The following is a 144,179-nucleotide window of genomic DNA, read 5'->3' on the forward strand; positions in this document are numbered from 1 at the left end:
AATACAGGTCATTTCTATGTATACATTACTGAACAATTGTATTGCAGTGTTTAAACCCTGTTAAACAAATACATAGTTAAATCATTTGACATACTCCATACTTGTATTTTTTCAAAGAGTGTTTATTTAAGTGCTAAGAGGTAGAAGGGGATGTGCAATGGGCTGGGTGGATGATGGACGAAAGTCCAGGACAGGTGCATTGTCCTAGGGGGCATAGGAAGTGGAGCAATGGCAGTTCAAGGTGGACAGGGTGACAGAGTGGGACACAAGGGTAACGATCAAGAGAGTTTTATTTCCTGGCGGCTGTCTTGGCAATGTTCTCTGCCTTCTGCCTTGATCACAAGGACCGTTTGCTGGCTGGTTCTCTTTCTGCTGGGGAGGGGTGCTGGTGGCCTGTTGTTCCTGTGGCGGGGCCACCTGTCCACTAGCGGCAGCGGAGGTAGAAGGTTGTTCATCAGTGTGGTTAGTTTTAGGGGCCCAGTGATGTGCCACTGCCTCCCTCATGGTGTTGGCCATGTCTGCCAGCCCCCCTGCAATGGTGACCAGGGTGGTGTGGATCCCCAGGTATTGTCACTCCTGCAGCTGCTGAGTCTCCTGCAACTAGTACAATATCTGACCCATCGTCTCCTGGGAATGGTGGTATGCTCCCAGGATGTTGGTGAGTGCCTCGTGGAGAGTCAGTTCCCTGGGTCTGTCCTCTCCCTGTCACACAGCAGTCCTCCCAGCTTCCCTGTTGTCCTGTGCCTCTGTCCACTGAACCGTGTGCCCACTGCCACTGACCCCAGGTCCCTGATTGTCCTGTGTTTGTGGTGTGGCCTGGGGTCCCGGAATGTGGTGGACACACTGCTGATTGACGTGTCCTGGGGACAGAGGTATGGGCCCACTGGGTGGGTGCTGTGCTGGTGTTTCCTGAGGGGGGGCTCTGTGGTGGTATGGGACTGTGCCTGGGTAGCCGACTGTCCGGGAATCCCTGATGAGCAAGGTCGGTCATCCAGATCCAGGCGAGCAGAGCTGCTGTCATCACTGCGGGCCTCTTCTGGGGGGGGGACTGGATGTTGCTGGCACCTCCTCTCCGGTGACGTTGGATGGGGGACCTGTGGGGATGTAAATGCAGTGTTATAGTTTCGGCGTGTGACATCTTGTGCATGGGTGTGTTGCCCTGTATGGTTGTGAGTGCCCTGTCAGCTTTGGCTTGTGTGAGTAGTGATTTTGTGGGCCAGGTGATTCTCTCTAATGTGCATGCTTTAGTGATGTGTACCCATGCAGGTCTGCGATGGGTGTCCATGCATTGGTGTTGCATGCAGTGCTTGGTATTGGAATGGGTGGGTTGTGATGGTGGGTTATATGTGAGGTGGTGGAGTGATGTGGGTGAGGGTAGAGGTGGGGGTTTGTGATGGCATGCAGGTAGGGGGGGTTATAGTAATAGAGATTCGACTTATCAGAGTCCAGTCCTCCTGCTACTCCTGCCAAGCCCTTGGGATGCAGTATTGCCAAGACTTGCTCCTCCCATGTTGTTACTTGTGGGGGAGGAGGTGGGGGTCCACCGCCAGTCCTCTGTACAGCTATCTGGTGTCTTGCAACCACGGAACATACCTTCACCCGTAGGTCGTTCCAATTCTTCCTGATATCATCCCTTGTTCTGGGGTGCTGTCCCATGGCGTTGACCCTGTCCACGATTCTTTGCCATAGCGCCATCTTCCTTGCAATGGATGTCTGCTGCACCTGTGCTCCGAATAGCTGTGGCTCTCCCCGGATGATTTCCTCCACCATGACCCTTCAGTCCTCCTCTGAGAATCTGGGGTGTCTTTGTGGTGCCATTGGTGTAGTATGTGTGGTGTGTGTGAGGGTGTGTGGGGTGATATGTTGGGGTGTGTGCTATGTGGTGCGTGGATGGTATATGGGTGATGGTGTTCTGTGGCTCTGTTTCTGTGGGTGCTCTTGGTGTGTCTCTCTCTCAGTTGTCAATTTTTTTGAATCGTAAAGGGTTGTGGGTAATGTGTGTGTGTGTTTTATAGTGGTGTGAGTTTGGTGTGTGTATGTGTGTCAGGTGTGTGTAGTTTGAATTGTCCAGTGTAGTGTTGTTTTGTTAGTGTGTGTGTGTATTTTGATGCCAGTGATATGTACCGCCAATGGTTTACCGGGTTTGAATGTCCACCGCAGTGATTTGTGGGTCAGAATGCTGTGGCTGTATTTCTGTTGGCGTAATGATGTGGGTTTTGCTACCGCCAGTTTATCACTGACTTTTTGGCTGGCGGACATGTGCGTGTGTCCGTATAGTGACGGATTGCTATATGTGTCATAATATGGGTAGCGACAAAATGCCGCAGCAGCAGTATGTTGGCGGCAGTCGGCATGGCGGTAAGCGGGACTTACAGCCAATGTCATAATAAGGGCCTAAATCTTTTTGTTTCACTGCCTCTCTCTATCTCTTTCTATTCCTACAGAACACAAAATGATCATTACCTTCTCTTTCTCTACTCATCTCATTCCTTACACGAGTCTTCTGCCTCCCAGACAGACATAATTTACTAGCCTGAAAAAACATAAAGTAAAAGCACACCACACTTGAGAATAGCAGCAAATTGGCTCTTTAAATTGATGCCATAAAGCTAAGCCTCGGAATAAACTTCCTGTTGTTTTTCCTTCTGTGATCTGCATGTTGTTCGCCAGTCCCGAGTCAAAAAAGTTTTAGTGGATTGTTTCAGATAAGTATGATGTTTAAAAACGCGGGTGTTGCTGAGCCACAGCTTGGGAGAAAAGAATCTCTGGTTTATTATCTTCCCAGTCTGGTCCTGCCCAACTAATCAAACTTGCAGAATCTGTCCTAACAATCCTACCCGTAGGAAACTCTGCATACACTAGAAAGCAGTGTTTCAGCCAGGAGAAATTAGTCTCCACACATAGCAGGTATGATGTTGCCAGTCTCATGGTTTTCAGGGTGGCAGGATGTTGGGAAATCGGGTAAAGAGTGCTACTTTGTTACCTAAGAGACCAAATAAACAGGAAGTGGTTGTCTTATTCTAGGTGTCCCAGAGTTCTCATTTATTTGTTGTGAACATTTTGTGGTTCTGCCTTCTGTCTTCTGCTGTTATGGAGCATAAAAAGTGCTCAAGAAAACATGCTTTACATTTTGAGATGCGAGCTGTGGCACATGATTTTCCTCCTTTATGATCTGTATTTCAAAAATGATTAAACAGAGAGCTGCTGCTACTTTGCAGGACATACCTTCCCGTACCTAAGGTCTTTAGTTAGGTGGCCAAGGTGAGAAAGAGCCAGAGGAGAAAGATATAAGAGGTTGTCCTATCCAAGGCTTGGATCTTTCTGAAGTCTCTCAGTATCTAAGAAGCAACTTTTTATTCTTCGAGCCAAAACAAAGAAGGGGGATGATTTCTTGTGCATGCTCAATGCAACACGCCTGAGTCTCTTCCTATTCTTTGTGCAGTTCACAGAGTAACGACACAGGAACGGAAGATGGTGTACCACCTGGTCTTCCCTTGGTTTCTGGTGTATAGGTAGCCTGTGAAAGATTTTGCTCAGGACATTCCTGCAGTGATAAAAGCTGATTATTTAATGGCCATGTTGTCTTTACAGGGACCATAAATCAATTTGACAAGAAGGTAGAAGTAGCAGTCAAGATGGCATGTTCGGCTTCCAACTTTTTATTACCAGCAAGCATCCATGCCACATACATGGTCCAATAATAACTTTCAAGTCCTGGCTGACCAGTTGCAACAGGCACTGGCTTGTACAGCAATTTTGTCTTTAATGAGACAGCAAGTAAGGTTCCTCTCAGATATATCTTTTACCAGCCTCTGCTGCTGCTGAGAGCGCTGTCACTGGAGCAAGAAGAAATATATTCATGAGCTCTTGGAAGGTGGATCCTCCCCAGAATTCTCTTCTGATCCCTTTTCCATTTACTGGGAAGAAACTCTTTTGAGTAAAACACCAGGACCTAGTAGAGAAGCCTGCTGATGATCAGAAGCTAATGGCACCTGTCCAATCTTTTTCAAGAGATTGTGAGTTTGGCTGAAAGAGAACATTCGGTCCTCCCTCTCCCTCACAACATACCAACCAGCTTTTGGGGCAGAGGATAATGCTGCAGGTCCCCTTCTGCTGAAAACTCCTGGTCCCAGTATAGAGCACCAATTCTTTCCCCATCAAAATCATCACTATTGAGTTGGGAGGCAGTGAATAAATAGCTTTAAGGAAGCTTAGCATGCTTCAGGGTGGGGTGTCTAGTATCTCAGCATCATCAACCATGGGTACTTAAATCATTTCAGAGATCCCTATAGATCATTTTGTAAGTAACTCCATTGCCTCATTGATTGGTACTGCAGCACACCTTGAGAGAAGAATAAACAACCTTCTATGCAAAACAGATACTTTTCTGGTTCCACATGCAGAGTGGTAGCAAGGCTACTATTTAATAATCCTTCTGGAATAGAAACATTCATGGCACTATCACCTTGTTTTGGAAAAGAATAAACTATTTTTTCCAAAACAACCTTTACGATGGTGAAGCTGCAATCAGTCTAACCGTTTTTGAATACAGGAGATTCTTTAACTTCTCAATCCCTACTTCTACATCCTGAATCAGAGAGATTTAGTGAAATTCTTACAATTTCTTGCCTTCAAGTGCACCCCTTCTCCAAAGATCTTTCCACCACTGGTGGGCATTCTACTCGCTGAAGGCATTCCGGTTCAATCATATCTGGAAGATTGGTTGGTAACATCATCTTCTTTTTCAAATGCATGGTTGGATATCTGAGGAGTTTACAATGTGGTCTAGGAACATGGATTCCTAATTCTAAGAAATCAAGTTATTGGTTGAGGGGAGTGGAAGCCCCACTGAAGTAACACCACACTCCTTGTCAGGGTGTACCATAAAACGGCACTAAAGTAATCTATGCATAACCTTCTGGTAACTTGCCACAAAAGCAGTTAGGCTTAACTTAGAGGTAATAGGTAAGGTATATTTGCAGCACACAAACAGTAATACAGTGGACAACCAACACAAGAAAAATCTCAAAACAATTTAGAAATATAGAATAAAATGTAATGATTATAAAGACCCCAAAATGAATTAAATCTAATCAGTAAAAGTAACGTTATTAATTTATTAAACTTTTTAGTGAAAAATAGCACCTAAAAGATTAAAGTGTGACTTACACTACGACTCAACCATTGAAGAGGGTTTTAAATTACAATTCCTTGGAGATGAAACTCATCATTCCTATCTGCTCCTCATTGAAAGTTATCACTTACTAAATATAAGAAGGTAAACCAATGTAATCCTATGGGAGAGGCAAACCGTGCAGCAGTGAACAATTGAGTTTTTCACTTCCAAGACATGCAAAAATTTAAAGTACATGTCCAACTTTTTCAACACACTGCACACTGCGCTATGGGCTGTTTAGGGCTTACTCAGGTGTGACTTAAATGTTTTAAAAAGGAAGGTTCAGGCCTGGCAAAAGGTTTATTTTGTCAGGACAAAACGACAGTTTAAAACTGCACACACAGGCTGCAATGGCAGGCCTGAGATATGTTTAAAGGCTACTTAAGTGGGCGGTGCAAGGAGTGCTGCAGGTCATACTAGTAGCATTTAATTTACAGGTCCTGAGTACATGTGGTACCACTTTACTGGGGACTTAAAAGTGCCAAATGGATGTAAGCTAATGTCACCATGTTCAGATGAGGGAGCACGAACACTTAAGCACTGGTTAGCACTGGTAGAGTACACAGAGTTCTAGGCCCAACAAAAATATATTCAGCAAAACTGCAGGAGTAAGATGAAACGTTTGGGAGAAGACCACCCTAATGCTGATAGGTGCAACACAAATGGACCACCTCTATAGTTTGGGATTCTCTTTCTTCATCTGAGTGGTCTGCCTGAACCCTAATTGAGTCCAAACATGTATGGTCTCAGCTTCTTTAGTGCCCAGACTACTGTAAAGGCTCTCAATTACTTCCACCTCCATTCCATGTGAAGTAGACTCCTGGTAATGAAGGCTACATGTTGGTGAAGGCCCTCTTCAATTAGCTGTGAGAACACCATCCTTTTGCCATGCAGTAAGGCATACATTCTAACAACAAATTTCTTGTAGATGTCAGGGGCCTTGAGTGGTGGTGCTTTACTCATAGCCGCCTTCAAGGTGTCAAAGGCTTTCTGAGAGGACTCTGTCCAGAACAGCTTTTTGGGCTGCTTTTTAGCAGATGGCTCAGTCAAGGAGGTCGACATGGTGCCATAGCCCCTGGCAAACTCCTGTAATATCCAGTGAGGCCTAGAAAGGTTCTCACCTCAGTCTGGATCTTGGAGAGTTCCCAAACCAGAATAGTCTGAACCCTGGCTTGGAAAGGCTGCATCATGCCCCCAACCGCTAGCTGTCCCAAGTAGACCACCGATCCCTGCCCTATCTGGCACATTTTGGCCTTGATATTCAAGCCTGTTAGCTGCTGCACCTGAAGAATCTCCTGGAGGTGTAAGAGTTGGTCCTCCTAGCTGAAGCTAAAGGCTGCAATTTCATCCAGGTAGGTGGCACTGACAACCTCCATCCTAGCCAGAACCCAGTTAACTAACTTCTGGAAAGTGGCAGGGGTATTGTGTAACCCAAAGGGCATCACCCTAAATTGAAAGTGGCCCTCTGCGGTGAAGAATGCAGACCTCTCCTTTGCCCCCTCGGTTAGGGCAATCTGCAAGTACTCAGATGTCAAGTCAATAGTACTCAGAAATGCAGCAGCTCCCAACCTAGCTATGAGCTCATCAGCTCAGGGGATGGGATGTACATGAGTTTTGGAGACTGAGATAAGCCCCCTTATAATCCATACTGAACCAGAGTTCTGGGAGGGCACCCAGTGGGGCAGACCTAGATACTAGCACCCCTGGGCTGGGCTGGACCAAGGGCTGTTGGGTTGTTCAATTACCCCCAGTTCAAGGACTGTGTATGCCACCTACTTGATTCTGGCCCTCACCTTATTAGATAGCCTGTGCATTTTCTTTTTCAAAGGCATACTGTCCCCTGTATCAATGTCATGGGTACACAGAGGTGTGAGCCCAGGGGTGAGTGAGAACAGGTGGGCAAACTGACCCAGCAAGTGATGACAGTCCTTCTGCTTCTCTGGGGTGAGGCTAGAGTAGAGGTTGACACCTTACACTGACCCATCCTGCCCCTTGGAAGAGAGGTCAGGGAGAGGTTCATGTATCATGGTAACTTCTGACCTTTGATAGTGGGTTTTGAGGCTATTGACATGCAGGACCCTTAAGGAAATACAGGGGTCCTGAGGTCTACCAGGTAGGCCTCCTCACCCTTGCGCTCTTTCACCTCATAGCTCCCAGACCACTGGTTATTTGGGGTCCGGTGCTCTATTGGCTCCATCACTCGCACTTTCTGGCCATGCCGAAATGGAACCAGAGTGGCAGTCTGGTCATGCCAGGGTTTCATAACTTCCTGGCTAGCTTCTATGTTCTCAGTAGTATTGTTCCAGAAGCACACCATCTGAGTCCTGAGGGCCAACATGTACCTGACTACATCCTGGAGATTTTTCTTGGGAACTTGCTCACACCCCTCTTTTACAAAGCTGAGAGGCCTTCCGGCAGGGTGGCCATACATAAGCTTCATTGGACTTAACTCAATTCCTTTCTGTGGCACTTCCCTGTCATCAAAAAGAAGGCATGGCAACAGGCCATCCCATTTCTGCCTCATCGGCCCTGATGAGCCCATAGTCATGCCTTTAAAGGTCTTGTTGAATCTCTCAACAAGTCCATTGGTTAGTGGGTAATAGGATGTGGAAAACATGTAAGTTACTTCACGCACATCCCACAACAACTTCATGTAGGCTGCCATGAAGATTGTGCCCCTGTTAGTGCAGGTGCAGTCACCATCCTCAGAGGTATGGCCTCTGGGTACCTAGTGGCATGGTCTACCAAGACCAGAATGAACCTGTTGTCTAGGGTTGAACCTGTTGTCTGGGGCCCATAGGGCCCAAGAATGTTTATGCCCATCCTTTCAAAGGGAATGCCAATGACAAGTAGGGAAATCAGGGAAGCTGTTCGCTTTCCCTCTGACTTCCCACTGGTTTTTCAGTCAGAGAGGAAGTGCAGAATGCATCTAAGACCATTCTTATCCAGGGATTTTAAAAATGGGTGACAAGCCTGGCAAAAGTCTTCCCTTGCCCCTGATGTCCCACCAGGGGTGCATCATAAGCCACCCCCAATAGGAAGGCCCTGTAAAACCAGGGGACCACCAACACATGAGTTGCCGCAGGCTCAGTAAACTTAGGCCCGCTATGCAGGCAGTTATTCTCCCAGTAGGCCAGGTGATCTCCAAAGGTATCTCCATCTGCCTGGGACTCGGTCTGCCATCTGAGGCCCTCAAGAGTAGAGCACTCCTCCTGAGCTTTATAGAATTCCCCTCAGTGAGCACTTCTTCAGCTTGCCACCCAGGGAGCTCAGGTAAAGCCCCTCAGTGCAGGATTATCCTCCCCTGTAGACTTGAGGCATCGCTTTCAGGCTCAGCACTTCCCGAGCCACGGGAGTGTTAAGAGTAGGTTTCCCAACCCCCTGTTCTTCCGCTCTTAGGCAGACACCTGAGTCATTTTTCCAGGCTCCAGATCCTCTTGACTTCCCTCTCAGACTGCCATGGACTTTGTGGTCAGGTATACCCACTCAGGCAACCCTACTGTCTCAGGGTGGGACCAGAGCTCCACCTCCTTTGAGATGGTGTGCTCCATGTCATTACCAAGTAGACAATCCACAGGTATGAATGGACTCAGAGCTTCCTTTAAGGAAATGAGACCCCCTTTCCAAGGGAACCAAAGCTACTGTATAGAGACTCTCATGGTTGTCTGCTACTATAATCTTGTAGAATATATTAGGGATTACCTGCTTTGAGGACACCCCGTAATATGTTGGAGTAGTCATACTGGTGCCTGTGTCTCTCAAAGCCTCCACCCGCTGCCTACCAATGGTCTAGTGTCGTAGAGTGCAACATTGTAGAGTGGAGTCGAGTAAGTGGAATGAGGTAGTGCACAGTGGAGTGAAGTGCTGTACAATGTAGTGGCATGTCAAAAAGTAGAGCTAAGTGTTGTACACTGGAGTGTTGTAGACTTGAGTGTCATGAAATGGAGTGTGATGGAGTGGCGTCTCACCAAGTAGAGTGTAGTAGAGTGGCATAGAGTGTAGTAGAGTTTTGTACAGTATATTGGCACAGAGAGGAGTTCAGTGGAGTAAAGTGCTGAACAGTTCAGTGTAGTTGAGAGTAGTGTTGTGCAGTAGAGTGGTTGAGAGTTTCATACAGTGTGGTGTTGTACAGTGGACTTTATTTGTGAGAGCACAGTGCATGGTAAAGTGGCAAGTTATAGTTAGTGTTTTCTATTTAGTGAACCTAAACGAGTGAGTAACGAGGTCCGTTACTTATAAAAATTTGAAGGTGGTAGTTAAATTGTAAATGAGAGTTATAAATATAACCTTAGAATTTTTAAAGCTTGTGTAGTTTAAAATTGTTTTGTAGAGGAAAAATAACTTTTCCTTAGTATAACTAAGCTTTAATTTTTGTTTTTTTCATTGAATTTCAATGTTTTCAAAACATTTTTAATGAAAATGTGTTTCAAAGAGAAGAGTTCGGTGTCGCAAGTGGAGAGTTGTTATGTGGAGTGATGTACAGTACAGTGGAGGAGAGTGTTGTAAAGTCCATTGTCATAGACTGGAGAATTAGATTGAAATCAATTGGAGTACAGTAGAGTGTAGTAGTGTATCATACACTGTAATAAAGTGTTATATAGTGAGGTGACATGGTGTCTCATATAGCAGAGTCAAGTATTGTAGACTGGTGCAGCGAGTTGTACAGTGGAATGGCATGTCAAAAAGTAAAGTAGGGTGTTGTACACTGTCATAAAGTCAAGTATCATCAAGTTGAGTGCTGCAGAGTACAGTGGAGGGAAATGTTGTAGAGTGGAGTGCTATTTCATGTAGTGCAGTGGAATATCATGGAGAGAAGCTCAGTGGCATGCTGTTGAAAGTCATACAATGCAGTACAGTGGCATAGTGTGGATGGGCATAGAGTGGAGTAACGTCGCATTGAGTGTAGTACAGTGTTGTGGAGTGGAGTTGCATACAGTGTAGTAGGGAGTCAGACAGTGGAGAGGCGTAGAGCGGAATATAGTACAGTGGTCTACAGGGTGATAAAGTGTAGTGGGGAGAAATATAGTGGAGTATAGTACACTGGAGTGGGATGCTGTAGAGTGAAGTAAAGTGTCATGGAGTAGAGTGGCATGTTGTAGACTATAGTTCCATGGAGCGTAGTAGAATGGAGTGTTGTAGCATACAGTTGAGTAAAGTGTCATCAATTGGAGTACCGAGTTGTACAGTAGAGTGTAGTGGAGCTTTGTACAGCATTGGACAGTGATGTAGACTACAGTAGAGTAGAGTTGCATACAATCTAGTTGATTTTTGTAGAGCAGAGTGGTGTACAGTACGATACAGTGTTGCAGAGGGTAGTACAGTGGATTGGGATACAGTGTTATAGAGTGTTAGCGAGTACAATGGCATTGAGTAGTGTAGAGTGAAGTGGTGTACAGTGGAGTAGTGGAAGAGATTGGAGTACTGCCCTAGAGTAGAGTGGAGTTGAGCGGGGTGTAGTGGAATACAAAGAGTTGCATACAGTTTCATATAGTCGACTAGAGTATCATAGAATAGAGTGGAGTAAGTATTGTACAGTGGCATACAGTATAGTACAGTCCTGTACAGTGGAATGAAGGGGTATAGACAGGAGTAAAATGTCAAAGAGTGGCATACAGTGTAGTAGAGTGGAGTTGCATTGAGTATAGTAGTGTGTGAAACAGTAGAACTGAGTAGAATTGATTTTTGTATAGTAGCATAGAGTGAGGTAAAGTCTCATACATTGGAGTAGAGTTGAGTGGAGTGGTTTAACGTAGTGTTGAGTAAAGTACAATAGAGTGTATTGGGGTGTCATAGAGTAGAGTGGCATGGAGGGGAGCGCACTGGCGTAGCATAGGTAATAAACTATTATGTTGAAGTGGAGTCTCGTACAGTAGAGTGGAGTGCTGTGTCGTATAGAAGAGTGTTGTATTGTTGAATAGAGTGTTGTACATTGAAGTGTATGGGCATAGAGTGGAGTATAGAGTTGGATAATGTAGTGTACAAAGATAGAGTGGAATGGAATGTTATAGAGTGCCACAAAGTGTGGTCGACATCTATAGAGTGGAGTTATATAGAGTGAAGGAGAGTGCCATGCAATGGAGCAGTGTAGAGTGAAGTGGATTAATGCAGAGTGGATTAATGCAAAGTGGAGTAGCATACAGTGGAATACTGCACAATGGAGTATAGAAGAGTAGAGTGGCATAGAGAGGTATAGTGTATAGTGGAATGGTGTATAGTGAAGTGGCATAGACTGGAGTAGGATACAGTGGATTAGTGTAGAGTGGGGTGGCATACATTGAATTGGCATAGTGTAGAGTTGAAGAAACTGTTATACATTTGAGTGGCATCTCATTCAGTAGTGTGGAGAGCTGTGTCGTACAGTGTGGAAACTGTTGTAGAGTAGAGTAGAGTGTTGTACAATAGATTGTACAGACATAGATTTGAGTGCAAAATTGTCCAGTGGCGTGTTCTGGAATAGAGTCTAGTAGAGTGGCATAGAGTGTAGCAGAGTTTTGTAGAGTGAAGTTATAGAGAGCGGAGGAGAATAAATTGGAGTGGCACAGCATGGAGTAGCGCACAGTGGAGTGGCATAAAGTGGAATAGTGTAGAGTGGAGTAGTGTAGACTGGAGTGGCATATACTACAGTGGCATAGAGTGTAATCGGGTATAGTGTGGTAGTGTACAGTGGAGTGCCATAAAGCATAATAGCATATAGGCCCTCATTCCGACTTTGGCTAATGGAGCCGGCGGTGTTGTGGCTGTGCGACGGGTGCAGTTGCACCCGTCGCGCTTTTCACTGTCTGCCATGCAGACAGTGAAAAGCAGGCCGGGGCCCTGTTAGGGGGCCCCTGGACACCCGTTACCGCCAGCCTCTTCCTGGCGGTGTACACCGCCAGAAACAGGCTGGCGGTAAGGGGGTCATAATCCCCAGGGCAGCGCTGCTTGCAGCGCTGCCCTGGCAGATTATCACCGCCGGGGGGAAATCGGCGGGACACCGCCGTCCCCGGTGGTGCAACCGCGGCTTTACCGCTGCGGTTGGAATGGGGTGCTTCCGTCATTCTTGCCCTGGCGGTCAAAGACCGCCAGGGTCAGAATGACCCCCATAGTGTAGTAGCACATAGTGGAGTGGCATAAAGTGAAGTGGTTTAGACTGGAGTGATATATTGTGGGGTGGGGTAAAGTGTAATAGCTTATAATGGAGTGGTGTTCAGTGGAGTCAGGTAGAGTAGGATACCATGCAGTAGGGGGGCAAATATTGAAGTTGTGTACAGTGTAATAGTGTAGAATGGAGTGGGGTACAGTGGAATACAGTACAGTGGAGTACAGTGGAGTGATGTAGAGTAGAATAACATATAGTGTAATTGCACAGAGAAGAGTAGCTGAGAGCAGAGTAGCATACAGTGGAGTGGTGTAGACTGGAGCAGTGTACAGTGGAGTTGGGTAGAGTGAAATAGCATATAGTGGAGTGGTGTAGAGTAGAGTTTTATCCAATGGACTAGCTTAGAATAGAGAGGTGTAGAGGGGAGTGACACTGGAGTGACGTAGAGTGGGATAGCGAATAGTGGAGTGGCATACAGTGGAATAGTGTTAATGTGTACAATAGAGTGGCATAGACTGGAATAGTGTGTAATGAAGTAGTGTACAGTGCAGTGGCATAGAGTGAAGTGATGTAGGTAGACTGGAGTGGCACACACTGGAATGGGGTAGAGTGGAATAATATACAGTAAAGTGGCATACAGTGGAGTACCATCCAAAGGAATAGCATAAAAACTGAGTGGGGCGGAGTGAAGTGGCATACACTGGATTGGCACGCAGTGGAATGGCGTGAAGTAGAATTGCATATATTCGTGTGGCATATAGCAGAGTGGCACACAGTGAAGTGGCATACACTGAAGAGGTGTAGAGTTTTTGGCATGTAGTGGAGTTGTGTACAGTATAATAGCATAAAGTGGAGAGGTGTAGAGCTGAGTGTTGTACAGTGGAGTGGCTTACAGTTTAATAGTGTATAGTGGAGTCATGTACAGTGGAGTAGCATATACTGGAGTCATTTAGACTGGAGTGGTGTATAGCGGCGTGGGCTAGAGTGTAATAGCATACAGTATAGTGCCGTACTTTGGAGTGGGGTCCGAATAAATAGCACAGAATGAAGCAGCATAGAGTGAAGTGCCATATACTTGTGTGGCGTAGAGTGGAGTGGAGTACAGTGAGTGGCATACAGTGGAATAGCATACAGCGGGTGTTGTAGAGTGGAGCTGCATACAGTAGAATAGAGTAGACTGGAGTGCCATACTGTAGAATGGTGAAGTAGAATAATGTATAGTGGGGTAGCATCCAGTGGAGAGGTGTACAGTGGAGTGACATAGACTGGAGTGGTGTACAGTGGCATTGCATACATTGTAATAGTGTAGAGTGGAGTGGTATAGAGTAGAGTCTCGTACAGTGTTCAGACATAGACTGGAGTGGCATAGAGTGGAATGTATGTGAAAATTAGCTGCAGTGTAGATCATGGTGCGCAGAGTAATGCAAAAGAGTGAATTGTGCCGCCTTGTGTTTCTCTAGATTTCCCAGTCAATGCTGGGCCATGCATTGTGTTCCTTTGTTAATCTGACTTAATTATTGCATTGCCCATGCAACACCATGAGTGGTGCAAGGGTACCACACTCCAATAATACAGCTAGACCTTAGTTGTATTTTGGGTCATAGTATTCTGTGACAACTTTGCAGTATACCGTGATACATGGCAATGATAAGCCAGTATATAATTGGGTAATGACTATTTTTTAGAATAAAAAGGCAGCCATATTGGTTTCACTATACTTTGGCTGTGTTCTGTTTTAGAGCATTAGTTATAGGTAAGTAGTAGGACCCTACTTATTATCACTTTTTAAAAGTGGTAATAGATAGGGAAATATATTTTATCTATATTTTTAAATTAGTTTACATGTTAGTTTTACAAAATTAATTGAAATTCTGCAAAGGTACTGTGGTGACAGATATCACTAAGTTTAAATGACGTCTTTCTTAACAAAATACTTACTGAACTTAACTGCAGTACCCAAAATGCATCATCTCCACACCATAATATATACTCCTGCTATATTTCATGTAAATCCATTCAGCTGTTTTCGTGCTACGTCAAATACATTAGTCTATGGAAAATACATTGGTGGAAAAACACGTTTTGGACCCCCCTTAACAATCCACCACAAAAATGTAACATCATCTCAAAATGTAGAATATGCTATAGGCATGGAGAGTTTTTTGGTGATTTGTCAAATGGGTGAAAAGTTATTAGGGTGGTAAAATCAGAGGAATTCCAATGTTTGGTAATACTAACTTTAGCTACAGAGTAGCAATCACATTTAATGTGATTTCTTTCTTTTTATCTTTTGTATTTCTTATGTATTTGCTTATTGGTTTACATAATCATGTGCCCATAAATTTGTCTTATAGTTATTCAAATAGTAATTCTGAAACTCACTTATGCAGTCTAGTTTATTTTTAGGGCTTTCTTGCTACTTTTAGTAGGATTGTGCTACATATGAAACCCAAAGAGAATGAAAGCCATTTCAGTTTTGCTATAAAAATTAAGATTATAATTTTTTCCCGAATGTCCAATTATCATGTCCTCCACATAGTAATTTGTGTAGCTCACAGTTAGGTCATTTTCCATTTTGTTGCACAGGACTACATAAGGATGATGGTTTTGTTTGGCTTTTAATTTTTGAGCCAGAGAGCATGCAAAGAAATCATTTGTAGATTAACATGTATTCTATTTGTTATGTACTTGTTTATAGGTTTCCACTTGCATTTGACCATAAATAGTTATTTCAGTTGTTCATATTGTAAATCAGAAACTTTACCTATGCAGTTGATTTATTCTTTCAGCTTCCTTGCTACTTTTAATAGGATTCTGCTACATATGAAGACCTACGTCAATGAGAGGCAATCATTGTAATTAGTATAAAAATTGGGATTATTATTTTTTTCCGAGTGGCAAATTATCTTGTCCTCCAAATAGTAGTTTGTGTGGCTCACTGCTAGGGCACATTTTCATGTTGTTGCACAAAGGGTGCATGAGAAAGACTTGTCTTTTGGCTTAGTGGGCCAATTTGTTTTGTGAGCCGAAGATCATGCACAGAAAACGTATGTAAATTAAAATGCATTCTATTTGTTATGTGTTTATATCTCGGTTTAAATTAGCATGTGACCATATATGAATCGTTCTGTTGTTCATGTAGTAAATCTGAAACTGTACATATGCAGTCATTTTTTAGGCTTCTTGCTACTTTTAGTAGGATTGTGCTACATATGAAGGCCAAAGTGAATGGAAGGTAATCATTGTTACTGTAATGAAAATTGAGATTATTATGTTTTTTCCTAGTTGCCAATTATCATGCTCTTCAAATATTAGTTTGTGTGGCTTACTGCTAGGTCAATGTCTCATTTTGTTGTACAGGGGTGCATAAGAAAGGTGAAACTGGGGCAGCAGGTCTGCAAAGTGTCACTCACATGCGAAACAGGTGCAAAGCTATAAAGGGACAAAAATCAGAAAAATCCTTTTCTCTGGTCACCCTAACTAGAACTACACACTGGCTATATAATACATACACAATACAATCATAAATTAATTACAAAATCAATAAATCAATATTAATTCATGTAGATAATACATAGAATATTAAAAATTTAAAACCCTATAAACACATTTAGTAAAAATACTATAAACATTAAAATAAATTAAAAAATAAAAACAAATAATATAACAAATATTTAGCAATACTATGAAAACTATTGAAGTCTAAGAATGTTGAATATATTATTCTCACTCATTTATGCAAAGGTAGGGAAAGAGTTGCACTTTAGAGGTGTTAGATTTACTATTCCTACTTCAGTCTGAGCAACATTAGGGAAAATGCTGGACTTCAGGGAGGTGAAATTTACCATGCCCACTTCATTCTAAACAACAGTAAGGTAGTGTTTGACTTTGGAGGTGTACATTTACTATCCCCACTGCAAACAACACAACAGTTGGGAAAGCATTGGGTTTCAGAGGTGCTAAATGTACTATCTCTACTCCAAGCAGCACAACAGTAGGTAAATTGTCAGATCTCTGAGGGATCCAATGTACTATTCTAACTCCAAACAGTGCAATAGTAGGGAAAGTGTTGCACTTCGGAGTGGTAAAATGTGCTATTCCTACCCCAGTCTGTGAACAGCTGGAAAAGCATTGGATTTCAGAGGGGTTACATTTGCTATTGCAAAGTGTTGAACTGCAAAGAGGTTAATTTTGCTTCCAGGACATGTAAAATGTAAACCCACATGTCCTACTTTTGAAATACATTGCACCTTGCCCTATGGACTTTTAGGGTCTACCTTAGGGGTGACTTATATGTATTGGAAAGGAAGGTTTAGACCTGGCAAAAGGTTTGTTTTGCCAGATTGAAATGGCAGTTTAAAACTGCTCTACACGATACAGTGGGAGGCCTGAGATAAGTTTTGAAGTGCTGCTTCAGTGGAGGCAACAAGTCTGTGGGAAGATCACACCAAGGATGCCAGTGTTGACACTAATCAATGTCTACAAGTTGAATCTGGTCCCATTGCAAAATCTGCAGCTCATCAGCACTCTCATTTGAACAGACGTAGAAAGAGTGTTCCTGCCAAAGTCCAAGACAATTAAGGTGAAGTCACACATACAAACCATTCCAGAATAGTATTCGCACATGGCCGGGGAATGGTATTGGGATCCAGGCCTCAATTCTTCCTCCTTGATGGTGATTTCTTGATCTCTCCTGCAGTTGGTTCAACAACTCTTGCATTATTGGTCTCATATGTGGTCCCCGAGGGAGGCCAACAATTTCACCAATTGGACAGGGCTTTCTGGTGTCCTCCAAGCTCTTCTGCATTTCTTCCCCAAGATCCAGGTTAGGAATGAGTGTATTTTATGGTCAACCAAGTAGCTCCTATGTTTTTCTATATCCTAAGAGATTCTCAAGTTCCAAGGATATCCGCTGTGGCCTGTGTCAGTGGCTTTTCTTTCAGAGCGATATATCTACCAGGGATTAAAAATATGCATGCAGATCACATGAGTTGGATTTCTTCCTCATCAGTCTTGCTGTGTCTTATTCCAGTCCCATTTAATTAGCTTGTGGGCCACTATCATCATTCATGGTTGGTCATCTTTGCCTGAGAGGCAAATGCTCTCCTTATGGATTTCTGCTCCATGATTCCAAGATGGAGAGCTTCAGCATGGATGTCCTATCTCTTCCATGGTCTGGTGGTATGTTCTACACTTTGCACACTATCCAGCTGTACCCAAAGTGCTTAAGAAGGTATATTCTTAGTTAGCAAGGGTTCCGTTAATAGAACATTATTGGCCAGATCAATCATGATGTCCTTGCTTTCAGTAGCTCTCCATAATTCCTCAATGGACCTTTCCAATATGTCCTTCACCTTTGAAGGTCTCTTCTTCTCACAAAGTCATATCTGATCCAATTCCATGTGAGGGTGTGGAACTTCAGTGGCTAGCTCTCCAGGGAAAGTGGTCTTCTGCTGAGATCGGTCATTGTATTCATCAGTCCCATTGCCCTGCCTCTGGAGTATATTTGAAGTTTGGTGTCTATCAAGAGGGCTATTGGCAGATTCTTGCGAGCCATTGAAAGTGTTAGACCTTTTTAAGGCATGGCTTTTTGTTAGGACTAGTAGTCTTTACTTTAAAAGCCTATGGGTGATAGATCAATTGTTCACATGTTCTAATCGTCTGTGTTATTGTTGACCTAGCCTCACATCTTCCTAAATGTTTATTTAGCCTGTGTCTTGTGTTTTGTACCACAGTAACCTTCTGTTGGTTTTACATGGGCTTCAGATTTCCCATTTGAGCAATTGAAAACAGTGGAATTAAAGTTCATACCAGTCACATTTATTTGTAGGCTGCTATCTCCTCTTGGTGTTATATTGGAGAACTATGTGCTCTTGAACATATGCCTCCTTTTTCAATTTTCATGCCACATAAAGTGGGGTTTTTCATCCTCTGTTTCTTCTCTTTTCCCTTTTCCAATGATTTTGCTCTCCCTGTTTTTGTCTTCTGTTCCTCAGTGGAGGATACACTTTATACAGTAAAAGTCCAGAGTGCATCACCAGTACTTGTGGAAAAAATCTCCACTTTTTGTGAAGTAGATTTTTTTCTTTGTAACTTCAGTTGAACAGATCAAGGTCCAGCAACCATGAGTCATTAGATTAGGTTTGATATAATTACGATTTATCAGAACTCAGGAGTAGATTTGTTGGGTTCCAAACACGGTCATTCAACAAGAGGCACTTCTGCTTCTTGCACAACAGTCAAGAATGTTTCCATGAAGGACATCTGTAAAGCAGGTACATAGGTGCCCCCCAACATGTTAATATTCCACTATGAGCTAAAAGAAGTGGGGAAACTTTGTCCTATGATTCTCGTGCCCACATTTTGATGTCTGTAAAGAATGAGATTTCTATTGGTTTTTAAATGTCAATTGCTGTTTTTTTTGGATTATCAGTTTACTTTGACTACATCAAAGAAGACAGAGGAGGAGGGAATGACCTGTGCTTCTTACCAGTAATCTTCTCTACTGTGAGCCATGTCATCCTTGTCACAGTTCTGATCTCCCTTCCTCCCTTCTTGGAGTGTTTTTGTTTGTGAAAACTCTATTCTAAAAAAGATGTGACATTAGTTTTAAACAGGAGATTCCACAATATATGCTCTTCATTTAGAAAGATATATTTCTGCCATTCTCACAGGAATTGTGCTTTCACTTTAAATGTTTTATTTTGTTTTTTCATGGTGGTAAACTACTTCTGTGTGGAAGTTGGAAGCCTCTTGTTGCAAGGACTGGGATGAGGAATACTAGAAATCGGAGTAATGAAGATTACTAGTAAGTAACTGTGTCATTTAGATCCACCCAGCAGCAACAAACCTGTCAGAAATTGACTCAGTACAAGCACAACGGTCCATTACAGGTTTACCCCAACTAACAATGGATTGTTGTACATAAGAATTCCATCCTTAATTTATTTCTGTTTTGCTGTAACACCATAAATGTCAATACATCTATTCAATGCCCATATAATACAATTACCATGGCTGCTCCACCATGGTTGATTAGCAGAATCCTCATAAGTATTTACACTCCGAAAGGTAATCTTTCATGGTGCACTCCCATAACCCAAAGTCAATAGGGGACGGTGATTTCAATGTGAAGATAATGATTTTTCTGTCTGAGTAGATTTCTAGCCTCTTCTCATCCAAAGTAACATTTAGGGAAGTCATGATCTTCCCAAATAGCATAAACTGAGGACACACTGTTCAAATGGCTAATTACTGCACTTGTTCTCTCCTTATACCATGTTCAAAAATTGCTTTTTTAAGGCATTTCTCTAGATTTGTGCGATAAAGAGCCACTGTGAGTACTGTCTCTAGCAGTATGCAAAATGTGAAATGGAAAAGAGAGCTCAGATGGCATAACGTACATCCTTTACAGAATATGAAACATCCTGTTTTGGAAGCCAAAACAAAACTAGCCATTTCCTAGTAAGAACATACTTCCTAGGGTACTAGGTAACATACGCTCTTCAGCCCAAAGAGTTGTCAGTGCTTAGTTGCGTGCAAAACTATTTAAAACATGATAAATGGGTAAATATTCGGCTAAAGGAATTCCATTTCATCTAACATAGCCTTCAACAAGTGGGTGCCGTGTGTCTTCGGGGGAATCAACATCTTTTAAAGGGACTATCCAGTAAATAATGCCACTATCAGTCTCAAAAATAAACAGACATCTTCAAAGAAACACACTTTGGCCCTCATTATGACATTGGCGGTAAATGCCACTTACTGCCACGCTGACGGCTGCCAAATTACAGCCGCCACGGCGGATATCCGTTCACCATATCATGACACACACACACCAATCTGCCAGAATACTGCCACACACACAAATCCGCCAGACTAAAGGTCAGTGAAAAAGTGGCGGTATTAAACCCACACCATTACGCCAACATAACAATGCCCACAACATTATGACCCATGAATCACCACAGCGGACATTCAACGGCTGTAAACCATTGGCGTTACATACCGCCGTGCTCACAATGGACACCCACAGACAAAACAACACATTGGATAATTAAAAAAAACACACATCTGACACCCATACACACACCATACCCCACACCCACACCACTATAAAACACACACCCACAGTACCCACAACCGTTTACGATTACAAATCATAGCCACCAGAGAGACACCAAGACCACTGAGACAACTAGAGCCACATGCCACTCACACCCATACACCACTCATGCACTCCACATCACACCCCCCAAAACATTACCCAACACACCCTCACCTACACACCTCACATAACACCCATGGCACCACAAAGACACCCCTGTTTCACAGAGGAGGAGCAAAGGGTCATGGTGGAGGAAATTGTCAGGGTAGAGCCACAGCAATTTGGAGCACAGGTGCAGCAAATATCTATAGCTAGGAAGATGGAGCTATGGTGGAGGATCGTGGACAGGGTGAGTGACGTGGGACAGCACGCCAGAACAAGGGACGACATCAGGAAGAGGTGGAAGGACCTACGGGGGAAGGTACGTTCCATAGCAGCAAGACACCAGCTCGCTATATGGGGGACTGGGGGTAGACTCCCACCTCCTCCCCCACAACTCACAGCATGGGAGCAGCAAGTCTTTGCAATACTGCATCCTGAGGGCCTGGCCGGAGTCAGAGAAGGACTGGACTCTGGTAAATCAACTCTCTATTATTATCACCTCCCCTACCTGCATGCTATCACATACCCTCACCCTCATTCCCATCACTCCACTACATCCCACACACTCCACCATAACATCTCACTAATCCCAATGCCAAGCCCTGCATGCTGTACCAATGCATGGACACCCCTACAGCCCTGCATGGACACACATCACTAAAGCATGCACAGCATAGAGAACTAACAATCCCACCATACTCTAACATACAAAAGTGAAAGGTGGCAGGGCAAAACCAACCACAGAGGGGAAGCCAGGCATGTACAATATGTCATACAAACCAACCATAACACATTATTTACATCCCTACAATTACCCCAGCCAATGTCAGCGGAGAGGAGGTGCCAGCACTATCCAGTCCCCCAACTGAAGAGGTCCACAGTGATGACAGTAACTCTGTACTTCAGGATCTGGATGAACCACCTGGCCCATCAGGGACCACTAGACAGCCGGTTACCCAAGCCCAGGCACAGACCACCACACAGCCTCCCCCTTTAGGAAACACCACCACAGCACCCACTCAGCATACCCACACCTCTGTCTCCAGGACAGATCAATCAGCAGTGTGTCCACCTGTAAAGGGACCCCAGGCCGCACCTCATACCCAAGACAATCAGGGACAGTAGCAGTAGGCACACGGTTCAGGGGACAGAGGCACAGGCCAACAGGGAAACTGGGAGGAGTGCTGTGCGCCAGGGGGAGGTCAGACCCAGGGAACCGACTCTCCAGGAGGCACTCTCCGAGATCCTGGGAGCCTACCAACATTCTCAGGACACGATGGGCCAGATCCTGGACAACTTGCAGGAGAACAGGCGGCTGCAGGAGGGACAGTACCAGGGGATCAGGAAGGACTTGCAGGCCATCAACAACACCCTGATATCCATAGCAGGGGTGCTGGCAGACATGGCCAACATTATGAGGGAGGCAGTCTCACACCAGCGGGCCCCTGCCACTAGCCAGTCAACTGAACAGCCACCCACTTCCGCTGCCGCTAGTGGCCAGGAGGCCTCGCCACAGGACTCACAGGCCACCAGCACCCCTCCCCTGCAGAAGGTGAACCACCCCGCAAACGTTCCCTGCGATCCAGACAGAAGCCAGAGACACTTGCCACGACCCCTGCCAGGAAATTAGACTCTCCTGATTGTCCCCCTTGTGTCCCACTCAGTCACCCTGTCCACCTTGATCTGCCATTGCTCCCCTTCCTATGTCCGCATGGACAATGCACCTGTGCTGCAAACAGACTGGAACAATACCCTGGACTTTCCTCCATCATCACCCCATCACATTGCACTTTGCCCCTATCTGGTAGCACTTCAATAAACACCCTTTGAGAAAAATCGATTTCGAGCATATCATGTATTTCAAATATGTATTGTTTGAAACAGGTGGCAAATGAACTGTACATAGAATGAGCATAGGTTAAAGCCCTGTAGCTAGCTGTAGTGATCATACCAGGAGTATTTGTCATATCACTAACATCTGCAAAATGAATATCCAGAAGAACAGTAATTGGGCATTGAATTGGGAATTACCCGCATGCCAATGCCACACAGACTATAACCAAAGTCATTGAAATGTAAAGTTACACTCTCTTACCTGTGTGTCATTGGAAGTACTGATGGATCACAGATGTTCTGTTGTCCTCATCTTCATCCTCTGCCTCCTCATACTCACTGTCCATGGGGTCCACTGCTGCCACAGGGGCATCTCCATTCTCTTCCTCCTGCAGAAAAGAGACATGGCGTCTGAGGGCCAGGTTGTGCAACATGCAGCATGACACAGTTATCCGGCAGACCTTCTTGGGTGAGTAGCACAGGGATCCACCTGTTAGATGGAGGCACTGAAACCTAGCCTCCAGGAGGCCAAAGATTCTCTCAATTATCCTTATAGTTCACCCATGTGCCTCATTATAACGTTCTTCTGCCCTTGTCCTGGCATTCCTCACAGGGGTCAGCAGCCATGATAGGTTTGGGTAACCAGAGTCACCTGCAATTATTGAGGGACAACATTTAGCCACACACTATCCTATATGGCCCACACCATACCCATACACCAACATATACTGGGTGAGAACCAGGGCTCACCTATAAACCACACCCTGTGCCTCTATAGTTGGGACATCACATTTGGGATGCTGCTATTCCTTAGGATAAAAGTCATCATGCACCGACCCTGGATACTTAGAATTGATGTGGTAGATGTACTGGTCCGCCAAGCACACCATCTGCACATTCATGAAGTAGAAACTCTTACGATTCCTGAACACCTGTTCATTCTGGTGGGGGGTGGGCAAATACAATATGTGTTTCATCAATCGCCCCAATTATATTGGAGATATGTCCCATTGCATAAAACTCAGCCTTCACAGTGGCCAAATCCTCAACCTGGGGGAATGCAATGTAGCTGCACATGTGTTTTATCAGGGCAGACAATACTCTTGTCAGCACTATTGAGAACATTGGCTGTGACATTCCTGCTGCCAAGCCCACTGTCACTTGGAAATAACCAGTTGCCAGGAAATGGAGTACTGATATCACTTGCACAAGAGGGGGTTCCCAGTGGGGTGACTGATAGCAGATATCAGGTCAGGCTCCAATTGGGTACACAGCTCTGTGATTGTGGCCCTGTCCAGTCTATAGGTGAGTATTATGAGCCTGTCCTCCAGTGTAGCCAAGTCCACCAGGGGTCTGTACACGGGGATATGTCTCCATCTCCTATTCATCTGCAGCGGAAGGAATCTATGGGACAAATTAGTGAGGAGCCTGTCACAAACTGAACAATGAAGCCACAACAGTAGTTTGCATTCTGTAAACATGTAATGGGTCAGTGTTATTTGTCCAGTATGTGCTTATTTCTCCTGTGACACAACATTATTCAATAGGCCTGCCCCCCCTTGAAATGGCACCTGCCTGTCCTGTGTGGAGGGACAGGTGGAAGTGAGGTAATTCCACTGATGTTGTGCGAAGTGGCGGGAGGCAGTCGGGAACCGCCATGCAACTCCTCATTGGTTATTATTGGGCCACATGGGTTACAGTGGCCAGTGGTGATCTACGCCGGTGGTGACGGTATGCACCGCCGCGGACCTGACCACCATTTCCTATCATATTCCTCACTTGTTACCTGACCTTCCATAGGGGAGGACCTACACTGCATGTGCTGCTGTGACCTGTGTCTGGAACCTACCATGGCCCGTGTGACCGGGGAAAGGGCCCCAGCCTTCACTTCAGAGGAGTTGGAGCATCTGGTGGATGGGGTCCTACTCCAGTACGGACTGCTGCATGGGCCTCCAGACCAACCTGTTAGTACACTGTGGGCACAATGCATGTGGCATGGATGCATGGAGATGTATGTGAAGGCATTGTGTAAGGGAGGGATTATCTGTTGGCGGTGTACATGTTGTGAGCTGGGCTATGTATGCGCCAATGGTGATGGAAAGTGGTATGGTGGGCCAGGTGTGTGACAGGCTGGACTGTTTGTCTAATGGTGTTCTCCTGTCTGTATTGCATCTGCAGGTCAGCCACATCAAAAGAAGGGTATATGGTGTGCCATCGCCAAGGAGGTGCGGACCCTGGGGGTCTATGGCAGGCTCAGCACCCACTGTCACAAACGGTGGGAGGACCTGAGATGCTGGGCACGGAAGACCGCAGAGGCCCAGCTGGGGATGACCTCCCAACGAGGAAGGGGTGCCCATCGAACCCTGACCCCCCTGATGGCATGCATACTGGCGGTAGCCTATCCAGAGCTGGATGGGTGCTTGAGGGCAACACAGCAGCCACAAGGGGGTGACTACAGAGGCTATGATTACAGCTTACACCTGGTGGGGTGGTATCTGGGTGGTGGTTGTGTGTCAGTGGGTGCCCATAGACCAGGCCAGACATAGAGGCATAGGTCCTCTGGTGGCTAGGGGTCTGAAGGGAAAATAATAGTTACCTAGCTTGTCAGCATCCACTACTGGCCAGGGCTGCATGGGTTCTAGGTGTGCTGCAGTTGGTGGTGTGTGCCCCTCCTCATGCCTTGGTGGCTAGCAATATCACTAGCAGTGCAATGCATAGTGCGTAGGCCTGTACCCTGTGTGTGAGGGTGCCGTGTACACCAACAGTGGTGTTGGTGCAGTCATTGACCCAGTGTATCCTTTGTCTCTCCCCCCCTTTCTTGTTTTGTCATCCTGTCCTTATGTGCATTAGCATCATCTGGCAAAGGAGCAGAGGGACCAGCGATTGTGGGAGCTGCACAGGACCCAGGAGTCAGAGTCCACCGATGCTGAGGGCACCAGTGGGACGGAGGGTGAGGGGAGCACCATGGCGGAGACTGGTGTGGACAATACAGATTCAGATACCTCCTCCGATGGGAGCTCCATGGTGGTGGCAGACACCTCTCTGACCTCCCCAGCTACAGGTACAGCCGCCACCTCCGTTCCAGTACCGCCCTCCCAGCAGCCCCTCAGCAAGTTGCACGTGCCCGCTCATCCAGGAGGGTGGACATCTTCTTCGCCCCAGGCACCTCAGGCCCTGCCCCAGTGAGCCCTGCTGCCCTGAGTGAGGAGGCTATTGACCTCCTGAGATCCATCTCTGTAGAGCAGTCAACCATTGTGAATGCCATCCTGACTTACTGTAAAAAATCTAATTCAGAGAAGAGAGCATTTAACTGGGGCTTTCTCTTCATAGAGTTGGGTTCTGAACCAACATCTAAGGGAATGGTCAGGAGTCCTTTTTTGGAGCTCCCGGATGATGGTGGAGGGAAAGAAGCAGCTTGAAGTCATATTGAATATCTTTGTTGCCCTGACCTCCATCTCAGTCCACAATGGGTCATCCCCAGTTGTCACCCTTTTCTTAAAACAGAAGATGGGAATCTACGTTTTGGGGACCTCTGGAATACCTTAGAATGTATGAGCAGGCCTATCTCACAAACTGGCCAAAGAAAGTATTGTAATATTTGATGAATATTTCAAAAGTGCCCCAGACCAGAAAGCTCTTTAGAAAATTTAAATGAAAACTGTACTGGAAAATTAATTCATTACTTACCAGTAATTCTCATTACTCCGAATACCCTATTTCTTATAAGAATACTTACCTACATGAGGTGTTCCAACTCACCTCAGGACCACGTGCCTTAGCCAGAACCAATCAAAAAAGGTTTTCTGCAAAAGCCCTCCCCCATTCCTAACCTCCAATCACCCTGCACCAACTTGGTGATATAAAGGTATGGAGCCAAGAAAATGTCCTGTTCGTCCAAAAGCTAAACAATCAAGGGAGTCAAGTTGTGATCCTAGAAGGAAAGGGGAGGGTGGGACATAAGTATTGGTACAAGACATAGGGTATTCAGAGTAATGAGAATTACTGGTAAGCAATTAATTAATTACTTCCTCAATCCCATTTCTTGTCCCAATACTTACTGACATGAGGCTATACCAAAGCAAACCGAGAGTCCGTGAATAAAAATGCCACAAAACTCTACGTACTGCAGAAAGAAATGGCAAACCAGAAAGGCATTAAACAGGAGACCAAGTCAATTACTAAGCAACAGGAGCCAATACTCAAAACCTGAAGGTCATAGAATCAATCACATCCATCCTGTAATGTGACACAAAGGGAGAGGGAAAAGACTAAGATTCTCATTTTGACGTTGGCGGTCTTTGACAAAGACCGCCAATGTTGCGCCCGCCAAATGTCCGCCAGAGTTGGCGGTCTTCAGACCGCCCTATTATGGCTGCTGGCTGCTCTCCGCCACTATTAGGCAGGGAAGCAACCAGAAGACATACTGACAGTCGGCAGTCTAATGGAGGTTGCTCACCGCCACGTCACCACCCGCCATATTACATCACTGTCAACGGCATGGTGGTGTTGTGGTGACGAGGCGCTGGCGGCAGAGCAAGCGCAATGGACCCTATTCCCTCCCGTACAACCACCAGATAAGGTGATCGACTGACAGGGGAGGACGGTGTTCAGTGTTGTGTGCGTGAATGGGGGTTTGTGTTTGTGTGAATAGAGGGGGATGTGGGTGTTGTGTGCATTTGTGTGCGTGTGTATACAAGTGTATGTGTGCTTGTGTGAATGCGTGTATGAGGAGGGGTCGTGGCTGTGTGTACTTGTGTGTGTGAATGAGTGTGCGTGTATGTGTGCGTGTATGTATGTATGTGTGATGTGTGCCTGCATGATGTACCAGGGAAAGGGGGTTTCAGAATGGGGATCGGGGCAGGGGGGTTCAGAATGGGGATCGGGTGGCGGGTACAGAATGAGGATCAGGGGCAGAACGGGGATCGGGGGGTGCAGAATGGGAATCGAGGGAGGGGGTGTCACTGCTTGGGGATGGGGGATTCTGATGGGGATAGGGGATGGGGGAGGGTCCTACATGGAGGTAGGGGTTGGGGAGTCCTGCAGTGGTGACAGGAAGGAGTATTCCTGCTGCCATTATCGTTACTCCCAGGGATTTCGTGGTGTGGATGCCGCCACGGAATCCCTGGCAGTAAGGATACTCAAAATACTGCGGGCGGTGTTAGGTGGACCGCAGGGTCGAAGGTGGTCAACCTTCGGTCAGGCGGTCCTACCCCCCTGGCGGTACAGGGGGTGAACTGGGTGCAATGCAGCCAGTTCACTACTGTTGTCATAATCTGGCGGTCCTGCACCGCCATGTTGTCGGCAGTCTGGCCGCCACTGCCGCCGCCGTGGAAAGCAGGACTGCCAGGGTCATAATAACCCCCCAAGTGGCCACCCACGAAGCCACCATGCCCCTCATGGACCGCCCCTGTGTACCACCTGGCAGATAGACATGTTGAGAATCATGAGCCAGGGAAATTAAAGAGCAAATCAAGCGATGAAAAGTGAGCATAGAAGATTTCAGCCCATGAATAAAGATACTAAAGTTCACAAACAGGCTCTCACACTGACGAAAATTCTTTGTGGGAGACAGATATATTGTCACAGCTTTTTACACATCCAATTTGTGTAAGGCTCCCTCCTCAGGAGTAGCATGCTCTGGGAAAAAAGAGGGCAAAGTTATCTCCTGGCATTGGTGAAAGGAAGAAACAACTTTGGGGAGAAAGCCAGGACCCAAGTGCAGAACAAGCCTGTCAGGAAAAAATCTGTAAATATGTAGGTCTGACCAACAAAGACCCCAGCTCACCCAACCTCCGGGCAGAAGTGATGGCCACCAGGAAAAAAACTTTTACAGAAAGAAACTTCAAACACACACTGTCCAGGGGCACAAAAAAAGGAGGCTGAATGACCCGAAGGACCAAAGGCAAATCCTAGGCAGGAACCACCGAACAAACATGAGGCTTCATCAGAGAAAAACCCTTAAGGTAGTGGGATCCCAAAGGAAGCAGTTCAGGTACATCAAAAGGCGAATTAATCCCTCTAATAGTAGTCCATTGTACCCCCAAAGTATAAACTGCTAAACCCTCTGGAAGCACTCCTGCACAAACTGGGAGACCCAGGAGGCAGGACAAGAAGCAGGATCCAAAGACCTACTCTTGCACCACTTAACAAATGAAGACCAATCATGAGTATATGTCATCCCAGTGGACCCCTTCCAAGACTGCTGAATGGAGGCTGCCCCTGGAGAGGAAAGACCATGCAACATCAAACCCCTCATCTCAAGAGCCAAACCATCAAATACATCTGTCGACAAGTGGCTGGAGGAGGAATGGGCATCCAAAAGGGACATGGGTGGAATGGGAGGATCCATTCAAGTGCACCAGTCGCAACAGAGAAAACCAACCCATCTGTGGCCAAAAGGGGGTGAACAGAATGAGACATGCTGTTTCCCACTAAAGTCTGGCCAAAGGCGTGTGAAGGAAAGGGAATAGAAGAAAGGCATACAGAAGCATCTATGCCATGTTAGGGACAGAGCATCCACCCCCCAACTCCCTGGCTCTGCGAGGCTACAGAAAAAATGGGGAACAAGTGAATTCTCTGCAGAGGCAAATTGGTCCACCTGAGGAGTGCCGAAACAATGGCACATTTGGGCGAAAATGCAAGGAGCCAGACAGAAGTCGAGGGAAGATGGAAAAATTCAGCTGAGTCTGTCTGCCTGCACAATGTCCTTCCCGCAAATATAGTTGCGGAGAGGGACAGAAGGTGAGATTCCACCCAGCTCCACACCTGAAGCACAAGGGAGGCCATAGAGAGAGATGCTGTGCCTGACTGCCTTGTGACATAAGACTTGGCGACGGTGTTGTTCACCCTCACTAGGATCACCCAATTGGTGATCAAGGGGTAAAAATGCAACAGGGCCAGACAGGTTTTTTTTAATTCTCTCCAATTTGAAAAGAGCCTGTTCTCCTGAGGAGCCCACCGTCCCTCAAAGGATAGGACGTCCAAAATGGCCCCCCACCTAAGTCTGCTGGCATCAGTAGTGTATAGTAATGACCTTTAGAAGGGGATGGCAAAGGGGATCCTCTGGCCAGATTGGGGGGGGGGTCCAGTCACCTCTGCAGCAAGTGCCACCTGTGGGGTGACACAGGCACCAGAAAGTCCAGTGGCTGAAGATGCCATGTCCAATGAGAGAGCAGATGACATTCCAGAGGACCTAAGTGCAGTCTAGCCTAAGGAACAACAAAGACGCAGGATGCCTGAAAGACAAAAAAACTAAATTCAAGAGACCAATCCACAAAGCTGCAAGTGTCAAACAGAAGCAGAAATAAAATCTATGTATCAGGTGACCTTGAAGATGCATCCAGTCCCAAGTGGTAGCCACATCTTTCTTGCCCAGAGCCAGGAGGAAAGCATGCAACACCTGTGCCCAGTCCAGAGAAAGACTGACTAAGCCCACAGCCATCTGGAAATGACTCCCGATGAACTGCAGATCAGGTGAAGGGGTTACATGCGATTTCTGCCAATTCACAAGCAGGCCAAAATTCTCCAGAGTCTTGCACACCACCACAATCGGAGATTGGAGCACAGACAGTAGAGAATGATGGAGAGTCAATCACCCAGATAGGGATGAACCATCATCTCTAGACCATGAAGAAGAGCCACCAGAGGGGCCATCACTTTGGTGAACAACCTGGGGGAGGCAGCAAGGCCGAAGGGAAGGCCCCGGAACTGCCAGTGGATGCCATTCACACAAAAGCAAAGAAACTTCTGATGGGACCAAGCAATGGAAATGTGTAGATATTCATCCCTCAAGTCCAAGGAAGCTAACCATTTGCCTTGGCACATAAGAGGGATAATGTGTTGCAGATTGTCCATTTTGAAACAAGGCTTCTTCATGGAATAGGCTCAGATGCCTGAGAGTGAAAATGAGCCTGATGTTCCAAGCAGGCTTCAAGACCAGAAAGACTGGAGAGTTAAAACCTATCCTCTGCTGCCTCTTCAGAAATGGTACAACAAAACGTTGCAAGATCTGCAATTTCCTGAGATAGAGCCGGGAGTTCAGAAGTGCTTGAGAGGGACTCTATTGGACCTGTATGGGAAGGACAGCATTTGAAGTCTAGGGAGTACCGTTCTGAGATGATCAGCAACACCCAAGTGTCTGAAAAATGTTCCTGCCAAGATGGAAGAAAAAAAGTAAGGCAACCTCCTACAGGGAGGGTGGAATAGTCAGAAGTGCTTCCCAGTTTTGGGCGCAGGAGGAAGCTGAGGTTTGGAGAAGTGGCAAGCAGGGAAGGAGGAAGACTGCTTAGATTTGGACTAGAGCCGCCCCGAGAAACCCCAAGAGTGTTTCTTAGCAGGAACTTTCCGAGAGGGGTCAGCTCAGTGACAAGAGTGAAAAAAGTGGGCATGTGTCTAATTCTTGAAGGCTTTGCGGAGCATTGGGTCCAAATCTTCTCCAAAAAGACAGCTGCCCATGAAAGGCATATACAACAACCCTGACTTCTGAGCTGAGTCCTCCTTCCAATCTCAGAGATACACATGCAGCAAGCAGAAACAGAAGAAGCCATAGCAGAGGCCGAAGCCTTTAAATCACATGAAACATCTGCCTAAAACTTTGCCTGAGTCTCATTATTAGCAAGCAGGGATGAACATTCAACTCCATCCTTGATAGCCATAGTCAAAGACTGGAAGTCCTTAACTAAAGATTAAGAGGCATAGACTGCCTAAATGGCAGCCTGAAGGTCCAGGTTCAGACCAGAAAAGCATTTCTTCAAGAAAGCCTCCACGCAATGATCAAAAAAATCTGAAATGGGAACCTCCTCAGACAAAATAGATTGACAACCAGCCAAATGAGAAAGCAGAGGATCAACCTTCAGTGATGAGGGGAACTTAAGATTGCCTTTGGCCAAAGGATAAAGACAAGTCAAAAATGTAGGTAGATCCAACTTTTCAGGATCCTTCCACTCACAAAGAAGAAGATCCAACACTTCTTTGTTGATAGCCAAACAAGCAGGTGGACGAGAATAAAACTGCTGAAAAAGGCCAGAGGTGGGACCAGGGACAACATCTTCCATAGGGATATACAGGTTGTCACCAAGCTATCTGATGAGGGCCAAAAGGTCAGGTTTTTGAAGCAATTTGGACCTGGGCAAAGCCTCCCTACTGGAGACTCAATATCCTCATCATATTCCGGAGAAAGACAGAAAGTAAAAAAGAAGGGAGAGGACACCATCAAAGAAGAGATTGAAGAGGTAGGAGAGGAGGGAAAATAACATGAGCCCCAGAGTCCTTGGATCTCAAAAAAGCATCAGAGAGGGAGGATAACAGAAAGTGCAATTGATCCTCAGAAAATCCCAGTCCATGAGAGGACCCAGGAAGAACCTCCACTTACCTATCTCGTTTCCTTCCCTCCTAATCAACAATGGAGCAATGATGATGCTTAGCCCATCACTTCCTGTGTTCCATGGTGAACTTTCACAGAGAAGGAAGCATGCCCCATTTATAAGAACCCAAAGGACCCCAAGTAGGATAAGTAAATGCCCTTTAAATAAGTGTAACACACACAACAGATATTAGAAATAGAAGTAGAATCATACCTATTGGTCTTACATTTGTAAAAATGACAGACCATGTCTGAAATGAGAGTTCTATAATCGTTGTTTTTATATAAAAGCCTGAAAACCCTAACCCGAAGCAAGGGTGGAAGGAAAAACAGGGTAGACCCAAAAAGAACAATCACCAATGGGGAGGTGAGCAGCACAATACCTCCAAAAAATCCCAGACAGGACATAATTCATTGGACATGGCATCCCTTTCGATGAAGCGAAAGAGAAAATAACTCATGTGCCTTAAAACATGAGGAGGACATGAAGCCCATCATCCTCCACCTGGTGGCCTCCCACCGCACGGGGGAGCCAAAATCCCAGTACATTCTGAGGAGCTAGTACAACCCAGAAGCGTTGCCCATCAGAACTCAACTGAAAAACAATGGAGAGGTGTGCGCGGAATGCAGGCTGTGAAGCCTGTAATCTGCGCCACACGCGAGCGATGGATAGTGTGAGACTAAGGCAGTCATTATGAGGGTGAATGTGGTGGTCCACCGCCAACAGGCTGGTGGTGCAGACCGCCACATTAGGAGTATGGCGGGTTGGCGTCTGCCAACCCACAACATCTCCACTCATACCACGAGGTCGGTTGGAGCTGCCGGTCCGGAGATGAGCATCTCTGACCCAGTGGTCCACAGAAGGCCACCGGCGGTATTAGGAGCTGGCTTTCTGCCATGGTTTAAACAGCTGTAGCACTGCCCCGAAAATGGAAAGGCTACCGGTGTGAGAAGGTAGCCTCTTTCTAGCCTTGTTACCCCCACTTTTGGCCTGTTTGTGAGTGTATGCCAGGGTGTTTGTCACTGTTTTCACTGTCTCACTGGGATCCTGATAGCCAGGCCTCAGTGCTCATAGTGAAAACACTATGTTTTCAGTATGTTTGTTATGTGTCACTGGGATCCTGCTGGTCAGGACCCCAGTGCTCATAGGTTGGTGGCCTATATGTATGTGTCACTGGGACCCTGTCACACAGGGCCCCAGTGCTCATAGGTGTGCATGTATATGTTCCCTGTGTGGTGCCTAACTGTCTCACTGAGGCTCTGCTAACCAGAACCTCAGTGGTTATGCTCTCTCATTACTTTCAAATTGTCACTAACAGGCTAGTGACCAATTTTACCAATTTACATTGGCTTACTGGAACACCCTTATAATTCCCTAGTATATGGTACTGAGGTACCCAGGGTATTGGGGTTCCAGGAGATCCCTATGGGCTGCAGCATTTCTTTTGCCACCCATAGGGAGCTCTGACAATTCTTACACAGGCCTGCCACTGCAGCCTGAGTGAAATAACGTCCACGTTATTTCACAGCCATTTTACACTGCACTCAAGTAACTTATAAGTCACCTATATGTCTAACCTTTACCTGGTAAAGGTTAGGTGCAAAGTTACTTAGTGTGTGGGCACCCTGGCACTAGCCAAGGTGCCCCCACATTGTTCAGAGCCAATTCACTGAACTTTGCGAGTGCAGGGAAACCATTACACGCGTGCACTACATATAGGTCACTACCTATATGTAGCTTCACCATGGTAACTCCGAATATGGCCATGTAACATGTCTATGATCATGGAATTGCCCCCTCTATGCCATCCTGGCATAGTTGGCACAATCCCATGATCCCAGTGGTCTGTAGCACAGACCCTGGTACTGCCAAACTGCCCTTCCTGGGGTTTCACTGCAGCTGCTGCTGCTGCCAACCCCTCAGACAGGCATCTGCCCTCCTGGGGTCCAGCCAGGCCTGGCCCAGGATGGCAGAACAAAGAACTTCCTCTGAGAGAGGGTGTGACACCCTCTCCCTTTGGAAAATGGTGTGAAGGCAGGGGAGGAGTAGCCTCCCCCAGCCTCCCCCAGCCTCTGGAAATGCTTTCTTGGGCACAGATGTGCCCAATTCTGCATAAGCCAGTCTACACCGGTTCAGGGACCCCTTAGCCCCTGCTCTGGTGCGAAACTGGACAAAGGAAAGGGGAGTGACCACTCCCCTGACCTGCACCTCCCCTGGGAGGTTTCCAGAGCTCCTCCAGTGTGCTCCAGACCTCTGCCATCTTGGAAACAGAGGTGCTGCTGGCACACTGGACTGCTATGAGTGGCCAGTGCCACCAGGTGACGTCAGAGACTCCTGCTGATAGGCTCCTTCAGGTGTTAGTAGCCTATCCTCTCTCCTAGGTAGCCAAACCCTCTTTTCTGGCTATTTAGGGTCTCTGTCTCTGGGGAAACTTCAGATAACGAATGCATGAGCTCAGCCGAGTTCCTCTGCATCTCTCTCTTCACCTTCTGATAAGGAAACGACCGCTGACCGCGCTGGAAGCCTGCAAACCTGCAACATAGTAGCAAAGACGACTACTGCAACTCTGTAACGCTGATCCTGCCGCCTTCTCGACTGTTTTCCTGCTTGTGCATGCTGTGGGGGTAGCCTGCCTCCTCTCTGCACCAGAAGCTCCGAAGAAATCTCCCGTGGGTCGACGGAATCTTCCCCCTGCAACCGCAGGCACCAAAAAGCTGCATCACCGGTCCCTTGGGTCTCCTCTCAGCACGACGAGCGAGGTCCCTTGAATCCAGCGACTCTGTCCAAGTGACCCCCACAGTCCAGTGACTCTTCAGCCCAAGTTTGGTGGAGGTAAGTCCTTGCCTCACCTCGCTGGGCTGCATTGCTGGGAACCGCGACTTTGCAGCTACTCCGGCCCCTGTGCACTTCCGGCGGAAATCCTTTGTGCATAGCCAAGCCTGGGTCCACGGCACTCAAACCTGCATTGCACGACTTTCTAAGTTGGTCTCCGGCGACGTGGGACTCCTTTGTGCAACTTCGGCGAGCACCGTTTCATGCATCCTTGTAGTGCCTGTTTCTGGCACTTCTTCGGGTGCTACCTGCTTTAGTGAGGGCTCTTTGTCTTGCTCGACGTCCCCTCTCTCTTCAGGTCCAATTTGCGACCTCCTGGTCCCTCCTGGGCCCCAGCAGTGTCCAAAAACGCCAAACGCACGATTTGCGCCTAGCAAGGCTTGTTGGCGTCCTTTCGGCGGGAAAACACTTTTGCACGACTCTCCAAGGCAAGCGGGATCCGTCCACCAAAGGGGAAGTCTCTAGCCCTTTTCGTTCCTGCAGAAACCTCAGCTTCTTCTGTCCAGTAGAAGCTTCTTTGCACCCGCAGCTGGCATTTCCTGGGCATCTGCCCATCTCCGACTTGCTTGTGACTTTTGGACTTGGTCCCCTTGTTCCACAGGTACCCGAGATTGGAAATCCACAGTTGTTGCATTGCTGGTTTGTGTCTTTCCTGCATTATTCCTCTAACACGACTTCTTTGTCCTTAGGGGAACTTTAGTGCACTTTGCACTCACTTTTCAGGGTCTTGGGGAGGGTTATTTTTCTAACTCTCACTATTTTCTAATAGTCCCAGCGACCCTCTACAAGGTTACATAGGTTTGGGGTCCATTTGTGGTTCGCATTCCACTTTTGGAGTATATGGTTTGTGTTGCCCCTATCCCTATGTGTCCCCATTGCATCCTATTGTAACTATACATTGTTTGCACTGTTTTCTAAGACTATACTGCATATTTTTGCTATTTTGTATATATATCTTGTGTATATTTCCTATCTTCTCACTGAGGGTACACTCTAAGATACTTTGGCATATTGTCATAAAAATAAAGTACCTTTATTTTTAGTATAACTGTGTATTGTGTTTTCTTATGATATTGTGCATATGACACTAAGTGGTACTGTAGTAGCTTCACACGTCTCCTAGTTCAGCCTAAGCTGCTCTGCTAAGCTACCATTATCTATCAGCCTAAGCTGCTAGACACCCTATACACTAATAAGGGATAACTGGGCCTGGTGCAAGGTGCAAGTACCCCTTGGTACTCACTACAAGCCAGTCTAGCCTCCTACAACCGGTGACAGGGAATTTCTTCACATACTCATCCAAACATACATACTCACACCCATCCAAACACACATTCACCACAACACTCACAGTGGCACACCCACAGGCATGCACACTTACATGTGTATACGCACTCATTTCAACATTCAGACATGCACAGTCACGCATACACATATTCATACACACACGCAGATACCACAGACTCACACACAACGCCCCCCACCCTCCCACCCCCTCCCCTGTCGGACGATCACCTTACCTGGTCCAGTGAGAAGGTCATCCAGGAGAGAACGAGAAGGGGTGCTTCCACGGCAAGCAGCGCCCCGCCATCAGTACTTTTGGCAGGGTGGGCTGGTGGGGGAACCACCAGAGTGCCTCTATCTGCCAGCATGACTTCTGCTGGATTTCCACCCAAACTGTGGTGGAAATCCGGCAGTCCCTGTGACATGGTGGGTAGAAGACCACCAAAGTCGTAATGAGGGCCTAAGAGCCCAATGCGGCCTGTGGTCCCCTGAACTTGCAGGTAGTCAATAGGAGCCAGCACCCACAACAGAAAGAGCGATCCAACCACCTTCCCTCCCTCATCGAGGCAGCCAGGACCAAAGGCACAAGACACCGCATATATATCCAGCAAGTGTGTGATGTAACAGCAAGAACAACAGAGACTGTTGCAGCGGCCCAGTCAACCACGGGCTCTACAGACACAGTCCCAACAACGCTGATAAAAGCATATTGACCCGGGGCACAGAAACAGGGAAGCCACAGTCCAAGGCAGTATATGAAATACAGAAAACCCCAGTAAGGAAGGCCCGGCCAACTTAACACACAGGGAATAGCCAGGACAATGACTCCCAACCCCAGGCACAGTGCCCAGCACAGCACCATGTATAGGAAGAGAAGCATAAGGGGAGAACCAAACAATCCAACCCCAAGAGGCCCAGTCTCTCAGGGCTTACCTGATGGGAACAGTTCAAAGGAGCAATGTGGATCTTGAGCAGCCAAAACAAACAGCACTTTCTGGGCTCCATACTTTTTTATCACTAGGTTGGTGCAAGCTGATTATTGATTAGAAAGTGGGGGGTAGGCTTTTTGCATAAAGCCTTTTTTAAATGGTTCTGACTAAGGCACGTTTGCCTTGGTAGAGGTGGAACACCTTATGTCATTAAGTTTTGGGATGAGAAATGGGGTTGAGGAGGTAATGCGTTATTTGACTCAATTTTTCCAAAGTGTTTTTTGAATGCAAACACCTTGATTTCTCTTGAGCAAAACCACGTTCACTTGCTCAATTGAGTGTTCCCTGTAGTGAAAGTGTGCAATGCCAGCGGACAGAGTGAGCTATACCAGTGGGGCAAGTGGACAACAGCCTCCAAAGAAAACATTTGGGGCAACAGCACTGTTTGCTCCCAAATGATTCTTTTAAATTGAGCAAGACTTCCCTCTTGTCCTGAAAAGACCTTTAACACGAGGTCATCCAATTGCTGGAATTGCCTGCATGTATGTACATGTGTGTCACAGCCTGGATACTAATAAGAGAGCAGAATGAAACCACTCATCGCCATCACCTTGTAACAGCAGCCAATTATTGAATATCAATGGCAAACTGTAGGAAAGATGTGATGGCAGGGATTAAGGAAGAGTGCATTGAGGAGTAGTTTCTGTTGATAGAAAACAATCACTCAATCTTCCCAACTACCCTTATAAGATATTAACTGGGACCTACCTCAAGTAGAATTAAGGGTTGTCTTATGGGTGAAAACTTTATAGCAGAACCTCCACCCGACAAGAAGATTTTTGATAGAGATGAAGGGATGGGGTTGTTTTGACTACAATTTCATATAAAAGAAAGAAAGATAAGTTATTCACATTTTATTGTGAAAAATGCATGTAATTGTCTCCCTGAAGGCATGATAGGAGTTTATTTTCAGGAGCATTCATCTTAAAATGGAATTCTTGTTTTTTTGTTTCCTATTGAATCTTTGTATATTGACATTTTTATCTGATCATCATCGGACTCTGAAATACCTTGCCTCGGATTCCCTACTGTTGTCTCTCAGAATTATCCAGATGAATCCTCAAAGAGAGAATGATGTATTTTCAACAAGCCTCAAAACAGTGTTCTCTAAGTGCACAATTAAGTCTCTGTTTTCTATTTAACAAATAAAAGCAGTCTCTTTGGCCCAAACCATACGGTCCCAAAAGTCTGACACTCTCTCTTGTAGCATGCAAGTTAAGTTCTCAGCAAAGACAAACATGTCACTGAGATTTCTAATTTAGTGGATCTTTGTGACGTCACTGTTTTCCACCAAAACAGTTTTTAAAAGAGGAAGCCGAGCAAGGGGGCTTCATTTCACACTGCAGAGGAAGAGATATCACTAAATGTCCCTTCATCCATCTGCAAAATAAGTGACTTCACAGGATTTCCCATCACCCATCTAGACAAGAAGTGACAGCACAGGTTTCCCACCAAAACTGTCATTAAAAAAGCCAAGCAAGAGGAATTAATTGCCCATTTACACAGGAATGGACATCACTGGATTTTCCATCAGCCATCTGCACAGAAAGTGACATCACTAGTTTCCTAGCCACCAAACCCTGCTCTCCTCCCAGGACCTAGTTAATGTCCTCTGCAGCGTGAATGTGAATCAGATGTGCACAGTGGGTGCATCATTAGCATGCCAAGAGTGTGCCAAAGGCAAGCCAATCTCCACTTGTTTGCACCTGTACTGCACCCAGTTCAAAGAACACTGTTCTACCCCCAACCATGGCTACCCATGGCAACTCTGCTCTCCTCCATGCCCTTAACCATGGCTGTCAGTTGCCACACTGCTACTACACCACACAATACAGAAGTATCATTCACATATGGCTCCTTCAAGTTCTCATACACTCTCCCATACCCTACACCCAAGACTCCAGCATGAACAGCACCCACTCGCTTATGCTCACACTCACACAAATCAGCCACCTGCTCATGCTCACCTAGACCATACCCCACTCTAATAACACACTACACTCGTGTGCATGCTGCTCAACACCTGCTTGCTCACCAAATGCTCTATGGAGGTATGGGACCTAATGCATTGACAACAATCGAGACCTGGATTTTCTCATGGAAACATGGCTAAACCCGACTTCGGCTATAGAACAAGCTATAGCCATCCTCTCCCTCTACAAATTCCCCAGACAAGACTGTCAGCACAAGTCCAGAGGTGAAGTGGGCATCATATTCAAAGATACCATCAGTTGCATCACCTACACAGACCCACCATCTACACGGAACACCTCACGTTCAAGATATACATCACAGTCAACTTCTGACTGGGTAGAAATCATGTTTATGGATCTTGAGGAAGTTGCACCAAATTTGTCACTGAATTCACTGACTTCCTCACACCCCTCATCATCAACACCAGTACCTTCATCCTCCTCATAGACCTTGTCTTTCAACTATAAACAACCCAAACTGTATGGCCCGTCTAGAAAACCTCATAAACATTGGCCCTGCTGAGAACATTACAATACCCACCCACACTGACAGACCCCTTTTGGACTCAATGTTCTCCTCCATCAGCAACATCACAGTCAACAAACCAGCAACTATGACCTGGTCAGACCACACCCTTGTAAGTTTCAGCATATCTATCCCGCACCACCACAGACCTACTACCACTAGAACTGCTCTGGAAAAACATCTCAGAAGAGGAGTATGCTTCTACCCACTCCTGCCCAAAAGTCTGAACACACCAGAAACTTGCCAAAGGCCATCAAGAAACTCCACATCTGGATCACCCCATGTGCTGATACCTCACCTCGCCTCAAGTTCAATCTTATGGCAAGCCCCGACCACAGGCCAGTTACTACACAGAGCAACTGAGGCTGATGAAACAACTCTACAAGCAACTGGAGAGCAAATGGTGAACAAATCTAGAAACTGCAGATAAGATATCTTAGGGCTGATTCGAAGATATCTTCAAATCAGCCCTAAGAAGCTACCACCAGCGTAATGGAACCATATGACCCTTATGCCAACCATGACTTCACCAAAGAGCTCCTACTGATCAGCAAAGCATTAACATAAATCCTCAAACACCTCCATCAACTCAGCAACATTCCCAGACACCTAGAAACATGCCCCCATCAAACCCCTGCTCAAGAAACCATCCACTGACCCAGCCACGCTTTCCAACCCTCTCACCATACCCCGCAAAGGCCTTAGAGAAACTAAGCAATCAACATCTCAGCGATCATCTCAGCAACCACTGGCTCCTTAAAGCCATGCAGTATGGATTCAGGATCAACCACAGTACTTAAGCAACACTCATCGCTGCCACAGACAAGATCCGCACATTCATTGACAGAGGAGACAGTAGCCCTCATTCTCCTGGACCTCTCTGCAGCATTTGACATAGTCGCACACCAGATCTTTATCAGATATGTGAACGAGGTTGGTATCCAAGCACACACTCTCCATAGATCTGCTCCTTCTTAATGGATAGCACATAATCTATCAGCCTGGCACCTTAATCCACGGAAATTGGCAAACTCATCTGCGGGGTGTATCAAGGTTCAGTCCTTAGCCCAAACCTCATCATTGCAGACATGGGCCCTATGGCCAAAGTAATTTGCACACATGAAATCAATACCCTCTCCTATGCTGACAACACACAATTCATACTCTCGCTTTCCGACAAGACCCCCAACGCAAGAAACAAGTTTACCGTCTGCATGACATGAGTGGCTAACTGGATGAGAGCCAACTGTCTGAACCTCAACACCATCAAGACAGAAGTTGTGATCCTTGACAAGAATATCTCACCATGGAACTCCAACTGGTGGCCAACTGAACTCAGACCCACACCCAAAATGCACACCAAGAACCTTGAAATAATCATCAACAGCAAACTGGACATGACTGTGCATGTCAGCACCATCACTGCATCCTGCTTTCACACCCTGAAGATCCTGAGGAAGATTTTCAAATTGCTCTTAAATAACACTAGAAAAACTATCACTCACACCCTAGTCACCAGCAAGTTGGACTATAGAAATATATTTTATGCCAGGATCACCAAGAAAATCACTAAAAGACTACAAACCATCCAGAACCTAGCAGCCAGACTCATGCCCAACCCCCACACAGAACTCACATCATATCACACCTCAGGGACCTCCACTGGCTTCTGACATACAAACACACTTAATTCAAACTCCTCACATACACATTCAAGGCACTACATAACTCAGGCCCCATCTACCTGAACAGTCACACCTCCTACCACCAAATACACAGACACCTCCTCTCCACAGTACTCCTACTTGCACACATCCCATGCATACACAGAACCAGATCAGGAGGACAGGCATTTTCTTACATTGATTCTAAAACGTGAAAAGGCCTCCCACCCTACATCAGAGCCTCCTCCTCTCTTCCTGAATTCTGCAAGAAACTGAAGTGCTTGCTTTTCAATTAACCAATGTACCATCGACAGGGATAGGCATACCTCCTTACTCTGCACCCGGATACACTTGCAAGTGAGAGTGCACTTTACAAATACACATAACATGCCTAGGCTCACCACTTTCAGTTCAGTTTCTGATACCCATTCATAGCCTCAGCTCATCCTCCAGGAATCCAAGTCTCTAATTCTTCTTTGTCAGGAGCCACAATAGCTTGCTGCTGTTTTCTTCTGCTGACAACTAGCAGTTATTGCCTGTGTGCAACTTCCTTTGATAGAAAGACAGTGACTTTCAATATCACATGAGACGTGTTCCAAGATGATGGCTGTCATCGTACCATGAAGAATATGATCACTAGATGTCCTGCAGATCTTTTCATATATAAGAGACCACAGTACAATTGCTTTTACTTTCCTTGCCAGCCAACAAACCTCCATACAGAGCATATAACCCCTACATTCTGATATGCAGGCCCTGAATGGGAAGTGTTCTTGATACGGCAGACAATGTGATAGTAACCCAATGTGGCAAAAGAAGAAGTCTCCTATCAGACTGTGCCTTCTCATTGGAGGAGTTCAGGGAGGATGCGATTGGGGCAGACTGTGCCATCATTGTGGAAGGGTTTGGGAAGAACTGGGATGGGGGTGGTCTTATCAGTGAGCATGCAAGCTTTTGAAAAAAAGTACATAGTAAGCATCTCAGGAGTATGTGGTCTACAGCTGCAATACAGCATTGTGTTACCTTTAAAAAAGTAGGTTGCAGAGAAATATTCATTTCTGCCATTGTACTTAGCTCTACAAGCATGGCACACCAATTTGCATGCAGTCAGCAGTATCTGATAGCCTCTAGTATTTAATCAACGTATATATACTGATTCCCTTAGGGACATCACCTTTAAATATTATTTTTTATAGTTTTTTAATTTTGTAAAATATTATTTTTAAAATATACATTTCTAATTGGTTATTGAATGCTAATTTAATCAAGTCATCCTCAGGGCAACCAATGCAACATTGACAAAGGCTTGCTTTGATAGATAATTGAACTTCTAATAAACATGTTTAGAAAGACCTTAATGGAATAAACACCTAACCCATCTCATAATAGGTCATCCATGTGCCTGTTTGCCCAAGCGGTAGATCTAGTGTTTTGACAGGGAACAGAACAATCATTTAGTTCCAAGGAAGTAGCCTGGCAACTCTTCTCCAGCCTCCACTTTGCCATGTCATTATTTTCTTCTTTGAAAGAGGTGGGGACATACACCATTAAAAATACCGGTTGTGAGCATATTGTGCCTTTCAAGATTGGATGTGGCAGACCATAGAAAAGTGGGTAAGGGCCAACATTGGTTTGCTAAAAACTTAAAATATTATACTGATGTGAGTAACACTTCTATATCATGTCATGTTGGAGTTAACCTTAGCAGTTTTGGATCACAATGATTTATGGCTCCGTGGATCCAGAAGAAGAGAAGAGCTGTGCTCCTTTATGCAGCAGTATCTTTTGAATAACTCCTCATTTCATTCTACTAAGAAGATCTTTAGGTCTGGCCTAAAGATAGCTTTATCTCTCTCACTATCCACATGTGCAATGCATAAATGCAAATCGTGCAATCATTTCAAGCAGGAGTGACAAGAATACAGACAGTCTCATCACAATTGGAACTGGCATCAACAACCAAAACCAGTAAAGTTAATGCAGATTTCCTAGAAGCTGATCTATACACAATGGAAACCTTAAGTACCTTCTTATCTATTTTTCAATTCCACACCAGAAAGGTCCTGAAGAAAACTTGCGATAATGCCAGTTTTAGTGTTTAGGCCAAAATTGCATAAATGTGATTTATTTTCTTGTACATACTCATGCTCAGGAGAAACAGAACTGTGTTGCCCATACCATCTAATCTGAAGAATGGTAGGTCTACCTCATTGTTTACAGACAGTAACCTGATTAAGAAAAGCATCCTATGCCACTGTGATGTTATAACAGCAGGGCGTTCCCTGATAAGAGAACACACTGTGTTTATTTAAAAAAAAAAAAAGGCAAACTCTTAGGTAAAAATTGCTTCAAATGTACATAACCAGATAAAAAGCATTGATTTTAATGGAACTATCAATCTCCACCTGACAGAGGGAGTGACACATCTGGCTCGACTCATGTACAATGACAACTGAAAGTAAGATGGAGTACAGAGGCTACACTAATAATATATACTTGTGAAATGAGTAAGAGGATCTCCTAGAACAGTGCTCTAGTTTAGTTTATTCTTTCAGAGAAAAGACTCCTTGAAAAATGCATTAGTAATTGAATGAGGGAAGAATTTTAAAGTTCATCAGAAATAGTAATAAATCAGGATATTTACTACTGGATTGATGCTTTCATAAGAGAATGTTTTCAATATGTTATTTCTTATTCAGGATTTGTTTGTCATGGGTGCCATTAAAACATTTAGCAGCAAATATTACAGCCATTTGTCGATGGAGCTATAATTTTTGGGGCAAGGCAATGTTATAATTATACATTGACATCAACCCATGGACTGGCACTGGGCATAAAAGTGGCAGTCCGAGAACCTGAAATCAGAACACTGATGGGCCTGACAAGTTTCAGAAGCACTGCCCAGTTTTCGAAAGAAGGAATACTTGCTTTAAACCCAGGACCCCAGAAGTGACTCCAAAGCTCAGTTGACTGAATTCCTGTTAAAACTACAGAGAGAAAATCTGTAAGAGACCTTTTCGTTCAACTATCCAGCTGATCAGGACTGGGCTCTGCTGTGGCATCTACTTGCCACTCTGTGAGTCTCTGAGTGCCCTCACCCTGAGGTCCTGGAGGTATTAACATTGTACTCCTGTGGTGGTTTAGAACTTAAAGGACTAAAGTCAAAAAGTACAATCTTTCACCAGGGCAAACCTGCTTGGTGTATCTGACCTGTGCTCCCTCGAGCAATATAAAGAAAACCACCCCTGTCTTTCTGTCCTGAACTTCAACCTTAAAATAAACAATTTTGTGTATATATATATATATATATATATATATATATATATATATATATATTTATATATGCATATATATATATATATATATATATAAAGCTCAGAAGGCCCACATTTTATACATACATTTTATTATATATTGTTTTCATTTGTCCAAGTTCTTTTTGGATAAACAAGTACTTATATATATATATATATATATATATATATATATATATATATATATATATATATACGTTACTTAATATAGGTTATATAATCCTGATTACACATTTGAGCAAAATTTTCTATAATAAGTCTAATACTATATGACAAAACACGCTGGAAAGTAGGAGGTGGGGGAAGACGTTTCTTAGTAATAGCTCCCACCATGTGGAACTCACTGCCAACAATGGTACGCCACGAGAGGAACTACAGTTCCTTCCAGAAACAACCTAGTTATTTAAACAGGCTTATGGTAACTGGCCAGATACTGATAGCTCCATCAGACAATATAATTCTGCAGTGCCAAGAGACCACTGGTGAGCATGTGCTTTATAAGAATACCATAACATAACAGCATGACATAACAGATATGCAGGTGTGAACTGTCTATGAACTCAAATAACGCCCAGTTTTTGGTACATAGTTTAGTTTAGTTAGCCAAAGATAAGAGGATGGGCTTGGAGGTATTCATAAAAAGAAAGCTTTTTGATATTACCAGTATGTTACAGTATTATTTATAATCCACTCTTTAGGTAAATATCACTGACACTATTTTGCTGATTTTTATAACAGTTTGCATTCATATTGTGTGTGTGAAGATAGGGGTTTGATGTTAAAAATACAACTTTAAATATATCCCTGGCTTCCTAGCTTTCTTGAGTGTGTCTATCATAATGAAAGAGGGTTTGATCACAAATTATTTTTGTGACATCTCATAGGATTGATTGTTTCCTAAAGAGCATTTCACACAGATAATGCTCAGAGGGTTGTGAAATGGTTACAGTACAACTGACTTTCTGTCTCTGATTGACACACTGACAAGTGTCGGAAAACATATCAGTGAAATCAAGTCTATAAATCCCAGAATGCATTGGGAAATAAAAGACCATGCTTTTGGCTAATTCAATAAAAACCCACTGTTAACAACCCTCCAGAAGCTCCCTCTCCCAGCAGTTTTGTGAAGTGTTGAGGAGACCAACTTGCAGACCTCTTAGGCATTGAACAACCATTTTTTTCAAATACTCCCAGATTCATGAGTGCCCCCCAGGTTTCACATAATCTGAAATTGTTAATTCTAGTGTTTGATGAGGGGACCAGCTCTCAAATGTCTTAGATGCTCAGTGACAATTCTGTATGTCATTACTATGGTCTGGATGCAATCTACTTGTTGAACCCGATTCGAAAAAAGAATATGCATTGTGAAACAATCTGACAATGTAAAGAACCTGTTAGAAGCTCTTTCTCATTGAAAACAATTGCTCTATGTTAATGTCTTCTGTACTTGGGTTCCATCATGGTGCCCACTGTGTTGCAGAAGACCAAAGCCAACTTTTTCTTTTGCATTTTCTATAACTTTTTAATCTTTTGAGATATTTACAACTCCACCTTGCAAATCTCTGCTATGGTTTGAGAACATCTTATGGATTGATTTGTACATCTCTGGTCACAGTGGCCCCAGCAGATCAAGGTTGGGATATTAAAGTCGTTTGACACACAGTGTATGGAGAAAGGACCAACATGTAGCAAAGAGTATGGGTCCCAGTTCAACTGACAAAAAGTGCCAGAGCATTGCTTGAGTGTGTGTTTCCATAAAGTAGGAATCCACATTGAATCACCCAGTAAGAACCCCACACATCCTCTCCATCAATATGTGACATTACAAAGAAAGACACAACTAGTAAAATGAACAAAATGCAAATATATATCATGAAAACATTGAGAACAATTACAAAATGTAAAACAGATCAAAAGACCAAAGATGAGATGAATAACATAATATAACAATTGTACTCTAGAGCTATGCTGATCATTCCCTAAACCTACCAGGACTTATTTTGAGACAGGCACTGAGATGGAACTGCAAACACTTAGGGCCAGATTTAAACTTTTTGACGCAGAACTGCACTAACGCAGTTTTGCGTCAAAATGTTTAGTGCTGTCTTAATGCCACCTGTGAGTCATATTTATACTTTGACGCTGGGTGGCGCTAAGATGAGGTTAGAGTAATTTTTCCTGACGCTAACCATTGCACCTTGTTGTAAGGCAAAATTACGTTAACACAGGAAAAATTACTGTAATCCGGGTTACGACATGTAAACACGTCGCAAAACAGAAATGCGCCATTTTTGCCCGCAATAGCGTCAAAAAGCGATGCAAACGGAGCAAACAGTGCGAAGGAGAGGCAAGATGGAGCCACAAAGCCGGGAGAGACCCCAGGGAAACCCCACACAACCAGGAACCAGCCAGGAGCACTTCAGCACAGAGGAGCATGTTGAGAGAGGTGACGGAGTATCAGCATCAACTCTTCATCACCTCTAAATTGCCAATTGGAAGGAGAGAGGCAATTTGGCAACAGAGTGTGGCAGAGGTGAGGAGAACTGTCACTGAGTGCAAGAAATGCTGTCATGACTGCAAGTGGAGGACAAAGATAAAAATGGCAAGGAACAGGCAGGCAGCACTGCAGACCAGAGGTGGGAGTCCAGCCCCACAAGAGGACCTGGGCGAGATGGAGGAGATGGTTGCAGCCGTCATCCCGGAGGAAATCGTCACTGGTATCAAAGGACAGTGCAGACTACCAGGAAACAACACAAGTTGCATGGGGGACAAAAATGCCAAAATGTCAAGTGCAAAAAGGGGGAGGCACATATCTAGTACGCAATGCCTGTCAGCCCTGCAAATCAGGCAGTGGAAAGGGCAAAGAGGCAGGGCATGGGACTCCCTGCACTGCCCATGCCAGGTGCATGGGCAGTGCAGGGGCATCCAGGGACACAGCACAACACAAAACCAACAACCTTTGCAAGGGGATACACCGCCATGCCGAGGCTGGTGGAAATGGTGAAACAGACCAGGAGGATAGGGTAGAACGTAAAACTGGTCTGGTGTCACAGGACAGCTGGTATTGTCACAATGTAACCTAGAGGACAATGCCCAGTCTCAGGCCATTGGTTCAAGCGGCATTCCCAATTGACAACATTTGCCACAACAACCTGTGCTGTGTGCGCTGGTCAATTAGGAAATGGCAGTTAGGTACCCATGGAACAAACACACTCAAAATGAGGGTTCAGTATGACTATGTGATCAATCCCCAACAATCCCTGTCCAACTGCAACTCCTGTCAACTGGTCATGTCCATGGACTCAATAACCATCAGGCACTCTCACATACATAATGATGTATACAGCAGTAATCTCATATCCATGAAATCCTTACCTGGATTTACCCCTGTGTCTGTGTCACAATAGCTGCAATGCCACCATGCAACATCTCAGGTATCATAGTGCAAAGACAACTGCATTGAGGGGGGGACATATGTGTGTGGGAAGGCAAACACACCGGCACAGTCACTAGAGGAAACAGATCTCTGCCAGGTCCATCAGTGCAATGCTATGTAGCACACATACGTAAACATCAACATGAGAAACTACCAATGGTAACACGTGCATTGTCTCATGGAAATGTCATTCATGGTGTGTTGCTAGGTCTCAGCACCACATAGGTGTATGTGAAAAATGAAAGACTGGGACAGGGCCATATTGTCATGTGTGGTGCTGTGGCATCAGCACAACAACAATCATTGCAAGGCCTCACCATGCAAATGGAAGCGGAGGGAGGGTTGATGAGGACAAGAAGGTGGCAGTCCACATTTTGGACAGAACCCACACCCAGAAAATGTGACGCAGACAATGGCCCAAACTGCCCTTCACTACATGTGACATGCAGGTGGGGCACAGGGCTGAGAGACTGCAAACATTAATGACATGGAACACTGCATGGGAACCAAGATGACAATGTACCACCAATAGGAGGTCAGTGACGTCACATTACAACTGGCACGACACAGACACACTAATTGTACAATATCTAATTGAAGAGGACAATGGTTCTCCTGTGGATCTGCCTGTCCTGGACTACCCTGATGACCTGGAGGACTAGCTGACAACCATGAGCCCGGAAACCCTGAAAGATGTCCTGGGAACCCTCCAGACACCACCTCCAGTTGCAAGGAGGGGCATACATGTAGTAGCCATCCCAGAGGACCCACCCACCACCCCAATAGTCCAACCTGCCAGCTCAAACACAGCTGAGGACTCTGATGACACAGTGACCACCTTTGAGAGGACAGTAGTGGGAGTACAGCAGGAGCTGTCCAAGGAGGTGCAGGTGGGGACACAAATATGGCAGCCTGCCTTGAGGGGATGCGCATGTGCATGATAACGTCTGCTGAACAGACAGCAGCCAAACAAGTCACACAATCCCTACTGCATGGAGTTCAACAGTGTGTGAGGGGCCTAACCACTGCTGTGATGGAGTTGCCACAACACCTGCCCTCCCAATCTTGCTGCTGCATGCATGACAACAAGCAGGACTCCATGCACCGGGAACTGGCCTCCCTCAGGGCAGACATGGCTGCCTACCACAGGGATGTTGCTGCCACACTCAATAATCAGCAGCTCCTCCATGCTGCAGTGATGCCATATGTAGTTCAAATGATGGCAGCTGCTGGGAATTTGGTGTCCACTTCTCCAACCACTGAAATGTGTGTGGGCCCCTCTACCCCACCACCCCCACCATCAAGGGCAGAGGAGACAACATACACATCAGAGGATGAAGATGTGGAACAGATTATCTTCACCCATAGAGGTACCGGATAGTATCAGCCCATGCCACATGGGCAGTGATTTCCCTTTGTCCTGTGCTTGACAACATACCAGTGTTGCTACACATGCACTCTTCACCGACACAATGTTATCCTTTCCACTATGAACTAAAATTGTCTCTTACTACTCCATTGGCAATTCATGTTCCGCTGAACGACCCTTCTCCTCAGCATGGCCAATGACATGTCTATCAACCTTGCACTTGTGTTGCATCACAATAGAATGGTTTACACTAATGGTGTCACAGACCTGGACTATGTAAATATTGCACTACAGCACTATAAAATGAACAGCACCTACACAACCACTTTGTCTCTGTGTAATGTGAGACATCTACTTTGCTGGAGATTTGTGATGTGTGTAACATGTCTATGGCCACAGAGTGTCAATACAAGAGTGCAGAAATAATGTGGGCAGATACCTACGCACAAGGTATCTACATGATGAACGTCAATGCTGGCCACATCCCCTACAAGCAAGTCACTGTGTATGTGACATTTGCTTTAAAACATGCGTGCCTCACCCACTACATGCAGCAGGAATGGCTGTGTAAGAGTGCTCGGCCAATAATGTCAGCCAGGAGTACAAGTAAAACACATTGGTGTGAACTTTTTATACTTGACCTCATCTGAAATTGGCAGTACTCAGTTTAGCAGTGTTGACATGAACTTCATACTGCAGGCAGACGTCCCACAGTGCCCAACATCACGACATAGGATCCAAACAATTACAGCTCAAAAAGCATACCTACCTGTCCAATGCATGGGAACCATAGTCATGTTGGGTGGTGGATACAATGGATGGCAGATGCATTGAGATATAGATTTGTTGTAGCTGCCAATGTGACAGCTCAGTTGGAAGTGGGAATTAACATGTTAAGACAGGGATGTGGATGCAGGATGGAAACCCCAGGCCAACAGACAATTGGCACTGTACACTCATGCAAAGACCCTGAGCCCCAAGCATATGAAACATGCAGTAAGGGAGTACCTACATTTTTATTATCTGTGTATGGAACTGAACTTAAAACTATGTAACACACCTAACCTAATCTATCCTAACTATACATTACCCACAACTGGCCCTAACTACCCTATGCTAAGCTTACTTACCACATTTAACAACACACTCTAAACATTTTCTCCCAACCCCCCTCATATGACGAGACACATGCAGGACAACATATACTAACCTAAACATATATTACCTACTACTAAACAAATATATATTTATATATTTTTTTATGTTTTTTCATGTTTTACATTTGTTTTTTATCTACACAAGAGCCCAAACATTAACCCCCACCCACCCACAAACTAACATGTAAATATATGGAAAACCACCCCCAAACCTACTTAGCCTATCTAAACAACTACCCTACTGTAACCTATCACTAAACCCCTTAAACCCACTTCAAAACAGGATGAGGAATGAGGAGGGAGGGGACTGAACTAGGGATGAGGGGAGGCAAGAGTTCAGAGGTTGGCCCTCCTCAGTGTCTTTTTGATTGCCTTCAGTCTCTTTGTGTTCCTGTCAACATCCTTCTGTATGCTGTCCAGCTTTTTGAGGACCTTTTTCTTGTCCCTCTGGAGCTCCCCTATTGCTGACATGTCCATTGCAGCAGCCGTGGTGGGCTGTGGTGCTGAGATTGATGGTGCAGTAGGTGGGGCAGATGTGACGGTGGCGGCTGTGGTCCCCTGTGTAGGTGTGGTGCTGGCTACACTCTTTGTGGCCAATGCGGGTCTCCCTTGGCTGAAAGCCCGCCATTCCCCTGTGGCTTGCTCTCTTTGATAGCCTTGTGCCATCTTGTGGTACCCAGAAACTACATCCAAGATGTGGCATTATCGCACTGCCTGCTTTTGGAACACCCTGATTTCTGCAACATCCATGTTGGCAGCTGTAAAAATGAGACAGGCAACCATCAGTGTCATCATTGTGATGCATGTAGAGATGATAATCTAACACTCTGCTTCGATTTGCATATGCAGTCCGAATCACAGTCGAGATATTACAATGTCCCTGATGAATGTAATGGCAACGCTGCCTACCCATCATGCCATTTACACCACAGCAAAGCACAACAATAGTTGGACTAAATAAAGTGATCTGTGCATTGATTTACTGCAATGTGTTACAATGCAAAGGCAGCAACTACTTCACATGGGCCAGGCCCACTAGTCTTCAGTATCTGAGTCAACTTCAAATCACACAAGACCAGTGACTTGTAGATGTAATTGGCAGGATGGTATGCAGTTGCTAATCATAAGGGGTTAGTGTTGTTTGGGACACATACATGCTTGAATGAGATGACTGTCATCTCCACTGTGACCATCACATCTACCTACCTATATGTTGTCCCCCTACCCCTGTGCCTCAGGGGTAATGGGCATGCAATACATCATCACAACTGTCGAGGACAACCACGAAGGCATGTCCTCTTATACATGGATTTAGTGAGTGAAACATGGGAGGAGGGCTGCCGCCTAGGAATAAGGTATCCATAGGTCATTCACATCTACATTCATGTGTCTAATTGTAGACAACCATCAACACCTGATCTGCCAACATAATTCCCAAAACACCCACATTGATGCCAGAACACGTCTGGCCTTGACCTGCATGCATGTCTATTACATTCCACATATGTGTCACATAAATGGAGTAAAACTTACGGGGCTAGATGCTGGGGGGCAGTTTCCCATACAGTCCTACATGTACATTACAATACAGGGATGCACAATTTTGTGTGGAAAACTGATGCATCACTGTGTTGTGAGAATGAGGGTATGACCCAGTGCCAATATACTGACACTGGTACACTTCCAAATAACATGTGGGCCTACATGTGGCTACTAATCACCTTGTTCACACGCCGCTACCTATTGCACAGCACAAGACTCCCAAGATATGACTCTCTGCTTGTGAATGGGTAATCTTTGCACAGACCACTATGTCACCATCCAGCCTAATAAGAGATCAGATCACGTGCCAGCTCATCATATCTTGCAATGAGTGCAACACACCAGAATCACTCACACGGCAGCCGCAATCACTATACAGGACAGACATTATCACACTTACTGGATACGTCTGGGTCCTGGAATCTTGCCACTTCCCCGATGGTATAGGGGGCAGGTCCACCTGTAAGACATGGAAAGGAAATATATGCTCAATGTCAGATCACTGTACATAAGTGTGGACAACATATCACAGTGTGTAACATTTTACATGAGTGAGCTGGTTATTCTACATGTAGACAGTACAACAGACATACCACTGCAAACTCACATTGACACTGACACTCCAGTGAGTGATAGCCAAACATCTGCACACATGCACTGGGCCTGACAATCATGTGGTGCTAAACCCTACTACAACCATATGTGGCTAATCCATTTCAGATGATACTCCATGGCATAATTTGTATTTGGGTGAAAATTTCAATGGCACTTCCTTGGTGCACTGCAAGAAAAGTGACTCAGGTATTGTGGCTTGTGTATCAAGGGACACTGAATTACTGTGTGATGGACATGTGGCTCAATTTTCAGTCTGCAATTATCATGCGTTCGGTGGTCCATGACAGATGTGGCACAGTTGTATGTAGGTCTCATTTTGCAAACCCCTTGGGAATGGTGGCACTCACAGGGATGGTGGCCTGCTGGGCTCAGCAGACCACCATGTCTGTGACTGCTTAAAAATAAAGCTGTATTTTATTTTTTGAAATGCAGCCTTATTTCATTAAGGGTAAACAGAAAGCATGTCAAAAACAAATATTATAACTTTTATTTCTATTTTTTTAGAGCAGACAGTGGTCCGTGGCACCACTGCCTTCTCTGAAACAATGTTTTTGCATTCATTCACAAATGGTAACTTCCCTTTTGCGAATGGGTTAGCACCAGCTTGAAACTGGTGGTAAATGCAATTGTTTTGTGACGGCATTCGCGGTCACAAAACAATCATACATCGGACTGTGACTCGCAAATAGGAAGGGAACACCCCTTCCTAAATGCCACTAGCAAACCCTGTTTTGCGATTCGGCAATGTGATTGCAGAATGGCAAAATTGGGTATGTGCATTGGATTAAACATTTTTCTTGTCGTAAACGCACAAATTCAGAAAACTAGGCCGTTTGTGACAGTAAAAATTAGCTTTGTACATGTGGCCCTAAGTGATAGTTGTACATGAGTCAACAAACCTCAGGCCTGCATTGTTAACATGTATAGACATGTGGACTCCATCTCAGTACTGAGACACTAACACTTTGTTCTGCTTGCATTCAACCTGGCCACAAACATTGCATGCAGCACATCAACACATCTGCTACTGTCACTCAGGAGCATTCTACTATACACATTTGTCAATAAGATACTCACCAACACGGCCACTGATCACCACACCCAGGTGGTCCAGCAGATCCTGCTCTCTGGCCACCAGGTCAGCCCAGCAATGCTTTAGCTGGTGCTTATTCCTGCGTGTATGGTGCACCTTCTTAAGGTGGTAGAGCACCTTGCCCCACATCAGCCACCTCGCCTCTGTGTGATACCTCTGTATCTCCCACCCACCCATCTCCAGCATCAAGGGTAGGAAGTGGCACACCAGCAACAAAAAGCTCCTCCTCCCCAATGCGTGTCAGCCTCGCCTTTCCCGACATATCCCTGAACAACAAATCCAAACAGAAAATGTAGAAAAAAAGAGGAAAAGAAATTAAAATGAAGGACACTTACAGCCCAGACCTAAGAACTCCAACTAATCTAACCCCAGACAGACACTCAACAGTACAAATACAATATTAAGGACACTAAATTACACAAAATCACACACACAGCTACAAGAAACAAACAGATTTCACAAAAGACACAACAAGAGAGACACCACAAGATACAATAAACGCAATTGAGACACCAGCAACACAGAGACACAGCCACACAGTCAAGAAATAGCACAGACTGTAAAGTGAAAGTGAAAGTACACCCATTGTACCATGCCTGTAAATAGGATTTCCTATTACATCACTTCCTGTCCCCTTGCGGCCCATTTTCCGTCATGCGTGTATTTCTTTAAGCATACGATGTTTGCATGAATATTTTCGATGCATCACCTACATGTGCGGCAAAATACCACACATTACCTGTATACTTCAATTTCAATGGATATCTGCATGCGTGTGGTGCGCCAGTGGAATTCACGCTAATGGCCCATGTATGGTTAGTTTGCGTTTGCAGGAGTTTTCAACGCATTTGGTCAACATTTTTTACTCTATCTGTTATTGTGTGATTTTCTAATATTTAACATGGATGCACCCTGTATTAACATGAAGATAGTATGGTATGGCCTGCAGTGTGTAATATAGTGTTTAGCCACATGTGGTAGAGCATGCAACTTTGTGTTTTAGGTGTGAATGATCTGTATCAAAGATGTGTGTGTTTCTGAAGGAACGGCATGCAACACTTTGGATGTCATGCAAATGTATGATTGTGTGCCAAATGCGTATCTACATCTGATGGCAATCAGTGATCTACAACAAGTCATGGTATGTGTTTGTAACATGTGTTGACTAGTGATGTGTGTAGTTGTTTGATGTAGGGGACATTACATTTCACACGACAAACAAAACTCAGGTATCATTGAGGATGGCTGATGAGTGCTATGTAGGATATGTTACCCCTCATATGTCATTAATTGTTGGTTACGACTTCATGGTGGCTTGTGTGTGGACTACAGAAATGTCTGACATGTGTACATGCTTGGAATGTACTGTGTTTGAAACGCTGTGCCCTAATTCCACCCATAAAATGTTTGGTACACATCAGTTTGACTCATTACAATTACCTATGTTACTTGAGTTGCTGTGGTGGACCTGCTGCCCTAGCTGCATGTGCTCACATATTTTCAGATGTGCATTCCACAGAAGTGTCCAGTTCAAGTGTGTTGGCACATGTACCCTGTGTCAGGATTGTGCTCCATGGTCCCACGGTTTTGGGCGGGTCTAGTCAGGACTCTGTTAGGGGCAGCCCTTGAGTTCACAGAGTATCTTGCAAGGAGGTAGTGTACCAAAGCAGAAGAGCAGCTAAAGGTATTCAAGGGGAAAGGACAGCTTTGGTAAGGCAGAGAAAACAGGAAAGTGAAGGCAGAGCAACCTTAGTGTGAACAAATATGGAACAGATCAGTAATGGACAAACACGCTGGGGTTATCACTAAGGTTGTACACAGGGTAGGGCTCAGAACTTCCCACACCAACAGGGAAGGTCAATGCCTCTATGCAGATTACTCTCACAGATAGTCACCACGCAAGCCCCATAGAAAGAAGGCAGCAGAAGTGATTCTGTCTCTGGACCCTTTAGGGCACAAACAAGGATTGCTTACATACACGAGACTAGCCCTTGTGGGTCCAGCTGGAGACATAGTGGCAATTCCTGGAAAACAACCATAGCACACTGTCACTGTTAGGCACTAAAGACTACATGCAACACTAGACAAAGGATGGGGGCTGGATTTGCCTCCTGGAAACCAGGTGCCAACCCAAGTACAAAGCAAAACACTTCTACACAGGTGAAGACTGATAGTACACTTACCAGACACAATAATCAAAGAGGAAACAGAAACAGAATGAACAAACTAGGAGGCAAAGCTAGGAACAGGGAACAGGCTCAGGCTGACGCAAAGGCAGGAACAGGACTGGGAAACAGATAGCTGGAACAAGCAGGAACAGCGCTGGGAAACAGAAAGCAGGCTCTGGCTGAAAAAAACAGGAACAAGGCTGTGAAACGCGGAACAAACTCTGACTGGAACAAGCTGGAACAGGACTGGGAAAACAGAGAGCAGGTTCAGGCTGAATCAGGACTGTAACACAATACAAGGGGCATGAAACACAAACAAATCGTGCTCCAATGCATGGTGAGGAGCTTCAGGGAATGGCACCTTCTAAGCAGTTCCAGGCAGCAGCAAGGCCAGGGCAGAGTCACATGGCTGGGCTGCACAAGAGAGGTCACAGGTCTGTGCAGCTATAGTCTCTCACAAGTCCTGGAGGAGAGAATCCAGTATAAAGGAACAACCAGACATTTCCCATAGGAAGCAATGGACAGAAGATTACAGTTCTCACGACTATCAGGCAGTGCACTATGGGACCGGAAGTCCATGGAAGCTAATTTAGTTCTTCTATTGCATGCCATATGGAAAAGGGAAGCAAACAGGAGTCAGAAAGGGACTCTGAGTGAGTGTTAATGATGATTCCCAGGGTACAGATAGTCCGTTTACAGCGCCCCCTAGAGATAGGAGGGCAGAGACGTAACACATGGCAGTGGCAGGACTGATTTCCACGGATGGACTGCACAGGGCATGTGTTGTGAACATTGCTTGTCATACCTGGGACACTCATGCTATCCATTTTCACAAATGATGCCCCCCTTGTCACACAAGCTTTTTGCAGAGATTGCAAGTGTCACACTTACTAATGTCATACATTCCTGTTTCCACTGATATTTCACATCCACTGCCTCATGCATGGGGTGCTTATTTACCTTATGATTGGAGATGTCATAGTTGTGTGTCATGTGCTACAGTAAACCATGTTGGCAATGTGGATGTGAGTCATATGCTGTGGTCCATTGATTATGTCCTTTATATGTGGCATTCAAGAGATGAGTATTTTTTATATTTGTGTGATGTTTGCTGTACAATCATGCGCGTCACATGTGATGTTGCATCAGAAGTAGTCAGATTTGTCTTTGTAACATGCTCCCTGAGGTAATACTCACATTCCTAAGGGACATGTGACGGAGAATGACAAAACCAGAGCAGCATTGTGTGATCAAGTAAGGTGTTTATTTACATATCTTAACAAGGTGTGTAGAGTGACTATTAAGTGAAAAGATTGTGTACAATTTGCTGTCTGCGGCACATTCCTGCAGCTGTGTTCTGCTGTTCCCCCTCATTTTCCCTGCCACCATCTTCCTCCTCCTCAGGCAGTTCTTGGTCTGGCTCATATAAAGGGATGTTCCTCCTCACACAAATGTTGTGCAGGATATCACAGATCAGTATAATTGTACACACAATGTGTGGGGCATATAGGAGGCTGCCTCCTGTGATGTCCAGGCACCTGAATCTGGACTTCAGGATGCCAAAGGTCCTTTCCACAATGTTGCATGTCCCCCGATGTGCCTCATTATAGGCATGCTCTGCTGCTGTTCTTGGGTTGGGGAATGGGGTCATGATCCATGGCTGGATCCCATAACTCTGATCCGCTGCAAAAGAAAATAGGAGTGAGTATTTTGTTAGTGCTTGCAACGGGAACTTCATGTAGCATGACAGTTGATATCTTGTGTTGTCTGTGACTTATATGTGTTTGTGGTATTGTGGGAAATCCTGGGCTTCTGTGAGGTTTTATCTGCACTGGGTTGTTTGACATGACAACTTGTATTTGCCTCTTTGACCTGGGATCTAGGATTTGTTTTCCGAACTGTTGGTCAGTATGTATGTGCCATGCATTGTGTACTGTCAAACATGTTTTAGTGTGCTTTCACTGGAGGGGACATGATACATCCACACACACAATGGATTCAGATGTGGTGGTAACATGGTTGCACTACATGGCCTAGACATCCCATCCATTTTGACATATATCATTGCAGATTAAATGAAACACTGAGGCCTTTTGATTTGGCTAGGTGACAATGCACAACACATCTCCATATGTTGGCAGCACTGAGCTGTTCAGTACTGACAATGCACTATTGTCCCATGTGTGCATTATTTCTAGGCAAACCTTTGGTGTTCCCTCTGCCAGTAGCTCATGTGCAACCATGCACATTCATTCGAACTTACTCCAGTGAACCTGGCTAACTGCCTTGTGGAGGTGGATGTATCTGTGCAGGAAGGGCCTCAGTATTTCCGTGTCACCTACATCTGAGTCAGCATCATCAAGCTATGTGTCTCATGGTGTTAGACTTGCTGCAGCACACATTGCACACCCCTTCTATGATATATACTGTTTGGGAGGGTGGCCGATTGTCTATGTGGCATAATGTAATTGTAAATTATTCATCTTCCAAGTTGTACTTCCAGTGCAGGCCATGTCATTATCACTATGGCCTTTGACATTGATCCCTTGGTGTTCTAGAGTGGCAGCTAATGTTTGTGGCTGTTGTCATTTGTCCAGAGGTTTGTATCCCATTGTGTCAGGGTGCACAACATAACTACCAGTGTCACACCCCAATGTCAGCCTGCCCAAGTATCAATGTAGTGGTGTATGTTTTGTGTGTCCTACAGAGTTGTTGTGCTGTGTCTATATTGCTAGGTTTATTGACTTACCGTCAAGAAGGCGATTGCCATATTGTCCATCCTGGAAGTGCTGATTGATCCTGCTGTGGCGGAATGTGAATGAATCATGGACACTCCTAGGATACTTGGCCAAGATGTTTGTGAACAATCCCTGGTGGTCAACTATGGCCTGCACATTGATAGAATGCGTGTGCTTTCGGTTCCTGAATAGGTGCTCTGTTGCTGCAGGTGGGACGATCCGGACATGGGTGCAGTTAATTGCACCGAGCACATGCCGGAAGCCATGGATTTGATAGAAGCCCTGTTTTATCTCCTGCTGCTTCTCATGGGTGTTGGGGAAGCTGATGTGATGGGGTGTGAGGGATATTATGGCATCTAACACTTTGAGCAGTAAGGCCGAGAATGAGGGCTGTAATACCCCAGCGACCAGGGCACCCATTGTCTGGAAGGAGCCACTTGCCAACATATGCAGGACAGCTAGCAGCTTTGTCACCGGTGGTATGTTGTGTGGTGTCTGCAGGTTAGCTGTTAGTTGTGGCTAAATATGGCGCAGCAGCTGCTGTAGGGCTTGCCAGTTGAGTTGATACCTCCGGTTGATGTCCTGTTCCCTGAGGCCATGGAGGGTTATCCTGTTTCTGAAAAGTCTCTCCTACCTTCTGTGTTAACTTTGTGGGCTGCGTTGGGGAGGTGGTGGCTGCTGCCGTTGGTCCTGTGCTTGGCGTTGTCTTGCAAGCTGCATCAGTAGCACCTCCATGTTGTCCTGTTGGTCTGTAATGTTGCTTGCGTGTGTTTTCCTTAAGTAGTGGTGTGTTTGCCTCATTTTAATGCCTGCCCTGACCCACGCATTACATTTTGATGCAAATTTAGTTTAGCCTCATTTTTTGGGTCCGTCTCCCACCCGTGCATAATTTTTGGCCGGGTGGATAAATATGGCGCTAGTGTGTTTGAGTCATTTTTTGGATGGGAACGCCTACCTTGCATCTCATTGATGCAAGGCTGTTTCACGCATCCTTAAAATTATGTTAACTCCATATTTGTGAAGCTAGACGGGTCTAGCATCAAAATATAAATATGGAGTTAAGTTTGCACTGGATTTGTGTAAAAAAAATGACGCAAATCTGGCGCAAACAGAGTATAAATATGGGCCTTATTGACATTTATATTTTCATACTTTTGATCTGCCTTAGCTCTTTTAGGCTTCTCAAATATTTAACTATTATTTTACTCTTGTTCTTTGACTGCTTCACCACATTATTCACACTCTCAAATGCACCACTTTTCATACCTTTCTAATTTTACCAAATCAGATTCAACTACTGACTCCCTAGGACTTTCTATGATAAGACTGTATCTTAAATCCATTACCAGTCCTCCGCATTAAATTCTGAACTATACTGATAGAGTTTGTGCCACTAACATCATAATCAGCGGCGTTCTTCCATTCGCATTTGTTCATCTACCTCACATCTACCCGAAAACTTTCTGTATCCAAAACAAAATGTATCTCTGAAGTGACTGTCCTTCTTCTCATTATTCTAAAAGGCAAACTCCAGTCACTGCAGGAAGCATAGTCTGACATGGCTACACAAATTCTCTCAAAGCTTATACACCATCCACTTTGCTCAAATACACCCTTTGAGCACAATCTGTCATAATGTTTTTAAATCTTGATATCAATGTAATTTCTCTGGGATAACATAGAACAGTCCTGACATGTTTAATAGTACATTTGTCCAAAGCATCTGTCATCAAACCAGACATGAACTGTACTCCCTTGTAAGTGAGTAGATCCCAAAGGATGCCTTCGGTATCAAAATTCTCTTGAAAAAAACTTTGTTGCAAAGTGCAATATGACCGCAATAATTCTGTCAAAGTCTACACTACATACAGTTTGCTCCTATACACTCTCTGAACAAAATTAGAAAGTACTTTATTCAATCTTTCTATCATTCCATGTCTATGGATTTAAGAATTGAGATGTTTAAATACTTTACTTTCAAAGCAATTTTCAAATGATATGCTAGCTGTACTCCATTGTCAATGAGCACCTCATTGGAAATATCTTACTTAGCAAAAATCTCCTGAAGAATGTAGTAAGCTCAGCAGACATATTTAACTTTCAACCACCTGGAAGCAGGATCAGCAAGTACACTCAAATGCCTGGACAAATTTTGAAATGGTCGTTGCATTTTTTCTTCTTTGCAGGGTCACTCCAAACTTTTTGCCTTTTCCCCTCCCGTTTTGCTGAGTTTGTTTTTGTCTACCCTAGGAATCTGTGCTGTCACAGTGTCCTTTCCTCTGGATCTGCACGTCGCTGAACAAAAGGCCCACCTTCCGGCGTTACCAACTCATAAAGCTATTAGAGCACAGAGGTATGGTGAAGCCAGTTGGGGGGAAGGGAATTAGGGTAGGGAACAGCAGGGAGAGAGATCTGAAAAAAAAAACGGTTAAAACAAGTATGCATTTATTCATTTCTAGAAATGCAACTTATCAATAGACTCTTGACTAAATGCGTCTCTAAGATATCAGATGGAGACCCCTTCTGAAATGAGGGCAAAGCCCCTTCTTTGAAACAATGAACAAGAATAAACTACGACCTCAGAAGGAAGAGATGGCAAGAGCTTTGGACTATGATTACACTCAGAATATCAATCCTGTAACTACTCTGAATTCACAACATAAAACTTTGATCATGACCTAAAAAACCTCAAAGAATTAAATATGCTTTTCACATCTTAAGCTTTTCAAAGAACAATGACAACTATGATTTGGTTATCTCCAGAAATGCTTTCACGTTCACAACAATAAATGCCAAAAAGTTTTACTCATTGAACTTGAAGCACTTTACTTAATACCAGAAGGAAGCGCTTTTAATCAAGTAGCCTGAATCACTTAGATTGTTGTGCCAAGAACCTTTTACTCCTGTGAATTGAAGCGCTTTGATTGTCGTGCCAAGAGCACTTTAAACCTGAGGACTGAAGCACTTGAATTGCTATGCCAAGAGCGCTTTACATCTGTGAACTGAAACGCCTGAATTGCCGTGCCAAGAGCGCTTTACATTGTGAACTGAAACGCTTGAAATGGCGTGCCTAGAGAGCTTTACATCAATGAACTGAAGCACCTAGATTGTCGTGCCAAGAGCGATTTACCTCTATGAACTGAAGCGCCTGAATTTTCGTGCCAAGAGCGCTTTACCTCTGTGAACTGAAACGCTTTAATCGCTGTGCCAAGAGCGCTTTACACTCATGAACTGAAGCGCATGAATTGTCGTGCCAAGAGCGCTTTACATCTGTGAACAAAACGCTTTGAGTTGTTGTGCAAAAGAGCGCTTTACATCTGTGAAAGGAAAAGTTTGAATTGCTGTGCACAAAAACGCTTTACATCTGTGAACTGAAACGCTTTGAATTGCTGTGCACAAAAACACTTTACATATGTGAACTGAAACGCTTTGAATTGCTGTGCAAAAGAGCGTTTTACATCTGTGATCCAAAATGCCTTTGATCGTTGCGCCAAGGCCGCTGTACTCTAGAAACTGGAAACGCCCTGCTCGTTCTGCTAAAGGGCACTTCACCTTTTGGAAGTAATGAATTCCTTCAAACTTGGATTCAGCAAGGCCTTACCGCTACGAGTACGACCTACTCGTTTTTGAATGCACCATGGGAACAAGGATACTTTGGTTGGACGACACTCTGCCATTCAGGAACTCTGTTCTTCTCCAGAGAAACCCCCACAAGGTCTAGCTGCATCAAAGTCTTCAAAATGGTGAGCAATGTGCTTGGGTGTGGCTGGACTTTATAGGCCTGCCACACCCCAAGTTGGCTGCTGCCTCTAAAAACATGGGAATTGTAGTCCCTTCATAGAATAGCACTGATAGGTGCATCTTGTCCACCAATGTCCTGAACCTGCAGCTCTATGGGCTTTGCCACAGGGCAGACGACACTGATGGTCACCTTTGGAACAAGAGGGGATGACAAGTGGTGCGCATAAAGCGCTGCAGAGTTACGCAGCAGAGTTTTGGGCGAGACCTGGACCGCGCCTGGCCTTATTCCTGACATTACACCCCTCTCCCAAGCGCGGTCCAGGGCCTGGTTTATCAGGAAAGAGGAGGCGAAATCTTCGCACCAAACATGGTGCATGGACATATCTTGCAGGTTCCAAAGAGTAATTTTCCGGTCCGTATCCCTTCCAGGACACCAAGTACCAAAGGGAAGATCCTCTATATTTACAGTCTAGAATAGATCGCACCTCACACTCCCAATGACCTTGGACTAATAGAGGAGCAGGTTGTGTGACACTTGAGGGCGAAGCAGGATTAAGAAGCGAGGTGTGAAACACCAGATGAATTTTCAAAGACAATGGTAATTTTAGCTTATATGATACTGGGTTTACTTGTCGTATTACTTCATAGGGCCCTATGAATATTGGATGAAACATATTTTTATTTTTGAATACAAAGTTTTTTGTGGCTTACCAAACTCTGGTGGTCATTACAACCCTGGCGGATGGTGATAAAGCGGCGGTAAGACCGCCAACAGGCCAGCGGAAAAAAAATGGAATTACGACCGTGGCGGAAACCGCCAACAAAGACAGCGACTTTAACACTCCGACTGCCACGGCGGTACAAATAAACAGCGCGGCGGTCACCGCCAACAGACAGGCGGACGACAATGTACCGCCCACACTATTATGACAGGCCAATCCGCCACCTTTTGCGGGGCAGATTCACTGCGGATAAAAACACAGCGGAAACAGGATTCCGAAGAAAAACGCTCACCTCTACACACCCCACGAGGAATGAGGACACCATGGACCTGGAACTCCAAATTCTACCTGCGTTAGTCTTCCTGCTCCTCTACCAGGAGCACGAACGCCGGCAGCGAAGACCACGGTGAGTACTGCACCTATGACACAGGGGAGGGGGGGAGGGAAAAAACAGGGACACGCAACACCCCACCCACACTAATGCATATTAATACATAACAGTTACACCCCCCAAACCCCCCGGAAGAATGCAAAGACAATAGAAAATGAGTGTAACCATTGTAATATATTAAAATCAAGTAGGTAGAAATATATATATACACCATTTACAAAATATATACCAAGCATGCATAGTAGTCCAGGTAGTGCTCCAATTAAGTCAGTGGAACACTGGGACCACACGGTACGGGCGAGGCCCACACAAGATCCCTGACCATGATGGAGAGAACACTGCAGGGGCATCAGACAGCAACTAAACAGGCACCTCAGGGGGAGGGAAACGGGGGGCACCTCAGCAGCTTGAGTGCACAACGCCAATCCACGAGGGGGCCACATGCCCACTGTCACATCCTGGGGAGTGCAAAGCCACAGTCTCTCAAGTCTCTACAGTGGGTGGGTTGCCCACTGTTCCATCCTGGGGAGTGCAAAGCCACAGTCTCTCAAGTCTCTACATGGGTGGGTTGCCCACTGTTCCATCATGGGGAGTGCAAAGCCACAGTCTCTTAAGTCTCTACAGTGGGATAGGTTGCCCACTGTTACTTCCTGGGGAGTGCAAAGCCACAGTCTCTCAAGTCTCTACAGTGGGCGGGTTGCCCACTGCTTTATCCTGGGGAGTGCAAAGCCACAGTCTCTCAAGTCTCTACAGTGGGTGGCTTGCCCACTGTTCCATTGTGGGGAGTGCAAAGCCACAGTCTCTCAAGTCTCAACAGTGGGTGGGTTGCCCACTGTTACATCCTGGGGAGTGCAAAGCCACAGTCTCACAAGTCTCTACAGTGGGTGGGTTGCCCACTGTTCAATCCTGGGGAGTGCAAAGCCACAGTCTCTCAAGTGAATGACAGTCTCCACTGGTTCTGGAGGGGGCCTTGTGCCCAGAGTGCTTCATCCTGCTAAGGACAGAGGTAGTGGATGACAGTCTCCACTGGTTCTGGAGGGGGCATTGTGCCCAGAGTGCTTTATCCTGCTAAGGACAGAGATAGTGGATGACAGTCTCCACTGGTTCTGGAGGGGGCATGGTGCCCAGAGTGCTTCATTCACCCCGTGACGGACTCAGTAGCGTCAGTGCCCTTGCCGCTCATGGGCCAGCGGTGCTTGAGACGGCGGTGCCCTGTTCAGCGGTGCTTGAGATGGCGGTGCCCTGTTCAGCGGTGCTTGAGGCGGCAGTGCCCTATTCAGCGGTGCTTGAGGCGGCGATGCCCTGTTCAGCGGTGCTTGAGACGGCGGTGCCCTGTTCAGCTGTGCTTGAGGCGGCGGTGCCCTGTTCAGCGTTGCTTTTGGCCCAGCGGGGCTTTTGCTGGCGGTCCTTCATGGTCCAGCGGGGCTTGTGCAGGCAGTCCTTCATGGCCCAGCGGGGCTTGTGCTGGCGGTCCTTCATGGCCCAGCGGGGCTTGTGCTGGCGGTGGCCTCCTGGGCAGCTGGGCTTGTGCTGGCGGTGGCCTCCTGGGCATCTGGGCTTGTGCTGGCGGTGGCCTCCTGGGCAGCTGGGCTGGTGCTGGCTGTGGCCTCCTGGGCAGCTGGGCTTGTGCTGGTGGTGGCCTCCTGGGCAGCTGGGCTGGTGCTGGCGGTGGCCTTCTGGGCAGCTGGGCTGGTGCTGGCGGTGGACTCCTGGGCAGCTGGGCTTGTGCTGGCGGTGGCCTCCTGGGCAGCTGGGCTGGTGCTGGCTGTGGCCTCCTGGGCAGCTGGGCTTGTGCTGGCGGTGGCCTCCTGGGCAGCTGGGCTGGTGCTGGCGGTGGCCTTCTGGGCAGCTGGGCTGGTGCTGGCGGTGGCCTCCTGGGCAGCTGGGCTTGTGCTTGCGGTGGCCTCCTGGGCAGCTAGGCTTGTGCTGGCGGTGGTCTCCTGGGCAGCTGGGCTGGTGCTGGCTGTGGCCTCCTGGGCATCTGGGCTTGTGCTGGCGGTGGCCTCCTGGGCAGCTGGGCTGGTGCTGGCCTCCTGGGCAGCTGTGCTGGTGCTGGCGGTGGCCTCCTCGGCAGCTGGGCTTGTGCTGGCGGTGGCCTCCTGGACAGCTGGGCTTGTGCTGGCAGTGGCCTCCTGGGCAGCTGGGCTTGTGCTGGCGGTGGCCTCCTGGGCAGCTGGGCTGGTGCTGGCGGTGGCCTCCTGGACAGTGGGGATGATGGCGGTCTTCTCCGCCATGCTGCTCTTCCCAGACTTGCCGGGTTTCTTGTGGCCCTTCCCCACCTTGGAAGGTGTCACAGCTGACTCCACACTACCACCGGGACCCCTGGGAGCGGCTTTGGTGGCTGGAGACTTCCCCCCCTCCCGCCGGGCACTGGACAACTTCTGATGCTTCACAGGTGGGGGACTGTCTGTGCTGTGGCTCCGTGCCACACTGGCTGCTCTGGTGGCCGGTGCACTCCAGATTCCGGTGACTACAGGCACCCCTGGTCCCGGAGATGTTGTGGCTGAGGTGCTAGTTCGGGACCTAGGAGACGGACGGGGTGGGGGAGGTGTTGGAAAGAGGTCAAGGTTGGACAGGAAAAGTCTTTTTGACACACTGGGACGGGTAGCTGGAGGGGGTTTTGGAGTGGAGGAAGAGGTGGTGGTTGTAGGAGGTGTTCGTTTGCTGACTTTGGGTGAAGGTGCATGCGCTGGAGGCTGTCGTGAGGTGGATGGCTGTTGGGTGGGTGTGTGCCTGCGTTTGTGTATCTGTGTCACAGACACACTGGGAGAGGACACATGGGACGTGTGAATGGTAGTGGGGGTGGTGACTGCACGTGAGCGGGGTGTGGTGGTGGGTGTGCTGGAGAGGGAAGTAGGGACGAAATATCGACAATCCTTTCTACGATAAGACTGTATCTTAAATCCATTACCAGTCCTCCGCATTAAATTCTGAACTATACTGATAGAGTTCGTGCCACTAACATCATAATCAGCGGCGTTCTTCCATTCGCATTTGTTCAGCTACCTCATATCTACCCGAAAACTTTCTGTATCCAAAACAAAATGTATCTCTGACGTGACTGTCCTTCTTCTCATTATTCTAAAAGGCAAACTCCAGTCACCACAGGAAGCATAGTCTGACATGGCTACACGAATTCTCTCAAAGCTTATACACCATCCACTTTGCTCAAATACACCCTTTGAGCACAATCTGTCATAATGTTTTTAAATCTTGATATCAATGTAATTTCTCTGGGATAACATAGAACAGTCCTGACATGTTTAATAGTACATTTGTCCAAAGCATCTGTCAACAAACCAGTCATGAACTGTACTCCCTTGTAAGTGAGTAGATCCCAAAGGATGCCTTCGGTATCAAAATTCTCTTGAAAAAAACTTTGTTGCAAAGTGCAATATGACCGCAATAATTCTGTCAAAGTCTACACTACATACAGTTTGCTCCTATACACTCTCTGAACAAAATTAGAAAGTACTTTATTCAATCTTTCTATCATTCCATGTCTATGGATTTAAGAATTGAGATGTTTAAATACTTTACTTTCAAAGCAATTTTCAAATGATATGCTAGCTGTACTCCATTGTCAATGAGCACCTCATTGGAAATATCTTACTTAGCAAAAATCTCCTGAAGAATGTAGTAAGCTCAGCAGACATATTTAACTTTCAACCACCTGGAAGCAGGATCAGCAAGTACACTCAAATGCCTGGGCAAATTTTGAAATGGTTGTTGCATTTTTTCTTCTCTGCAGGGTCACTCCAAACTTTTTGCCTTTTCCCCTCCCATTTTGCTGAGTTTGTTTTTGTCTACCCTAGGATTCCGTGCTGTCACAGTGTCCTTTCCTCTGGATCTGCACGTCGCTGAACAAAAGGCCCACCTTCCGGCGTTACCAACTCATAAAGCTATTATAGCACAGAGGTATGGTGAAGCCAGTTGGGGGGAAGGGAATTAGGGTAGGGAACAGCAGGGAGAGAGATCTGAAAAGAAAACGGTTAAAACAAGTATGCATTTATTCATTTCTAGAAATGCAACTTATCAATAGACTCTTGACTAAATGCGTCTCCAAGATATCAGATGGAGACCCCTTCTGAAATGAGGGCAAAGCCCCTTCTTTGAAACAATGAACAAGAATAAACTACGACCTCAGAAGCAAGAGATGGCAAGAGCTTTGGACTATGATTACACTCAGAATATCAATCCTGTAACTACTCTTAATTCACAACATAAAACTTTGATCATGACCTAAAAAACCTCAAAGAATTAAATATGCTTTTCACATCTTAAGCTTTTCAAAGAACAATGACAACTATGATTTGCTTATCTCCAGAAATGCTTTCACATTCACAACAATAAATGCCAAAAAGTTTTACTCATTGAACTTGAAGCACTTTACTTAATACCAGCAGGAAGCGCTTTTAATCAAGTAGCCTGAATCACTTAGATTGTTGTGCCAAGAACCTTTTACTCCTGTGAATTGAAGCGCTTTGATTGTCGTGCCAAGAGTGCTTTAAACCTGAGGACTGAATCACTTGAATTGCTATGCCAAGAGCGCTTTACATCTGTGAACTGAAACGCCTGAATTGCCGTGCCAAAAGCGCTTTACATCTGTGAACTGAAACGCTCGAAATGGCGTGCCTAGAGAGCTTTACATCAATGAACTGAAGCACCTGGATTGTCATGCCAAGAGCGATTTACCTCTATGAACTGAAGCGCCTGAATTTTCGTGCCAAGAGTGCTTTACCTCTGTGAACTGAAGCGCTTTAATCGCTGTGCCAAGAGCGCTTTACACTTATGAACTGAAGCGCCTGAATTGTCGTGCCAAGAGCGCTTTACATCTGTGAACAAAACGCTTTGAGTTGTTGTGCAAAAGAGCGCTTTACATCTGTGAAAGGAAAAGTTTGAATTGCTGTGCACAAAAACGCTTTACATCTGTGAACTGAAACGCTTTGAATTGCTGTGCACAAAAACACTTTACATCTGTGAACTGAAACGCTTTGAATTGCTGTGCAAAAGTGTGTTTTACATCTGTGATCCAAAATGCCTTTGATCGTTGCGCCAAGGCCGCTGTACTCTAGAAACTGGAAACGCCCTGCTCGTTCTGCTAAAGGGCGCTTCACCTTTTGGAAGTAATGAATTCCTTCAAACTTGGATTCAGCAAGGCCTTACCGCTACGAGTACGACCTACTCGTTTTTTAATGCACCATGGGAACAAGGATACTTTGGTTGGACGACATTCTGCCATTCAGGAACTCTGTTCTTCTCCAGAGAAACCCCCACAAGGTCTGGCTGCATCGAAGTCTTCAAAATAGTGAGCAATGTGCTTGGGTGTGGCTGGACTTTATAGGCCTGCCACACCCCAAGTTGGCTGCTGCCTCTAAAAACATGGGAATTGTAGTCCCATCATAGAATAGCACTGATAGGTGCATCTTGTCCACCAATGTCCTGAACCTGCAGCTCTATGGGCTTTGCCACAGGGCAGACGACACTGATGGTCACCTTTGGAACAAGAGGGGATGACAAGTGGTGCGCATAAAGCACTGCAGAGTCACGCAGCAGAGATTCGGGTGAGACCTGGACTGCGCCTGGCCTTATTCCTGACATTACACCCCTCTCCCAAGCGCGGTCCAGGGCCTGGTTTATCAGGAAGGAGGAGGTGAAATCGCACCAAACATGGTGCATGGACATATCTTGCAGGTTCCCAAGAGTAATTTTCCGGTCCGTATCCTTTCCAGGACACCAAGTACCAAAGGGAAGATCCTCTATATTTACAGTCTAGAAGAGATCGCACCTCATACTCCCAATGACCTTGGACTAATAGAGGAGCAGGTTGTGTGACACTTGAGGGCGAAGCAGGATTAAGAAGCGAGGTGTGAAACACCAGATGAATTTTCAAAGACAATGGTAATTTTAGCTTATATGATACTGGGTTTACTTGTCGTATTACTTAATAGGGCCCTATGAATATTGGATGAAACATATTTTTATTTTTGAATACAAAGTTTTTTGTGGCTAACCAAACTCTGGTGGTCATTACAACCCTGGCGGATGGTGATAAATCGGCGGTAAGACCGCCAACAGGCCAGCGGAAAAAAAATGGAATTACGACCGTGGTGGAAACCGCCAACAAAGACAGCCACTTTAACACTCCGACTGCCACGGCGGTACAAATAAACAGCGCGGCGGTCACCGCCAACAGACAGGCGGACGACAATGTACCGCCCACACTATTATGACAGGCCAATCCGCCACCTTTTGCGGGGCAGATTCACTGCGGATAAAAACACAGCGGAAAGAGGATTCCGAAGAAAAACGCTCACCTCTACACGCCCCACGAGGAATGAGGACACCATGGACCCGGAACTCCAAATTCTACCTGTTGGAAAATGGGTTATTGGTAAGGGCAGGTAGGTACCTACACCTAGCAACAAGCCACTAACCTCCACCTAGGTACAGTTAGGTCTCAGTAAATTAATCCCAGCTCAACCCTTGGTAGCTTGGCAACGAGCGTCAAGGCTTAACTTAGGAGACAGAGTGTAAAGCATTCAAATATCACAAAACAGTAATTAAATAAAACACAGGAAACAGTTTAAAAATCCAAAACCAATTTATAAAAATAGTTTATATTTTTATCTTTAAAATGACACAAAAACGAATAAAATCGGATAAAGGGAACCGGAGATATGAATTTTTAAAGAATTATTACTTTTCTAGCGCTTAGAAACAAAAAGCGCCAATCGGGTCATCTGGTTGCACCAGGACCGGGGAAAAGTCAAAGTTTCAGGCCGACCGCGATGGAGCCCTGCTCGGCTACAAGTCGCGGGAGGCCTCGGTTAAAAAGTTACCTTCTGACTTAGTCTTTATTTTGAAGTTTTTCTTCACCGGGACGAACCTGCCATTTGAATCCGACCTCCTGGAGCCCTTGTCCGGATACGCGATGTGGGTTTCCTCGGTGGAGATTTTTACCTTCGGACTTAGTCGTTTTTTCGAGATGAAAATCCTTCGACCGGCTTAAACCTGGATCTTGATCCGACGTCCGTGGAGCCCTTCTCGGATCCGATGGCTGGGAGGTCCCGGTCAACTTTTTACCTTCGGACTTAGGGCCTCATTCTGACCCCGGCGGTAGACCGCCGGGGCCACGGTCGGCGGGAGCACCGCCGACAGGCCGGCGGTGCCCCGCAGGGCATTCTGACCGCGGCGGTTCGGCCGCGGTCAGAAGAGGCAAACCGGCGGTCTCCCGCCGGTTTACCGCTGCCCTTACAATCCCCCATGGTGGCGCAGCTTGCTGCGCCGCGATGGGGGATTCTGACACCCCCTACCGCCATCCTGTTCCTGGCGGTTCGCCCGCCAGGAACAGGATGGCGGTAGGGGGTGGCGCGGGGCCCCTCGGGGCCCCTGCCGTGCCCATGCCAATGGCATGGGCACGGCAGGGGCCCCCGTAAGAGGGCCCCACAAAGTATTTCAACTGCACCCGTCGCACCTTCCCACTCCGCCGGCTCAATTCTGAGCCGGCATCCTAGTGGGAAGGTTGATTTGCCCTGGGCTGGCAGGCGGCCTTTTGGCGGCCGCCCGCCAGCCCAGGGCAAATGTCAGAATCACCGCAGCGGTCTTTTGACCGCGGTGCGGTGTTCTGACGGCGGTACCTTGGCGGACGGCCTCCGCCGTCCGCCAAGGTTAGAATTAGGGCCTTAGTCTCTTTTTCGGAGGTCTTTCTTTACCGGGACGAACCACCAAGTCAGGCCGGGTCGCGGTTGAGGCAAGCCGGCTAGAATTTCCGTGGCGGGTAGGTCCCTCTCTGGAGCTTTTTTTAAAAAATTCTCAAATCTTTTCCAAACTTCTGGGGCTTCACCCAGATGTTCTTTTAAGGTTCTTTTGGGGTCCACAGCTCACCCCAAGGGTCCAGAAGTTCTGTGATGGTCCTTGGGGGGTGCGGACTTCAACTCCCAGAATGCATCTGGCGCAAACTCCTTTTTGGCCACTGGACAGTGGTCAGCTGGTCACTTTTCAGGAGTTGGTGCAGGGGGACTCTGGATAGCAATTTTTCACCTGTAGCAAACAGGGAGTCCCTCCTTGAACCAGTTGAAGCCAGGCAAAGTCCTTCTTGTGGTGAAGCCCAAGTGTGCAGCTGGTGCAGTCCTTCTGAGTGCAGGTTCCAGGTGCAGGCCAGGGGTCCCGCAGGGCAGTCCTTCTTCTCCTTTAGTTCCTTCTTCTTGAAATTTGGTGGGGATCTGAGGTGTGGGGGCAGGTCTGCCAGTTTTATCCTTGCTCCTGGGTGAAACGCAGGGGGGTCCTGGTTCTCCAATCAGGTACAGGGTCGTCCCCCTGTGATGACTACTTCATGGGAAGTGTGGCAAAAATCCATCCCAAAAGGCAACATTCTCCAAAAATCCAACATGGCTGAATCTGATTTTTGGAGGTTACATCTGGCTGAGCCCACCCACTGGTGTGGCTACAAATCATAAACACACCCCTCTCCTGCCCTCTCCTAATCTAATCAAGGGGGCACCTAGTTGTCTGGGGTTGCAGCATGTGGGGGTGTTGCTGGGTGCTCCAGATGTCCTTCTCTGCCTTTGAAGACCAGTTTGGCAGCCCTCCCCTTCCTGCCTCACCATCTGCTGAGGGGAGATTCTCTCCCCCAAGCACATTCCTTTGTGTGAAGCCAGGCCACTTCACACCTCATCAAGGCAGCTTTGACTAAGCTGCTGCAGGCTGGCCAATCAGAACACAGCAGCAAAAACAATGCAGGGCTGAAATTGGCAATTTTTTAGGTAAAGTCTATAACTCTTTACCTGAACAAGTTATATTAAATCCAACAACTGGAAGTTGTGGGATTTATTACAACAATTAATTTGATACCAAATTCTTGGTATGCAACATTTAAGGAGACTTTAAAATTTAAAATAAAGTCTCCCCATTCTAGCCTATGAAGGCCATTTACTTCAATGAGGGAAAAACGAATTTGGCTGTTTTTACCTCACCAGTGTTTATAAATCTATTTTTATAAAGTCCCTGCTTATAGTTACATGGCACCCAGCCCTAGGGGCACATAGGGCACACCTTAGGGGTGACTTATATGTAAAAATAAGGTAGTTTAAGACTTTGGAACTACTTTTAATTCCAAAGTCGAATTTGCATATAACTTTAATTTAAAAGCAACCAGCAAGGCAGGCCTGCCTTTAAAATGACTCTGGGCACCTCAGCAGTGCACCTAGGTGTGCACCACCTATGCTGTGGTCCCTAAACCTACATGCCCTACCATATACTAGGGACTTATAGGTAGGTTAACTTAGCCAATTATAATTAGCCTAATTTGCATATTGATTTTACACAGAGCACAGGCCCTGGGACTGGTTAGCAGTACCCAGGGCACCATCAGAGTCAGGAAAACACCAGCATAAAGTGGAAAATGGGGGCATAAAGTTAGGGGGCCTCTGCAATCAGCCCTGTTTTCTCACACTACCTGCGTTAGTCTTCCTGCTCCTCTACTAGGAGCACGAACGCCAGCAGCGAAGACCACGGTGAGTACTGCACCTATGACACAGGGGAGGGAGGAGGGAAAAAACAGGGACACGCAACACCCCCACCCACTACAACCCACACACTAATGCATATTAATACATAACAGTTACACCCCCCGAACCCCCCGGAAGAATGCAAAGACAATAGAAAATGAGTGTAACCATTGTAATATATTAAAATCAAGTAGGTAGAAATATATATATACACCATTTACAAAATATATACCAAGCATAGTAGTCCAGGTAGTGCTCCAATTAAGTCAGTGGAACACTGGGACCACACAGTACGGGCGAGGCCCACACAAGATCCCTGACCATGATGGAGAGAACACTGCAGGGGCATCAGACAGCAACTAAACAGGCATTTCAGGGGGAGGGAAACGGGGGGCACCTCAGCAGCTTGAGTGCACAACGCCAATCCACGAGGGGGCCACATGCCCACTGTCACATCCTGGGGAGTGCAAAACCACAGTCTCTCAAGTCTCTACAGTGGGCGGGTTGCCCACTGCTTTATCCTGGGGAGTGCAAAGCCACAGTCTCTCAAGTCTCTACAGTGGGTGGCTTGTCCACTGTTCCATCGTGGGGAGTGCAAAGCCACAGTCTCTCAAGTCTCTACAGTGGGTGGGTTGCCCACTGTTACATCCTGGGGAGTGCAAAGCCACAGTCTCACAAGTCTCTACAGTGGGTGGGTTGCCCACTGTTCAATCCTGGGGAGTGCAAGGCCACAGTCTCTCAAGTGGATGACAGTCTCCACTGGTTCTGGAGGGGGCCTTGGGCTTGTGCTGGCGGTGGCCTCCTGGGCAGCTGGGCTTGTGCTGGCGGTGGCCTCCTGGGCAGCTGGGCTGGTGCTGGCGGTGGCCTCCTGGGCAGTGGGGATGATGGCGGTCTTCTCCGTCGTGCTGCTGTTCCCAGACTTGCCGGGTTTCTGGTGGCCCTTCCCCCCTTAGAAGGTGTCACAGCTGACTCCACACTACCACCGGGACCCCTGGGAGTCTTCCCCCTCTCCCGCCGGGCACTGGCCAACTTCTGATGCTTCACAGGTGGGGGACTGTCTGTGCTGTGGCTCCGTGCCACACTGGCTGCCCTGGTGGCCGGTGCACTCCAGATTCCGGTGTCTACAGGCACCACTGGTCCCGAAGATGTTGTGGCTGAGGTGCTAGTTCGGGACCTAGGAGACGGACGGGGTGGGGGAGGTGTTGGAATGAGGTCAAGGGTGGACAGGAAAAGTGTTTTTGACACACTGGGACGGGTAGCTGGAGGGGGTTTTGGAGTGGAGGAAGAGGTGGTGGTTGTAGGAGGTGTTCGTTTGCTGACTTTGGGTAAAGGTGCATGCGCTGGAGGCTGTTGTGAGGTGGATGGCTGTTGGGTGGGTGTGTGCCTGCGTTTGTGTATCTTTGTAGAGGGCGTCACAGACACACTGGGAGAGGACACAGGGGTCGTGTGAATGGTAGTGGGGGTGGTGACTGCACGTGAGCGGGGTGTGGTGGTGGGTGTGCTGGAGAGGGACGTAGTGGCTGTATGCGGGTGTGAGTGTAAATGAGACAGGGAGGGAGGAGGGAGACGAGGAGGAGGGGGACACAGTGGAGGCAGTGGATGTTGGTGTGTCTGCATTTGTGTGATGCTTGCATGAGTGCCTGTGGTGCTTATGTTTGCCTGAGCTTCCCTTGTGTGTTGACGTGTGTGCATGCTGGTCTGTAGGTGTGCTTGGGATATGCTGAGGTACAGGGGATTGGGTCTGGGTGGAGGCAATTGGAGGGGGGAGGCTAGACACAGGGACAATGGCTGCCATCAGTGCTGAGGCCAGAGTCTGAAAAGCTCGCTGAAGGGCCGCCTGACCAGAATGAATGCCCTCCAGGAATGCATTCGTCTGTTGCAACTGCCTCTCTACATCCTGTATGGCATTCAGAATGGTAGACTGCCCAACAGTAAGGGACCTGAGGAGGTCATTGACCTCCTCACTGAGGGCAGTTTGGGTGACAGGGGCGGGGCCTGAGGTGCCTGGGGTGAAGGTGATGCCCACCCTCCCTGGTGAGCGGGCACGGGGCGAAGGCTGAGGGGCTGCTGGGAGGGTGGTGCTGGAAGGGGGGGTGGCGGCTGTACCTGTAGATGGGGGTGGCACAGATGTTGCCGCCACCACAAGGGAGCTCCCATCAGAGGACGAGTCCGTGTCACTGGTCTTAGTTCCTGTCCCCACAGTGGAGCTCCCCTCGCCCTCCGTCCCACTGGTGAACTCTGAGTCCGTAGTGTGGCCCTCCACGGCCATGTGGGATGCAGCCCCCTGGTGCTCCAGTGCCACTGCTCCTCCGCCTGATGATGCTAATTCACACAAGAACAGGGAGACCACAAAAAGGGGGGATGACAGAAGAAAAACATGTTGAGGGCATGCATTACCGCTACCATGGGCGGACACGACAGACACAGAAGCTCCCTGCACTATGCCGCGCACTTGGGGTCCACTCTTCAATCCCTGGGAAATGTCCTACAAGGCTATGGCCGACATCTGCACACATAGATGACACAGGGGCATGACTAGGTGTACTTGGCACTCTACAGAGGTGGGGTGGGGTGCCACATGGGCTGCCTAATGGAGGGACCTTGCCTACGGAACTCGCCCTGGCCTAGGGAAACCCACAGCCCACCTCCCCCACCCAGACCCCTCCACTGCGCGCATATTCAGTAGAATGAGAGTGTAATCACCCTCTTGTGGCTGCTGTGATGCCCTCAAGCGCCCATCCAACTCTGGGTAGGCCACCGCCAGGATCCTGAACATCATGGGGGTCATGGTGCACGGGCACCCTTCCCACATTGGGAGGCCATCCACAGCTGATCCTCCGCCGTCTTCTTTGCTCCAGCGGCGAATGTCCTCCCATCTTTTCCGGCAGTGGGTGCTCCATCTGTGGTAGACCCCCAGGGTCCGGACGTTCTTGACGATGGCACGCCAAATATGTTTTTTCTGGTGGGCGCTGACCTACATGAATTGTACAGGGGGAAGAGAAAGTTATTACCAACTGCACCGTCAAAGTGATTGGCCCCCATCCCTACCCTTGCCATGTGGCACATGCATTCACCGTCGTTTCATGCACGCCGCACTCTCCCCCGTTCCTTCCTACATCCAGCCCTCTCCACACAGGCATAGCCCATACATCATGCTCCCAGTGTACTTACCTGTTTGTCTGGAGGACCGTAGATTAGCGTGTACTGGGGGAGGACCCCGTCCACAAGTTTCTCCAACTCCTCTGATGTGAAGGCAGGGGCCCTTTCCCCAGACACTCGAGCCATTGTCTCTTCCAGACCGAGGTCACAGCAGCACTTGCAGTGTAGGTCCTCTCCTGTCGAAGATCAGGTATTGAGTGATTGCACAGATAGAAAATGTCGGTCACGTTTGCGACGGTGCGTACCGTCACCGCCGGCGTACATCGTCATTGGCTCCTGGGACCCTTAGGGTCCAATGTTAACCAATGCAGCATTGCGCCGCGGTCTTCGACCGCCTACCGCAACGGTGTACAACGCCAGCGCAGTTACCTCATATCCCATTGTCCCACTTTAGAGGTCAGGCAGCCGCCATTTCAGGGGCCCACATTTCTTCATTTTCAACTGCGTCACACATACCTAGGCCTATACTCAACACACATACAGGCCACTTTTTGAGTATGAATGGTGTTCTGTGTAAGCTGTGGGTACGTACCTCTGAGTTGTTTGACTCTGTGCTCGCACTTGTCCTTCATAGGCACCGTCCGCTGGGACATGTGAGGAGATGGCGGCATCCTCCAGTGTACCGACCGTTGGTGGACCTGTCGACAATGGAGGAAAGACATGTGATTATAACATACAGGCTTGACCGTGCCACAATCCAGGAACTGTGTATCCAGTTGGAGCCAGACCTGATGTCAGCTATCCGCCATCCCACAGGAATCCCCCCTCAAGTGCAGGTGCTGTCAGTGCTCCATTTCCTTGCAAGTGGGTCATTTCAAACAACAGTGGCCATAGCATCAGGGATGTCCCAGCCTATGTTTTCTAACGTGTTGTCCAGAGTGTTGTCTGCCCTTCTGAAACACATGCGGAGCTACATCGTTTTCCCTCAGGTGGAGGATTTGCCTACAGTGAAAGGTGATTTCTATACCCTGGGACATATCCCCAACATCATAGGTGCCATTGATGGGACCCATGTGGCTTTGGTCTCCCCCCCCCACAGGAGTGAACAGGTTTACAGAAACCGGAAGAGTTATCATTCAATGAACGTACAGATGGTATGTTTGGCAGACCAGTACATCTCCCATGTGAATGCAATGTTCCCTGGCTCAGTGCATGACGCCTACATCCTGCGGAATAGCAGCATCCCTTATGTGATGGGTCAACTCCAGAGGCACCGTGTGTGGCTATTAGGTGAGCACCTGGAAGCTAGTCAGTGGGAATGGCTGTCTGGGTCTGGGGATATCCCTCCAGGTTAGTGTGTGTCTAACAGTTGTCCCTTTCCATTTGCAGGTGACTCTGGTTGCCCCAACCTGTCATGGCTACTGACCCCAGTGAGGAATCCCAGGACAAGGGCAGAGGAACGCTACAATGAGGCCCATGGGCGAACTAGGAGGGTGATCGAGCTGGCCTTCGGCCTCCTGAAGGCCAGGTTCCGGTGCCTCCATATGACAGGTGGATCCCTATTCTATTCGCCAAAGAAGGTGTGCCAGATCATCGTGGCCTGCTGTATGCTTCACAACTTGGCTTTGCGACGACAGCTGCCTTTTCTGCAGGAGGGTGGTCCAGATGGCGGTGTTGTGGCAGCTGTGGAGCCTATGGACAGTGAAGACAAGGAAGCAGAGGAAGAAGACATGAACAACAGGGACTCAGTGATCCAGCAATATTTCCAGTGAGACACAGGTAAGAGTACAGACCTGCCTACTACATGTACTTAAACACTACTACCTCTCTACTGTCTGTCGTTTTCACCCAGTGTATGGTCACTGAGTTGTCACTTTCCCTTACCTATTTCACAGATGTGGGTCCCACTGTGTGACATCTGCTTTGATTCCTCATGGACTAGAGCTGTGTGACATAGGTATGTTGACATTACATTTGAATGAACATTTTGCCACTGTAATTGCTAATACACTATTTCGAAATCACAGACAGACTCCAGATTGTTTTGTGCTTTAAGTGTGTTTATTTAAGTTCTGAATATTGGAGGGGGTAGTAAAATGGTGAGGGGTGATGGTGGAGGAATTTCCATGGCAGAGTACAGGTGCATTGTCCAAAGGGGCATTGGAAGTGGAGCTGGGGCAGTTTAAGTATGGACAGGGTGACAAAGTGGGACAGTAGGATGACAATCAGGGTGGTCTCATTTCTTGGCGGGGGCATTGTTCTCTGTCTTGTTCCTGGATCTCAGGGACCGTTTGCGAGGTGGTTCTCCCTCTGCAGGGGGTGGGGTGCTGGTGTGATGGTCCTGTGGTGGGGCCTCCTGTCCACTAGCGCCGGCGGAGGTGGTGGGCAGTTCATCGTCCAGGCTAGTGTCAGGGGCCCCTTGTTGTGCCACAGTGTCCCTCCTGGTGTTGATTACTTCCTTCAGCACCCCTACGATGGTGCCCATGGTGGAGTTGATGGTTCTGAGTTCCTCCCTGAACCCCAAATACTGTTCCTCCTGCAGCCGCTGGTTCTCCTGAAACTTGGCCAGTACCATTGCCATCGTTTCCTGGGAGTGGTGGTAGGCTCCCATGATGGAGGAGAGGGCCTCGTGGAGAGTGGGTTCCCTTGGCCTGTCCGCCCACTGTTGCACAGCAGCCCTTCCAGTTCCCCTGTGTTCCTGGGCCTCCGTCCCCTGGACCGTGTGCCCACTACCACCTCCCCCAGGTCCCTGTTGTTGTTGGGGTGGTGGGTTAGCCTGGGTTCCCTGTAGTGGTGGACACACAGCTGATTGACGTGTCCTGGGGACGGAGATATGGGCCCGCTGGGTGGGTGCTGTGCTGGTGTTTCCAGAGGGGGGAAGCTCTGTAGTGGCCTGTGTCTGTGTCAGGGGAACTGACTGTCCCGAGGTCCCCGATGGGCCGGGAAGGTCATCTAGATCCAGTTGGACAGAGGTGCTGTCATCACTGTGGGCCTCTTCTGTTGGTGGTGTGGACATGTGTGGACCCTCCTGTCTGGTGACGTTGGGTAGGGGTCCTGCAGGGGTATAAAAGGATGGTTATCACATCTGTGTGTGGCATGGTGTGCAATGGGTGGGTGACCGTGTAACCCAGTGCTTGCATTCCTGTGTGGGGTCTTGTGTGATGATGGTTTAGGGGGGTGTTTGGGTATGTGCAGTGGGCATGCTTTAGTGATGGGTGTCCATGCTTTGTTGTTGCATGCAGGGCTTGGTGTTGGGATGTGTGGTTTGTGATGTTGGGACAGTTGTGAGGAGTAGGAATGCTGGGTGAGGGTGGGGGTATGTGCTGGCATGCAGGTAGGGTGGGGGATGTAATAGTTAAGATTTGTCTTACCAGAGTCCATTCTTCCACCTACTCCTGTGAGGCCCTCAGGATGCAGAATCGCCAAGACCTGCTCCTCCCATGTTGTTAGTTGTGGGGGAGGAGGTGGGGGTCCGCCGCCAGTCCGCTGAACCGCCAGGTGGTGTCTTGAGACCACAGAATGCACCTTCCCCCGTAGGTCGTTCCACCTCTTCCTGATGTCCTCCAGATTTCTTGGGTGTTGTCCCACTGCGTTGACCCTGTCCACTATTCTTCGCCATAGCTCCATCTTCCTAGCAATGGAGGTGTGCTGCACCTGTGATCCGAATAGCTGTGGCTCTACCCGGACGATTTCCTCCACCATGACCTTGAGCTCCTCCTCCGAGAACCTGGGGTGTCTTTGCTGTGCCATGGGGTGGTGTAGGTGATGTGTGGGGATCAGTGTGCTCATATGTAGTGGTGTGTTGTGTGAGGTGCGTGGAAGTTCTGTGGGTGATGGTGTTGTGTGCCTGTGGATGCTAGTGTTCTTGCTGGTGCTGTCTCTCTCTGTCTTTTGTTCATGAATTGTTGTTGTAAGGGTTTGTGGGTGATGTGGGTGTGTGTTTTATATTGTATTGGGTGTGTGGGAGTGGTGTGTGTATGTGTATCAGGTGTGTGTATTTCGAATTGTCCAATGTGGCTGTGTTTTGGAGATGTGTGTGTATTTTGAGCGCGGCGGTGTGTACCGCCAATAGAATACTGCGGTTGAAAGACCGCCACTTGGATTCGTGGGTCGTGATAGTGTGGGCATATTTCTGTTGGCGTGACGGTGGAGGTTTTGTTTTTGCCAGTTTATCACTGACCTTTAGTGTGGCGGACTTGTGTGGGTGTCTAGATTTTGGCGGTTTGCGAACTGTGGGTCATGATAGCTGCGGCGAAATTCCGCGGCCGTGTGTTGGCGGTTTTCTGCACAGCGGTAAGTGGGATTTACCGCCAATGTTGTAATGAGGGCCTCTATCTTTGATTGAATACTGAGGACCAGGCTGGTGTTTTTTGTCATATTGCATTTTATATTATTTCTTTATTTGATGAAGATTTGTTTGCAATTGTGCATTTATCTTTTTCATGTGTGTTAGCATATCCATGACAGCTGGAGTGGTTTGAATAGATGTAGGTAAGGTAACTGGCAAAATGTGCGGATGACGCCCATATAAGCCATAGAAAGGATTTGAGTTTATTGAAGAGTGGTGAGAGTTGCTATAAGCCAGTTCTGTATGCCACAAAAGATCCAGCCAGGTTGTAGGAGACTGTTGAATAACATTGTAAATATTGTTTCAGAGTTTGGTTTAATCTCTCTGTTTGACCATCCATCTGTGGATGATAACTAGTCGATAAAGTCGAATCAATTTGTAGAGCCTTGCTCCACTGTTGCCAAAAACATGCAGAAAATTGTGTTCCTCTATCAGAGAGGATAACTCTTGGAAGTCCGTGAAGTCGAACCATTTCTTTTAAGGTGATAGTCGCTAAGGTGTTGGAAGTTGGGAGTCCTTTACAAGCAATGAAATAAGCATACTTGGTAAGACTGTCTATTACCACTAGAATTGCTGTAAATTGTTTTATTTGAGGAAGACCAGTAATAAAATCCATAGAGCTGTGTTCCCATGGATAATTGGGAATGGGTAGAGGTATCAGTAGACCTTTGGGCTTGCTATGTTCGCTTTTGCATTTTGCACATACTTCACATGATTGTAACACTTGCTTTAGTTCGTGAACGAATGTAAGCCACCAAAAATACCTTTTCATGATTTCTATGGTTTTTTGAGGTCCTGGGTGACCTGCCAGAGGATGCTTGTGTAACCAATGAAAAGCTGTCTCTCTTAACTCCTCAGTAGGCAGAAATACTTGAGATTCATGTAGAGGTACGCCTTGTTGAATAGATCTCTTGGTGTGTTGTTGTAATGATTCTTGCGTATTTAGTGATGTGAAATGATTATGAATTAGATCAAAACAAAATTCGGCAGCTACTAAACACAACACTTTTGAAGGCGTAATAATAGGCATGGGTTTTTGTTCAGTAGGCGGGATTGAAGAATCTTGTCTAGATAATGCATCGGCCTTACTATTATCTATTCCTGGTCTAAACGTCACTATGAAATCAAATTCTGCAAAGAATAGCATCCATCTTAGTTCTCTTGGAGTTAGTAGTCTGGCAGAACTCATACATTGTAAATTTCTATGATCAGAATACACAGTTATGGTGTGTTTTGCTCCCAACAGATAATGTCTCCATTCTTTAAAAGCATTACGAATGGCTAGTAATTCTTTCTCTGCTATGGTGTAATTCTGTTCTGCTTCAGTCAATTTTCTTGATGCATATACTATGGGGTGCAATTGTCCAGTTTCTCGATGACGTTGAGACAGGATGGCCCGAGCGGCAACATCAGATGCATCAGCTTCCACGATGAATGGTTTTTCCACATTAGGGTGAGCTAGAATGGGAGCGGTAGTAAAAGCCTTTTTTAAACCTTGAAATGCTTTCTCCGTCTCTTGGTACCAGTTGAAGATGGCCTTTTTTCTTAGCAATTTGGTGAGTGATGGATGAAGAGTAGATAAAAAATTTCAAAACCCAAAAATCATTGAATATCATGTACTAATTTTGGTGTGGGCCATTCGGATACAGCTTGAATTTTTCTTTCAGTCATCTGCATGCCGTCAGGTGTTAAAATGCCTCCTAGAAACTCAACTTCTTTGCTATGGAATTCGCATTTACTTAGCTTACAAAACAGATTGTGTTTTTTGTAGAGTTTTTAATACTTTTTTAACATGTTCTTCATGTATATCTTCAGAGTTTGAATAAATCAAAATATCATCAATATAAACGATGACAAAGATGTCTAGATATTCTCTCAAAACATCCTTTAGGAAATACTGAAAGGGTAATGGGGCATTACACATACCAAACGGCATCACTAAATACTCAAAGAGGCCATAACTAGTCTTAAAAGCCATTTTTCACTCATCACCCTCTCGAATTCGAACTAGGTGATAAGCACCTCGCAAGTCAAGTTTAGTATAAATGACAGCCGATTTTACCTGATCTAACAAGACTGGTATGAGTGGTAGTGGATATTTATTTTTAACTGTGGTCTTATTTATAGCTCTAAAGTCAATACAAGGCCTCAAATCGCCATTTGCTTTTAGTACAAAAAATAGTGGAGAAGCAGGTGGAGATCGTGATGGCCGAATTAGCTTGCTAGCTAAACATTGATCAAGGTATTCTTGTAGGACTTGATTTTCTTTTTCTGATAGTGCATAAATCCTAAAATTTGGTATATTGGTGCCAGGTACAAGGTCGATCTGACAATCATACGGCCTGTATGGTGGCAATGGGCTTACTTTCTTTTCACTGAAAAGATCGGTATATTCTGAATACTGTGATGGTAAATCAACTGCAGTAGCTATGGAGTGTTGAAGATTTCCTATTTTATTTCATCTTGATTGAAAATATTTCTTTGCACAAGAAGAAGAAGAAAAATGCTAAACCTGGTTGCGCCAGTCTATGCATGGATTATGTAACATTAACCACGGCATTCCTAAAATAAAATCATATTGAAGTGCTTGGATTATACCAAAGGGAATTATCTCACAGTGGTTCTGATTCTCTTCATCTTTGCAAATCATTTGTATTCATGAGGTTTGTTTAGTAACAGGGCCTCCTGTTAACTCACTTCCATCAACTGCATACACCACTTCTGGAACCTTTTTCTTGACACTGGGTGTATGTAGGTTTAGTGCAGTTTGTTGGTCCACAAAGTTTCCTGTTGCCCCTAAATCAATTAGAACTTGAACATTATGGGGGTCATTCCGACCCTGGCGGTAAAACCCGCCAGGGCCGTGAACGACGGAAAGCACCGCCAACAGGGTGGCGGTGCTTTCCTGCCCATTCTGACCGCGGCGGTAAAGCCACAGCCAGAAAAGGGGATCCGGCGGTTTCCCGCCGGATTTCCCCTGGCTGGGCTGAACCTCCATGGCGGCGCTGCTTCCCGCCAGCCTGTTTCTGGCGGTTTTTACCGCCAGGAACAGGATGGCGGGAACGGGTGTTGTGGGGCCCCTGGGGGCCCCTGCACTGCCCATGCCATTGGCATGGGCAGTGCAGGGGCCCCCTAACAGGGCCCCAGCATGATTTTCACTGTCTGCATAGCAGACAGTGAAAATCGCGACAGGTGCAACGGCACCCGTCGCACCCCTGCAACACCGCCGGCTCAGCGGGAAAGTCTGAATGGCCCCCGCGGTCTTTTGACCGCGGAGTGGGCAAGTGGCGGCGTAAGTTTGGCGGGCGGCAACCGCCGCCCGCCAAAACTTGGAATGACCACCTATGTCTTTTTCCCCGCACAGTCATTTGTACTAAGATTCGGAAATGTTTGACATAACGGTTTGTGCATGAGCACACTGAAGGGATTGTCAATTTGCCCAAGGATCCCCTTCATTTCTTCTTGGGCACTTTAGTTTTCCTGTGAATTTTCCAAAGCAACCGCTATCTTTTTCTTTGTCACAACTGTTGGATCAATTTTGCTTTTGGGTTTCTTTTGGCATTCTTTTACAAAATGACCCTTTTTCCCACAAAACAGACACTGACCATTTGTTGTCGCATTTCTTTCTCCTCTTTGGTCAGTGGTGGGCGAACAGTTCCGATATCCATTGGTTCTATCATAGAATCTGAAGACAATTGAAAGTGTCTGGATCTTTCCATTCGCCAGTTTGTTTTTTCCCATCTTTTCCTCATTCCTTTTCTTTCAGAAAGTCTGTGATCTATCCGTAGGGTTAGATTAATTAAATCAGTGCAAGTTTCTGGTTACGGTTCAACTTGGGCCAATACATCTTTTAGTTCATCTTTAGCCCTTGAGAACATACTGCTGTCCTTTTTTCCTCAGGCCAAGCGGTTTCCACCACTAACCGGTTTAAATGTGACAAATACGTTATCAGGTCTTTATTTCCTTGATGTAATTCTAGTAGTTCTTTGTCTGCAGACATAGTGATTGCGCGTCTGTCAAAAACCTTTATGAATTCTTCTACAAAACGACAACAGTTAAATAAAAGAGGACTGTCTAATCGGACTAATGGCATTGCCCAAGTAGCTGCATAAACATTCAGATATGATATTATGATATAAGGAATGCAATTCTAGATGGTGCATCCGGAAAGGCACTAGGCCAACATGTAAAAGGTAGTTTCACCTGTGTCTGAAAAATTTTAAACTGATTGGGGTCCCCAGAAAACCTCTCTGGTGCAGCTAAAGGAATCTGTGTTGGCACATTCACAGCTATGTTAGTAGGTGGGGGAGGCGTAGGACGAGACTCAGATTCAGAACCATCTACCTTACTCTGTAACTGAGTTACTTTATTCACTAAATCAGCTGTAACATTTTTTGAGTCTGTCAAATCCCTTTGCATCTGAGTGACTACTTGCATAAGGGTATCTAAGGTGGCCATTTTGCGCAGCTCCCGTACAGACCAAGAGAAAAGTATAAAACTTGTGGGCTCACTATTCTGTCACAGTGTCCTTTCCTCTGGATCTGCACGTCACGGAACAAAAGGCCCACCTGCCGGCACTACCAACTCAGAAATCTATTATAGCACAGAGTTATGGTGAAGCCAATCGGAGGGGAAGGGAATTAGGGTAGGGAACAGTAGGGAGAGAGATCTGAAAATAAAAAGGTTAAAACAAATATGCATTTATTCATTCATAGAAATGCAACTTATCAATAGACTCTTGACTAAATGCGTCTCCGAGATATCAGATGGAGACCCCTTCTGAAATGAGGGCAAATCCCCTTTTTTGAAAAATGGAACAAGAATAAACTACGACCTCAGAAACAAGAGATGGCAAGAGCTTTGAACTATGATTACACTCAGAATATCAATCCTGTAACATCTCTGGATTCACAACATAAAACTTTGATCATGACCTAGAAAATCTCAAAGAATTAAATATGCTTTTCACATCTTAAGCTTTTCAAAGAACAATGAAAACTATGATTTGCTTATCTCCAGAAATGCTTTCACATTCACAACAATAAATGCCAAAACGTTTTACTCATTGAACTTGAAGCGCTTTACTTAATAACAGCAGGAAGCGCTTTTACTCAAGTAGCCTGAATCACTTAGATTGTTGTGCCAAAAACCTTTTACTCCTGTGAATTGAAGCGCTTTGATTGTCATGCCAAGAGCGCTTTAAACCTGAGGACAAAAGCGCTTGAATTGCTGTTCCAAGAGCGCTTTACATCTGTGAACTGAAGCACCTAAATTGACGTGCCAAGAGTGCTTTACATCTGTGATCTGAAACGCTCGAATTGTCGTGCCAAGAGCGCTTTACACCTATGAACTGAAGCGCCTGGATTGTCGTGCCAATAGCGCTTTACCTCTATGAACTGAAGCGCCTGAATTGTCGTGCCAAGAGCGCTTTACCTCTGTGAACTGAAGCGTTTTAATTGCTGTGCCAAGAGCGCTTTAAATCTATGAACTGAAGCGCCTGAATTGTCGTGCCAAGAGCTCTTTACATCTGTGAACAAAACGCTTTTAATTGTTGTGCAAAAGAGCGCTTTACATCTGTGAACTAATACGCTTTGAATTTCTGTGCACAAAAACGCTTTACATCTGTGAACTGAAACGCTTTGAATTGCTGTGCACAAAAACGCTTTACATCTGTGAACTGAAACGCTTTGAATTGCTGTGCAAAGGAGCGCTTTACATCTGTGATCCAAAATGCCTTTGATCGTTGCGCCAAGGCCGCTGTTCTCTAGAAACTGGAGACGCTCTGTTTGTTATGCTAAGGGGCGCTTCACCTTTTGGAAGTAATGACTTCCTCCAAACTTGGATTTAGCAAGGCCTTACCGCTACGAGTACGACCTACTCATTTTTTAATGCACCATGGGAACAAGGATACTTTGGTTGGATGACACTCTGCCATTCAGGAACTCCAGAGAAACCCCAACGAGGTCTGGCTGCATCTAAGTCTTCAAAATAGTGAGCAACGTGCTTGGGTGTGGCGGGACTTTATAGGCCGGCCACACCCCAAGATCGCTGCTGCCTCTAAAATCATGGGAATTGTAGTCCCTTCATAGAATAGCACTGATAAGTGCATCTTGTCCACCAATGTCCTAAACCTGCAGCTCTGTGGGCTTTGCCACAGGGCAGACAACGCTGACGGTCACCTTTGGAACAAGAGGGGATGACAAGTGGTGCGCATAAAGTGCTGCAGAGTCGCGCAGCAGAGTTTCGGGCAAGACCTGGACCACGCCTGGCCTTATTCCTGACATGTGCACTTTAACACTTTTAAACAGTGCTAAAGTGCTTGCACTCACTCACTAGAACAATGCCAAATTGGCTTATAGCTAATTAGGATATTTTATTTACTTATAGTCAAGTAAACTGGTACAACATGTACCCAGGGTATGTAAATTAAATGCTACTAGTGAGCCTGCAGCTATTATTGTGCCGCACACTTAAGATACCTTTTAAAACATGCCTTTGCAGTCTGTAGGCAGTGTTAAACTGCCAATTTGACGTGCGACATTAACCTCTTGCCAGTCCTAAATCTCCCTTTTTATTATCTGTGTCACTCCTAAGGTAGACCCTAAACAGCCTATTGGGCAGGGTGCATTGTATTTAAAAAGGTGGACATGTACTTTTAAATTTTACATGTCTTGGTATTGAAAAAACTTACAAATTAGTTTTTTCTACTACTGTGAGGCCTCCATTTTCCGCAGGATAACATTGGGTTCCCTTATTTTAAATAAGTAGTAACGTTTGTTTGGGGACAGATAGAAATGTCATGTTTGGTGCCTAAGGAATTGTAATTAAAAATCCTCTTGAATGGTAAAGTCAGATTTTAAGTCACAATTCTGAAAGTGACACTTTTGGAAAGTTGGCATTTTCTTGTCCTAGCTAAAAGAGCTACCACAGGATGGACAGGAAAAGGATTTTCCTGTTAGAAAAACTCTAACCCACCAGGGATACCCTTTGGTTCCATGCTTCATCATTGGGTTTCTTCCCGTTACCAAATCATTGGAATTACTAGGAGACAGGTATTTTTAACTCACCCAAGACCCCACCACTCCTATCCCTCCTGTGATTCACATTGACGAGGCTGCATCAGTGTTACCACGTATCGCATAGGTTGTAGCATGCCCCGCTCCGTAGCGGAACGGGAAGAAACCCAATGATGTCCTAACAATGTGGTGTCTGCAGACTGTTTTCTGGGTCACATGGCTAGATGTAGCTGGCAGTTGACCTTTGTGCATTTCTCTCAGACAGCCCCCTAGAGGAACGTGGTGTAGGATGGGCCACCCAAGAAGGATGGGAGGGGTACAGCTATGCACAGTTCCACTTGCACTTCAAAGAACATGACAGTTCACACACCAAGAACTTCACAGTAGTCATGTGTCCCCATACAGACTGGAACCACTGCAGGGAGGCTGGGAATTCCAGGCAACTTCTGTGGAAGGAAAATTCCAGAAACTTCTTCCACTTCAAGGCTGGCACCAGGTGTAAAAATAGGACCCTCAGACCCACTCTTTTGTTCACTTCTGGACCAGCCATGCATGCCTCTACAACGTGGTAAGTAAAACGCATGCATCATTACCACACATTCACTTACAACAACATTTTTTTATCATGCATATACCTTTACCATGCATGCCTTTACTACGAAAATTCTGTTGTAAAGGCATGGTTGGAAAAGACATATGCATGGTAAACAGTAAAGAGGTGAGTATATATATATATATATATATATATATATATATATATACATATATATATATATATATATATATATATATACACATATACACACATCTATCTACCCACCCTAAACCCTGAAAATTCAATTACCATCCAAAAACCGACAGCCAACCTAAACACCCCTTACCACCCCAAAGCCCATACCTACCCTAAACCCTAAAAATGCCCTCACTACCCAAAATCCCATACCCACCCTAAACACCCCAAACACTCCTTACCACCTGAAATCCCATACCGACCCTAAACACCCCAAACACTCCTTACCACCTAAAATCCTATACCCACCCTAAACCGTAAACACCCCTTACGACCCAAAAACCCATACCCTCCCTAAAACCTAAAAATGTCCTTACCACCCAACATCCCATACCCACCCTAAAACCTAAAAATGTCCTTACCATCCCAAAACCCATACCCACCCTAAAAACAAAAAATTCCCTTCCGACCCAAAAAACCATACCCACCCTAAACCCTTAACACCCCTTAGCATCCCAGACCTCAGAGCCACCCTAAACCCTAAAAATGCCATTACCACCCTAAAACCCATACCCACCCTAAACACACCTTACCACCCAGAAACCCATGCCCACCCTAAAACTGAAAAATACCCTTACTACCCCAAAACCCACATCCACCTTAAACGCTAATCACCCCTTATCATCCCAGACCCCATACCCACCCTAAACCCTAAAAATGCCCTTACTACCCTAAAATCGATACGACCCTAAACTCTAACCATGCCTTACCACCTAAAAACCCATGCCCATCCTAAAACCTAAAAATGCCTTTACCACCCCGAAACCCATACCCACCCTAAAACCTAAAAATGACTTTACCACATAAAAACCCATACCCACCCTAACCCTAAAACCTAAAAATGCCCTTACCATCCAATAACCATTACCCACCCTAAACCCTTAACAAATATATATATATATATATATATATATATATATATATATATATATATATAAATACCAACTCAAACCACATAATACTTACCATTAAAAATCTATGCCACGCATACACCTTTACCATTCATGCCTTTACAAAATGAAAAGAAAAAATACCTACCTTTTAAAACCTTTACAACGTATATACCTTTACCATTCATGCCTTTACAACTAAATTTGTTGTAAAGACATGCGTGGTGGGAAACAGTATTTTCTACGCAGGCTTAACATCGCAAGACCCTAACAACACAGATTCAGCAACTGGTAAGTCTGAGCAACGTATGTTTTATAACACATGCTTTTATAACGTAATTACCTGTACAATGCATGCCTGTACCACGCTTTTTTTTTGTTAAATGACTTTGAAGTTTGAGAATTGGATTATATATTGTTTTATATATATATATGTTTGATGTGTTTTTAGTGTGTATTTATATATATTTACATATATATTTATTTTTGTATATAAGTATATGTGTATATATATATCTATATTTCTATATTTCTATATATTTCTATATTTCATTTTTTTATTTAAATTTACATTTTGGATGTTTATAAAATATTTTATGTGAAAAAATAAATGATACATTTTTTTAGGGGCGGGATGCAAGGGATACAGGGGTTATGGGTGGGGTACTGTATTAATAATGAATTATTGATTATAATAGTTGAGTAGGAATTTCTTTAAGGTAAAAAAGTATTTATATTTATTTTATTTAATTATTCATAATTAATGTAAATCAAAATAAAAAACTTTAACACCCTCATTTAGGGACAGGATACTAGGAATACAGGGGTATGAGTGGGGAAGTGTTTTAATATTCAGCTGATATTTTTAATACTTGATTAGTAATTTATAAATGATAGTATAATAATTTTTAAAAAATTACGCTTTTTACTGATTTGTTTTAAAAAAAAATATGTGACACCCTTCTTTAAGGACTGGAAACAAAAGATACAGGGATTGTGAATGGAGGACTTATTTAATACTGAGGTAACAACTTAAATACTATGGAAGTGTTTACATTTTATTATAACAATTTACTAATTTAAAAAGCAAAAAAAAACTGGAATGCCATCATTTAGGAATGCAATGCAGTGGATTGAAATCGTATGGGTGGTGAAGTTTTTTAATATTCATGAAATAATTGTAAGCTTTAAGAATTAATTGTTAAAATTCTGAAAGGCATTTATATTTTGCTATTAGAAATTTCTTGATTTATTAAGTAGGGAAATCTGTAAGACACTTGTTTAGAGATGGAATTGTAGGGATATAGGGGTTATGGGTGGAGAGTGTTTTAATACTCAGGTACTAATTTTCATGTGATAGTATTATTTATTGAAAGGTAGAAAAGTATTTTTTATTATTAAAAACTTTTAATTTGTTTTAAAACAAATCATGTAACACCACCTTTAGGGACGGGATGCTAGGGATAAAGGGGTTATGGGTGGGAGAATATTTTAATACTCAGGTAATAATTTTCACACCTCAGTATTAATTTTTAAAAGGCAGAAAAATATGTACTGTTTATTATTAAAATCTTTCGGAGTCAAATTTAAAACAAATTCTGTAATATCTTTTTAAGGACGGGATACTACGGGTAAATGGGTTAGGGGTGTTTGTTTTAATTCATGGGTACTAAATGTAATACCTTCTAATTAATTTTAAAAAATAAAAATATATTTCAAATTTATCTTACTCATTAGATAAAAAATATTATTCTGGAATTGTATAATCTTTTGTTGTAGATGGGTCGAAAGTTTATACAGTGTTCTGATTAGGGAATGTTTAAATAATTATGTATTTCATTTAATATGTACGTAAAAATTGGAATTATTTCATAATATATGCAAGATGATAAAATAACGTTTGCAATAAATGTAAATTGATAAATAAAAAAGGAAAACATGTTTTGTAAATTTTATTATAACATAACAAATAATGTAAAATAGATACATATTTTATTTAAAATTGAAAACTATTACAAAATAAATAAACACCATTTTTAAATGTAATACCTTATTATAACACATATAAAAATACAGAAACTTTTTTTAAAAACCAGTATAAATACATATTATTTTTTAAAAACATTTTTAAATTTTTTTAGAAAATTTTGCATGGTTTTAGAAATACTTTTTTGTATTTTCTCACAGTTTTCAATTGGTTCTAATGTAAGAAATTGTCCCTTTTCAATTTCTACAGGTTCCTATTACATGCACAGTTGCACATTTGTTTTCACAGTTGGTGGAGTGTCGGTGTAGGGATTGGAAGCATCAGAGTCGTCGATCAAGGTAATCACGGTCTATTTTTACTTTTACAGTAAATAGTTTGCTATCTCTATTGTAAAGGAAGATTTAGGACGTAGTTATAAGGTAAGTTTTCTTTATTTTAATAAATTGTTGTTTTTAAAGTACGTTTACATTCCTGAACATGTTTTCACATGCTTACGTGGGGAAGTTTTTTTGGGGGGAGGGGAATAGTTTAAAATGGTGGTTTTAAAAAGAAAATATCACAAATTAAAACCATTTCTTAAAACAGATTTCTCTTTTGAAGCGTTTTTCTTTTTTCTGTTTTGTTTTTACACACAAAAAAAAAAGTAAGTGGGTTTTTGGTGGGTATGAATTTCCGTATATAGATATAAATTTTGAATGTCTGTATGGCGTTCTGTTCATTTTTTTTTTTTTTTTTTAATGGCTATATTGATAATAATGTTGAAATGTACTGCAGCCATTGTTTTGGGTAGCTTCTACTTTGACAAGTACTATCTATCGTTATATGCTGTGATTGGTAGCTTACTCTGTTTGTTTTTTTAGGGGGGTTTATGTAGGAATGACATGTAATAAATATTTTTCACACAGATAGGATACTTTCCTAAAAAAAAAATGTTTTTTTTTTTTTTCCATGCAGTGAATAAATAGTGGAGGTTTGAAGATAAGTACTTTTCAAAAAAAGAATATTTATATCATACTTCTTTCTATTTTTTTACCTCTAAAACTTTTAATGTGCTTACATGAAAATGTGTTTTGAAGTTTTGTGGGTTTTTGACAGATATTATTCTTACAATTTTCTATTTCCATTTCAGGAATAGTTATTTGGGACTGATGAAAACTTATGGTGATATGTGAATTTAAAACATCACCATGATTTGAAGAAAAGAAGACAGCTCCAGGTAGTGATGTAAATAAAAAAGTATTTTTAGAAAATTAATGTGATAAATTTAAAACTGGAAAGTAATTTAGGTATTGTTTAGTAAGCGTTAGAAATGTAGTATGTAAGCAAGACTGACAAGGTAGTCTAAGGGCGACATTATTAAAAAAAATGAATTTGTCCCAATATTCTTTCTGACATCTCTTTGATTTTTTTTATACTTTTGGGTTTAGGCTACCTGACAGAGATTGTGTAAGCCTCATTTCTTAGAAACTTTGTTCCTTTTTCAAAATTTCCAAGAAATGATACAGGTTAGGATGGTGTTTGCCAGTACTTTTGTTAAAGGAATTGTGCCATCCCTCAATGGCATTGTTAGTTTTTGCACTACCTTCTAAACATATTGTGTAGCAGTTCCACCACTCAATGTGAAATCTTGGCTTCCTCCTGCATCCCGACCTGCTTAGGTGTCCAATCCAAGTATCTTCACAGTAATTTAATAGTTGTGTCAATTTATCTTCATTTTGAATAAAAAATTCTGACTCTGTAATTGTAGTGTAGTATTCATCTACTCTTTCAGGTGGTACAAAACATAACACAGTTAATTTTCTTAATTCATATTGAAGTTTACTGCTTGACAAATATTCCTCAACCAAGGATGACTTCTGTATTTTGCGCCAATATGCCTGAGAAAAGTGAAAGAAGCATCCTTGTTTTTATGTGTCTGGGTATAATTTGGTTACAGTGTTAATCATTGTCAATTCAAAATCAAGTATTACTTTTCTTGGACTCTTATTCTTTATTTTTTCTTTAATAATGGGTAAAAATTCTGTGTAAGTCGGGGAATGTTTGTCAGGGAGTAAGGCATACACTAGTGGGAGAGTTGTATTACTTTTGTTGGCATGAATAGTATAAATTTCGGTGAATGGGTGGGGGGTTGATTTAAAAGTGCCATCCATCATCCAAACTTGACTATTCTCTAGGATAACTAGGTTATGGTTAGTACTAAAATTAATATTCTTTTTTGAGGGTTTTCATTATCATGCAAAAGGAAAGTTTCATTTAGAGAAAGTTATAGTTAGTTGAGGAGGAATGTTAATATCTGCATAGGTTTGGGGTGTTACTCATTGGGCATTACTTGCCAGTTTTTCTCTTTGGATCATTCTTCAAAGTTGAGGTATGGAGGGCATGCTACTAGCAACACGTGCAGGAATGTTTTGTGCTACTTCCCTTAAGAGTGACCCACATGGTTCATTGGAGGTATGTGCAAGAAGTTTGATTTGTTGTACATTTTCATGCACTTCTATTTCCATTGCAGAGGCAGAGTGGTTATGCTCTGTTGTCCTAACAACGGTATCTTCCAGAGTAACCGCTCAGCCTGTGCAATGGGAAGAATAATATTGCACAAACCTCCAATGACTCAGGGGTACACTCAATCTTTATTTACAATAGAGAAAGTCACCATATTTAAGAAGTCTGTTTACTATTTGGGAGTTTACATAAGATGCTTCTAGTCGTGGTGCCATTTTTTGTTGTTCTGTCAAAGAAAAGAGAAAAAAAAAGAATGTTTACTTATTTGTCAGATTACAATTTATGTAGTGATAATGTGCATTTTGTTGTCTGTGGAGAAAATTGATTCACTTATTATATATTTTCTAGCCTGAGGAGCCAGGAAACAATAAAAAAAACCTGTTACAAACATTCTATTTAAATTATGGTATTTTAATTGTTTGGGTTTTCGCTCTGTGGTTTGAGGAATGAAAAATAAGAATTTTGTTTCACTTACCTGAGATTAATGTCCTAAGTGGTTTCCTTTATTTTAGAGTTATTTGTTAATGGTTGTTGGAGCTTCTAAGATGAATGAACCCACGCTGCAGGATATTTAAAATTTCTAAATGGCAACAGAGAAATTTTTATGTTACTGCACAAGACTCAGAGTCGTTGTTTGATCATTTTGCATCAAAAATCATTTTTTTATTTCTTTACACTTACTGTACAGTATAAAAGATTTGTGGCGAGGTTATGAGATTTGATTAAATGTTTGGATTCAAAATATGTGTTTTTCTTTTTGGGCATAGAAAGATCTGTAAGGGTCAAATCAAAATTATGATAATTAGTACAGTTTCAGTACATTCTTTGTCACTTGATGCATCAGTCATTGTGCAACACCTGCTGTGAGGTGTTTTACTGGCAAACTATCACTAGTTATTTTGCCAACAATCATAGTTCATAATCTGCCCTTAGGTCAGTACCTGGTGGAGTAGAAATAGTAATTTTGCACATCAGTGAATGTCCAACACCTGTCCTGAGGTAAGTACCCAGTGGAGTCACAATACTAATTTTGCCCCGCAGTCACTATACTACATCTGCTCTCAGGTAAGTACACGGTGGAGTTACAATACTAATTTTGCTAACTAGTCACTGTTCATTACCTCCCCTAAACAATGTACCCAGTAGAGTCAGAGTAGTAATTTTCCTCTTGAGTGACTGTCCATAACCTGATGTGAGGTAAGTACTTACCAACTCGACCTGAGATAACTACTCAGTGGTTTGAGCCCCGAGGTAACTACCTGACGGAATGAGAATTGTAATTTAGGCCCTCAGTCACTGTCCAGCACCTACCTCAGAGATAGGTGTGCGGGGGAGAGAGTTTATTATTATTACTGCCCAAACACTGTCCAGCACCTGCACTGATGTAATTACCCACTAGAGTGAAAATAGTAATTTTGACACCTAGTCATTGTCCAGCACCTCTCCTAAGGTAAGTACCCAGTGGAGTAAGAATAGTAATTTTTACCTTCATTCACTGTCCAACTCCTGACCCAGTGGTGTGAGCATAGTAAATTTGCACCCCAGTCACTGTTCACCACCAGCCCCCGAGGTAAGTACCTGACGGAGTAAGAATAGTAATTTAGCCCCTCAGTCGTCACTGTCCAGCACCTCCCTCAGAGATAGTTGTGCAGCGGAGACAGATTATTTTCTTTACTCCCCAAACACTGTCCAGCACCTGCTCTGATGTAATTACCCAGTGGAGTGAGAATAGTAATTTTGTCCCCAGACACTGGCCAGCACCTCTCCTAAGATAAGCACCCGGTGGAGTGAAAATAGTAATTTTCACCCGCATTCACTGTCCAACACCTGACCTGAGATAACTACCTAGTGGTGTGAGCATAGTAAATTTGCACCCCAGTCACTGTCCAGCACCAGCCCCTGAGGTAAGTCCCTGACGGAGTAAGAATAGTAATTTAGCCCTTCAGTCACTGCCCAGCACCTACCTCAGAGATAGGTGTGCAGCGTAGAGAGATTATTATTATCACTCCTTAGACACTGTCCTGCACCCGCCCTGATGTAATTACCCAGTAGAATGGGCATAGTAATTTTGTCCCCCAAACACTGGCCAGCACCTCTCCTGAGGTAAGTACCCAGGGGAATGAGAATAGTAATTTTCACTTGCATTCACTGTCCAACACCTGACCTGAGATAACTACCCAGTGGTGTGAGCATAGTAAATTTGCAACCCAATAACAGTCCAGCACCAGCCCCCGAGGTAAGTACCTGATGGAGTAAGAATAGTAATTTAGCCCCTCAGTCACTGTCCAGCACCTACCCCAGACATCAGTGTGCGGCGGAGAGGGGTTATTATTTTTACTCCCCAAACACTGTCCAGCACCTGCCCTGGTGTAATTACCCAGTGGAGTGTGTACTGCCATTTGATAAGTTTTGTTTTGACCAATGACTTTGTGTTTCACCACTGCGCATATTAGTTGCTCAATGTTCACCAGTAGCACATGGTATGTTTTGTTCAGTTTAGCCGCCTATGGGCTTTGACATGGCATTAGCCATTACTTTCTGTATTCAGGTTAGCCGCCTATGGGCTTTGACATTGCATTAGCCATTACATTCTGTATTCTGCCTATTGGCTTTGACATGCTGTATCCAGTCTAGCCGCCTATTGGCTTTGACATTGCATTCCTATTGGCTTTGACATGATGTATTCAGTTTAGCTGCCTATTGACTTTGACATGCTATTAGATATTCTGCCTATTGGCTTTGACATGATATTATATATTGCATTTTGTATTCAGCTTAACTGCCTATTGGCTTTGACATGATATCATATATTACATTTTATATTCAGCTCAGCTGCCTATTGGCTTTGACATGATATTATACATTGCATTTTGTATTCAGCTCAGCTGCCTATTGGCTTTGACATGATATTATACATTGCATTTTATATTCAGCTCAGCTGCCTATGTACTTTGACATGATATTATACATTGCATTTTGTATTCAACTTAGATGCTTATTGGCTTTGACATGACACTAGACATTGCATTTGATATTTAGGTTAGCTGCCCATTGCCTTTAACGTGGAGTTAGACATTGCAGTTGAGAATCCAAGCTGTATTTTTCCAAGCTGTGTTTTTGCACAAGATGAACCAAGATGTTTTGTTTTCACAGTAGACTAGACATGATAAGAGAGAGTACATGGGTGTTGTTTTTTCTTCGCTTGAGCTTGGGAACAGGAGTAGTCTTGGAGACCTGGCCAGTCTCCAAAAGGCTTGCTCAGTTTCCCAGGTCTGAGAGGAGGGGGCACACCTTTGTAACGAATGTAACAGGCTGCAGAGGGTCAGATTCGAATCTGCCGGACCTCGTGCTGGAGCTTGGCGCCAGCTGCCAGCAATCCCGTGTGGGTAGATGAATCTCTCTTTCTCGCGGCTGACAGGGGTCATCAGCTTGCAGACCTTAGAAAGATGAAGCTGTAGATAGTTCCCACACGGTGAAGTATTTGTTTTGCTTTGCATTCAATATCTTATAAATATAACCTGCTGTGTATATTGCAAACTGATATATTTTGTTTGATTAACGCGGACTTGAAAGCTACTAATTCGTCATTCATAAATATTGTGGTTGGGGAAGAATTAACAACAATAAAAGTCTTCTTTGACCTCACAAGTGCATTTCTAGTGGTTTATGTATGTGCTTAGAAACTAGCTAAGAGGAAAGCACTACAATTGGTACCAGGAGTGGGGTCGGGCATTAAGAGGTGATTAAGAGGGTGTTGACGAGTTGGTAGATTTCTAAGTGCACACTTTAAAAGTGTAATTGTTTTTGTTGTTTGGAGAATTACAGAAATTGTTCTGTTTGGAGAATCACAGTAGCACGGCAGACCATGTCTGAGAATACATGTGTTGATGAACTGCCTGATGGTGCTAAGAAAAACTGTGAATGGTTTTCTGTTTGGGGAATTACAGAAGAAAATGCATGTGTAGCTAAAATGCCTGATAGTGTTTTGAGAAATAATTCCTGTTGTACATATGTAGAAAACGTGTCTTTTGGAAGTAATGATGACAGAAAGGTCTGGATACCTTTATCTGCTTACAGAGAAATGCAGGAGAAATGTAGGAAGTTGGAACATGAAAATAGGAATTTACGTGAGCAAATTAGCCCGACTGAAAGTTATAAAAAGGCTGTTTTTGAAGAATCTTTCTTGTCCCATTCCAGTAATGAGGGGGTTAAGACAGCTCCGAGCTGCACTGAGTTTTCGTGTGAGCCAGGGTTTTTGGCAGACAAAATGCATTCCTTAACTGATAACACGGACGAGAGAGACCAGAATGTGATTTACGAGTTACCGTTGCAAAATGCACAAGTAAAACGAAAGATTTTAGAGCAAGAGCCGACTTTCATTAGCTTGTTTGATTTTTGGAAAAAGAATAGCCCTCATTTGAGAGAAATCCTAACACTTTTGTATATGGTCACTGTGAAAAATTATATGCAGCTGCGCGCTTGTGATTTGGCAAATGAAATAATGCAGACTTTAGGTTTCTGCGCAGTGCAAGAAGGAAATACTTATGTACATTTAAATCAAGAACAAGGAAAGAAAATAGTGCCCCTAGCTAGGATCATACACTGGATCTGGTACTTGCAAGACAGGGCTAGAGTACCACAGGTAAAAGAATTACCGGTGAAATTGTGTGCACCATTTGAATTCGTGTCCACTGAAGATAAAAAGCATGTTTGTTTTACTAATGATTCATTGACTGAAATGTTGTTTTCTGGCACCGTAGAAGGAACAGCGTTGTATAATGTGTGTCAGATTTTAAAGCAAGAGCTACGTGAGATGTGTCATTTTTACGCTGATTTTTGGTTCATTGCTAATGTTTTAGCACCTAACTGGTTCAATTACCTTGCAGATGTTAATGAGAAAAATTCAGAGAGGGAAGTGTACACCCAGAATTCTGCCTTAGTGGGGATGGCTAAGTGGGTGCCCCAGAGATGTGAACAGCTGAGAGAAAAAGCCATTTACAGGTGGGCAGAGATGAGAGAGATGCACATTCCCCTAGATTTGATAAAAACTGTGCAGCACGCACAAAAGCAATCTGTCATGCAAGCAGTCACAGAACAGTTGGGGAGAGGAAAGTTACCAGATCAGAAATGGCAAATTGATCAGGTTTTAGGGAGAGTGATTGCTGCAAATTACCAAGGAAAAATCGAAATTATGCTGATACCTAGAAAATAATCTGATTCATTCATACAAATTGGAGACAGAATGGCCCAAATTGGCAAAAGTGCAGTGAATGGAGGTTTGTTAAAGAAGGAGTCTGCCCCAGCCCTTCTGACAGTGCAAGAAAAGGGAAGCTGTGGCGCAGCAGATAAAAACCTCAGTGCTGATGTGTGGGCTGAAGCCCCAAGTGATCCTCCAGAACCTGCAGTGAATATAACAAAGGGCCCCAAAAACGTCCTGCTGATCATAAAACAGGGAAAGAAAGAGGAAGGGTGCAGTTTAAATGAAAAATGTTATTTGCAAGAAAAGTCATACTTGTTTCTTTTGCAGATCCTACCACGTTTCGCCACTGTCCCTGAGTGTGCTGTGTGGTCCCCCTTCCGGTGTGTGCGTGTGGGGTCGGGGAAGGGACCGAATCCCCAACCTGAACCTGGCTGAGTAAAGTGCCAGCACCATGGATCCATTTTGCGCAAACTGCACCTTCAGTTCAAGTTCAACTTGTTTGATTGCATTCTTCCACTGGAACTAAGCTGTGTTTTTTTTTTTTTCTCTTCTCGTATGGAACTCTGACTTTTGCTTATCTTCCAGCAAACCTTTCAGGTGGACCGTGCACCTTTACATGAGTAGAACTCATGCCACATCAAATTGCTAACACTGTTGAATTAGAGACTCATTCAGAGAAAAAAAAATTGCTCAGTCTTTTCTATGTAGATGTATCTGATGTGAAAGGTTATGAAATCTATATGTTAATTCACTTCTATTGCTTTACAGGGATTGCTTTGATCATAATGTTTTTTTTGTTTGTGCTGATGTTTTTTGTTTTTGTTTGAAACAAGAGATATGTGAAACAAAAATTCATTGGTCAAAGGGCGGAATGTACTGCCATTTGATAAGTTTTGTTTTGACCAATGACTTTGTGTTTCACCACTGCGCATATTAGTTGCTCAATGTTCACCAGTAGCACATGGTATGTTTTGTTCAGTTTAGCCGCCTATGGGCTTTGACATGGCATTAGCCATTACTTTCTGTATTCAGGTTAGCCGCCTATGGGCTTTGACATTGCATTAGCCATTACATTCTGTATTCTGCCTATTGGCTTTGACATGCTGTATCCAGTCTAGCCGCCTATTGGCTTTGACATTGCATTCCTATTGGCTTTGACATGATGTATTCAGTTTAGCTGCCTATTGACTTTGACATGCTATTAGATATTCTGCCTATTGGCTTTGACATGATATTATATATTGCATTTTGTATTCAGCTTAACTGCCTATTGGCTTTGACATGATATCATATATTACATTTTATATTCAGCTCAGCTGCCTATTGGCTTTGACATGATATTATACATTGCATTTTGTATTCAGCTCAGCTGCCTATTGGCTTTGACATGATATTATACATTGCATTTTATATTCAGCTCAGCTGCCTATGGGCTTTGACATGATATTATACATTGCATTTTGTATTCAACTTAGATGCTTATTGGCTTTGACATGACACTAGACATTGCATTTGATATTTAGGTTAGCTGCCCATTGCCTTTAACGTGGAGTTAGACATTGCAGTTGAGAATCCAAGCTGTATTTTTCCAAGCTGTGTTTTTGAACAAGATGAACCAAGATGTTTTGTTTTCACAGTAGACTAGACATGATAAGAGAGAGTACATGGGTGTTGTTTTTTCTTCGCTTGAGCTTGGGAACAGGAGTAGTCTTGGAGACCTGGCCAGTCTCCAAAAGGCTTGCTCAGTTTCCCAGGTCTGAGAGGAGGGGGCACACCTTTGTAACGAATGTAACAGGCTGCAGAGGGTCAGATTCGAATCTGCCGGACCTCGTGCTGGAGCTTGGCGCCAGCTGCCAGCAATCCCGTGTGGGTAGATGAATCTCTCTTTCTCGCGGCTGACAGGGGTCATCAGCTTGCAGACCTTAGAAAGATGAAGCTGTAGATAGTTCCCACACGGTGAAGTATTTGTTTTGCTTTGCATTCAATATCTTATAAATATAACCTGCTGTGTATATTGCAAACTGATATATTTTGTTTGATTAACGCGGACTTGAAAGCTACTAATTCGTCATTCATAAATATTGTTGTTGGGGAAGAATTAACAACAATAAAAGTCTTCTTTGACCTCACAAGTGCATTTCTAGTGGTTTATGTATGTGCTTAGAAACTAGCTAAGAGGAAAGCACTACAAGTGAGAGTAATAATTTTGTTTCTGATTTCACTCTGTTCTTTGATGACTCAATTTTTAACTTTTGTTTCACTTACCAGAGACTGATGTGCTTTGTGGTTTCTTTATTGTATAGTGTAATAGTCTATTGTTGTTAGAACTTTTAAAATGACTGAATCCACACTGCTGGATATATTACATTTCTAAATGAAAAGAGAACAGTGCTATGTTAATGCACAAGATTCAGAGTTGTTTTTTTATCATTTTCTTTCAAAAATCATTCTTCTATTTCAACACTCTTAATCTATAGTATAGAAGCTTTCTTTACTGTCCTGAGGTAAGTACCTGGCAGAGTGAGATTAGTAATTTAATTCCTCAGTCACTATCCACAATCTGTGTTACTTATAGGTATCCGGCACAGTTCCAATAGCGATTTTGCCCTTTCATTCACTGTCAAGTACATAATTTGAGGTAATTACCCACTGGAGTGAGAATAGGAGCTAGGACTTTCGGTATTCCATCTTCCAAAATTGCTTCCGTTAGAAACTATATAACTTTGTTAGTTGTTATTTGCTCCACAGTCTTGACAACAAACCACTTACTATGATAATCAACTAGAACTATGAGGAAATTATTTCTTCTACCCAATCTATCCACAGGACCTAGAAAATCCAAAGCCAACCTTTCCCAAGGTCCTGCAGGAAATTGCACGCATCCCAAAGATGGTTGTCTAACAACTTTGACTTCATCGCTATTCCCACACGATTGACAGTCATTGACAATCGTTTCTAAATCCTTGTCCATCCCAGTCAACCAAGAGAATTATCTTAACCTCCTCTTCATCAAACTCCTTCCCAAATGTTCTTCATGCACAATTCTTACTAACCTTGCTCAACTCCCTAGGAGGAAAAATCCTATTATGCCTCAAAATCTTCTCATCCTGAATACTCAACTCATCCTTCACTTCCCAATACTATCTCAGATTTCCCTGTAAGATATTTGTTTCCTGCCAAGCACTACTTATGAATCTTTTTAATTCCTTATACTCCTTGTCTGTAACAATTGCATCACTCCATTCCTCCTGCCGTAAGGCTAATTCTCCATCAAATGAAAATGCCTGTGACTTCATCACGCATGTAAGTGAAATTTCTTCAGGAATTTCATCCACAGGCATGCGTGACAAACAATCAGCCACCACATTTCTCTTACCCCTTACAAATTCCACAACAAAGTTAAAAATCAATAACTGTAATCAGCCATCTAGAAATACAAGGGGTTACACTCCCTTCTAAACCCCAACCACATTTGAGGATTTGCAATAATGGTTTAGGGTCAGTTTGAAGCGCAAAAGGTAATCCCCACAAGTAATACTTAAAATGGTTTGTACCCCAACAACAAGCTAGTGCTTCCTTCTCAATGGCAGAATGCGATTGTTCAGCCCCCTATAACCGTTGAGATGCAAACCCTATAATTCTCTCCTCATTACCCACCATTTGAATCAGTACTACATCAAGACCCACATCGCTGGCATCCATCATCACAACAGTTTTCCTATTAACCTCAAAGTGCCCTAAAGTTGGAGCATGAGCAATCGATTGTTTAATCTTAGAAAATGCAGGTTCACATTCTCCTCCCCATTAGAACATCACACCTTTTGTTAACGACATTCTCATTGGTTCTACAACATCAGCAAAATGATATACAAATTTAGAACAGTACTCTGCCAGTCCCAGAAATGTTCTTAATTGGTCTTTGGTGCATGGTTGTGGAGCATCACTAATTGCTCTTATTATACTCTTCTAGAGTTTTATTCATTTAGCAGATATCTTGTGTCCCAAATAATTTACTTGTTCTCTTCTGAATTGACATTTCTCTTTCTTCATGGTCAACCCATGATCCTCAATCTTTTCCTATACTTTTTCCAATAGCTCATCATGTTCTCTCAAGGACTTTCCCATTACTAATATGTCATCTTGAAAACATAACACATTGCCCATTCTATGAAAAATGTTCTGCATTATTCGCTGAAACACAGCTGATGCTGATGTCAGTCCAAAAGGTACGATAACGATACGCCTCCAAAGGTGTGATAAAAGAGGTTAAGTGGTGAGATACAGGATGCAAGTTGATTTGATGATATGCTGCTGACATATCCAACACGCTGATACTTTGCCGTCACTCATCATACTCCACATTTCCGCAATATTAGGCAAGGGTTGTCTGTCGATCCAAATGTTTTTATTGATATCTCTCAAATCTATACACAAACAAATCTTGTTTCCTTCTTTTGGGGCGACAACTATAGGCGCAAACCACTCAGATGATTCTATTGGTTCTATTATTTTCTCTTGTAATAACTTGTTCAGTTCTTGCTGAAGTGGTTCTCTAATTGGGAATGGTAGAGGTCTCACTTTATGAACGATGGGTACAGCACCTTTCTTATAAATTATTCGGTGTGTACATTTTTTTATCTTACGCAGATTATTAGTAAAAACTTTCAGAAATGTATCCATTTATCTATTAGTCTTTTTCACCAATCTATATCTGCGTCTTGATTTTCCATGTAACTTACATCCATTGATTCTACAACCATAACTGGTTCTTTGGCATTGGGATCAAGCACAATATTTCAATCTTTCTGATGACGCCAGCCTAAGAGGCATGATCCCTCATCAGTTATGTATATTTTCCCATGCTCACCATTATTTGTAAACACAATATCCATCCATTGCATCCCTATAATGTCAATTCTCTTTCCACCATATCAAACTGCTTTTACATCAGCATTTTGTAAGTCTCCAATCTGAGTTTTCAAGACACTCTCATAGAACCCTTTGGATATTAAGGTAAACAGACTTTCTGTTCCCAGTGTTATGTTGCAATGAGGCTTCTCTAGTTTATCTGAACTTTCCCTTTTCAGCTTCCTACTACTCATACTCTCATCATTCTGCTGAATCGACTTTTCTATGTCACTAGTGATCAATATGTTTTCTTCTAGATCTTCACTTGTATGTTCTATTGTCTTGACACTGTTGCTTTGCATCTTCCCCTTCGACCGACAAACGTTTGCCAGATGACTCCTTCTTCCGCACAATCTACATGTCATGGTCCATACCACACACACTGAACTTGAAGCCATGTGTCCTGTACAAGCACATCTATAAGACGTAACACTCCTCCTCTTAATACATTTTGTACCATCATTTCCAACATTTTTCCCATGTTTTTGGGATTTTATTTCCTTCACTTCTACTTTAGTCTCTTTCTCTGATTTTTTTACATAGTTCTTATTCATCTCTATCTCCTTCATCCACACATCAGTGTGGTCCATACTCCTTGCTATCTGTATGGATTCTTCTAGAGAAGGATCAATGGATAATAATCTTTCTTTCACTTTCTTGTTGTTTGTACAATGCACTATCTGCTCACGTATTAAGGAATCAATCAAATACTGGAAGCCACATGTCACTGCTAGCCCTTTTAGGGCTGCTACATAGGTCATTATATCTTCATCATAACCTTGTGTACAAGAAAAGAAAATATGTCTTTCAAATACCGTGCTTGCTTTCCGTGTGAGATGTTTTTTCAACATCTGTAGTGACATTTCATATAGATTTATGGGTTCTCCTTCCCCCATACCTAATGATATCTCAGGCAAATCGTCATATATTCTTCTTCCCTCTGTCCCTAAATAATGTAAGAAAATTGCTTGTTTCCTTCCAGGACCACATTTGTCGCCCCCTATAGCTCATATATATGTAAAGAAAATGTTTTTCCATCTCTTCCAAGGAATTGTCGGTTCTCCAGGTAAAGGTAAAAAACACGGTGGTGCTGATTAGCTTTTGAAGCCATACTTGCAAAAATTAAATAAAATAAACCACAAAATACTAAAATACCAATTCAAATGAATAAGCTAAAATTACTATTTATAACAATTAATTGATAGTCTTTCTTCCAGTTGTTCCAAGCTTCATTAACCATTAGAAAGGAGGTAATCTTCTTTCTGTTTCTATTCTATAATAGTCCTTTTTCAATTATTACTATTGTTCCTCACTCAACATTTGCATCGCAACGTCCATCCGAGCTAGAAAGTTTCACTAGCGTCTAAAGGTGTGTATACAGTCCATTATACTGTTTCCAATGTAGTATGTTGAAATATTGATTGTTTTGTGAAGCGCTTTGAGAAGCGCGTGTTCAATGCTTGTAGCTGGGTTTGAAATATTGATTGATTTGTGGAGCATGTTTTTTTTGGAGCACACGTTGAAATATTGATTAGTTTGTGGCATGCATTCAACGCGTCTGGCACCCTGAGAAGCGCATGTTCAGAGCATGTAGCTCGTTGAACACCGTTGCACCGTGGCAAAAGAATGTTACTGTAGTGTGCGTGGTGATAATTTTGAAAATCAATATTCACTGCACGCAAAAGTACAAACACTGAAATGCAGCACGTGGTGATTAATATCAGCTGGTACCTCTAAAAAACACTTTGTCACAATTAAGAGTTGCTTATTTTAACTAGAAATCCACCAATGGAGTTCAGATATGAATTTGCTCACACATCCGTGTCATTTCTCAGCAATTAAAAAAAAATATCTAGCTGAGTATAACTGCTTGCCAAATCCACGTGTATAGAATATGGTTACAGAATCGATACACTCACAGTTTTCTTCTGTTTCTTCCCTTTCTTTTCTTCTGTTTCTTCTTAAATGTTCCAGTTAGGACTGTCTAACTGACCAGGGGTTGGAAGTTACCAATATATTTTCTGCCCCCTGCGCAGAGTCCCTCATCGCCAAAGTTTGTAGTAAGGGCGCAATTCTGTATGAGTTGTAGAGTTCTTTATTTGCAAGACATCTTTTTCTACAGCAGTAGTAACTCCCATCTTCCAGCTCCACTAACAGCTTTCTCAAGAATCCTCATCCTCACATTCTCCATTACATCATCAAGAATGTTCACACAGTTCTTCTCTTACAAGCACATCTCTACAGAAAGCTAGGTCTTTTATAGTCCATAATATGAAAATAAGTATAGTTCCCTCAAACCCATGCTTGGGGATTTCATGATAAGCTTAGCTGGGGTCCTCTGAACAAAGCTAAAGCTGAAGCCCTTGTGAGAAGCACAGAGGCTATTAGTTTCGCCTCTCGATTGGGTAGCAGACCTGTAAGAGAACTTATGACAACTTATATAATGCTATCTAAGGGGCTGGACTATGGGGATTTAGGGATCATCTAGGACTACTGAGGGTCGAAAATGGCTCCATTAAAAAACTGCTGGCCGTATTGGAAAACACTAGTACCCATATCTGCCTCATAAAAGTGGGGACAATTATATCAACTATCATGTTAACTTACAACTGCTCCTATTGTGGCTGAAGATATGGACTAAGAATAAGACCTAGTTTAATCAAACAGTTTAGCTGACTCTCTCAAGTTGAATAGAGGATTAAACAACCCATGGATATAATATATTTATATCACTTGCAGAAGTCTAAATTTACTTAATTTGTTTGAGAACCACTTTTTTCTGCTAGTTTCTCCAAATTATTAAGGGAATTTTTTTATGACTAAGTGTAGGAATGAAAGATTGCACAATGTCTCTGGGAAGCTCACAGTTTTCACTTAGACTTTAATTTGCATAGTTGAGGCATTGAAATGTATTTAATCTCAATTTCTAATAAAAACCATAGATTTATGTTGACCAGATTGAGGCTGAATATTGTACACTTCCTTCTGGCCTATCCTGTGCAGAGTACATATTTTAAAATGTTACCAGTCTGTCCATGTGATGGTCTTTCTGCACAAAGAACGTTGCATTTTATTATATTTTGCAAGTTCTATTCTTTGCTGTGGGAGTTTTTTTTATCTTGCCTCTTTTAAGATAACCAAATGTTAGGCAATGTAGGGCTGCTGTGATGTTTTGTCATCATCTAGAATGTGTTTGCTAGTTGTTTGTTTCATACAACGTGCTACACCTTTGAAATCATACATTGGAGTATGAATTTATTTTTCTCTTTTAAAAAAAGATGTGTTGCTTTTGTAGCTTATGTAATTATATTTGCCTATGCTGGAATGCTATTATTATGTAAGAATGTATGTTATTGTATCTTTTATGTTCATGTTTTTGATTGAATAAAGAATTCTGATGACGTGCTGCATAAATACAGTCCTCAATGCCCCTAAGTTAAGTCTAACTGCTTTTATGGCAAGCTACCAAAGGGTTATGCAGAGGTTAATTTGGTGACTTTTTGTGATTCACCTTGACAGGGACTGTGGATGCTGCTTGAGAAGGGCTCACACCCCCTGAATTAGCAAACCAATTTCACACAATGGGCCTAAAAGAGCAACCATCCACTTTCTGCCATGGTAACTCCCATATAGTGTTCATAATTATGTTTGTGACACACAATAGGAATTAGCTCATCCCCTCTGACCCACAAGCCTATCTCCACCAACAGATCTTCAGCAGTGTTGGAATATGTTTGCACAACTGACCTCAACATCTTTTACACTGTCCATGTTTAACAAAATATTTCAACACATCCTTTAAAACATGGCCCTTAAAGACCACCTCAAAACCATGTCATCACTACAAATCACCAAATAATCGGTTTTAGCAAACTGTACCCATCAACTCTATCTTCCATCTCTTCCTCATCATTTACACTGCTAGTCTGTGCAAGCACTCTGTTGTGGCACTCTTACCACCAGTTAAGTGAGCCACCTTTAAATTACTCACAGTTTGGAAAATAACCTACTTAAGCGAACAGTAGAATTATTTTGACCAGTGGTTTAGTATCTAGTGATACGTTCTCAGTACAAACAATCTTCTCTACAAATTTGCCCCAAAATTACAAATATGCTAACATTTCCTTTCAAATTACAGAACATCTTATCTCCACAGGTCTCTGCGGCCTTGATGATAAAAGTACACTCACTTTTTTGTCTTTATCCATCTGATTGAACACAGCTCACAGCTCATATAAATGTGCATCCACACTCACACACTCAATAAGTTCCATTACAAATGGCTGACATGTTGCAGAAGTCCCAATTTCTTCTGTATTGTGATCAAAACTGGCATGACACTGTTCAAAGTATAGAGAATTGAAGAATGCTGATGTATTATATGTGCAGTTAAAAGCAGTGGTTGTGGTGAGGCTGCTGAAAAAATGATCAGGTATTGGTGGATATTTTAGAAATTACTAACTCTCAGGATGTTGAAAGAAAATTACGAATCCCCAGGTGACTGTGTAAAAAGACAATGCTGAAATCAAACTGTTGCTGGACTTAGTAGTGAAGATCACCATTGCATGAACTAATATTTTTATAAATTGTGGTGCAATAAAATATTGATCCCATCTGATATTACCACAATGCCCTTTGATGTGAGAAGAATAGACCAGATCGCTTGTTGGTCACTGAATTTAAAGAAAGCAACATTTGTAGTTTACATTAAAAAAGAAGACTGAATGGGTTTTAGATCAGGACAAAATTGTCCAGTGTCAGTGACTGAAAGAGAGTGTAAAAATGCCTGCATGGTGATATTTCACAAATTATGGTACATTTAAGGGTTTTGCTCACACTACATCATTCAGTGTAGAGATAACTGTGGAAAACTCTGCTTCAGCGTTACTCAATGTGACATTGCAGTTGTTACTTTATATTTTTTGAGCTTTCAAAATATTTGTCAGGTCACTAAATGATAATTTGCTTTAATACCTGCTCATTTTTCTCAAGCAATGAGTGTGCAGATTGAACTTTTGAATTATGCCAGATCCTATCCCAAAACTCACTCATGAGTGAGGGATGACTCCACCACAAGTGATCAGTATCTGCAGGAACAACCACCTTCCTCTTCTCATACACAATGAGAACAGGCCTAGAGATGCACTGGGCTGTGTGGATTTCTACAAACATGGTGAATGTTAAATTACCCTACATTTCATCCTCCTAGTCATACTCATAAGGTATGGGGCCATTTTGCCTCCCACACGGATCATTACCAAAGCCAAAATGTGATTGGCATGTGAAGGTCTCCTCTATACTCAGTCATTTCCTGTTTCATTTTGCAGCCTACTGTCAGGGATTGCTGTTCTCCTAGAAAGTGTATAATTTGAGGTAAGTAACTTACCATGTCCTAATTTTAGCAGTTGTGGTCTAACGTGCCTTGGTTTGCTGGTTCTCCCTGCCTTGGTGCTTTATCTGGGACAATGAGGTTTAGATAACACAGACCATGCTGCGAACTCTGTCAGAGGACTTTGTTTACTGATAATGCAGTGTTTACTTGGTGGACACATATAGGGGGAGGCCCGCACGGGGTTGCTTTCAGCTCGATGAGATCTTGCCTTGTGCGATTTTGGTTGCTGAGCAACCTGATATAAACAAGAAGTTGCTGCTTTTAGCACAACTGTTTGTGGTAGTATAGCACCTGGGCCAAGCACTTTGATGTCATCTCAGCAGGAAGAGACAATTCTCTCGAACTCTTGCTCAGAATTGCAAACAATGATTGATGAAGCAGTCAATTCTGCATTGGCGCAGCCCGCTCTAAATTAACAAAATACTGTAAATGAGTAGGTGGTGAAGGATGAGGCATGATCTAAAGGGATATATCTCCCTGGGGCTAATCTCCAAGAACTACTGAAAAACATTATAGCCATGCAGGGCTTTCAAGCTAAATAAAGTACAATAGTTGATTTATTTCTCACAATACTACCCCTCCATCAGATGGCCTTGTGGTTCATGAGGTGTTTGATAATATATTGACCAAAAAGTGGAAAGATATTGATGTCAGAATTTCCTTGATTTCCTAATAAAATATATGCTTTGGAGAAATATGAAGAATGTTTTCCACAAGTACCAAAGTTGAATATAATTTTAGTCAGTATATCATCCTCATCATCATTAGCATTAGAAAATGCTTCGCTCCCAGATATCACAGGCAAAAAAAGTGAAGTGGTGGTTTAAAGGTCCTATTCAGTCTCCTACACTTCATTGCACATGTCTGCCTGCGCAGCCTATGCTAAACAAAAACCTCTGAAAGATTTTCAGTTATTAAATAACTGTATTCAGGATCAGACAGATCTGATGGACATTTTAGCCAATACGGAACTCTTATCACAATTCTAATCACATATTTCTTTCAATTCCATTTGGTTGTTGGCTGCAGCGGCATCACCATCAATTTGTGGCAAGATGTATTTTGTGCTTTAAGTCATGGGACTAGATAAGGTCTAAAAATCCCTTATTCTTAATTTACCCCTTTGTGGGGGTTAAGCTATTTTCTTCACAGCTAGATAATCTTGGTAAAAAGGCAGCAGAAGATAAAACAATCCTTCTGCCATTTGAGTCTTTAACACCCAAGAAATTGTTGTTCAAAAGGGTTTCAGGACAGGTGTCCCTTTTGAGGTCGGGCTTGAGATCAGGGAGGCGTGCCAGGCGGAAAAACACAATCACAGCACCAGGCTCAAGGTAAATAATAGAAGCCATGACAATCAGTCTCTTATGGTGGGAAAATAAATTAAGACTTTTTCAGAAATTTGTGAAGTCTGATAACAAACAATGGTTTTGGTCATTGTCAGCAACAGATATGTAATAACATTTATCTTCTCTTCTCGTGATCTGTACTTTGTATGGACTCTGTTGCATAAAGATTCAGAGAAAAGGGAAGGAAAGGGTGCAGGGAATTCAGGCCATGATAGAGAAAGGAGCAGTGGTTCAAGTCTGAACTGCGAATAGGGGCATGGGTTTCTATTCCTTTTCCAGAAAGCAGACAGTAGCTTTCAACCAGTCTTGCATCTAAAGAACCTAAACAAATTGCGTAAACACTTGTCTTCCAAAATGATGCCACTCCAGGCTCTGAGTCCTTTGGTTTCAAAAGGGGACTTTCTCATAATGTTGGATTTACAGGATGCAAGTACTGGCTCCGTTAGTTGCCCATCTACATATTTTTGATGTTCAGTTGTTTCCTGTATCTGGATGACAGGCTAACTGATGCTCCTTCTTTTTCTAAGGTAGAGGAGCATGAAAAACTGGTTTGGTCAATTCTAGACTCTTTGGGTGTACTTCTCAACAAAAAGAAAGCACAAAAAACTCTGATGAAGCAGAAACTCTTTATAGGAGATTTTCTACACACAGAAGCAGCAAGAGCATTACTTCTTGAGCCAAGGAAGCAGAACCTGCAATTCTAACTGCAGCACCATCACCAATCCAGTTCAGCATCAGCCTGCCACTGGTTGAAAATTCAGGGACTTATGGCACTACAATAGTTCCATGGGCTCACCATCATTTAAAAACATTGATTCTTCATGTTCTCACCCACTAATCCTCATCCTCAAAGAACTACCAGGTTCAAATTCCAGTTTCCCAGCCATTATGTAGGAACTGCAATGGTGGCTGCTTCCCTCAAAGCTAAAGAAGAAGTGCCAGTGGTTGAGCCCTGGCCCCTGGTTCTCATGCCAAATGCAAGTCAAAAGTCAGTAGGGCTGGGTGACATTGAGAGAGGAGGAAATCCTAGGGAGTTGGTCCCCTGCAGAGAGGCAAAACTCCTCCAATTGCCAAACAAAAACTAGCAGCGGTCAGCAGAGCCCTTCACATTTTAAAGAATGCCCTCATGAAAAAGCCTGTAAAGATGGACAACCAGGTCATAAAGTCCTATCTCAACAGGCAGGGGGGTCAAGGTCCTTACAAGTCTAGCCAACAAGATACCTTCCTGGGCAGAGGGAAATCTTTCCCCCTTAAGAGCAATGTACATTCTGGGTAAGGACAACTTCAGAGCAGATAGGTTCAGTTAGAATTAGACTTCCTCAATGGAGTTTCACCTCAGTCAAGAGAATTTTCTGTTGGCAGGCAAGTGGTTCTTCCAAACCTGGACCTCTTTGCATCACCCACAAATGATCTTCTTCTTCCCTTCTGTACAGAGACTCCATGAGCTGATGCAAGGGGAATAGATACTCTTGTGGTTCCTTGGCCTCAGGAGCTGAGGAAAACCTATCCTCCAATTACCTTCCTCCAAAAGGATTCAGAGGCAAAGTGTTACAGTAATTTTGACCAATGAGTCAGTGGTCTTCTCTTCTGTCACAGATGTCCACAGATTCTTAGCTACCTCTAACTCTTCATCTTTCACCTCTTCTGTCTCAAGTGCTGACACTCAAACAGTTGTGTCAGCTAAATCTTACGTCTTGGAGATTAAGAGGACTCACAACAGTTAGGTTGCACAATGGGGGGTGGCCTGTAACATCCAGTCTTCCAAGAAAGAGTCAACCTTAAAATCATATACAAAACATTGGGAGGAACTTCTCTAATTGGTGTAGTCAGTCAGGCTGTGAACCAGTCTCCATAGACCCCTTCAAAGTTCTGGATTTTTTAGTGGATGAGTCATCCAGAGGTTTAGTGCCCTCTACTTTAACAGCTCAATGGGCTGCAATTAGCTCTTGTAGATGTTCTTCTGGGGAATTATTAGAATGTTTGTTTAGTAAAAAAAATCTACATAAGTCCTTTAGGTTAAAAAGACAGAGGGCACCCAATCCTATCCCTTCATCAGATTTTTTTTGGCACTTCAGGGACTCCAGAAGGAATCTAGTGAACCATTAGAACAAGCCCATATCTCTTTGGTGGCTGCTAAAGTGGCATTTTTAGTAACCATAACCTGTATCTAAGTTGAAGACACTTATTTGATATGTTTTCCCTACAGGGTAGTTCTAAGATCAGACCCTAAATTCAGACCGAAGATACAATCTCATGTTCATTCCTTTCAGGAGATTGACCTTATCGTTTTTCAAGATTCTGAATAAATTCATTCCTCATTAGATGTCAGAAGAGCTTTGTTGAATTTTTGAAGAGATTGGAAGAATTTCGAAATTCGGATAGCGTGGTAGCTGGATTACAGCGGGCTATGTCTACATCCTAGGTTGAGGTGGGGGTAGTTATCCTGGAAGAAGTTTGCAGAGTTGATACCTGGATAAACCCTAACACTTTCCTTTCTCATTAAAAATTGGAGGAATTTTTGAATAATAATGTTAATTTAGGAGCAGACCATGATCAAATCAGCAATGAAGTAATTGCTGAATATAATTATATGATATCTGAGTACCGTAAATTGTGTCTGTCTCTTTGGTTTTGGTACACCCTGGTAGGTTACAACTATGACTAGGAGTATGAGACATAGGTTAATAAATCAGTTACTTATTGTTACTCTTTGTTAATCTAGGGTAGCTCTCCATGTCATAGTTGGTTTCTGCCTTACCTCCCAGTTCCTGTGACACAATTTATAAACTTGGTGATAAACCGTAAGTGGCTGGGGTGGGAGGGACCTTCAGAAGCCAATGGCATAATGGCTCTGGTAGTGGGAGGTGGAAGATATAACTACGATGAGGAGATCTGTCCTAAGGGTAATGAAAAGTATCAGTAAGTCGTGTTTCCATTGCCTGGTACGCAGAGCTCTTGACTCCACCACCAAACGGTGAACTTTTTAGCCTCTTAGCATAAGCCGGAAGGCAGTAATGATTTGTGCTCGAGGGATGAAGTTTGGTAGACCCCTCATGCACTCAACTTGTTGCCAGGAATAAATCAATAATATTTCAAATGCCATAGAAATACAAAGGGCCATATTTATACTTTTTGACGCAAAACTGCGCTAACGCAGTTTTGCGCCAAAAAAATTAGCGCCGGCTAACGCCAGTCTCAAGCACCATGCGGGCGCCGTATTTATTGAATGGCGTTAGCCGACCGGCGCTGCCAGGTGTGCGTGAAAAAAAACGACGTACACCAGGCAGCGCCGGCGTAGGGAAAAATGGCGTTTGGGCGTCCCAAAATGGGGCAAGTCAGGCTGAGGCAAAAAAATCGTCTTAACCCGATTTGCGCCATTTTTTTTGGGCGCCCAGACGCCATTAACATGACTCCTGTCTTAGCAAAGACAGGAGTCATGCCCCCTTGCCCAATGGCCATGCCCAGGGGACTTCTGTCCCCTGGGCATGGCCATTGGGCATAGTGGCATGTAGGGGGGCACAAATCAGGCCCCCCTATGCCACAAATTTTTTTTACAAAATACTTACCACAACTTACCTTTTCTTCCCTGGGATGGGTCCCTCCATCCTTGGGTGTCCTCCTGGGGTGGGCAAGGGTGGCAGGGGGTGTCCCTGGGGCCAGGGGAGGGCACCTCTGGGCTCATTCTGAGCCCACAGGTCCCTTAACGCCTGCCCTGACCCAGGCGTTAAAAAGAGGTGCAAATGCGGGGTTTTTTGCCCCGCCCAATCCTGGGCGTCATTTTTGCCCGGGAGTATAAATACCACGCACATGCCTGGGAGTCATTTTTAAAGACGGGAACGCCTACCTTGCATCTCATTAACGCAAGGAAGGTGTTCACGCAAAAAAATGACGCTAACTCCATGAACTTTGGCGCTAGACGCGTCTAACGCCAAAGTATAAATATGGAGTTAGTTTTACGTCGAATTTGCGTCTAAAAAAAAGACGCAAATTCGGCGCAAACGGAGTATAAATATGCCCCAAAATATTTTCACCTGTTCAGCACCCAACCGCGAGCGATGCTCACAATAGTTAAATAAATAAAAACATGCCTCTTTTCCATTTGTTTCAGTGTAAGCCCAAAACATGTATCCAAATGTGGTTGTCGACCTCCAGATAGGTGTAGAAAAAGCAGCTACCAGTATCCGGACCCAGGGCCAACTGACCAGAACTCCCATCATCTTGTTTGTGTTTTTCAGTACTATACAATTCGACATTGGAACACCCAGCAAAAACGCCGTGGGCCTTTTCAGTTTAAACTCAAGCTTTTCATTGAACGTTGCATGCAACAGTGTACAGCCAGAAGAGGAATCTGTCTAACTTTAGGAAACTGTAGGAGAACACATTTTGAAGATCTTTTTACATTTCTTATGTCCAAGAATAAGTGTATGTTTTTCTGCAATTTACGTTGCTAAATCATGCCTTACTGTCCCCAAATTATTGTGATTAACGTTAGAGCCTCTGCAGGGGCAAACCCTTGTTGCAGTAAACACATGTCAGCCTATGCAAAGCCTCGGTGGCGTAGCTTAGTGAGATTAAGGGGGTGTGAATTTCAAATTACCCAACGAAACAAGCAGTGGACATGAAAACCCTAATTATGAACCAAGATTCTTATTGTACAACTTTACAGTCTATTAAATCCAGCAGGCCCTTGTACAGCGCACATCCTGAACTCAAGTATTTAGAGGTGCGCTCACATGTGATAGCAAGCATTTACAATGCAATGGGTCTCGCGTTTGCTCGAGTTAGAGGTGTTAGTGTTGTAAACTGGTAACTGGACTTTTCTTGCCACAAAACTGAAAATGAAAAGTAAAATAGTTTCACATAAGCGAACCGACGGCCGCCACGAGTGCGAAGGTGACACACAAAAGGAAACAAGTTTTCTCGCAGTCAAACGTATCCAAGAAGTCAATTATGCATGTAACCAGCAAAAATGCAAGTATCCATGTAACCGGCAAAAGTGCAATTATCCATGTAACAGGGTCGATGTCATGCAAAGCGCCCAACTACTGCCCAGCAAGATTGTGCTGCCTACAAATTTTAAAAGGCAAGCCTACGAACCAACCAAATTGATGGGCGTGCGGTGGGCATGGTTAAAAGTCCACAGAGAGATTACAAAAGGGACAGAGTGCTTTGCGACCCTAATAAAGAAAAAGGAGGCTCTGTAAGTTCCTTGGCAAATAAAGTATTTGTCTAGGATCATACAATTTGGACAAGTAGGAAGCTGATGTTGAATCAAAAACAGACCTGACTCAGGTCCCTTGACCCAACTACCAAGCCAAGAATGCATTTATTCAGGGGGTGTCACATACCAACCACCTCCCCAAAGCTATGTCCCTGTGTCTGGCCAAAGGCTACCAACCCTTATTATTCTCTGGTGCATTGTCTTTCCCATCCATATGTCTGAAGCAGTACCTCCACAGACTTAGCTTTGCACGAGAAGTCCCGGAACTCATAATCATTCTGAAAATTGTTTCAGTACAACTACTGTATTCTTTTTTAACACAATTTGAGTATTAAAAACGAACTAGTTGGGAGTAATAACTGCATTTTAGGTCTTGGCGTATGCAGCCTGGTAATATCACAGCTATGATGTTGATGATGTCCACTACATAAGTACAACAAATGAATGAGAGGCCATTCAAACCTATTTTGTATTTCATGTTTCCAATTGTTTAAAAAAGTAAGCTGCTTTAAACAAACTTTTCTTCGGAGTGGATCTGGCCATTTGACCATCAAGCAATCCACTAGTAACCTGGAGCCACGAAGGCTACTCTTGAAGACCTTTTAAGGCTACCATCACTCTCTCCAGCCGCCATGGAATGCAGCAGGTACTGTGCATCTACTTACATACTGGATTTGTGGCCAGTATCCAGGTAGTCAATCTCTGATGATGGTATTCACAGGCCGACAGTTGATGGTACTGCTTGCATAATTGTGCAGCTATGTTCAATGTGCCAGCCGGTGACCTCCTACCAGTCCCACCTTTCACTAGATAGCTGCGTGGTCTTCATGAAAGAGTGTACTAAAAATAAAGCAGTTGTTTGTTTCTTTAGTTAAGAAGTCCGAACAATTTCAGTTCATTCAGTATCTATAAACCGCAAATAGGCAGTTTGGAGAGGGTGAGCACTGATAGGATAAGGACACAGAGCCAGTGGAGCTGGAATAATTTTCAGAGGGAGGGTGCTGCTATCAATGTTACATCACTGAGCTCATAGGGATTCACTTAGAAAGAAATGTGATGCTCTGCCAACTTGTGATGGTGCATTTCTCTGTTAGAATAAATTGTATATTTTATAAAGTGGGGATCATTGCTTTTTTATAAGGGAAAAGAGACTCTTGTGATAGGCTACTCAAATGTATTTTTTAAACTTTATTTAGCGATTTTCAACATACTGTACAGTAGAAATTGCAAGAGAGGAGCACAATGCGTCAATAGTTCAATGACTGTGAATCAGACATAAACAACATTGAAAGTTTTGGAATAGAGGACAGAAGCTCATGAATGACACCATGTATAGAGGCCAACTACATTATGGTGGGGCATTCAGGGCAAGCTAAGATTTAGTATATGACATGCTACTCACATCTCCAACAGTGAAACATCTTGTGTTAGTAGATAATATCTTAGTGGTTGCCAAATATGTTTGGGTCTGGACGCAGAAGGTTGGAGAGTAAAATGCAATTCGCTGGTGTTGTCACAGTGGATGAGACTTTTCAACCACCTATTTGTTGTAGACGAGTGTTTACTTCCCCAGTGCAAGGCTATATCCCTCTTGGCTAGAAGCAGGGCTATTGCAGGAAAGCATCTCTCATTTTTAGGGATGTCATCTATAGAGTCCAGGAGGGCTAGGAGAGGGCTGGATTGGAGTTTGATGGCCAATATTAGGGAGAGATGAGCAAATACTTCACTCCAGTAGGATGCTATGTTACTGCTTGTCCAGGTCATATGTGGAAAGTCAGCTGCCGGGATGCAGCATTTGGGGCAGTTAGAGGGGCGGGAAGGATTGATATGCACCAGTGTAGCAGGTGTGACTCAGGCTCTACATAAGAACTTAAAATACAAAGCTCAGGGACACCTGGGAAAAGGATATAGGGTGCCCTCTCAATGACAAAATTTGGTACGCCTCCTGTGCACCAACTGGGCTAGTATCTTTCAACCACCGTCATAAGCTCCTGCATTTTAAGTTCTTATGTAGAGCCTGAGTCACACCTGCTACATTGGTGCATATCCAATAGGGCTCACAGACGTACACAAGTCATCATTGAATGCAGTTTTGGGCTCATGAAGCCAATATTCAGATATCTTGACCATACAGGGGGGTAGGGGTACTGCTGTACTCCCATCAGGTTTCGTGCAAATCTATAGTAGTCTGTTGTGTATTGCACAACATAGCATTAAATCATGGCTTACACATATCTATGGACCTTCAGTTAGTTCTGAACATGGGAAACCAGGCCATTGTATAAAACAGAGGGCAGGATATGGAGGTGTGTGACCAGCTAGTTGACACTTTTTTCATCTGAGCAACATGTTGTGTCATGGCCTCATGTGGTTTGCAGTCTGTTGTCAATGATGATTGGTGGACATTTAACACTCTGTCCGCATATGCCATACTGAGACTAATTTGTGACTCACACATGATGTCGATGTATGACAGCTGTCTCCAGAAGTCTAAAGATTGTCAGTGCATATTATCACATGCACGTCATGGACTAGTGTGTCAAATGTCACTTAAGGCCTCATTGGTTCTGGGGATCAAATTTCAGCATGTGTAAGACCTCCCTAGATTGTGTCAAAAGAGGCCTCTGCTTCACATAGAGGATTGCCCATTGGGGTGAAGGTGCCACATCAGAGTGTTTGTCCTTGTAACCAAAGTGAGTTTTCCTGCCATGAGATATTGCAGTGTAGTGATTGTAACCCATGTGCAATGATTGAGGGGCCACTGCCAGTAGTGCATAGGTCTTGGGTATATCCTGACTGGCCATGGGGGTATTGGGGGGTATTGGGCCTTCCTCATGGGCACTTGAGGGGAGGGGGCAGGTCTCATTATGGTGTATTGTTACAGAACTGGTGTGCCAATATGTGCAACCAGTTAAAAAACAGCAATCCTGCATGATTCACACACTTGAATGTACATTTTCTGTTGTGGGGCTGGTGTGAGAAACTAGCCAGTGCTGCAATGGTTTTCCAGTCTTACACTGTACCTCTGGCCCTTGGTGCACTTGGTACTATGTGTCCAGGGATTGACATCACAACCTGAGCCTGGATTGGTGATACAGCACAGTTTCCCAAGTTGTGAGTAAGATATGTGGACCACATGTACCATAATGCAATGCAAAGTGCAAAACTGTGCTGGGAAGTTCTGTAGTGTAAAGTGTGACCACAATATATTCCATTCTTCTATCAGTATACCTGCCCTTCCTACATGCTTGCATATGTCACATTTGATTTCCATTTGTCACTTTTTTTATTTTATTTTTTTCCAGTCTGATGATCAACCACGCCCTGCAAGTAGATCCAAAGCTCTGCATGTGGAGAGCACACTCCGGGTGCAGATAATCTGCCCTCGGGGTGTATACTCCGGCGACTGGCCGGAACCCAATGATAATCAACAGGCAGTGACATAGAGGAAATGCAAGGCAGCAAGTTCCAGACAGGAAGTTGCAGTCATTCTGAGTCATCCTCTGCTACAGAAATGCGCCTCTGCCATCCTGCTGCTCAGTTCATCCTTACTGCCCCCAACATGGCTGAGGGAGTTGAGGAGAGGGCACACCCCTTCAGTGAAAGGGAATTAGACATCCTAACTGGGGGTGCTGGACCACTACCCTCAGCTTTCTGGGTGTCCTGAGGACCAGTTTAGCAATGCAGGGTGCACCCGGATCTGGGAGCAGATTGTGCAGCAGTGCAGTGGGTGTATACCACCATCGGGCCAGGATATGCCATCATCATTGGGAGGAGCTGAAACATTGGGCCTGTCTGACAGCCCAAGACCTTCTGGGGCAGTACTCCCAGCCCCATGTGCACCAGCCCGCCTTACGCCACTGAACAGGAGGGTCACGAGTACAGCCTGGCCGACCCTCCATGCTCAGCTGGAAGAGTTGGAGCAGCAGAGATCTGGTGAGTGCATTGCCTGCATGCTGTGTCTGATAGCATGGTGTGAGTGTTAACAGAGCTGTACAAACATGTATCACACGTCATCATGTACAGAATCAGGACATTTTTTGCAGCAGTCATTAGGCCAATGCCCCATGGGATCACATTGGAAGCACTGACAAGAGTGCATTCTGGGACTTACAGTGTGCTGGACATTATAGAGGAAATAGCCATCTCTCATGCTTTCATGTGAAGAAATGTAGCCTCCAACATGACTGGGGAAGCAAGGGCCTTATCACTACTGAGTGCAATGCCAAATGGATAGTCCAGACACTGTCCAGTGTGAGGACAAGTGGACACATTTCCTGTGTTGAATGCAATGACATTCGTGCCTTGGTTGTGCATATTATCTGTGTAAAAATATAATTTCTTGTATCTTGGAGTAATGGTTGACTTTGGAACACCTGTCTCACACAATATGGTTTGCGAATTCCCACTGTTGAACGAAAGCAGCTGTCCCTACAAAGGTTGGCTCGTCTGTCTCATTTCACATCTAACTAGCTGAGCCAACTTTGCACACGTGTCAACTGGTGTGCAGCACCAATACAATCCTGAACTGCCAAACTGCAGATAGTTTTAGGCATCCCCCAATACAAAGGTCAAGGCCAAGGACTGTTTTGCACTTATACACCAATTCAAGCATTTTTGTGGAGTCAGACCATGATACACAGTAAATGATATGCAATATTTTACGGCTACCAAGTCTGCACTTGCTAGGGTGATCATTGACACATGGGGTCCGATTCACAAAGATTAACTTGGACCAAATGTCTATATTTTACACATGGGGCCTGATTCACAAAGGTAAATTTAGACCAAAAGTCACAACTTAGATCAAAAGTCTAACTGTACTACAAGTAAAGTTAGACATTAGGTATTAATTTAAACTTGTGGTCTAAAGTTAGTCTGTAGGTCTAAGTTTACCTTTGTGAATCGGGCCCCACGAGGTCTAAGTTTGGACTTTTGCTCTGAGTTTACCTTTGTGATTCAGACCCATTGCTTTGGGGCAGACAGCTCCATCCAGACTGTGTTCCATCTCCACTTGCAGACTAACTTGTAAAGAAGACTAAGTAGGGAGGACAGGAAACCCTTGCCCCAATATCTTTGAGTAACTTGACCTTCAGTTCAATCATTCACACTTACAGCTTTTATGGCCATTGAGAATCAGGACAAGACTGTTAGGTTTGGCTTTGTCACTACAGTAGGGTATACCACCCACAATAGTGACAGATGTTAATATGTGAGTTATGTCTGGACATATCAGTGATAGTACACATTCTATTGGGAGTCAAAGTCAGCTGGAATTGGTCAGTGCGATCAAAGGTGGACAAATTCAGCTTTTGCTTTAGATGCTCATGTGCCAAAATTTGGACACCAACTATAAAATGATCTGACTTCCATTTCAGTTGACCGAGCTGGCCAGGAAGACCAAGGAGAGGACTGGGGACCAAGGAGAGCTACCTGGGTATGATGGCAAGCACAACCTCTATCATCAACTGAGGAAGAAGAGGAGGAGGAGGGACCTATACCATCTACAGGCAGGGTAAGTGTACCCACACTGACGGACTTGGAGGACAGAGTCTGGGTGGAATCTGTGGAGACTATAGGGGGGAAGGACCTTGATCTGGACACCTCTGGGGAGGGGACAATGTTGCCTCTAACCCAGACATTGAAGACCTTGGTCAGCCAGAGGTGTCCCCAGAGCCCCAATCTCCTGCATCTGTGTCTGGCTCTGTCTCCTCCCTAGAACATGAGGGCCCCAGTCCAATGGGGCCCCAACTGCCACCCCTGCCAACAGTTCCCTTCCATGTGCCTGCCCTCGTCCCACTGGGAGCTCCATTGTCCCCGACACCCCTCATCCCTTCTGTGCTACCCAAACCCCTCCCTATGTTGTGACCCCTGTGCTACATCCCAGGAAGGGATGGTGGCATCTGAGAAGGAGCAGACTAACCTCTCTCAGCTTCACTAGCAGTTGATAGAGGAACAGCGCAGGACCCAAGAGGACTTGGTCCACTGCCTGGATTCCATCAATGCCACCCTCACTTCCTTGAGTGCAGCCATGATTTCTGCCTTGTCTCAGTGTCCCTCCCACACCACCTTCCATGTGTCCCCCTGTTGTTCCTCCCACTCTATTTCCCCCACCCCTCGTACCTCCATGTGTCCCAGTCCAGTGGAGTGTTGGGTCCTCCTATAGCCAGCCAGGAAGAGACCACACTGGCAGAGGATCACATTGTCATAGAGAAAAAGGATGACCAGAATGTCTGTTGACTGGACATTTCATTTGGACAAGACTTTTCTTTTTCCCCAGCATAGACTGTTTTCCTTGACTTTTCCTGACATGTCTTATTTTTTTGCCCAACCCTCTCCTTGTCCCCTCTCCCAACTCTGTGAAGAGCACTGTTTATTTTTGTTTCACCCTTTCCCAGTAGAAGGTTGAGTTTTATCAAATACATTTATCTAAAAAAGGAGAAAGTGTGTTGTGTAGTTCACTGTCTGTGCTGGAAGCATTGTATGGAATCCTCTGTCTGGAGTTGGTTAGCTACGCCTTCCACATGACACAACTGTACACAGATGGTGTTAATGATGAAAATGTCTTACCCACATTGTTGACACATACATGGCCTACAGCCAACATTAAGCCTTTGAACATTATCAACTAATAACCAAATCATTTCAAATGTGCAAAATGCTATTTATTTACATAGTGCATCTGTCACAGTGCTCATTGGGAATCTCAGGTATGTCGTCTCCTTTTTGGTGGTGAGGACCTTTGCAATGTTGTATGTTTCATGGAGTACTTAGTTGTAGGTGGTTGTGGTGCTGTCCAGTGTGGGAATCTGCTTGGAGAGTGGGAGTCTGAGCCTGTCCAGTGTGGGAGTCTGCTTGTACAGTGGGTGTACAGTGGGGAGCAACCCAACTGACCTGGTCAGTGAACTGCTCTGCCTCCGTATAGCTTCTCCAGTAAGTGCAGCCTGTGCCTGCTGAGCTCTGACACTGGTCGGAAGTTTGAGGCCCTCCTCCACCCCCGGTCTCCTGCCTGTGCCTCATCCCTGGTGTCTAGTGGGAGAGCTTTGCTCTTCTGATTGGCTGCTCACCGGCCATCGGCCTCTTTTTCTCTGTCTTCTCCTTTTCGTGCTTTTCTGCTTGCTGGATTGTGCCCTTGCGCTTTCTGTGCTTTTTTCTATCTCATTCCTCTTTTTCTGTGCTTTTTACTCTCATTTTCCTATTTTTCACACAGTCTCACTCATTTCTCTCTTTCACGCTTTTTCTCAACTTTCACTCTTCTCTCTCCCCGCTGCTGCTGCCCCGTGGGGCTGCCCTCCTTTATCGCTCCGTTTTTCCCGCTCCTGCCTCCCAGCTGTCCTCTCCCTAATTAATGGTGACCATGCAAAGCGGATTCGCCGCTGGCGCGTCACTGGCACACCAAAGGCAAGCCCATCTGCACCCGTCCATGACCCAACTGTGACCAGCGCCAGGACCCAGGACCTCTCTCCCACCCCCTCTGCACACCAGCAGCACTCCAAACACTCAATCCAGGATCCAACAACAACTGCAAGCCCTCCTCACCGGCCGACACCCAGGGACCCTTCAGTTGCCTCCGTTACTGCCAGTTCTACACCACCACCAAGACCTTCAACCCGGCGCAACCCACCAACAACAACACACCCACACTGAAGATCCTGAAATGCATCCTCCTCAACGTCCGCTCCCTCCACAAACACGCTACCGAAATCTGGGACCTCCTCGACAACACCATCCGGGACGTCGCATTCCTCACCGAAACCTGCAGCAACACCACCTCTGGCCAGGACATTTTCATCGCCATTCTCCAAGGATACAAGATCACCCAGAAAGACTGCCCCAGCCACCTCGGGGGGGATCACCATTGTGCACAAGTCTAACATCCAACTGAGTATACACTCCGAAGACCCCACAAGCCTGAAGGAACACCTTCACTTCAAACTTCAGAGAAGTCCAACGTCCACCCTCAGGGGAACCCTCATATACGGCCCACTCGGTCCCATGCTTCTTTTTCCGACTCCATCACAGACAGTATCACCCCCAAGCCATTGTAGCCTCCAACTGCACCCTGCTGGGAGACCTCAACTTCCACCGCGTCAGCCTACAAGACCCCAACACAGCATCCCTCCTAGACAACCTCCACAAAATAGGGCACCGACATATTGTGATGGAACCAACGCATTCAGCAGGACACACCCTCGACCCCATCTTCACAACAGGAACCTCTGTCACCTTCAGCCATACCTCCGAACTTCCATGGAGAGACCATGGCTGCATCCATTTCACCTTTAACACACCCACCATCCTCAGATCCCAACACCAACCATCTCTTAGAAGCTGGGCAAGAATCACCCATGACCAGCTCAACGCCACCTTCAACAACTCCGCCCCCCCACTCAAAATTGGATAATTCTAATGCTCTATTTTGTGGTAGTGTGGTTGAGCAGTAGGCTTATTAGAGGGTAGTGTTAAGCATTTGTTGTGCACACACAGGCAATAAATGAGGAACACACACTCAAAGACTTAACTCTAGGCCAATAGTTTTTATATAGAAAAATATATTTTCTTAATTTATTTTAGAACCACAATATTCAGGATTTGAAATAAATACATAAAATGAAAGGTACTCTACACAGGTAAGTAAGGAAGTTTGAATTAGAGCAGTAGCATACACAGTTTTAGTTAAAATGGCAATACGCTATTTTAAAAGTGGACACAGTACAAAAATCAACAGTTCCTGGGGGAGGTAAATATTGGTTATTTTTTGAGGTAAGTAGGGCACTTACAAGTTCAGTTTCCCGGGCATATGCAGCCCACCGTTGGGGGTTCAAGGCAACCCCAAAGTCACCGCACCAGCAACACAGGGCCAGTCAGGTGCAGAGGTTAAAGGAGGGCCCAAAACACATAGGCGCCTATGGAGAACAGGGGTGCTCCGGTTCTAGTCTGCCAACAGGTAAGTACCTGCGTCTTCGGAGGGCAGACCAGGGGGGTTTTGTAGGGCACTGGGGGGGACACAAGCAGGCACACAAAACACACCCTCAGCGGCACAGGGGTGGCAGGGTGCAGTGTGCTTAACAGGCGTCAGATTTTTCAATAGAGGTCAATGTAGGGACCCGGTGGTCACTCTAGCGGTGCAGGCAGGGCACAGGGTAGCTTCTCGGGCCAGCCACTGACTGGGCTAGGCAGAGGGTTGCCTGATGGTCACTCCTGCACTGGAGTTTGGTTCCTTTTGATCCTGGGAACTGCGGGTGCAGTGCTTGGTCCAGGCGTCAGGTTCTTTGTTGCAGGCAGTCGCGGTCAGGGGGAGCCGGTCCTCTCTGCATGTGTCACTGTAGGGGTGAAGAGGGGTCGTCTCAGGTTAGTCACGGAGTTGCAGTCGCCTGGGAGTCCTCTCTGCGGTGTTAGTTATCTGGAGCTCGAGCCGGAGGCATCGGGTGCAGAGTGTGACGTCTCGCTTCCGGCGGGAAGAGTGAGGTCTTTGAAAGTTGGTAAAAAGCTGCAAAGTTGTTGCTGTTTTTGAACAGTGCTGCTGTTCTCAGGAGTTTCCTGGTCCTTCAGTTCAGGGCAGTCCTCTGAGTCTTCAGAAGTGGCTGGTCCCTGTCGGATGCACCGCTGTGCTCGTTCTTTGTGTCTGGAGACAGGCTGGTAGGGCTGGGGCCAAGTCAGTTGGTGTCTCCGTCCTCTCTGTGGGGCTTTCAGGTCAGCAGTCCTTCTTCTTGGTGTAGGTTGCAGGAATCTGATTTCCTGGGTTCTGGATCGTCCCTAAATACTAGATTTAGGTGTGTGTTTAGGTCAGGAGGGCAGTCGCAAATGGCTACTGTCCTGGATGATGGCTACATCCTCTTTGTGCCTCCTCCCTGAGGGGAGTCGGGCACATCCCTAATCCTATTGGGGGAATCCTCCAATCTCAAGATGGAGGATTTCTGAAGGCAAGGGTCACCTCAGCTCAGGACACCTTAGGGACTATCCTGACTGGTGGGTGACTACTCCTTGTTTTTCTCATTATCTCCTCCAGACTTGCCGCCAAAAGTGTGGGCAGTGGCAGGAGGGGTGGGCATCTCCACTAGCTGGGATGCCCTGGGGTGCTGTAACAAAATGCATGAGGCTTTGAGGCTCACCACCAGGTGTTACAGTTCCTGGGGGGAGGTGAGAAGCACCTCCACCCAGTACAGGCTTTTTTTCCTGGCCACAGAGTGACAAAGGCACTCTCCCCATGTGGCCAGAAACTCGCCTAGTTGTGGCAGGCTGGCAGAAACTGGTCAGCCTAGCACTAGGAGTCGGACTGTTATTCAGGGGGCATCTCTAAGATGCCCTCTGGGTGCATTTTACAATAAATCCCACACTGGCATCAATGTGCATTTATTGCGCTGAGAAGTTTGATACTAAACTTCCCAGATTTCAGTGTAGCCATAATGGTACTGTGGAGTTCGCGTTTGACAAACTCCCAGACCATATGCTCTTTATGGCTATCCTGCACTTACAATGTCTAAGGTTTTGCTTAGACACTGTAGGGCATAGTGCTCATGCACATATGCCCTCACTTGTGGTATAGTGCACCCTGCCTTAGGGCTGTAAGGCCTGCTAGAGGGGTGACTTACCTATGCCACAGGCAGTGTGAGGTGGGCATGGCACTCTGGGGGGAGTGCCATGTCAACTTAGTTATTTTCTCCCCACCAGCACACACATGCTGTGATGCAGTGTGCATGTGCTGAGTGAGGGGTCCCCAGGGTGGCAAAAGACGTGCTGCACCCCTTAGAGACCTTCCCTGGCATCAGGGCCCTTGGTACCAGAGGTACCATTTACAAGGGACATATCGGGGTGCAAGGGCTGTGCCAATTGTGGGAACAAAGGTACAGTTTAGGGAAAGAACACTAGTGATAGGGCCTGGTGAGCAGGGTCCCAGCACACTTTCAATCATAACTGGCATCAACAAAAGGCAAAAAGTCAGGGGGTAACCATGCCAAGGAGGCATTTCCTTACACCACACCTACCACCTGCGGAGTTCAACATCTACATGGCCCGCTAGCCGCCATCATCAGAAACTACGGACTCAACATCGTCTCCTATGCTGAAGACACCAAACTCATCCTCTCCCTATCCAATGAACCCAACACGGCCAGACACAACTTATGTGAAGGCATGGGAGCAGTCGCCAACTGGACAAAAAGCAGCTGCCTGCAACTCAACTCAGACAAAACTGAAGGACTCATCATGGGCCCTCAACTCAACGCATGGAATGACTCCTGGTGGCCCCCCACCCTCGGAAGCCCACCACCCCCACGTACCAAGCCCACAACCTCGGAATCATCCTGGACTCCAAACTCAACATGGACCGCCAGATCAACTAATTCGCATCCACCTGCTTCCGCACCCTCCGCCTCCTATGCCAGACATTCAAATGGATCCCCCTCGAACACAGAAAGACCGTCACACATGCCCTTGTTACCAGCAGACCAGACTACGGCAATGCACTCTACGCCGGAATCAACAAGAAACTCACCTGTAAACTAAAGAACATCCAGAACCCCACTGCCAGACTAGTCCTCGACCTACCTTAACACTGTCACATACACTGGCTCCCATAAAGAAAAGTATCACCTTCAAGATCCTCACCCACGCACACAAGGCCCTCCACGACACCGGACCAACCTACCTGAACAGGTGAGTCAATTTCCATGGATCCTGCAGGCCCCTATGCTTAGCCCAGCTCTCTCGCGCCGAAGTACCTCACATCAGCCTGGAATGCCCCACTGCCCCACATCAGACAGACTACACCTCAACTTCACGAAAGAGCTGAAGACATGGCTATTTGAAGACATGGCTATTTGAAGATCCACTGCATTGATGGATGCTCCACGCCCTCCCCCCCCACTTAGTGCCTTGAGACCTTCACAGGTGAGTAGTTGCACTTAAGAAACACTAATTGAATGATTCATTGATTGTGTCTGAGCCTGTCCAGTATGGGGTTCTGCTTGCACAGCGGGTACCTGAGCCTGTCCAGTGTAGGGGTCTGCTTGGTCAGCTGGTCTCTAAGCCTGTCAGTGTGGGGGTCTGCTTGGACAGTGGGTGTCTGAGCCTGTCCAGTGTGGGGGTCTGCCTGGCCTGGGAGTGTCCGAGCCTGTCCAGTGTGGGGGTCTGCCTGGCCTGGGAGTGCCTGAGCCTGTCCAATGTGGGGGTCTGCCCGGGCAGCAGGTGTCTGAACCTATCCAGTGTGGGGTCTTCCTTGGACAGCGGGTGTCTGAACCTGTCCAGTGTGGGGGTCTGCTTGGACAGCGGGTATCTGAGCCTATCCAGTGTGAGTGACTGCCTGGAAAGGGGGCCTTGGAGCCTGTACAGGGAGGGTATGTGACAATGCGTTAGAGGGTCAGTGCAAGGTGAGTGTTCCCGCAGTGGATTGGAGGGGCCTGGTGCAGGTTGCCTAACCAGGGGTTAGAGGTGGGATGGTTAAGGTAGATATGTTGGCTCCCCTCAATGCATTGACTGTGAAGGAATTGGTATTATTTTGAGTATCCCCTCCATCAGTTTCATAGCCAATGCATGGTGTCTTGCACTCTACTCTACTCCCTCTGTATGCAATGATATCATTCAGCCTCTTCCCCATGTCTTGCCAGGATGTATCCATCCTCTCCAATACCTGGTTCATTCTGTGCTCCAACTGTGGGAGTTGGTGCATGTCGTGCAGTGAGGTGAACATGTTAGACAGTGTAACCCCAGTGTCACAAATATCCTGCCTCACATCTGACTGCTGCTGGAAAGAATGTTCCTCCCACTCTTCGACATGTATAGCTGCCAGCCCTCTCCACCTGGGACACCCTCAGTTACCAACAGCAGATCCACGAGAACGGGGGGTTGGTACCTAGTGGGAGGTTGTGAGGAGTAGATTTGTGCCTAGGGGCTACCTGCTCCTCACCAGGGCTGTAATGTCCCTCAGATGTTGGAGAGAAGACCTGGGTGACACTGTCAGAGTAGGAGTGTGTAGGGGAACCAACATATCTGACTTGGATGTGAAGGCTGAGAAGAGGTGAGCTGTGGGTTGGTGTTTGTGGAAAACAAGCAATCCTCTGGGTTGTAGAAGAAGGGAGCATGCCAAACACAGCAGATGTGGGCTTTGTGTGTGAGCTTCATGGGCTAAATGGAGTGCCCATGGGATTGGCCTTCACATCACTTGTAGTCAGCCTCTGATCTCTCTCCTCCTCTTCTTCCTCCTACTCTTCCTCCCCCTTCTTTGCTGTTCTGGAAGCTGACAAGGCAATTTGGAAGAGAAGTGGGTTCTTCAGTCAGATTGCCCTCACTCGCCACTAGTAGTTGTTCAGTCATCTGGACTCAAATCTTCATCATCACCACATGTGAGGCATAGTTTGCAACAGGCTAAGTACGTGGCTTACAACATGAAGAAGTGCAACACAGGTGTTGGTCAAGAATATCTTCAATTCAACGAATGTTCCACATGTGACCTGGTTTGTGTACCCCTACATGTGATAGCTCACATTGTGACATTGAGATGTTCAATGTAGATGTGAAATGCATATGCAAACTCACCAGTTCCAGCCAAAGGTTTGTGTGGTACTGAGCTCCCCTTAGATTTCAACTGCTTAAACCGGCTCCGTGAGTGTTTAGCAGAAGAACTGGTCTGTGATCCAGCAGCTTTGGAGAAAGGTGACACCATGGTTACTATTCTCCATGGATCGAATGTGGTTATGCACACCTGACATAAGCATCACAAATCAGTTAGAGTATATTTTACACACCATCTACAGGACAGATCACAAAATGGCACTATCTGCTCATCCACTTCCACAAGGAATTGGTTCTTGTTCAAGGGTGGGCATCAATAGTTTACTGCACCATGTGGCACACTTACTTGACGGATAGATGGCAGTGGGTTTGACTGCTGCAGCCAGAATGTCTGCTAAACCCCCGGATGTTTTCATCCTTATCACTGATGTTGTCCTGGCAGCAGCTGTAACATAACATACATATCCATTACTAATAGCAAAGGATGATGGTGATGATTCCACATGTACATGTTAGAGATGTGGGCCAGTGATCTACATGTTACACCAAGTCCCAATCAACCATTTTCCACACTTATATGTAAATACGCAATTGGATGTCACTGAGAGCTATAGGACGGGAATGACTTGGGTGTCCTGCACGAGCTACCTCCGGACATGGCCATCTGTGCTGGGCACTTACCCATTAGCCTGTGTTTCTAACTTCATGTTCTATGTTACCTGACACTCCTGTGGTCCTCTACTCAGCAGTTCATTCATTATAATATTGTTAGCAAAGGGGGATTGACAGTATTAAAGGAGCCCCCGTTTTGCTCAAGTGGAAAAGCTGGGCTGTTCCCCAGCTTTACTGTGTACACAATGTGCTGTTCAACCACCAGATGTCTAGTCTTCCCCTCCTCTACACCCAACTTGTCATCCCCTACCACACTCCCAAAATGCAAGCCTGCTGGTATCAGTACATCCCTCACCAACAACATGACTTTAGCTGTTGTTTCCTGGTATCTTGTCAGCAAGTATCCATGTCAGGAAATTAGGAACAGGTTGTGACTCCATCTCTCCATGATGTACTTGGGACAAATTAATGAGCCCCTCAAGGCCCGGAGGATCACTCTTTGTGCAACTCCAGCTGCACACACCAGTGAATCATGTCTATGAGGCCACCGCAGGCCACTTTCCATGGTTAAAAGTGGCCTGCATGGATTGTGTCAAGGGTGGACCAATCACTGTGTTGCCTCACTCTCCACTTGAATGACATTCCATGAACATTGGGAACACTTGTGACAGTTCCCCAGAGTGACAGAGCCATGTATACCTGGGAGGGCACAAGCACCTTACACCCCGTTAGGGGAGTCATTGCAACTTGTCAAATGTAGACCTCCAGCACTGATCCACACAGAAAATCACCTACGCCAGGGCCCATATGAGCCCTTGGGTAGGTAATATACACATATATATCTGGTAGACATATCATTTGCCAATATGTCAGGTTGGTGTGTGGCATACTCTTATGAGCCATATATGAGCATATTGCGATGAGTGACCACAGTGGCATTAGACACACCACATAGTGCTGACATTTACAACATAGTTTGGAAGCAAAAGCTTTTTATGAAGCCGTTTTCATGTGTTCTTACCAGTGTCTGATATCCGCCCAGTGTAGTTGTCGGATCACAAGTCACACCCATACATGTTGCAGAGGTCACTGCAGGCTGTATATTTCTGGACAACGTCACAGAGCCTACCATGATATGTGTGAGTTCAGTTAACTTAGTAGTTGGCACATGAAACACAAGCATACATAGTTCACTTCACAGGTTTGACACAGTTCATGCATTCCATGTACATCAACTATGAATTGACAGGTAATATTGTATGGGAGAATGCCCTCCCCTAGCCATATTTACATAACAGTTTGTGCTGATGAGATAGGTTGTAGGGCTCCATGATGGTCCCTCACTGATGGTACAGGGACCTATTCTCCAGTGTGTGACTGTTCCCTGGCTGTATGTGGCAACAGAACAGAAAGGTCATCTGACATGTCCAAGATTTGGTTATGTGCAACCTGTGACATGACTACACCTTTGCATCCACATGGCAACAGCATTGGTAGATGTATAAAGGACCTTTTCTATTGCCATAGACTAGTGTGTGAGGCAACAGTGATAGCTCACTGTTTGGGACTGAGTGATTGTAAATTTCTATTGCGATCACAAAGGATTCTGGTACTTGTAGTGTGATGGACTAGCTGAGACACATGAGGAGCAGAGTCACCATGCAGGTAGCACTTATTTGGGACACCATTCATGGTCACATTTAATAAGTATCACAAACATTAGTCATTTGGTGTCATTGTTAGTTACATTGCAAAATACCTAGCACCACGTTGCTGTCATGGAGCAGCTGGGGGACTAAGGTAGAAAGGACATCCCTCTCAAATGTGTTGAGTCGGAGGCAGGCTCCAGTTTCTACACCTGGGCAAGTTCTAGCCACCTCTATCCTGGTGTACCTCTCCTCACCCTCCTCTTTCATCCTGTCACTTCTTCATGATGTCGTTCATGGTCCGAATGTCCTCCCTCAATGTAGTGACTGCCATGGACAACTGCTGCCTTCAAGCTGCCTTTTGTGAGGAACTGCTGCTGGTGGGTGGGAGACCATGCAGTCTCTTGTGGTTCCTCGCAATGATTTTCAGAATCAAGGTGGTCTCCTCCTCTGTGCAGCTTTTTTTCTTCCTAGTGGGCAGCATGTCTTCAGGATGGCAGCTCAAGGATGCACAGTTTGGTTCTTGTGAAACCAGAGCCTTGCTTGTGTGCTCCTTTAATCTGGTTTTTGGGTCTGGGTTGCAGGTGAGCTTGATTATGTGCAGGTACATGTGATTACACTGATTACAGCTGTGGTCCGGATGATCCGGCCTGAGTGCAGATGATCTGGCCCTAGAGAGGGATGATCTGCCCGACGTACGGACATAAAGATACCATTCGTAACTTACCATTGTGAATACCAAGCAGTCGTAAACGTACACTTTTTTTCTAAACTTGGACCAAAAGTGTACGTTTACCTTTGTGAATTGGGCCTGAAGAGTTTAAATACTTGAATTGCAGCCATTAGTCTCAATGGGCCACACCAACCACCCATCTAAACCAGAAAGTGAAGAGTTGTATGTACCATTCTCCACTATTTCATCAAGCAGTTCTCTGTGATATGAATGTACAGTTGCCAATTGTCAAACTGTGCAACAGAGGGAATGCTAAGAGTATTTAAATGTTTGCCATTAGCTAATCTAAGACATACACAGGGGGTCATTCTGACCCCGGCGGTCATGGACCGCCGGGGCCAGGGTTGGCGGGAGCACCGCCAACAGGCTGGCGGTGCCCCGCAGGGCATTCTGACCACGGCGGTTTGGCCGCGGTCAGATGCGGAAAACCGGTGGTCTCCCGCCGGTTTTCCGCTGCCCAAATGAATCCTCCATGGCGGCGCAGCTCGCTGCATCGCCATGGAGGATTCTGACACCCCCTACCGCCATCCTGTTCCTGGCGGTTCGCCCGCCAGGAACAGGATGGCGGTATGGGGTGTCGTGGGCCCCCGTAAGAGGGCCCCACTTTGTATTTCAGTGTCTGCTTTGCAGACACTGAAATACGCGACGGGTGCCACTGCACCCGTCGCACCTTCCCACTCCGCCGGCTCAATTCTGAGCCGGCGTCCTCGTGGGAAGGGTGTTTTGCACTGGGCTGGCGGGCGGCCTTTTGGCGGTCGCCCGCCAGCCCAGTGCAAAACCCAAAATACCCTCAGCGGTCTTTCGACCGCGGAGCGGTATTTTGGAGGGGGAAGTCTGGCGGGCGGCCTCTGCCGCCCGCCAGACTTAGAATCACCCCCACAGTCTGCTGTACAATTTTGTTTAAAAAGATTATTTGTTGTGGGATCAGACAAGCCCATAACATAGAGCATCAATGCCCTGGACCTGCTGGTGTTCCCCAAATTGATTTCAAATCAATATTGTCTTGCCAATAATCATAGCCTTTTAGGGTCAATTGTGAAATAAAAGAGCCAAAGTGTTTGGTTCAGGTCGCAATTGAATCAATCACCTGTGTGGAGTCCAGAGTGCTTTCACTACTCTACCTAGAGGATCTTTGAGTGGTCGGACCCCCATGAGGCCCTTTTTAGGAATCAAATGTATCTTCTTCCACATCTTAATACCCCTGTCTGAGTGATGGCAGATGCCCCCTTTGCCATCAATTAACTTTTCACTGTCTTATAGGAATTATAAGGCTTCAAAGATGAGCACTTGAATTTAACTTCTAAACTTTCTGCCACTGGCAACGTGAAGGAGCAACAAGCCATCTTCTGGCTGGATTTCAAAAGGTGTGGATCTTGTCTGGGAAACAATTGCAGCCAAAAAAAGAGTTTAACCTGTCCTACCATGCACTGGGGCCTGTCCTTGCTTTTCAAGGTACTCGAAGTGTGATTTTGCCACCACTTGCTGGTTGTAAACAGAAACGCCAAGTTATAAATGATTTGATCAGCTTACATCATGTGGCCAGTCTTCCACAGTAGGCCGTGAGGGTATCTTGATAGTTAGTTAGCTTCTTTCCCTGCTCTGCAAGAGATCCCTCCACCTGCTTTAAGTAGTCCTAATATTTTTACTCCATGGCTAGGGACTTAACTTGCCCTTGTGCTTGTTACGACTGCCAACACAGGACAAGTTTTTGATGTGAGTTTACAGTTTTCTACTGCTCCACCTACCAAAGAAGTTTTTTATTGTCAACCATCTTTGGAGGTACCTATCTGCTCTCTTTTGTCTCATGAGGTCCCTGTTTCTGTTCAGACTGCCTCTGCTTATTTTGCCGATATTGATGATTTTTCGTCAATCTCACCGCCTACTTCCCTGCATGGCACACGTGCACTGTTATTTTGGTTAAAAAAGACTTATCTGATCCCTCCACAGTCCTACCTTTGGATAATGTTTCATTATTTTTTTCTCTTTATCTGGAATAGATATGTTACAGATTTCTTTTTGCTGTTCAATGGACACTATCTCCCAGATTGCTCGTCTCCAGAACTGGTAGCTGAAGCACGTACGGTCTATTCTTCTTCACATAAGGTTTTAAGAAACGTGTCCTTGTGAACATTACCCCATTTCCTGTCCACAATGGTAGTGCTTGGCATTAAGGTCCCTTATGACATTTTTGGTCCCACAAAAACTTTGCAAATTCCTTATGTTTTTAAGATTGCTATGGATGATATATTATCCCCAGGTTCCATTTCTGGTAAATGGGATGTTGTGACTGTTTCTAATATCTTATCTGCAATAGAATCCTATATAGTATTAAAAAATGAAGATTTGTATTTGAATTATGCAAATGTCACACCAAAGGACATAATTTTTTGTCTGTTTATGAAATACCCTGCCACCAGTGGCGTATCTGTATCAAGCAAACTGTAGCCGCCACATCAGCATTGGGCAGATGTGGATTCTTAATGAGCAGCAGTTATTAGTTCTATCATGTGGTCTTGGATGGGTATCACCCACCCCAGGAATGCAGGCAAAAGGAATATTTTGAGAACTCAACAGATAGGAGTATTTAGTTGGAAAGTTTTTAGTTAGGGGCAAGCAACTAGCTGAAGCAGTGACTGTAGCCATAATGTCATCATCTATTCTCGTATGTAAATGAGTAATCACAGGTACTACAATATTTAGAACAGCTGTTTTTGCAGTTTCATCAGCCAATGAATTCCCTTTTATGTGTACTCCAATATGCTGATGACTCAATGTGCGAATGCCATGAGCCCGTCGTGCAAAGCATCTTTCAGAGCTGCCACCTTTCCCCAAAGCAATTTTTGCGTGATAGCATTACTTTTTAAATCTCTGAATCCATTCAAGTTTACTGCAGCACATGCTGGTGAATATTTAGTACCAACAGCAGACGGGGCTGAACCATCAGTATATATTATGTAATCATACTGCTCTAGAGGCAAAATTTCATGTGACATGGGGCACTCGTGTTCATACTTGGAGAAATTCCTGTGTTCTTAATGTAGGGTCAAATACATAACAATATACATCAGCAGCTGTTAAGAAAGTGGCCCACTGGATATGCCGTGGAGGTAAGATTTCTGTGTTAGGAATGCTTACCTTTGTGACTGCCTCTAACACTGGAATGAGAGATACCACTATATGCGTTTCCCATGAGGAAATGGACGATCCTTCAGAACAGCTGTTTGAGCTGCATTCAGAATTTTTTCTTTTATTTATGCATTTTCATATTACAACATAAATAGGATTTCCATGAAATTGGTACAGTTTCACCTTCATAAAGGTAACATATGTGTAACCACTAGAACCCACAATTATGCAGATCACTAAATTAGTAGTGTTACCATGAATATGTAAGCGTTCAGATGCAAGCATATCTGTTTGTAATGTTCTGAGAATATTAGTAAGTTCAGTAGTCCAATGCTGACTAGAAAAGTCAGGTTTAATTAAATGGTACAATGGTTTAACTCATGGACATAATTTGGTACATACGTTCTACCAACGCTTAAAAAGACTAACAGTGACTGAAGGTACTTTAGAATATTTGGTGGTTGTAAGAGTGTACAGTTCTCTAAGAAGGGTGGTGCAGGGCTTTGGCTTTCAAAATTCAAATCCTAAAAGCAAAACACTGAGAAAAGCAATTTTTGCTTTTGGGAAAATTTATTTTTAGCCATAGTCAGCCAATCCTAGAATTATGTGATCCACTCTGGCCAAATGTATGTTTAAGTCATCATCTGTGAGGTAAATATAATCAACGTAAGATACTGCTTCTGAGTCAATTTCTTGTACAATTGAGGTTACACAGGCAGAAAACAGACCTGGCCTGTTCTTCTACCCCTAAGGGAGTCTACAGAATGTTCCCTGAGTCCTGAAAGTGGTAAATGCTGTTAAATCCCTGCTTTCAGGCATTACGTTTTGACAGAAAACAACAGTGGATATGTCCAAAGTAGTTTTGCATTGTTTGCGCACAATAATGTTAACTAACAATGTGCTGTGGGAATTTTGTATAGGAAAAGTCAGTTCATGACTATTATATGTCTATTGTCCAAAACTATGCAATAGGAATTATCTGGTTTAGATACTGGAAATAATTATTCATTTATAGGGGAGATACAAAGGTCAAACACACCTTAATATTCTAATTGGGATCAAATTTCCCTAAAAGTGTTCTTGGTTTCAAGTTTAATATGGTATTGTGGTTGCACTTGTGGGCTGGACCTTATAGGTATAACATGATAAGGTGAATCCTTATCCCAGCCTGCTTGATTGTTTGTGCAAGAGCCCGTTCTACAGCATACACCTCTTTAACATTTTCAGGAACAAGAACAGGAAAAGATGGCAATATTACATCCTCAACCTGTGGGACTTTTCTAACAAACTCAGGTGGCCAATCTACATCAGCCAAAAGGATGTCACATGCATATGTCAAGTCCTGCCATAATATTACCTTAATATTACGCAGTATATCGCTGTCAATTTGGATGTCAAAATCATAAAATTCATCAGGAGGGCTTAGCAGTTGATCTGGGGTTTCAACTTGAAAATAGTCATTAGTCCGTCTTGCAGCCAGAAACTCTTGATGAGTCTGACAAACTATTGTGACTTTGGTGCACTGTCAAGCAGAGTTTTGGCCCACATCTTGTTCAGAAGAAGAGTTCTGAGTATTTACGGCATATTTACCAGAACTTCTTGTCATTTCTTTTTAAACTGTGGTTTATGTTTTGGAAGTTTCTCTTCCTTTTTTATGATGAGATCAGAGGAGCTTTGTGAGTCCATTTTCAGTTTCATATACTCTATTTCATGTGTCGTCCCCTTCTCTCTGACTTTTTGTCTGAAGAGTCCTGAAAGAAACGAGAAGGATGTGTATCAGAATACTGATAACTGTCAGGTTGTTTAACTCTTATCATGGTTACATAGGTTATAACGTTTATCAGTGGACTTTGGTTGCGGAGATCCATTCCGTGTTTTAGTACTAGTTTTTTTTATCCAAGTACGTTTTAGAACACTCAGGTGTCTGCTTGGTAGTATCTGTATCAGATTTCTATTAATGTGGGCTTAGGCCTGGGTCCCAAATTAGCATGACCAATAGATGTATATGTCTTTGAAATAGCTTTAGGTAACTCGCACTCCAGGTCCACTGCGGCAACCAATAAGTGATGTTGGCATATCCCCAACGAAGCTGCCTCCGCTTTAATATTACAAAAAATAATTGAGGACACTGTAATATGGATCCGAATAAGATAATAGGAATTTGTATTAGGATGATAGAACTTCAACATGTGGGGGAATGAATCCGTCCACACTATCAGTAGCTATCGGCCCCATTCTTGACTAGTTCACACTGCCTCACCTAAACCCCTAACCCTACCAAGGTGAAAGGTGATTATAGCAATCTGAATATGACACTCTGACTCCCAAGGTAGCTGTGGAAACATATCTCACATTTTCTTTGTATTACCCATGCACAAGAGAGATGTGAATTAAGTTTTCAATACATTTATTGGAACAATAATAGTCTTGATTGAGAGAATGACCTGTGAAAATTAGGCAGATGAAACAGAGCTAAGTTACCAGCATTATGAACATGGTAAAGATAATAAATAATCCAACCATTATGAATGATTTCTAGATATTCCTACATAAGGCTGAACTGGAAACCCAAAGCAGCCCTGATAAATTTTGTCAGACCAGCCCCCATAGGGGGCATAACGAGTAAGCTGACTCACTAAAAAGGGACTTGAGGGGATTCTCCCCACCAAGAAAATTTGGGGGCAAATGGCAAAATGGTGCATTATAGAACACACTTTGATTATTTATTCAGTTGTATTAGATTTTAAAGTATAGTAAACGATGACCTGAAAGTGCACCAGGATACAGCAATCTTTATTGGGGTTCTTCAATGATTCCCTTCCTATAACCCTATAACAGTGCCTCTCATCTCACTATAGCCCCTCTCTCACCTGAATTTCAGCATTTCATTTGTTTTATAGTGCCTCACTTAACAGCGTACATTGCTGGAACATTGTACATCACACACACACATACAGAGACAAGTCAGGATAATCAAAGATTGGGAAAAACATAACGTTCTAACCTTCACCATGCAGTTTGCATGCAGATCTGTGACAAAAGCAATATCCCACTTCACTGTGCACATAAAATACCATTCTGTGATCTGCATAATACACATTCTTTCAAGCAGGCATATTAACCCACTGTGCTACCTTAGATAAGTCAAACTGTGACTAGACAAAACTCCTATCTCTCTCCAACAGGTACATTAATCACCAGAGTTATCTTGGCATTTTTATTGTTGCTCTAAAACTATGGGATATACAAGGAACTCTGTAAAACTGCTGCATAGCTACATAAGAGGCTCCTAGTAACCAAAGCAGACCTCTAGCCTTCCGGGGAAATGCCAGATGCCCGGTCCGGACAGTTGGGCCTTGTTCCTACATTAGCCTAAACCTACACTGAAAGCATAGTGGGTGTCCCTCTGACTTTCACCAAGTTAAGGAATTAGCCACAGCCCCATAACTGGAAACTGAGTTAGGAATCCGCCTGTAGTGTGGATGGCAGTCCCTTCGGCAAGCTGGTAGATTAGCACCATCAGAACTGCATGTAGAATACAGCATTGGTCCCAGGATAGTTGCAGCTGGAGTGTCTCTCTGCCCCCTCTGAGTCATTGCACCATTTCTATAACAAAAGCCACACTGTGATAGATCCGCATCTCTGATGCAATGCTATGTCTAGATGTTAGAAGCTGTCATCTGAGTGGGAAACACAAGCACTAGGACATCATGTACTATGTTCCTAGCCTTAAACAGAATGTACTGATTTTTTAGCAGCAAAAAGACAAACTAAAACAAGCAACTCATGCAACATATTCTTAGAATATTAATATGCAAGCCAAGTATGTAAAATGTCACAGCTAAAAAGCCATGCTAGGAAGCAATGCAGCTAATACATGTAAAATATGAAATATAAAATGAAGCTAGAATAGGGAACCAACATGTGTCCAAGAGGACCTGATTGCACCCGCTCCTTGGCCATGAAAAGACAAGTTGTAAAAAACCCATGCTATAAAATTAATAAAATGTTCGCTCCAACAAACAAAGCAACAAACCAAATTAAAAAATATTGGGCCAGATGTAGCAAAAATAAAAATTGCGACTCGCATTTTGCGAGTTGATGCAACTTGCAAAATGCGAGTCGCAATATGTAATGCCAGAAAAAAAAACTATCCGAATTTGCGACTCGCAGCCAGACTCGCAACGCAGTGTGCGAGTCCGCAGATTGCGAGGTCGCTTTTTGCAAGTGTGCAAAAAACGAACTCGCAATTAGCGAGTAGGTGTCGCAAATTGTGATTACCTTGAAAATTGCTTACAGGTGCAGCAGAACACTCCAGAAACCACACCAGAACACTCTGGAAACACTTCCTGGCACATGATGATGACATCACAGCCAGGAAGTTTACAAATACACCTGGGAGGAGGGAGGACCACACCCTTTTATAACTGCCGGTTTTCACACAGAACAAACAGCAGCTGCCATGGAGGGAACCCCAAGAAAGAGGAAGCTCAAATTTTCTGAGAGGGAGCTGGAGGTGCTGACAGAGGAATGCTGTCAGCACTATGATGAGCTATTTTGGAGAGCAGCCCTCAATGTTCCTGAGGCCACAAAAAAACAACTCTGGCAGGACATTCAGGATAAGATCAATTCCCTGGGGGTGAGCCACAGGACAATCGAGGACATCAAGAAGAGGTGGTATGACCTCCGCTCCCGGACCAAGGAGAGGGTGGCTGAAAGGCTTCGGGAGATGAGAGGCACAGGAGGGGGACCATCGTCTGTGCCACCACCCACACCCCTGGAAGAAAGGGTGGAAGAAACATTGGAGCAGGAGGCAGTGTGTGGATTTGGGGACCTGGACACCTCAGAGCCCAGCACATCAACCGGTGAGTACCATGTGATATGCCTGTACCCCTATCAATGCCATACCCCCACCCACCATGTACACAGGTGCATGCACAACCAAAATAGCTCCATTTCAGGGTAGAAAATACCAGAATGATGCATTATGGGAAATGTAGTCAATTAGGCAGTTCATAGGCAAATGTTTATTAGGAAGTGTGCAATAGATAGTAGACAATGACAGTCTGTTCCCCATGTCCCACAGGTCTCCAGCAAGACACCCCCAACACCCCAAGCACCCAGGCCCAGGAGGACACCCCTGGACCCGCCAGCACCCCCACCTGCATGGTCAGCAGCATCCCTGCAGTAGCCATACCTGCTGCAACAATTACGCAAGAGGCTGCCCCAGCAACAGGCAGGGAGGACACAGGTGGGAGCACAGGGCAGCCACTGCTGCGCAGGCGTCGCAGGTCAAGACCATCTGGGCTGCAGTCTGCATCCGGGATACTTCCTCCAACCACCAGTGAGGCACATCTGCTGCGTGGTCAGCGCCTGCAGAACAGAATTTTGGGCAGAATTAGTGGTGTGCTGCACCGCTTTGTGCGAAACAACCATGCCAGCATGCAGCACCTCAACAGACGTATGGACATGATGTGCCAGAACACTGGGGACCTTGCCCTTGCCATTAGGGAACTGGCGGGAGGACTGCTGGCCCAGGCAGAGGCTGGGCGGCGCAGAGATCGGCAGATAATGCACAGACTGGACAGGATGGCCACATCCATCGGCAGGCTCGCCATGAATACCACAGGCCTGTCGAGGAGGACAGTTGGGCTGCAAGTAGAGATGGGCCATTTCGCTGGGAATGTTGCTAGGGGCCTGGGATGTCTCACCCACATCATCGAACTGATGGAGACACGGGAAATGTCTAGGGCCACAGGGGAAACACCCCAAGACAGTGAGGAGGGCTCAACAGTGAGCACTGTCTCTGCCACTGACAGCAGGGTGCTCAGGAGTGGTAGGCAGAGCACCACGGAAGCAGCAGGGACCAGCCAGGCTGGCAGGAGGGGCAGAAGATCGTAGAGAACACCCAGGACCATTAAATGTGGCACATGGCGTTAATGTGCCACATGACTGGTTGGCATTTTCCTGCCCATGGACAATTTCAACTTGTATATAGTTTCTTAATTACACTAATAAAACAGTTATTTTTGTTCCACTTAACAAATGGAGTTTTTGGTTAATAGGTGAGTATGGTGGGAGTTGACACGTACCGTCCAAAATATTGTGTTGCAATGTGGTCCCATCTCAGTCTGCCTTGATTAGCTATACTCCGATCCCCATGATGGCGATGTGGTTGTTCTTGCTCTTCATCATCCGGATCTGGGTCTGCAGGGGTGAGAGGTAGCCCACGTCGGGTGGCTATGTTGTGGAGGATGGCGCATGCGACCACGATTTTGAATGCGGTAATGGGGGTGTATTGGAGGGCACCTCCACTGCGGTGGAGCCATCTGAATCTTGCCTTCAGGAGTCCGAAGGTGCGCTCTATCAGTTTCCTGGTCCTCTTATGTGCACTGTTGTATTGCCTCTCTGATTCAGTGCTGGGTGTTAAAAACGGAGTCATGATCCAAGGCCTGAGAGCATATGCACTGTCACCTGTTGGGCACAAAAGTACACGGTTAGGAAGTCCAGATTGTCGTGCACAGTGACCTGTGTGTATGTCTGCAAGTGTCTGTGGCTCTACCTAGGAGGTAACCGTCTCCGAATTCCCCACGTTCCAGGCGTTGATGTATCCCACTATGCCTAAAAATGTATGAGTCATGGGTACTGCCTGGAAACTTAGCTACAATGTCGGTGATGACATAATGGGCATCACAAACAACCTGTATATTGAGTGAGTGGGTACACTTTCTGTTGCGGAAAATGTGTTCAAGATTTGCAGGGGGGCATATTTGAATGTGTGTCCCATCTACACACCCTATGACATGGGGAAAGTGGGCAATGCGGTAAAAGTCCAGCTTGGTGCTGTTCATTTCTGCCTCATTCCTTGGTAAGTATATGAAGTGAGACATGTGCGTGACTAAGGCATCTAGGAAGGCCCTGAGGAACCTTGACACTGCACTTTGGGATACCCCACCTGCCACAGCAATGACCCCCTGATAGCTCCCTGAGGCCAAGAGGTGCAGTGAGCATAGTACTTGCACATGCGTAGGAATGGGGCAGCCACGCAGAGTCTGGTGTTCTAGCTGTGGTTTCAGTAAATCTATTAATTCTAGTATGGCTGCGCTGCTAAGGCGGTATTTGTCATAGATCTCCTCTTCAGTTTGCTGAAAAAGAGTCTGCCTGGTTCTATATATCTTCTCCTGTCTGTGGCCCCTCCTCCTCCTCTGCTGGGCTGCGTAGACTCTCCTCCTCACTGCTATCAGGTATATCTCCGCCATCTTGAGTAACCCAGATGGCTTCTGGGTCCCCTTTTATACTTTGGTAATGGTTACCACCTGCTCTGAGTTAGTGGTAAATGGGACATGCAAACTGGGCTTTTTGCGACTAGTCGCAATTTGCGAGTTGCAATTGCATATGGTTTGCGACTCGCAAATTGCGACTTGCTATTTGCGGGTCGCAAAATGGGGTCGCAACGGATGCGACTCGCAAACGGGTCCCATCGCTTTTTGCGAGTCGGAAATGGGCTTTTTGCATCCCATTTCCGATTTTGCACTGTCGCAAATTGCGATTCTGCCCGTTTGCGAGTCGCTAACCTTTGCTACATCTGGCCCATTATCTCATCACATAAATGAAGCCTCAAACTTATAGACTCAGTGCACTCGTTTTTTCTCAGTAAAGTCTGAACATTCTATCATATGCTCTAACCCAAATTTACACTTTGAAACCTGAACTTCTAGGAGCATCACTAGGAAATGAATGGCTCTTTAGAAAGGTTCTGTCACATTCTGGAACCTGGGCCATGGACCTCAAATTAACAAAAAAGCCAGTGATAGCAGAAGTATCATTATGCCACACCTTAGCCAAACTTACATCATCGGGTTGATCACTAGTCCCTCCCTAAGGCTCTTATTAGCTGCTGTGGGGCAAAGGGAAGCACTTGGGCCCATATTTATACTCGGTTTGTGCTGAATTAGCGTAATTGTTTTTTTACTAACTCAGCGCAAACCGAACTCCATATTTATACTTTGGCGCTAGACACATATAGCGTCAAAGTTATGGAGTTTACATCGTTTTCTGGAGAGGAAAACCTCCCTTGCATCAATGAGATGCAAGGTAGGAGTTTCCATCCAGAAAAGGACGAGATGGCCTTTGCGCCATATTTATCCCTCGGTGCTAAAATCCAGCATGGGGGTTGGGGTCCTTAAATAATGGCGCTAAGCTTGCTTAGCACCATTATTTAATACCTGGGTGTGGGCAGGCGTAAGGGGACCTGCAGGCAGATTTCCATGGTCAGATGTAGTGAATCCTAGTTTGTTTTAATGGGAAACAGGAATTAGCTTAGCCTTTGGCTTGCAGACTCATGCCCCCGTCACCTAGTGACTTTTAACCTACTTAGCTTGCTCTGTCTTAGACCATTTATTTAATTAAATCTTCTAAGATGGCTGCCGTGTTTATAGTTAGGCCTTTTTGTTTAGAGTTATGTTATCAGTGTCACCGCGCTAAGGCGTCAACTCATGTAACAAAGACAAACAAACTATAGGTGCTCACATTAGAAATTACCATCCCAAGCATGCAGCGTTATCTATTGTTTTGGAATAACCTACGTCAGGGGTCTAAGTAGATCTGTATAAATACATCACACTTTAGGCAGACAATCAGAGGGATTCCAACCAGATGCCATTGCTGCTATTGATGCTGCACGTCGCCTTGACGCTGACCCGGACTTTGTGTTCTTCCAAAGTCTGAGCTCAAGACCTCATTCAGGGTAACCAGGGTGTCCAGCGACATGGTATTGGCAGATTAGGTTTAACATGCCCAGCTCTCCTCTAGGTAGAAGGTTAGGCCTATTAGGATAGGGTACACGGACATATGATACACTTCATGTCTTTCTATGCTAATACAAGATGGTCGGGTCTTCATAATCATGACCCTCGTCTTTACAATTCTATCTCTTGTACTGTTCATTATCCTAATCATTGCAGCCAATACGATTTACCTCAATGTATTAAATAAAAACTATTGAAACATTACTGCATCTTCGTTATTGCCTGTGTTTGGTTGGTTGAGACATATCTGTGAGAAAGGGGTAATCTCCATTTAACCATGACACTCCCTGAGATGCCATACTTCTGAGTCCATGCGTAAAGGCTGC

This window comes from Pleurodeles waltl, chromosome 8 (genome assembly GCF_031143425.1).
Source record: "Pleurodeles waltl isolate 20211129_DDA chromosome 8, aPleWal1.hap1.20221129, whole genome shotgun sequence".
Lineage (NCBI taxonomy): Eukaryota > Metazoa > Chordata > Amphibia > Caudata > Salamandridae > Pleurodeles > Pleurodeles waltl.